We start from the raw sequence: 144179 nt of genomic DNA on the forward strand, positions 1-144179 counted from the left end.
GAGATCACACCTTCACGGAGAGTCTTGAAATATTTTCAGTGGCAACGTTCATGCTTAAAGAAGGTCTTGATCCAAAATGATGAAGTGAAGAAACACTCATACAGTCTGATGAGAAGCAGCACAGTACTACAGTTATGCAGAAATAACACACCGAGGGATGACGGGCCAGGGGACCACCCAGGGGACTTCTGAGCGAACAGAGGATCACAAGCTGAGCACAAAACAATGGCAGACCACAGCAAAAGAGGAAAGCTGGGTAACGGGAGGTGTGAACGGGAAGAGCTGAAGCCCCAGGTGAAGCAAGCTGGCCCCATGGACTGTCCCAGCCCAAACAGGGTGGCCAGTGCCAGGACCTGCCTTATGACTGACAAAGGGAGTGGTCTGGGAGGGACAACCTGCGGGGAAAGACTGGGCCAACCACGAGTCAGTCTGAAGGCAAAAAGACTGAGGGAGAACATGATAACTGATTTCCAAGGTAGAAAACACTGCTGCCAAGGAAGAGGGATCCTTTGGTTCTCCTTGTTCATGGAGAACAGGAGTAACAGTAATAGGCAAAAGCTGCGGCAAGGAGAGTACGGTAAAATGCAAGCGAAGCACAGCATGGTTTGTGGGATCTCCTTCTCTCGAGGTCTTTAAGAACAGGTTAAGCAAATATGACCAGAAGAGCCTGAAGGGGCGTTAGCCCTCTTTTAGGGCAATGGATTTGTTAGACCTCCAAAGGCCCCTGACAGGCCAATGAGAGGCAAATATACATTGACATAGCAGTGAAATAAAATGCTTGAGCCCTAGCCCTTCAGTAATAACTCAGGGTATACAGTCTAATACCTTAATAGGACAATCCAGGTTATTTTGTTTAGGACCTGGATGCCATAAGACCAGAATCCAAAGTCAGGATGAGTTTTACTACTACCTTCAATACAGCCAAGTTTTCACCCTGGGATTCCAGCTCCCTCCACCATCACCCACAGGTCTCAATAATAATGTTTATATCACCCATTTTTATTGGCTATTTCTCTACTGCCTGATCAGTCGCTCTGTGAAATGCCTAAGACAGCCTGGCCTTTTAAAATTACACACAAACATGTAAGGGCTCCAACAGCTTTTCCTGTACCCGTAGGCACCACTGCCTGCACCCAGGTCAACGTGTCCTATTATCTTCATGTTTTGCTTTGCTGACATTTATGAATGCCACTGCTCAGTTAAAGAAAATTTTATTGGGCTAAGAAAGCAGGATATGGTGTTGTTCATTATTGGTATAACTTCTCCTTTCATTCATCATAGCCATAATTAATTTTCTAGCACGGGTATAGGCTGAGATTTAAAGCCGTCCTCGTGAAATGAATTAGCCCCTTTTCTCATCTTATTTGGAGTTCCCTATTGTGAATATACTCCAAGTGTAATAGAGAGGCAATTTATGAGAATGAAATCTCATCTGTGTCCTATTCCTTGCCCTCTCTCTGGTGATTTTATCATGCCAGGGTGCCTCTTCCCATTTGTTTAGAGGGCAGGCTGCATTCGTTATTATAAGTTCAACAGGTTGCTTAGCATACATCAACACACAGCGGGAAGTGGAGACAGGCCTTGAATGCACGACATCCAACAGTCAAAGCATGCAGTTGGGGTCTGTGGGTGAGAGACGTTGCTGCACATAGCATCTCAACACCAAGGAAATCCTTAACTAGGGATCATGGTGGTCCAAGACTCAAATCCCAGTAAGCCACAGATCATTCGGGGGGGAGAAGCTGGACGTAATAACTTGTGTGCAGGAAGCCTGACCAGACCCAGGGCTGATTCCCTGGCACCAGCACACCTCCAATCATTCCCAGTCTGGTGGGCAATGCAGCTGAAAACGTAAAGACAGGATGAATCAAACGTTTTCATCCAAAGAGGAGTCTGCTATTGCTGAATCTGCTGAGATTTAAAGCAATCCTTCTGAAAAAATTAGCCCCCTTCCTCATCTTATTTGGAGTTCCCTGTTGTGAATATAATCACAGCAGTGTGTGGAGAAAGCTGCCGACTTCTGGGAAAGAGCATTCAGCTTCAAGGGAGCTCAGGAAAGCTGAATGGAAGAAGCAAAGGATTTTGCAAAGCAATGCAATGTGATGACAATGCTCCGAGGCCCTGCTTGGGGACTCCGGTGTTTGCAAGCAGCTCAAGCTCCCCAGGCCTTAGTAGAAAAGTTTGCACCTTTTGGTTGTGTCAGAAAACTCCAGTGCTGAAAATTTCCCTGTTGAGGTGGAGGCAAAGGTTTTTTCATGTTGCTGGGCTCTAGGCTTGTCAGTTTGGAGGCGGTTCCCTAGTTAAACCAAGGAGTAACCATCCAGAAACTTAAAAAAGGCCCGTGGTATCAATTGTTGACTCCAAGCCTTTCCCTTTCGTTGTTTAAAGTAAACATCTTGCACAGGAGAGCAGATCCTGGCAATGGTCCTCTTGCAGGAGGACATGTGGATGTAGCTGGAACCAGAGAGGGAACAAGCATGGTGACCAGCGATGCCCCTACCAGCCAGGGCAGCTGCATGGGCTGATGCACCATGACTGCCATCTCAACTGCTGCTTCGAGGCTGGTACGCTGATAGACTATGATGGCTTATCTTAATGGGTTGGGCTGCAAAGTACAGCAGCTCACAAAGCACAGGGTGCAACTGCATTTGCAGTTTAGACCATCCTGCTCTCTGTCCTGAGAAAATCTCCATCCACCTTAGCACTGAATTTTTATTATTAATTGACGTCTTAGGCAGTTTGCATGCAGATTTCAGACAAGACAAAGAGGATATTTTGCTGGTTTAATTTCAACTGAGTTGAAAATAAAAATTAGCACCGGTAACTTTTCACAGATTTTACCTTTGGAAAGTAGTTCCATTTGATTTTCCAGAAAGCTGGGATGTAGCTAATTAAAACCGCACATATCATCCTAACATCATATCCTCGCTACTGAACTTCTAACCTGACATAAATACATTGCATACTGTAACCTGTTTCTCCTGATTATTAACCTTGAACATGGCAACCTATAAATCATCAGTGAAACAGCTGGTGCTCAGCATTGCCCCAAAGGTGTATGATTATGATCATTTTATAGATATCTTGGTATGCAGACATGAAAAATTCATTGAAGAGCTTGGTATTGTAAGACTTATTGTAATGAATTTTCTTAAAAACATATATCATGCTTAAAATAGGTGTCTGCTCATTATAATGTAGCCATTTATATCTTCCTGAATTACTTGTGCGTAGCTTGGCTGATTTCTTTGAGTCAAATGCGATTCCTAAACAAATTCAGAGCGGTCAGTCTGCCTGTACTTCAGGGTGAGATTTTCATTTTTAGCTTTATGCCTTTATTTCTATGGGGGCCAGGACTCAAACTTTCAAAAATATCAAAAGGATTATGGATTTTTCCCAGCAGGAGATTCCTCTGCAACACTTGGTGTTACATCCATTGCTACTGGGATTTCAGTAGCTGCCGTTAGCATTTTGGCCGTGGGGATGATAGCTGTAGATTCACATGAGGTTTGGTACCAGCAAACACAAGAATTGTGCAACTGTAAACCAGTAATAAAACCAAAGGGAATAAACATACTGTAAAACAGGACATAAAACCAGGACTTGGAAATGAGCTTCTAAAACCCATGAAACCTGCTGGCCAGGATCTCAAGGAACACGGAGAGTTAGTCCAGAGGGAGTAGGTCACCTGGGGACATTTTGGTTTTCAGGATGGTGTCCTCACCTTTTCCATCCTCCCAACAGCCAAGTACATTATACAGCCTGCACCAGCTAAAAACATGCTCCGTGATTTAAAGCTACCCAGCACCGATGTAGTGAACACCGAGAAGCCTGTGCCACATATTCCCATCCTACACACATTTTGCAGGGAGGCTCTAACTGCTCATGTCCAAGGTTGAGTGGTTGTTGGCAGGTGAAGGGAATCTTGAGGGAGAGGCCTTACATTTTCTACTGATTCATACCAGTCATTTATCATCTTGCAGATGAAACCATTCTTTTCCGATAGGTTACAAGAGGCTTTTGTCACGTCTGGCTCCCCTCCCTCCTGAGGCTCCTGTCAGAAATCCTGCCTAGGATGGGATGGGGGGAGAGCCTTCTTGTGCCAGCCCTGTCCATCCATTTTCCCCAGGATAACAGTCGATGAGGGAAGCTCTCCCTGCCCTTGCCGTAGTCTCCATTAACAAAGCACACCAATACAAGGAGGACTCCATCAAGGACTCCTTTACTGCATCGGCCACATACCCCTTCACCTTGCGCTGGAAGGGCATCACTGCTACCTTGAACCAGGGAGGGAAATCACAGTATTCCCACAGAAATCTCCATGTTCCTCCCAGAACTCCTGGTTCTGGTTTTCCCCGTGACAATTTTTGTTTGCTGCAAGCAGCAGACACACAGACGTTTGCGTGCAACCCTATTGCATATTGGTCATCAGAGAGATCAGTGCAGATTTAATTTGCTTTTGCCTGCTTACAGCATATTCTCCCTTACCTATCAGAAAGAGTGAAGACAAACATAAAAAACAGCTCCACAATCACTTGCAGATTACTTCTGTAGTGCAAACAGTAAAGGCTCAGCAAGAAAACCTGGTATCACTGCACGCAAGCATTGCTTGGGTCACCACAGGCATGAGGCCTAAGAAGAGATCTAAAAAGCTACCTCTCCATGAGGAATAAATGAAGCACATGGCAGAGAAGCATAATTTGTTCCAATTTCGTTAAGATCCTCTTGGCATGCCAATTTGCAACTGCTTTAGAAAGACTTCCTTAAATAGTGTGCAAGAAAGCCCACTCATCCTTTAGCTTGTATACAATGAAATCTACTGATGAAAACAGTTTCACAAATCCTATTCCAAATCCAGGTTAAAAACATCCACCTCTGAAATGGCTGTAGTCAAATGCTACATATATTCAAGTGCTGTTACTGCATAGCATGATCCCTACTAGCCATCAGCAGAGAAGCTGATCCAAATTCATTAGAGGCTGTTACACAGAAAGGGTGCCAAGAAGAGCTGACAAACATGAGGTATTTAGCAGCACGTACTGAAAACAAGCTAGAAAGATCTTTTGGAGTTTTCCTCTTGTGGCTTCTAGAAAACTGCTTTTTTCCTTTGGATTAAATATAAATATACAGTAGGTAAGAAATGATGGCAGCTCTTCATGTGGCAAGGGAAACTAACAGGACAATGAAAAAGCTTGCTCAAGTGAAACACTGAGTGTTTAAAGCCAGCAGATGCCTTTTTCTTTTCCTGAATGCTCCTTTTTAGTGCAGTTGTAAAGCGCCAATGACAGAAGGTGCTCCTTGGTAGGAACTGGTACTTGGAAAGCTGAACTTCAGGCCTTTTTAAAACAACCAGTTTCTGCTAAAAGACCAGTGGACACTGGAAACATCAGCTAACCACTTCTTGTTAACTGATATAAAGCAGACATGGCTGAAAAAAACCAGGAATATTATCTTCCCTCTGCCCGTCCCCGATGTATCCACAAGCTCCCTTATTGAGGCAGTTGTAAATAAAGCCAAGGAAGAAATAGAGGAGGGCTTTTCACTCCTGCATGACCTGGGAGAAAGAGAAGCTGTTAGCCTGGAGTATACTAAAGCTTCAGTGATCTACCATCTTAATTTCAGATTTGCCCCATCAGCAGAGCAATCTGTACAGCAGAAGCCTTTTTAGGAGAACACGGAGCTGTAATGACGCTAGTCCTGCCACTTAAAACCAGTGTCTGAACATGCAACTTTGGTAACCGCATTAGGTGAACCAGCTCCACCATCAGATCCGGGTATGGCCAAGGAGTTTTAAAGAAACATGAATGCCAACCAACCCTCCTCCTGAGGAAGTCTGTGTCCTGATTTATGTTCACATTTTTGTGATGTACTACGCAGTCAAAACCAGCAAGCAGCCCCAAGGTCAAGCGGCAGCAAGTTGCAGGGTGGAAGCAGTAGCTGTAGTCCTGCTCTCAAAGCGGGACTCAACAGGACAATGAGAAGCGAGGCCCAAAGCTTGGCATGCGGTTTTCTGTGGAAGCAGGAGACAGCAGAGAGAAGCTGACAGATTTGGTATCTCACAGTGGGGTAGCAGGTTCGCCATCGTACAGTGGCAGCAACTGATTGAGGGGGGCTGTATTACGACAGCCCGAGATGTAATGAAGATTGTCATGTTCAAGGATGAGCTGAAGTCTCTCTCTTACCCAGGCAGTCCTAATCAGGGTGGTTTGAGTACCACATGATTGTTGCTAACATTAGCCTCACAACATCTCTGTGAAGAAGGCAAGTGTCATTCTCCATTCTGAAGATTGGAAACTGCAATTAAAGCAACCGCCTCGGGGAAGCAGACAGAATTAGAAATTGAATCTGGAGTCCTGGTCTGCCGATTCGCCCACGAGCTCACCCTTCAAACTTGTGAGTAGGCAACTTAAAACAGTCAAAGGGCACCTTTTACCTGCAGCCCAAGAGACGAGCTCCCCAGACTCCAGCGATAGCTCCAGCCTAATCAAATGGGCACAAAAGAGCAAACGCTGCTTGCAAAACAAAGCGCATACCCCAATGGTCACTAGAGTGTTACAAGCTGGAATCAATGCGATGATTGTGACAGCTGAGAACAAATTCAGCTATGTTTGACAACTTCCAGAAAATATTGGCAGAGGACAGGGAGTCTGCACTGCCCAGCAGCACCTTTGTGAATTGATTAGCCATATAGCAGATGGCAAGCCTGCTGCAGACTGAGACAGCAGAAGATGGCCAGTCTGGTTGAGAAGAACTTGAAGACGACTGGGAAGAAAAAGCATGTCCTTACAGTGACAGCCCAAAATGGTATTTTGGAAACGTCAGATGCATGGCAGATGAGGAACAGGACTGATTTTTAACATTTTCTTCAACTACTTATTATGAGCACCTGTCCGACTCGTAAAACAAAATTATATAGCTCAGTTTAAACCTTTCACTTTCACCTCTTTCCTTCACAAAAATCCTTAAAGAAAATACAAAAACCCATTTCTTCTTTCTTCTAAACAGGACTTACAGAAGTCATTCAGGAATCAACTGATATGTTTGAGAGAACTTACATGCTTTCTCTGAAAGCAGGTATGTTTTGAAAGCTTGGGTTTAAGAAAACATTCTGGACAAAGAGCAAAGGCTTTGCTTCCCTTCTCCTGCCACGTATTTTTGGGAGGGGGTTGGCACATGTTTGGGGAAAATTAATATTTTTAATGGTTTTAGGAAATGCCTTAGGCTATTCAGAGTCTGCACAGCTGCTCATCAGTAGCCAGCCATGGCTGAAGGAGCAGAAACTATGGATTGGAGAAATATGCCATCTTTGTCTGGTGCAGAACAATGCCGCTGCAGTGAAATACAATGGCCGTCTCTTATTTTCCACTAGCCCTTAGAAAAAAAAAAAAGAGGGGAAAAAAAAAGGGAAGGATCATGGAGTTTCCTTGCAGGGCCTCTGAGCGGAGGGAGCGAACATTAGCTCTGCGCTCACAGATATGCAAATCCTCCCCGGGCCCAACAATAGCAGAAGCTCTGTGGGAGGAGACCGATAGCGCAGACCAGGCGGCTGCTGCTCCCAACTCCTACGCCTGCAAAGCCCACGGGTTCCTGGGACTTCCCGAAAACTGGAAGGTCAAAGCATCATCCAAGAAGAGGAGAGCTGCAAAAGCTCCGCTATCAGAGCTGACTGCTCATCGCCTGCAGAGCACACCGTTACTAGACATTTTAAAGCTTAGTTTGCCTGCCATTCGGTTTACGGATGCAACTGCCTGAAAGATTGATGAATCCATGGTTCAACATCTCTACACTGCCCCTTAGGTTAATAAGGCTCACGTATAAAAAGTTGGAACTAGAAGAAAAAAGGAGCTTCTGCAGTTAGACCCCAATTAACAATGCTTGCATCTACATACTTCAAGCAAACTTTCTAAATGGGTGTGTTGGGTTTTTGTTTTTAACGTAGACTACAATTACCGGGATTTAATGAAGTCTCTGACTTGCAGCTATCACTGATACCTAATTTTTCTAAGCTAAGTAAGACTGAGGGAGTACAAGTAACAGACTGGAAACTACCAGCATTGAGCTACTGCAACACAAATAGCTCAAACTATTACGATTTGATGGTTTTACTAGTGTTGACAGCAATCGATAAAAGCTAGAAAAACAAAACCATTCAGTGACATGGATTTATCCCCCTTTAGAAAATATGTTTTTGCTCTATAGCTCATATTATCCTAAATACTTTGCTATTTTGCATCAGATCTATTACCTAAAGCTGCATGCAGACTGAGCTGGCACATTCACCTTACATTCGGAAGGTTTTCAATCGCTTTCAAAACTCCCATCAAACTTTGATCACAGCAACTGTCAATCCTTAAAATTTCATTTCCTTCACGTATTTTCCTCAGAACAGCTGACTCAAGCTAGCGATTAGAATGGATGCTTGAAACATCATCTATGTAAGAAGCTAACTTCAGGTCTCGCCAAGGCATCATCACTTGAAGCCGCAGAGGGGTACAGCAGGTTATTTACACAGCACGTGCAGCAAAACCACCAGCCAGCACTCCCTCCCATTGAGTGGAGTCAGAAAACGTTCACAGGCCAGCGCCTTTCAGGCCCCCAGGGAAGAGTTTGGAGGCAGGAGGACAGAGAGCCCTCAGATGCCCCGATATTACTGCACCCCCAGCCCTGACATTAAGGATTCAGAAGTAGCTGAAATGCGTGGTACAGAGCAACAGGAGTCCTAAACGCCCCGAGCAGTTTTGTCTGCAATACGGATTTCAATAGGAAGCTTAATACTAGAAATACAATTGATTCCCCCCCCAAATCTTAAGCCTCCCTCAAATGAAAAAGCGCTTATTTTGCTGCACTAAAAGGCAAAAGTCCTCAGCAGAAGAAGTGTGTGTTATTCCAATAAGCAGTACACCGTGACATTTGACATAGTTATGAAACAAGAGGCTGAAGCTGAGAGAAGATACTTGGGACTAGTTTAGGGGTTTGTCCACTATTTCATCAGTGAGAGTTTTCAATACTCGAATTGGTTCTCCTTTACAGTCCAATTCTTAAAAAATACATCTTTAAGAGCCTGAGCAGATTTGTTGTTGTTTTGTTGTTTTCCCTTGGCAGGACTGCACACCATGCACACAGAAAAGGCTGTGTTAGTATGCAGACCATTGCTGTACTTTGACACAGATAATTTCTTCTTGAAAGCAACAAAAAAAGTCACTTGTATTCCTCGATAACCTCATTAACATTTCCATGACCATTATGAGGTCCAGCAAAAAAAATGGTTGGTGGCAAAAAAAAGGCTTCTCAGAGACAGACAAAAAGGGTGCTCCAGATGTGAATCAAGTGCAGAATAGTATCTCATCTAAGCATCTTACTCACATAAGCTTTTATTCATTTAGACACGCTTTAAAACCCCGTAAGAATCTTTGCAATAATTAACATGTAAAAACTCTGTGTCAAATCAAAGAAAAACCTTCATATTTTCATGTAATACATTTCTTGGACATTAGATGGCAATCCCCCCACTTCATTTTTCATACCAGGGGCCCATATCCCTTCCAAAAATCAAATGTCACCTTCTTTTCAGCACATGAGCTGTCTGTTTGGCTGGTAGGAAGCAAGGCTGTTCGGAAAGCACAGTCGGGAGTACGGAGGCTCCCCCATTATCATGGCATTCATTCCATTGCAACAGCTCTCCAGTTTTGTTTCTTTGATCAGGAAAGGCAGATGAGTAATACCATTACAGAGGAACACTTGTAATAGGGGTAAGATTCACTTATTTGATGCTTGGAGACCCTATGCCATGACTTGGATGTTTCCAAGCCAAAAAACTATAGGCCAAAATAGTCAGTTACCAGAATTTCCCACACATTTTGACAGAGGAAGGGGCTTAGGAGAAGAAAGAGGGTTAGTGTGGCATTTAACAATATAATTTCTAGTCTTGCCAATTAAAAAGGGCCCTCCCAAGGGATATCATTAGTCTGTGTAAATCTTTGCTGGGAATTATAAAACTGAAAAAAGGAAAAAAAAAAAGGCTATTTGGTACCAGTATGTGGAATACACACAATGGGAAGCACCTACCAACTTTTACAGGGGAAATTTTGAAGGTAGAAGAAAAAATAAACACACGAGGCATTTGAACAACTTAAGTAACAGCTCAAACGAATTCACCAGAGTATGTAACCCATCTGATGAAGTTAATGTACCTTGGCTTTCAGCCTCTCACTTTTTGTCGTAGTCTATGTGTGATGTTTTAGAAAGAGGCAGAAATAACACACCTCGTCAACCGTTCAGTGATGTACATGGTGGGGGGAATCCTTCCTGACCTTCATTAACTCCATATGATCTATTCAAGTGGCAGTACAAGACATCCTGACATCTATTCATTTCAACAGTGCGTGCCTGTGATTCATTCACACAAAATTCACTTCCTAAGCCTTCATTTCTCATCTACTTTTCATTGTTCACGAAATGTTCTTTTCAGGCCAAGTTCACCCCTTTTCATTCGTCCCCCCTCAGGACCGAATTTTGGCCTTGCAATACTTGTCCATTTGAGCTCTTGTGCAAATTCACAGCGGACAAGAGAGTGAGGATTGCGGCTCTCCAGCATTCCAAAAGCACAGATAATATTAGTCCTAAGATGGGGGTCCACCCACAGCTGGCTACTCAAATAGCTAATTTTTCATGTACTCCACTGAAAATCTAACCTTTTATCCTCACTCTTGAGATGGTTGTGTATGTGTGTGTCAAGGTGACAACACTGTGAAAACAGAAGTTCTCAAATGGTACATTATCTCGAATATCAAAAGGTCACAAAAGGGTACAAATCGGTAGCTCTCCAGAAGAGACACTGGTTTTTATGAAAAGTGGGTCAGTTTTAGTTTCATGTAGGTTGTTTGACACAGTGGTTTCTGGCATCACAAGCTCTGGTCTACAGGATACCACAGAGCCTTTGTATCCCTTGCTGTCACTACAGCATTGTGTTTTTCTACCCATTAACCAAGGATAAATGACCTAGATATTGTGCCTATTAAAGCCTCATTTTTCTTTTGCCCTTTTGTTCTTTAGTGTACCACATTATCACATGCTGAACACATTTTAAAGTATTCTCAGTCTCTCATGCCCCTTTAAAGGAGTGAAGTAGGGTTTTTAGTGTGCATTTCTGTAGAGTTACTTAGAGTAGAAAATATGAAGGTAATTCAAGGTTTCTCTTCCTGCCTAGTCCCTTGAAGACAATCAGTTCAGCATTTGCAGCCACTAATCTATAAAGAATACAGCATAAAAATGCTATAAAAAAGCCACAATGCAAATACAGAAAGCGAACACCAGTTGTGATGTCCCTAAACACTACATTCTATAATTACGTCTCTGCATATCATGGGTCACTTTTATTAAAAGCATCATTACTACAGTTGGCAGCAATTTACATCTTATCTTACATGATAGCAGTTTCCAAAGAAAAAAAATAAAAAGACATCACAACAAAGAAAAACAATACATTTACAAAGTCATGTCTGTAAACTTCAAGGCTAGTTTAGAGTTGAGGTAATGCTGTTTAGCTTTGTGGCTAAAGTAACAAAGTCCTTTAATTTAAAAAAGGTACCTGATTTTTTTCTTTTTGTTTATACCAGTGCATTACAAGATCACGAGACGATTAAACTGTAGCTTTATCCTGTAAGAACCTTCTCCGCGGGTAATTTCCAAAAGGTACTCTTCACATTCAACAGCTGCCTTATTATTGCTGCGTCTCAAGACAGAGACATTCACACTATCATGAAGATTGTCAGAGAGAGAGTGTGTGTGTGGGTGTGTGCGCGCATGTGAACGGGTGAACTCCCATACAGTCAAAATGAAGCGCGAGTACGATATGTATGGTAAATTTCATCTTGACCTTCACAGCAAAAAAAAAAAAAAAAAAATTAAATATATAACTTCATCCTTCCTTTAAGCAGCACTTCCTTCTATTAGTGCCACTTGATTACAAATTGCTGCTTAATTCATAATACCAATGGTACCAAACGAAAAAAAAAAGCAGAGCATTATGTCAATTTCCTTAAAAAGACATGATCACCTCTCAAATTTCATCTCTCCTAGGGATAATAAATAATGCACTGCACAATACTTAATGACCAAGATACCTTTTGACACATCTGTATAACATGACTTGAACTTTTTTTTTTTTGCTACACTATGTTACAGAACAGCTTATAAAAACTAAGTATGGACATTAACTGTGAGTGTAAACAGTAGGACTACCACTTGTCAAAAGTTTAAAACACTTTAACTGTAACTGGTACTGGTTACTCATCATTTTCATTGTTTTCTATTTCTTCCCCCCCATCAAGTGAGTCTAATTCTTCACCCTGTGCTATTTCATCTTCTAAAATGGAGGAATCTGCAGTTTTATCAAGGCTCTCCTCTGCATCACTGCCTTCGAGATTTTCTTCATCTTTAAAGGCAGTTCCTTCAGTTTTGTCAGTAGCCTTCTCTTCATTGGAGCCCACTGTGTTCTGAAGTCCTGCTAGTGCTGGGAAACCGGGCAGAGTCAATCCTCCCAGTCCTGGAGGTAGAAACATAGATGGATAGAAGAGGCCAGGAGCCATGGTAGACAGCAGGAAAGGATTGAAGGCCAGAGGGTTTGTGGGCAATCCAGTGTTGGTGGTGGTGGTAGTGGTGGCAGTGGCGGTAGTCGCCGCAGTAGCAGCACTGACAGATCCATTCGCAGAGTCAGTAGCAGAAACAGTGTCTGTGCTTTTCTCAGAGTCTTTGTTCTCCTCTTCATTCTCATTTTTCTTCTCTTCAGCTTTTGAAGCGCCATCCTCAGTCTCTCCTTGACCGGAAGCAGTAGTGGCATTTCCAGTAGTAGCCGTTATCGGGTTATTCAACAATCCGCTCAGTCCAAACATATTGGGCAATCCTGCCATCCCTGGCAACATCAGAGGCAACATGGCAGCCGGATTTTTAGCATCCCCCCCAGCAGCAGCAGCTGTTGCTAGCCCTGGCGGGAAGCCCATGAGGCCTGCGAGCTGGAGAGACTGCAGGTTCTGTAGGTTCTGGAGGCTTGTGAGGTCCATTCCAGCAAACAGACTGTTCATTAGTAGTGGGTTGATTCCCGAAGTTGATGCTACAGCAGCAGCTGCTGCAGCTGCTTTGGCAATTTCACTTTTTGGCCTTCTTCCTCTTCTGCTTGCTCCTTCCTCCCTCACAACAGGTCCAGTGAGAAGACGGTCAAACATGGACTCTGGAACAAAACCCTGAAAAGGGGGTGCAAAAAACCAAGCTTTATTCTCGATTAGCTTTTATAGCTTTCAGCAGTTAACTGATGACAACAGAAGAAACAGAAGGGATTTCAGCATACTCCAAGTGTGTTTTGTTTTTCAACCTTGGCAAATCGTGACTAGCTAGCTACTAAAGTGAATGGCACTAGAACACATAAGAAAAACTGAAGAAAGCAAAGTCACAGATTTTTTACATTTAAGCAAAACAGTAAAACAACACATGCTGAAACTCTGTAGCTTCATTAAAACACCCTGATATACTGCAGTTACAGAGTTTATAACTTTGTACTTCATAGTGAACTTCAGTAGTAATATTTTATTAAAATGAGTATTTGCAGAATTGTACCCTTTATTTTCAAACAACTGTTGTAAAATAAAAGGCAGAAAGCCTAATCCTTTGATGCTGCCTGTTACCAAGATGATGAATTCTATTATAAATATGACAAATGTTTTCTTAATAGTCCCTAATGTATGAATACCTGTATTTATTAAGGATTGTTGCTTATAAGAAAAAAATAATGCAAAACAAATGCTGAAGGCTGCCTTACTGTAGCTGATTTTTCAAGTGTACTTCAATCCCATTCTGCAGCAGCCTCCTATCACCATCCCCCCTGAACTGGGTAACTCCCATCCAGACACTACAATTTCCTCATCTGAAAACCAGCTATGAGATAAAGACTTAATAATCAATTTACACAGCCTTCAACTTTTCCGTGCAATAATCTACAGTGAAGCATGGAATGAGAGTTTCACTTACAGACTGTTTAACAATGTCAGTCCAATCTGGAGCAACAGCAAATTCAGGATTTTCTTCCAGCCATCTTGGCAAGTCCTTCATTGGAGGGGCCATAGCTCCACCCATCTAATGCAAAAGACAAGGTTAATACTTCAAAAAAACCACAAAACCAAACAACTATTTATATGGATATTTTCTATCTGTGCACTTTCATCTCTGAAGGATGGCAGTAAAGACTTTCAGTTCAGACTGTGGAAAACTACATGGAAACCACCTAATGATACTAGAATTGAGAAGATCACGTTTTAAAAAATTTAGTAAAATGCTGCAGCTTAGGCAGGGCTAGTAATGAAATTTTTATCTGATATAAGGAAAAATGTACTATATAGTTTCAAAAAGTAGGAGTTATTTACTCAAGTGATTAATATGAACATATCAGAAGAACAAAGAAGGAATTAAAGAACTGGGTGGTACATGCCAGTAAGAGTAACTGCTGGTAGAAAACCTGCTTTCCACGTGCAAAGACGTTATTGAAGACGTCCACTGAACTAACTTAATTTTACCTTCTTTCCATTTCGCTTATTTACAACAGGTACCCTTTCTTCTCCTGTCAAGGTGTTTATATCCAGTTTATTAGGGTTTCGACATCTGTGTCTCTTTTGTTTCGGCTTCTGAAACGGGGAAAACAGCACATCTGCACTCTTCTGGAAAGAAGAGAAATGTATTGCTTTTTAGTTTTTCACTTTCTTGACAAAAATCACAGATCATGGAACCCCTTCTCACAACAATTTTAAGAAGGGGCCAATTACTTTAGCCTCAGATTACCTCAGGAAAATCTTTTTTCTTATCAGATGAAGAAATTCTGCAGAACTTGACACCAACACTGTTTTAACACATTGTTATATACATATTATTATATATTAAGAAAGGAAAAGCAACCCATACACCCTGGTGCCACTTGGGTGTTTAGATACTATATTAAGTGTGGCTGAAGAGAAAACCTCTACTGAAAACCAACAGTTAGAAATCCAATGACTATGCCCAATGTGAGGAAATTAATTTTGATGTCTGTAAAACTAACTTCTGTATTAAGATAATACAACAATACTTTTAGAATCACATACTTACTGGTACATAACTTGGCATATCTACAGTGTAAGTAGGATGCAGTTTAAGCCATTCAACCAAATCCTTGTTTTTAGGAGCATCCTCTCCCACCAGCCTGGTCCCATCCTCTAGATTGATTACAGGGATGCGAGTGTCTGGGTCGAGTTGACCAGGAGATGGAATGTTCCTTGCTGGTAGGGCTTCCATATCTTCTTCAAAAGCTTTGGTCACTTCTGCATCCTCCTGAAAACATTAACACCTGTATTATTTCTCACTTCAAGGGAACAGTTACCTGGGAGAAATAATTTCAGGACTGAAGCTAAATGCTCAAGGAGATTTTGCGTACGCAAGAGTTAATGGGGTTTAAATATGCATACTATGTAAAACAATCCTGTTACCTTAGGGAATTTTGTAAATTTAGCATCCTTGAACATTAAAGAACATACAGCTAAAGACAAAGCAGTTTCTGGGCGTTTCCAGTTAATGGTCCCCAAGACTTTCCCTTTCCTCCACAGTAAGAAAGACATACTTAAGCCTCAAAATATATGCTGTTATAAATATGTTTTGTAAAAAAAAAATAGTCTTTTTGTAAGTACAAGCTACTTAAAACTCAGCCACAATTTGCTAGAGTAAAAACTTGATATTAACGGTATGAACACTATTTTGTTTGGTTGAAAAAATTAACACAAAGAAAAAGGTGGTTGCATAAAAACTGTATATTACCATTAGGGAGAGTATAACAACACTTTAAACTCACATTCAGAAAGTACTAGACACAGAAGAAAAAATATGAGACAAAAAAGGTTGCTGTCTTACCACAGTCAATGATGTCCGTTTGTTGCTCATAAATAACAGATCAAGCCCTTCTACATTTTTCCTCCTTCCTCTCCTCCTCTTCATGGGCGGTTCTCCATCTATTAAAGAGCCATTTAGTAGATGCCTTGTGGGTGTGCGTGAAAGACCTGCTTGCAGCAGCTCCATTTGAGTTTTAAAGGCATCAGACACGGGTGTGGAGACATTAGGCAAGATAAACTTTGAAGCAACAGATGAAAAATTTGAGGTAGAACTTGTTGCCTCTCGTGAGGCCTTTGATAAATCTACAACCTTTTCTTGTCCATTTTCTGAGACCACCTGAGACTCACGTAACTGGGCAACCATTTCCATAAGATTTCTCCTCTTGGCAGCTCTCTCAGCCTCAATTTCAATCTTTCTTCGTCTCCTCCTCCTTTGACGTGGAACCGATAAATTGAGTGCATCTTCCTAATGAAAAATAAGCATTTCCAAACATTAGCAAAACTCCGTTTGCTATGCTGAATTTAAAATACAAGTCCAAACATTTAACTCTGAAAACAAAGCCTTCATTTTATTCAAAGAAAGACTTTTTTATTTTCCCTGTTTTATTTAAAGAAATGCTATTTTTGTTTTTTTTTCTATTATGCAAAAGAAGCACATGCAACATAAAATGTTGTATGTAAGAAAGAGAAAGATGCAGTCTTGCCTTTGATAACTGAGGAGAAGCAGTGATATCTTCACCACCACTGACACTGGCTTGACCAACCATGGAGAGCTCTGCAAAGCTCCTTTTTTGTAGAGGGCTGTCCACAGCTGTTGGAGTATACCCAGGTATGAGCCCCTGGAAATCAAACATCTGGCGCCTATTTACTGGCCACTTCCCTTTCAGCACTGCTTCACAGATGTTGTCTAATCGGTTGATCATTACTCGGTCCTGCATAAAGGGAAAGTATGTAATGAACCTTCAGTGTGAAAGTTGCCTTTTAAACTGAAATGAGTATAATGACACAGTCTAGCTTCCAAAGCTTTAACAAATACATTCAAAAACAACTATTCTTGCAGGTCAGGATAAACTGATCGCCTTACAAGAAGCTAATACACAGACAATTCTGTAGAATAAAACATGACTAGAATTTAAAAGCTGGATATATATATTGGGGGGAAGGAGGAAGACAGACCAAATTTTCTGTATTACAATGTACTAACTGACAAATTTAACAGAAACTCACTATTGTTTCACACTGCAAAACTTCAGTAGTTAGCAAAATCAACAGTTAGGAAGGGAAAAAATCAAAACATCTGCAATCAGTATCTTAAAGCTGCGGTTCTCAAGATCCAAGAGGCTGGATCTGCAGTTCTGTCCTAGGAAGTAGATCCTCATTAGCGTCACTATTAATAAAGTTCAACATTATGAAATGGGCACCAACCTAGGGACATCTAATGAATGTCAATTTTCATTCCACGCCCATTATCACTTCAAATTTCACTGAAGCATGTACACTAAAAATCTCTATTTATGTTTATTAGTCTACTTATGCTGAACCTATACAGACGAAGGATTTTTTGTTTTACTTTTACACTACGACTGGAATAAGATTTTAGTCCATGTTTCCAAAATATATGCTGGAAGCAAAGAAGATAAGTATCATTTGATTTCTTCCATTTCAGTATTCAAGCACATTCTACGCTAGCCTGCCTGAAGTAGTAGAAACTTCAGAACTATGAGAAATACTGCTGGTTAGGGAATATGAGCATCAGTTAGCTTCCTGAACAGCAAAACAGTGCAAAAGCCACTAGCAAATCTCAGCAGCTGCAACAGACCGCTTGCTTTCCCCAGGAATAAGCCTATTAGGAGCAAGGTCTCCCCACCCTGCCCCCCCATCCCAAACCAGATGGCCCTGTTATGGTGATTAGTAAGCTTAAGTCTATTACTACTTTATTTCTCTCTCTCCCCTTACTGCAAAGGGGAGTACTAAATTATGTATAGATTTATTATGAGGTTACAGTTTCATATTTTTAAAAACATTTTATATTAGATAATTTTCTGCATTGTTACCAAAATAAGATATGGCTTTATCCTAGCTAAAACTGCTGCTTATGTTTGCAGGATACCTTAATACAATTACATCTGTCAACATTACATAATGGCTTAGATCATGTAGGTCACCAATACTCTTCTCTACAGCCTCCTCACCCCAAAATGAAAAGGTGATCTTACAAAATCTCTGCTCTTAACACTGCAGATTGCTCTGCAGATGAAATCCATAATTAAATCAGAAGTTTGCTTCCATCAATAGAGTTGTGAGAGGTGTGATTCTGCTGATATACAATTATGGAGCCTATAAGAACTCATGTCTGTCAGTAGTTTGTTGTTTTACTAAATGATACTATTTACAGTAAAGCAATTCCTTTTAATTTCCTCTGCTAATTCGTATGAAATTGAAGAATAAAATGCTATTCCACAAATCATTCACAGAAAAAAGTCCCTTGCCCACTAGAAGTGCAGAGATCATACAAAGCTCGCTGTTATTTTACAACACATTTCCCATATTTTATCGGTATTGAAAAAGACACATGCCATTCTACCCCCAACCAACCTTAGGCCAGAAAGAGAAGGCAAATGTTCTCTCATGAAGCAGCTGAACCACAGAGGGATCCCCATCTTCCATGTAGAATCCATCACGTGTTTCATCCCTTGCGGTACTCATAGAGGCATTGCTTTCTTCATCAAAATTCTTACCCTGAGAAACTGCTCCTGCTGAATAACAACCATGACCAGGCATTAACTACAGAAGTTCCCAACCACCCAATGTCAACCCACTATATAGAAATGTTGTGTCAAGCCTGGTCGTCTTAACCTAAGTCAGGCTTTTGTTCAGTAATTACTACAGCAGAACCTAAGCCTTCTTCATTTGGCACAGAGACCGTGCTTACTGGCTCAGTAAGCTATCTTGGAAACCATCCCTTGTGGGGGAATACCCCCCCCAGTGATGCTGGATGTTTTTTATGAAAGTTTATCTAGCCACCTGATACACGGAAGGGCAGAGGAACTGCTACATGTAGCCCAGCTCAAGCTCCATAATGGCTCCATGTGTGCCACATACCAGCTGGCACAAGTTACAACAGCTGTGGGCCTCGTGCTAAGCACATGGAATTGATCTGACCAACGTGTTACCTTCAGGTTGGGAGGATTCTTCTGATTTATCATCATCATCCAGTTTCTCCTCTTCATCTTCCTCTGAACCTTTCTCAGAAATAGATTTTGGGTCTACATCTGTACTCATTTCTATGTCTTTCAATTCACATTTAACAGAGCCAGGCTCAGCCTCAGCATCACAGTCCGGTTTAGTGTCCTTATCTGCAACATCTGTTTCCTCTTTGATATCAGACTTTTCTTTGGCTGCTGGATTTTCAGACCCTTCAACTTTAGACTCCATTTGTTCTGTAGTCTTTTCGTCTTGTACTGGTGTGGATGGGACAATAGGTGGTGTTTGACTGCAGCCAGCACCCAGAGGGTTTACAGAAGAGACAGTATTTGCATTACCTGTCCCCCTGTTTTGAGCAAAGTTTTTGTGAGCCTCAAGAAAAGAGAGTTCAGGATCATTCAGAATGTGATAATCTGTCCTACTGACTCCATGTTTAGCAGCACCAATCAGTAAGTCTTTGTCATGTTTACCACACTCCCACCACTCTGGCAGATCCAAGCTTGGTTGGCAAAGTTTTAGCCTCTCCCCCAACTGTGGGTGATGGAGAACCTGTTCACGGATTTTCCGCAACAGTTCTATGCGATATAAAGTTCTAGAAGCACGTTCTTCTGTGATCGGTTCAATCATAGTGGAAAGATCAGGTGGTTCTGCAATGACAACAATTTGTATTGTTTAACATAAATTATTCGTACACCCATTTCAAAATCATTACAGCTGGGCATGAAGTTTCGATAGTCCCACTGTCTCCTAACAGTCATGTTGATTCCTACAGTCAGTTAAAACTTACCATCATCCGGCTTGACTGGCATTCGGCACACTCGTCTACACATATTCACAAAGCCATTAAAGTACTTTTCCAAGCTTTCATCAGACTTTTTATCAAGCCTGGCAAATGCTCTGAATTGATTCCAGTCAAACTGATGTTTTACAGGATCAAAAATAATTCCAAAAGTAGACACCACACGATAAAAATCAGCTTCTTCTCTTCTTGTCCATCTAATCAAGGAAGAAGCAAGAGAAGTGAGGCCACTGAATAAACAAGAGTCCAAACATAGTTTGGATGCCCCCAAAACCCCTTAGTTTATTCTTGCAAAACAGAAGGGCAGTACTGGTGACACACAAGCTCAAACGAGATTTAAAGAAAGATATCACTGAGAAACTCACTTTTGTCGTTTTTCAGTTATTATAGCTTCCCTTTCTGCTTCTAGTGCCCTCACTTCTTCCCGAGGCCGACGTCTCCTGCGGTCAGTCTTCATTAGTGCCTCTTGCCTCATTTGTTGCCTTTTATAGCTGCGCTGATAGGCAGTAATGAGGCGACGCAGACGGGTAGTCAGGGTTGAAGTGTTGGGCCAGTAGAGTTGGCCTAACTCAGCATTGCTTTCACTGTGCTTGCCTAGAGAATAGAAAAGTGTTTGTGCACTGCAAAACCACCACTAAACATTTCAAAGTTTCGATGGCTAGACAAGGATTCCTGTTTTATCTGATAAGAACATATGCCTCATTAATACCGGTGCATAACAAATTAGAAACAGGATAACTACATTGGTAGGAAATAAAAAAATAGAATCAAACCATCCAACTCTAAGCAGAAATGCTTGTGAAGATAACCATCAAGCATTATTATTCAATGTTATGAATGCAAACATATTATGAATACTCTAAGTATTTAAATTAATGCAATGCATCTTTAAATATATTACTAAGAAGATCATTCTGCCTCTGAGTAAACACCTATGCTTAAGATTTCCCACTTTATTATTCTCACTTGAACTTGGCAATTTTCCTCCATACTGAGGAAACAACATATCTGTAACTTCCAAGATTATCTCGGCAAAAACATGAACGGCTGCATTATGAAACATCCTGTCTTTATCATCACAATTTCTACTGTGTAATTAGAAACCCAGAAAGCCATAATGTGGATTATTCAAAGACAGTAAATAATTGTTTTGAAAGATGTGAAGCATGAAGAGAATTGGCAGTAAAAAGTTTACTGTGGTGTTTTCCCCAAAACACAACCTATCCCCTCATGTGGTAATATAAACAGTCCACCTTTCACTAAATGGTCCATTTTTGCCTTTTTAATTTCTTTGCTATAGTCTTACTTGGGTGTATTTCTATGGACTCCTCTTTGTCTTCTGGAGGTGAGTTTGCAAATTCCTTGGGGAGAAGACAGAAGTTATTTTAGTTTTCAGTTTTGACCATACGTTATCATTTCAGGAGAAAAATATGTCATCTCAAACACAGCAGCAAACAATCTTTTTAAGGTGTGTTTATCAAGTAGCTCTCAAACTTAAGAACTGCACATTAAGATAAACATGGACAATCACTTATAATTATATATGTTTGTAATTACAGAAAGTTGAAGTTCTTACATCAATTTCATCCTTGAAAGGAGTTCTGGTCGGCTTATATTCTGGATCTTCATCCTCTCTGTCAAATTCACCACTATAAAATATTTAAAAGCAATATTTTCAAGAAATATATTGTTTTTGAGAGGGGGCTGATTTCCTGGACAAAAGCAAAAAAGCTACAAAAGCCATCAGTATGGTGTACCAAGTTACACATTTATATTTCATCTCAACTGTGTAAACAATTCTAGGTACTTTTTACATCATATGACCACTTCAGATCCTCAGGCGAGATGTAAGCAAAATATGACATATAAACTCGTGCCAACATATACAATGCTGATAAAGTTTATTAATTTTTTCATGTCCTCCTTACCCATCACCACCATCTGCTAACATATCTGTCCCTCTCTGTTCAGCAGCTATGGCCTTCGCATCAGGCATGCCAACCCGTTCCAGAAAGCATAGTGCTGGATCAGCTCTCATGGAATTGTACTTCTCATAACCTGCATGCAGAGCAGGAGACAATTTTTTTTTAAAAACTGTGAATAGAACAGTTTTAGGCAGTAGAAGTACAATTTTCTGGATTAATTTATTTTTAAATAAAACAAAGGAGCTCTCACCATGCTGGAAACAACCATTTCATTCATGTAATGAAATTTTTCTTATTGGTAAATTCCATCAGCACAGAAACATTTTCACATCAACAACATTAACAAATAGTAGATACTGAAGAAAGCATTCTATTTAATGTCTTTCCAAGGTAAAGTAAAAATCTTTCACATGTGAAAAACTTCTTTAAGTTTCCTACATGACGTTCAGAGGGGCCCTCCACATTGAACACTCCCTACTGGAAACACGCAGATGTGAATGGACACATACACACACATGCATTTTCTATAGCTCCAGCCCTGCTGGAACCCTCAATGCAGGCTGCAAAAATGCTGTATACATGGGTTATACGTAAGGCCAACGAACCTGTCTTATTAGGTTTAGGATGATGCATGTCAGTAAGATGACACTGTTCCCTCTATGGTTTTCAAACTGCTGTTTGCTTTTTTACTGCCCAAGTTGACTAGATGGAAAATGGCAGATCCCAACAGTGCACTGCAGGAAAATGATTTTTAGACTAGACTTGCCTCAGCTGAGCCCACAAAACAGAGCTGCTGTACATAGGCAGAACAGCACAATTCAATTAGGATTTGTACTACAACACAGTGCTCCTAACTGCTGTAGAGCCTCAAGCCAAACTGTAATCATGAAAGGTTTTATAAGCCATCATTCTCCCCTTTAGTCAGGCTGGGCTGCTGAGAATACCTCTGTGACCTCCAGAGAATTGGGATTATAATCAGGAATCGCTCACTGTATATATCATGCCAGCTCTGCATCCCCAGCCTTTCAAAGTTAACAAGGCTGCATCCCACTCAAGGGAGCCGGGAGTTCTCAACACTGACATTTGTGAAATATTGCTTGGAACAAAGCCCAGGAGGCACTTGTACAGATTAATAGCAGAGGTTAAGCCCACCGTCCACTTTGACACTGGTTGGCAGAGTTAGCAAGTGAAGCAGTGCTGGAAGCAAAGTTTATGGAGATCTATCTTACTATTTGGCTATTATTTAAACAAATATGGTTTTGTTTTATTTACAGCCAAGAAAGTAATGTTTTCTTCTCAAATGTTCTGCAAACATTTAAAAACAGCATCTGATATTTACAGCTCATATTAGGTTTTTAATGCAGGCAAGAAAAAAAGGGAGCTACAAGCCAACAGTTCTTTGGAACAATACTTGTTAATATTATGACTGAACAGTCCTACACACAGAAAGCTTTACAACTGAGTTTTGTTCAGAGTGAGACATCACTTACCATGTTTGAATACTCCAATTAAAAGGGATTTATCTGCCTCCTTATCCCACCAGTCTGCAGGAACTTCGGCATGGAATGGCTCAGGTATCCATACATCTACTTCACTGTAAAGACAGCATTATTTATGTTCTGAAAGGAATTACTAGACAAAGATACTAAAGAGAAAAAAAAAAAAAAGTGGTTCATGCTACTTTGTAAATACAAATTTTGAGCGGGGGAATACCCCAAAGCCCAACACAGAAATTGAAATACCTGGAAAAATAATTAGGGTGGTTTAAAAAAAACCCGAACAACAAAAAAAAACCACAAAAAACCCACCCCACAAACAAAAAACATTAGGCTATTTTAGGAGTGGAATGACAATGGTTATCCAAATATGATTCACTTAAGGTCTTAGTATATTTTTTATAATTTTTTAAATTGAGATAGAATAATCCTTCAATATTAGCAGAACTGAAAATCTGCTTCTGTTATTTCCCACATTGTTCCCCCCCCCAAGAAAATTACCCACGGCGCTTGATAAAATAAGGCTGCTTGAGAATAGACATTTAAGAGATAAAGTGTGACAACCTTTAAACGCTGCATTATTATAGTACATGTACTTTATAAAAGCCAGCGTCATAAAGCAAAAAATAAACCTGCACTTGCACTAACCTTGAGTCAGCACCCTCTAAGATCTTGTCTGCTTGGTCCCCTATAACTTCTTGTCGTAGATAGTAGAGCATGCGGACACGCAGCAGGACCCTGGAGAGGAAGGCAGAGGGGGGAAAAGTTCTTAACTTCAGGACTGTTTGCCAACAGTGGCTTTTGGCAGCTGCTGCTGTTCATCCATCATCCTGCCAAGGCTGATTAGCCATGCTGTATGGTAGGCTTGAAGCGTGACAGATGGTGGCACATAATCACCTCTGTGTGGTGCTTTCTGCTGGCTTCCAACAGGCCTGCCTGGCAACCGCTTACACTGCACAGAGAGGGACCCAGCTCAGCCCGGCCCCAGCGCATTTCATTTAGTTCTACCTAGTGCAGCTTGTGAAGTTTAGACACGTACTCTACCACTGCCTCTGAAGTATTGAAGCAAGTTTGTAAACAACTGAGCAGATGGCTTTCAGTAACTGTTCTGCTTCATTATCTCATAAAATTTCCTCAGCTGCTGCCTTAATACCATTTTTGGAAGCACATCAGAAGTTGTAGGAATAAACGAGATATAAAATCTGGTTTTACTACCTTACAATAAACCCTCAATATGGAATGTCAGGTTTTTCAGATTATACAACTTTCTGCTTCCGAGAATGGGGGGAAAAATAATCCCCCATTTCCCTTGGGAGATATTAACTATTTTTGCTCTTTATAGTCCAAAATGCTATTTAATTTTACCTGCACACAACCTAACTGCTACAAGGAAGTGAAATATCTTCATTGCTCATGTTTATTTTTCCCCATCTCTGCAATACTGCAGTCGTTTTTGGAAGCGCTGTCAGGTGTTGTGGTCACACTTGAAGCTGGCAGGAGAGAGAATGGCAGACTGGCTTTTCAAGGAGACTAGAAAAGAGGTCATATCCGTAGAAAAGGTATCTACCTGAAAATAATCCTCCTCTCCTGTGTTTACCCAATTCAGGGCACCCCCTGCTGCCTAGTTCATGAAGTAAAATCAGCATCAACTAAAATGGAGATTACTCAGCCTGCCCTCTCACTGTACCCAAATCCATCACGGCAACTGTTGAATTGCTGCTGCTCCTGGAACAGCAAGGGTGACCAGGGAGGCAGTAATCTGATCACCCACTTGCATGAAAAATTTAGACCACCACCAGTTTTGAGAGCTCCTCATTAGAGATCTGATGCAACCGGAGCAATACCCGGTTTTACACGTGTTCTTCAAGCAAAAGTCAGAAGAGCAGGGATTTGAATGAAGGTCATGTCTACAATTCAAAACATGTCAGACATGCTTCTTTTTGTATGCATGATAACTGGGACCAGTAAGGTGTCCCTGCTCCCTGTGTGGCTATGTAAATAAACTGTTGTGGGTCCCTATCATCTTAGTATTAAGCAATAACAGCTGTTACATCAAGCCAAAGAGGAGAAGCAGGGAAAAAACCTAACAGCATCAACCAAAAACCAGAGGCTCTTTGCACCTTTCAGGAGTCCTATGCATTAAAATAGTGTACATGTTACATAAGAACAGGACACCAGTTCTTATAAAGCCAATTGCTACTGCTACCTTTTGAAGGAAATTACTCAGATTACGAATTGGCTTCCACCTCCGTTTGATTTTACCTGGGCTAAACATGTTGGTTCTACAATTCACTTAGTCCTGGTGGATCTGGGAAGTGAAGGAAAAAGATAGCAACTCAAAACATTGTTGCACATTTATCAGTCTTCCCGATCCTTGTAATTGTTCTACTGTATTATTACAGAAACAATATTTTAAAAATGAATTTAAGTCTGGTCTGCAAACTGATGTAAAAAGTAATGAGGACTTGTTACCTGGGAGATTAAAATGATGTTACAGGAAAGAATTTAATTACTTTAAGAGCAAGTGAAATGTAATAACAGATCTGAGTAACAGTTTAGAAAAAAATCAGAAAGCAGTTTATTTGAATGTGCACTTGCTAACCTAACTCTGTAAGTATCTGTTTTCATCAGCTGAGAATTAAGCTTGGTTAGCATTTGGAAAAGAACTAATAAACCCCATTAAATACCTTTCCTCCTTCACATCACACCCCCTATTGACAGGCCACAGGTACTTTTCAAATCAATACTTTCTTTCCAATAAACAGTATTAATAAGACACAATATATATTAAAAACACAAAAGTAATTACAACCTTTCATTAACACTGCAATAGATCTGTATGATGTATACACACACACACACAAAGAAGAGTATAAATTTAAAAACAAAACACGCCCCCCCCCCAACCCCAAAAAACAAACAACCTCCCCCCCAACCCCAAAACAAGATATTTTTAGGACAAGGGTTAGGTTCAGTGTCTATAATGGAGAATATAGTAACCGAAACTGAGATGGAGAACCAGGACACTGTCAAAGGAAGCTGACACAAATATAACTAAGATAGTACAAAACAAAGGCTAAAAGACTGTAAGGGAGGCTCTTAAGGGACAATAAAACAATGTAACATCCAAATCAAAATACAATTATCTTTAACCCCAAAGGCTTTCAATTTAGTAATGTGTTTAGAATTTCAAAAATCAAATCAGGGCACTGATTCAGGTAAGAGAAATTTTATCTGAAACAAAAGAGAAAAGAAGAAATATTCTGTATAACATGGAAAGCAAGAGGAACGGAGAAAAAGAACGAAGAAAAGAGATACACTCACACGTAGGTGAACTACTATATGAAACTCTGGAAACGAAGAACTGGATATTTGAGTTTAACATCTAAGGAACAGAACTTGAAGGACATCAGCCTGAGAGACCCCACAAGAAGGGTAAGAAACAAACAGCTTTTGTTTAAAGACAGTCAATTGTCAAGAGAAATAGACTTAGGGTAGGGATATAGTCCTTCCTTTATATGGTAAAAAGAATAACCTCATCTAGTTCCATTCTTATTTAGTAAGTAGAAAACAATTTTCTTCAGAACTGTGTTTTGAGCGCTGATCAGTCATAAAGAGCTTACAGAAGTATCCAGGTATCTGTTAAGGTGATTATCCCCAAATAAAAAGTAATAATGGCCTTTACATCCTATTAAATGGCCCCGTGTTTTATGAAAAATATCCAAAAAAGAAGTTGTGGACTTTTCAAAAGCATGTAGTAAAGAACCCCTCTAAATGAAATATTTATTAGTACTTACTTATTACAGTGATGTTTGAGATGTTTCCTATAGCTGTCTTCTTGAAATAATACATCTGGGTTACAGGTTGTGAGCCAATCGGCGTCTTGCAGCATTGGCTGCGAACTCTGGGCTTTTACTTTCTTGCCTTTCCTCCCTCTGGGCACTGGTGCAGACAGACCTGCATAAATCCCCAATATTTCTTACACAATCTGAATAGAAAGGCTCTTACCCCAAAGTGCATTACAAACATACATTTAAAGCTATCACTGCTTTATTAATTCCTTTCTGGGCAACACAACCACCAAAAACTGAACAGCAACATACAAAAAATTGCAAATAACAAAATCAACCAAAACTTTCATGCAAATTTAGGTGTGAAGATTTCAAAAATTCAAAGCACTAGCCAGAAAATGGTGTTATATAAATATTTCTTGTAAAAACTCTCATGAATCTGAAGGGCCATAAGGAAACAAGCTTTCTCATTTACGGCAATTTGAAAGAGATTAACTCCAGCAGTAGGTGCCACTTAAAAATCATGCTAGAATATTTGTTCAAAACTGATTTAAGGGAAAGAACAATGCATTCTACAAAGTGTCTGAGGGAGACTTCCCCTTTAAGTATGGACCAAGTCAAAGCCCACCTTACTCATAAAATCTGACAAGATCCTACGACATGTCAGAATGGCTATAGTTTAAACTAAATACATAGCATGACTGAAGCAATTCTTTCCTATTTACTAGCATCATTATTTGATTGTGGTAGACATACCGGAATGATTAACCAAAGCTCGAGTTTGCCCATCTGCAGTCGGAGTGATCAGATCCCAGATGAAACTTTTGATATTTTCATCCCCTTTGTAATGATTAAGACAATATACCAGGATAGTCCGGCAGATGGTTTCCACATCTTGTTCTGTTAGCTGACGTTTATAGCGCCCATGTGAGAGGATGTCAGTCCACCGACCCCAGCTATAAGAAAAATATGTTCAATACAACAGCCAGGGCACTGGTATTTTAATTTGTGACTTTCAATTTAACTCCTGGTACCAAACAAGTTGGGACCTCCTGTGTTAGCACTAATGCATTTTGCATTTGCAGGTTACGTCAGGGAGTCCAACCACCAGCACCAAAGAGTTAGGAACGTTTATTTTACAGAACAGGCAATAAGTTCACTGCTCGTAAAGTTGCTCTTGAACTACCCTCAAAATAATAAAGTACATATGTTTAACTCTAATGGTCCCAGTAAGCTACAAATAGGAAATTCAACCAATTCCTACAATCATGGATCTGAGGAATCATTCTTATTTTGATCCCGAAATCCATTATTAGCAATTGTTGTATGCAACTTCCTAAAATAAAGACAGTCATTCTGAAGCCCACCATGTTAGCAGTCAGATAGAGATACTTGCTTGCAAAGAGATAAAATTCAAACTGGTAAATCCAATGGGAAAAAACAAAGTAGCAAACACCTGAATTTAAGTAGTGCTGAAATACCAGAATCTATGTTGAAAACTTCTAGGTTGACTGTTGATTTCACAACCACATTGTTCTTTACAAATACACTTTGTTATTCTCCACAACGCTAAGAAAAGAGAGATTAAACCTCGGTAACTCAGGAATTCTTTACACTATGAGAAACCAGAAACAAATATTCTGTCATCACAAAACTACGTATCTTACCAGTGAGCTCATAGCCATCTGTGAGACACTCAGATACTTTAAGCTAAGGAACACATATATAAGCAACTTATATACATAGCAACTTAAAATCTCACTGGCATGTATACAGCGTAATGAGGTAAAGGTTACGCAGTAAGAGATTATGTGAACATGTCCAAAAGAAGGATGAGTTATTTACTATATATCATTTCCATATTTTCAGTTCTTTAGCCACAATCAGTGTATTTAATCTGTATATCCTTACCCATAAACCAACAAGTTCTTCTCCACCCTGAAACATTCACTTCTTGCATAACCCTGTGATTTGTCCTGAGGCCTACGGGGCTTTGTGCTAGGCTTTTCTTCAGAATCACTTTCCAGGTCTGAAAACTCCATCAGTTCATCCTCTTTGACTGCACTGTAGAGTCTGGTTTGCTTTCTTACTCTTGGTGTATCAATAACCAAGTTATTCTAAAATGAAAGTGAAAACGTAGAAGTTTAGGAGGGGGGAAAATCTTCAAGGTAATTGTACTAGGAATTCTCATAAAGCTCTTACCCTTCCATTTAAAGCATCAATATCCAGCTCAGCTTTCTTTGCCCACTTCTGCCAAAAATTAGGGTCATCCAAGGAGATGTCTGTCCTGTTCCCAGATGCAACAAAACTAGCCTAGTAAATGTGAAAACATATGCATTGGTTTCTTAACTGCATGCTACAAAGAATATCTGTTTTCACTGGTAAATACAACACGTAGGACTTATAAAGTGGTAGTTTCAAGAAAGAAAAAAAGGTAAACCTGTAAACTATCATGACTGGAAATACAGATATCCCAACATTTGTGAGGACAATATCTGAGACAAGTACATTGAAAACCTAAATTGACACAGAAGGCAATTTAATACTACTTCCATCTATCCTGATAAATTTTATCAATTTTCCTCTGAATGTCAATGCACACCTTTGCAAATGTTGAGCCTTTTCCTTCAGATTCAATAGTAATTGTGTGTGTTCGCCTTAAGAGAATCTGATCAATATCCTCTTCACAAAACTTAGACCCTTCATCTTCCTCATCCATCAGAGCACCATATGCCCCCTTTCGAAGAAGATCTTCTATTTCTTTCTTAGAAAGCTGTTGCACCTGTAACATGTTAAGAGAGGGTTTTGGGGTTTTTTTTGACATCAGCTAATGTGTACATCTGACAGCATAATCAGACTGATTGCCCTCTTATTTAGCACTTTAGGAACTGAAACTCTAAGATAATGTGGTGTTGGTCAATTAAACATTCATGCTGAAGTCACCTTTAAAAGAAGAATATGAACAACAAAATTCTTAGGACAAAGTTACATGAGCAGTTTAAACACTTTAATAATTCATTGTCACTGAATTGCTTTGCTTTAGCTCTGATGACTGCTGAACTACTCCTGGGAGCAGATTTAACTTACTAAACATGACAAAAAGCTAAAGCAAAAAAAGTCCAAAGCAAAAAAGCCACACCAGAAAAAGCTGACTAGAAGAACTCCAAAAAGTGCCACCCTTTTAATGTAAAGGGTTGAATGATGAGAATGGATGAGGATTGAGGGAACATGACTCCACCTGCCCCCTTTTGGCAGTAAGTGAGCCATTAGATAGGCTGAGCCAGTTCACGTAGCCTTGCCCTTAATTAATCCTACTTTAAAATACATGCCGTACTCCATCTGAAAACCACTGTCTCCAGCTATAACACCAACAATCAAGAAAGTGTTACACATTCATAGCATTTGTTGATCATGCACCTTAATATATTAATTCTCACCCCATTTGTAGCGTTTTCTCTTCCACTCATAGATTGTAGCACAGCCTTATCAAGGCCAAGCTTCAAGCTAGCTTTGTCAAACATTTCCCTTTCATAAGAATTCCTTGTTATCAACCTGTAAATTTTCACTGATTTGCTCTGTCCTATTCTGTGACATCGTGCTTGAGCCTGATGAAACAAAGACAGATACTCAGTTACAAGTGACGGAAGAAAAAATTTTAAAATAATCAATACAGAGAACTTACTTTAAAAGTTATTGCTTTCAATATAAATAATAATCTTTATGCTTTCAAGAAAGGGACAACAGATGATTTCTCTTGTAGGTGAAGAAAATCTCACAGCAAAAAGGCAAAGAAATTTTTTCAATAAAATCACCTCTTGTAATATTACCTGGAGGTCATTTTGGGGGTTCCAGTCTGAATCAAAAATGATGCAGGTATCAGCAGCAGTAAGATTAATGCCCAAACCTCCTGCCCTTGTACACAGGAGGAAAACAAACCTATCAGAATCAGGTCTTGAAAACCTGTCAATAGCTGCCTGACGCAAGTTGCCTCTTACTCGGCCGTCAATTCGTTCATATGGGTACCTGAAATAAAGATGCATTATAAGGAGAACTTTATTCCAATGGCATTGTTTCTTTGTAAGAATATGCAATTAAAAAAAAAAGGTAGGTATGCTACTATAGGGTCAAAAGAACTACAACAAACTGAGTGACTGCTCCTGTATCAACTAACTTCATCAGTGGAAGACATACTACTTTGTCTCCTGCTTTGCGTCTTTTGGTAAAGAACAGACTTTCACTCCAAGGAATGAAATAAATATTCAGGCTTAAGCTAAAAAGCTCTAAGAGTCACCAAAACATTTAACTGAGTAGTAAACTAATAGGTTTAAAGCTCTCCATGTGAGATCATTTTGTATTCACCCGGAAGAAAAAACTCAGCACTTGCAACTTACAGGTATGCTTTTCCCTTTAGTCAGATCACTACAGAAAATACTGTAAAGTGTTTGAATTTCATCCCTTTTCAATATGGATTACTCACAGGTTAAATACTGTGGCCACTGAGGAAAGCACAGTTTATTTAGAATTGTATTATATTGTTGCTCTCACCGTCTTTGAATGAGGTAGTCTTCCAGTATGTCCAAGCAGCGCACCATCTGGGAAAAGATAAGCACCCTGTGGCCACCAGCCTTCAGTTTTGGCAGCAGCTTGTCAATCAGTACTAGCTTGCCAGCAGCCTGGATCATTGCCTGGAGCTGAAAATCTGGAGAGTCGGCATTGTGTGTTTCTTTAAACTCTTCCAAAATTTTCTCTTCAGCACCTGCAAAGATTGGACAGCAATACATGAACACCGCAAAGGGTTTTATTAATAAACAATGAGCTCGCCTTCAATACCCTATAGAAACTGCAGGAATGTTTTAAGCATTATGTGAATAAACATTTATAAAAAATATTAAGCTTAAATTTAAAGCAAACATATACACAAATAGAGCATAAATAAAAAGTAACTTTGAGCATTCATTCTTTTTCCCCTCTTTTAAACAGGAGTAAACCCTTTCCTAAATAAATTCATATAACTATTTGATGCACACAATTTAATGAAAAATTAAGAAAAAAGATGAAAAAGTAAGCCATATTCCAACTGATCAAATGGATTTTCTGTCCTTTTTTCTAAATGCAACATGAAAGAAAAAAATATCTCGTTTCCACAGGAAAATACAAGAATACAAATCACATTTGATGTCTGTGCCTCCAAAACCAAAACCAGGCTTAAACACACACATGACCTGGACCTGCTCCTTCCATTGAAAAAACTAATTGCGGGGGGGGGGGGGGGGGGGGGAGAGATAAACAGCTGTGAAATTATTATTTTACCTTCTATTTAGCTTTCTTTTCTCACTGAATGTATTTTTTTGTTCAGTTTGATGAAGCTATCCAATGTATATATTCTTTCCAGAATTAGTCAAATGTTCTTTCTTGCCACTCTCTTTGCCTATGAATAATATGCATAGCAGCAAATACTTCCTTGTACTACTTCCTGAAGACTACAGACCAAGTTCAAGTTTTCTCTTCAACCTCTCCTATGCTTTTATTCCATTTTTTAGGTCACTTCTACAAACAGTGGACTATTCCAAGAATTATCAGATCACTATTCTTGGCTATGTAAAAGGTTAGGAATCTTCGTTCTAAGCTTATTTCACATCCAAATAAACCCTTTTTTGGAGCTGTCTTTTTCAGTCCCTCTGTTTCTTTTGGGTTTTTTGTTTTGTTTTGTTTTTTTAAACAAGATGTAGTTTATAAAGTATTTCTGGTTTGTATAATATTCAGCTTCAATACTGCTTTTGAATAACACGAGGAAAGGTGGGAGGGTTGGGGGAGGGGGGAAGAACAGCTTACTGCCAGGCTTCTGCTGAGCATCTCTCTCACATCCCAGTTCTAAATGGATGCCTGTAAACAAACATGCAAACGCACCCTCCCTGTGTGATCGCTGGTTCAGCGCCTACTGTAATGTGGTGTCTTAACTAGATACCACCCTAAGCAGGCTGTCTGACAGCTTCGTATTACTCAATACACTTTCACTGCTAGCTTTTACAAAACTTAATGGACTCAAGATGCGACCACACTTGAAGGTAGTTTTACATCCCTGAATCTTCCTTATCTGGATTCGCCCCCTCCAGGCATTACTGATGCTAATGGTTTGCACATAATAAAAATAAATCCATGTGAAAATAGTACAATCAGACACTCCTTCGAGTTCCCTTCAAGCATACCACTTCCCATCTTGTAAAAAGGGGCAGAATTTTGGGTAGTGAATCTGAGATTCTGTACTGAGCTTAGGCAATTTCGCGATATAGTAGGCTGTCAAGTAGTTCATATACAGTAAGTTCAGTGATCTTTCTCTATTACATCATTTATTTCTTACTCAACTGTGATATCCAAATTTAAGTTTCACTACTATGAAGTAAAGCAATATGCAAACACAGCAGCTGCAAAAGCAAACTACCTAAGCCAAGCACACAACAAACCCACAAACAGGTCTAATGAATGGTGAATTTTCAGTATCAGAGTTTGGTCTCAGCAAGACCCACTTCCATAACAGACCACGACCTCCAAAAATCTGCTCTTTCAATAACCTTATCCTAGCTAAACCCTGTAAAAGACCACCCTGTCTTTTTCATTTCTACTTCAATTGCAATTAAGTGATGTACATTGAGTAGCCTATTACCCAAAAGTTACTTGATATAGTACCTATAAGTCTGCAACACTAGTTCCTATCCTAGCTGATTTTTAGTAGGGGATGAAAGGAAGGTATTTGAATATGTGCTTGGTCCATCAGGGAAACCCCCACTTCCACTCCTAATTAGGAGAGGCTTCCAAGGCTCAAGAGGGCATTAGGAACAGAGCTCCAATGTTCAACACTGTAGGATGTGTAAGTAAGTACAGAGGCACTCCCCACTGCTGGCTCCTGGAGACAGAGAAAGAGGAATGAGGTATAAATACTTGAGAATGGTTGCTATGGAGAAAACAAGGAGTCCAGCTCTAAGAAAAATGACAGGCAATGTTTTGCCCAAGTTGGTTGGAGAAAATGCAGCAACTCCCTCTAGAAGTCTACTCAAAGAATCTCAGCAGACCACCATTCTCCCCTCCACAGAATAGATCTACCAATCAAGAAACAAACAAAAAAACCCACTCCACATTCAACTCCTACCATACTACTTCCATCATATAACCTTCTATGGCTGTTAACTGAAGATTATCTAGAAGACTTGCTTGCAACTTTTATGCAAAACAAAACACAGTGTTCTACTTTGGATCTTCAAATACACATGCAGTACTGCTTGCTCACAAAACCTGTAAACTTGGAAGAAGATGAGAAGGATTCAGAGACACCTTTATAAAAGCAGTTAAGTCTCGAGAACTTGCTATTGCAACAAATCATTCATCAGAAGAACACTATGCAACATTATGTACTAGCACTGCAAGACCTCTTGGTAGAACTACAATAAACTTGTGCCATCACTTTAAGTACAAAGATGTTAATTATCAATCAACAAAATAAAACCTCAGGCTCAGACAACTACAGGATGTAAGAGTATTTTCTGTCCTAGAACTACAAAGCATGTATTTATTTAGCTCCATCTCCACACTAATAGTCAGAATTTATTTATTTCTCCCTCAAATCTGAAGGCTTGACACACCTACCATGTTGCTGCATGACACCAAGCAAGTCCAAATGTTCAAAAGTGACAAAAATGTTATAAAGGCAAAAGTGTTCAAGAGACAAACCCACCTCCCTTTATTAGGGTTAAGATACCGTCATCAAAAAATTCTTGAAATTTTTCATGCAGCCACCTGGACTTCAGCAGTCTCTAACAGACATTAATTGATACAAGACTTGCGAGGAAAAGAAATCACTCCTGTAGGCAACACTGCAAGCATTACTCATGAACTCTATTTGACAAAACAAAGTAGCACCAAAAGATTCAGTTTATTTCTTTTAGCAAACATGAAATAAGGAAAAATAATGGCAAGATTAAAACTAGCTGAAAACCAAGAAATGTAAAAGGCATCAAGTTCAGAAGCTCATAACCTAAACATCCTAAGCTATTTTCTGGTAAACTCATTTATATAATGGGTTAACTTAAAACAAAGATCCAACAAACAATAAAACCCTACACCAGATCCACAAAGCTACTTTACTGTACGCTCATCTGAGTTTAGAAACTGAGCAGCCCATCAGCATGGCTGGGTCGAAGTACTTCAGAGTAACCCTATATCACGTCTTTGGAATAATTACTTGTACATGAAGTATCATTAGATATAATTTCGGGAATCAGTTTAAGCATTTCCCCCCCCCCATTTAAACAAAAAAAGTCAAGGAAAAAACCCGCAATATGGAAGTCATACAATAAAAAAACTGAAATCACATATGGCTCTTGAACAAAACAGTCTTTCATCATGAAGCTTATAACCAGCATATATCATATACAGCAAGGAACAGGAGTTGGGAAATAAGAAACTAGTAGAATGCAACCCTGTACGGAGGCTTGTGTTACAGCCTCGAAGGAAAGATTTGATATGACCAACACATACAAGTTTACCATACTTCAGACAGGTATAGCTAGCTGGTTCATCATATGGTCGACACCAGCACAGACTCCCCAGGTAAGTGGTCACAGCACCACGACTGTCAGAGTTCAAGGAGTGTCTGGATGACACTCTTAGTCATATGATTTAGTTTTGGGTAGTCCTGTAAGGAGCAGGGAGTTGGACTTGATGATCCTTATTGGTTCCTTCCAACTTGAGATATTCTATGATTCTATAGTACTTGCCATAGATAATCCTGATGTAAAACCAACAGCATCAACTGAAAAACAGTATTTGTCATTAAAGACTAAGATGACATTCATACAAATCTTTTTCTGACTAGTTAAATTAGGAAAATGAACGGACAACATGTGGCCATAAAAGCAGGTCTGATCATCATTTCCTACCCCACAACTTTTATTCAGAAATTTTAGGTTACTATCTCAGAATGTTCTATGGCAAGAAAATAAGCAGCAGCTAACTCTAACTCTGAAGAAAAAAATGGCCATATTTATGCCAGCATCCAACAACCTGCATGATAACTGAAGTCTTGTCTGTGAGAAATAACAGAAAGGAAAACTTGATAATACCGACACTAACTCTATCAGGGCTAGGAAGCCTTGTAAAAAAGCAGCACAGATGTCTTCAAAAGCAATGCTGTCCTGGCTAGCAGATATCCACACCTAAGAGAACCTAAAAGGTTATCTCACTTTTCTACTTAAAATAAATGAATTAAAAAAAAGACACACTAGAACAAAATTTAACTTACTGAATTTCCTTACAACCATTTTTCAAATGTGGAGAAAAATAGGAGGCCTACCATTAATAAGGTACGGATGATTGCAGCATTTTCTTAGTTCCATCATAGTGTTTAAAAGATTAGGTACATTTGCCTGACCTCCACCCTTGGAAAGAAACGTGAAATTCTTTTCAAGAATAGCACGATAGTATTTCTTCTGAATATTTGTCAGCTCAACTTCAATGATGGTTTCCTCTTTGGGGGCCAGGTTCTTTTCTACATCCTCCTTGAGACGTCTCAGCATCATCGGCTTCAAAATAGCTTGGAGTTTTTGCACCTAGGAAATATATATAAATAACTGAATTAAAACTGCAAGGCTTCAAATATTTATTTTTCAATTTCCTTAATTCTAAAATCCTTGTTTCCTACCTCAAATCCCAAGTAGATAGCATTTGTAAAAAAATACTTCCTCAGTGACCTAGAGGCTGAGTTCTCCTTGTTAACTCAGCGACATATACACTTCTAAAGTCAATTTTTAGTGTGCAACCCTTCTGTTTAGCGAATGTTATTAAACAGACCTCACTTAGAACTATCCTACTCGACAAGGACAGTACTGCATACGAGTCGTGCAGAGCTAACCCTAAGTAAGCACAGCTATATAAGCAAATCTGACTGTAAGATCAAGTTTTGCAGTTAACTTCTAATCACTAAGCACAGTGTTTAATGCTATTTTTCCCTTTATATATCTGCTTATAATTCTTTTCTTATTTCCCCAGTTCTGACATCCACCAATGTAGAAAAATATTTAGGCCTTGTCTCAAAACGAAAACATTTTATTTCTGTAAATTTTTAATACACTAACAATTTTAAGTGTCTCCAGGTTTTGCATACTTTAAGACACATCCTAAATGGGGGTACGGGGAAGAAATGACCGTTTTCCTCAAAAAAATTAGCTAAGTTTTGTCAAGTTTTTGTAAAGTCTCTTACATAAAAAGCTCAAACATATTCCATATAGAAAAAGACTAGCATTTAGGTTGTTTCAGGTTGTCTCTCAAAATACAAAGCACCTCAGTGTTGAAGAGCTGATAATTCACCCTGAAATTGGTCATCATTTCCTGATGCAGAGCTGCACAGCAGAAACATGAACAAAACACACTTTCTCCTGAATTCACATCATTCCCTTAGTAACAAAGCAACTTCAGGAGAAAAAAAGATAAATTAGTATGGAGGGATGAACAATTAAAAAAATTACATGTAATACGATAGCAAGGAATGGAGGAGAAAACCCAAGTCATTAACACATAATCTCTCCTATCACTTGAAAGATCAATCACATTCCAAAACATCTAATGATGTATCAGCAGAGAAGGCACTTCTTCCAAACCCTGTTGGCCCAAGCAATCCAGGCTCCAATTCTGCTCATGGCTGATGGCATTATTTTAGTAATATTTCCATGTATGGCTTCAAAAATTTCCAGTTCTGCTCTGCTGGCATTCTGAGCTGGCCAGACAAAAACTATGTTGAGAGTTAGGATATATTAACTCCAGCTCAAACACTATATTAACAGGACTACATGGCTTCTGGATCACAGCTGGCTCACTTCCAATCAGGTCAGAGTCCATTCTGACTGGCATGCAACTGCCTGCACAATCTGTGGAAACATATCCTATGATTCCCTCAGGACATGTTATGATTTTTCCAGGAGGTAAGGGGTTGGGGGAGAGCTGCATTGTAATTTAGACTATTACATATGAAAGAGTTGCTCTCAAAGAAAGTTAACAAATTCAACCAGTCAAAAGTTAGAAATACCAGAAATTGAATTTTCAGACAAAACCAACATGAAGTTGCACACAAAAATGTATGCAATCGTGAAGTAAGATTCTCATAGGGTGCAGAGGGCCAAATTAAAGTGCCTAAATTCAGATGCCATGCTTCAGTTAACTCCTAATATTAAGGTGATTTGACTGTTACCTATTTTAAGTTTTATACGCAATCGTCAGAAGCTTTTACATTTTAGATGTAAAACATGTTGCATTGAGGGTCTTTCATTTTGCATTGATTTATACACTTCTTTTACTGGACAGCTTGAGAAATCTGTTTCTAAGTCAGTCAAAAAAAACCTCCCTCCATTTGGTTACCTGTTGTTAAACCAGGTTTCAAATATGTTCCTGTTTGCACAGAAGTCATTGATAAAACTCTCAGATGTTAACTCCACAGAAGTTACAGAGGACAGTCCCCTCACTCTGATACTGATGCTTAAGGAAGAACGTCAACTGACAAGTTAAATTTTCTTAGAGTGAACAAGCAATTCTAGAAATATTTTCATCCAGCAACTGTTATGAGATGACCTACCCCCATTTTTAAACACCACATTTTAAGGAGGGGAAACTCTCCCTGTTTCTGCATGACCAACGGACAAACAATAAAAAAAAACACTGACAAGGCAAAATGACTTTTGGTCAAAAGCAAAACACTTAACAAAATGAAAAACAAAAAAAAACAGGGATAAAACTACTGTGGTCTTCCAAAAAGTAAATAGATATTACTTGTAAAAACAAGTAATGAAGTTTAGATATAATAAAATGGAAAAATCCACAATATCTAAATAGAAAAGTAAGTGTGCAGGAGAAGTTTACCTGTTCTTCAGTTTTCAGATCACCAAATTCTTGCATGAATGTGGTTTCTGATGGGAAGCGACCTGGTTCCAAGAAGTGAAGCAAACTAAACAGCTCTTCTACTGTATTTTGCAAAGGGGTTCCAGTAAGCAGCACTTTATGTTCCTGAAAGGTTAAGAAATAGTTGCCTAGTAATCCATCTAAATTAACTTTCAATGGAGAAATACACAAAATTATCTCTTTTTTTCCCTATATGTATCTCTCATTTTTGCTTCCTCTCCCCTCCCCCAACTACTTACATATAGCTCTTTTCAAGACATTTTTAACTAGTATTCTGGCCTTCCTTCAGTGATAGCCCAGAAAAATACTTCACTACTTAAGCACCTTCAAAAGTACTCCAGATACAAGAAGAGATTTTACTGATCTACAACATCCCAGCCCTTTCACAAATACAATTAACTTTAAATGGCAAAGTAAGAGCTGAACTTATCCCATCACTTCCAGTACAAATCCATCAATTTACCACACCTCCAATAGATCTCAGCGCATGAATCTCTTCGGGGCAGGTGTAAGTTTCTAACCTAGGGAACCTGAAGCAGAGTCCTACTTTCCATCTACACACAACAGAGCATGAGACTGGCAGAGACAAGAGGAAAAGTTGCATATTGCTTTAGAAGAGGAGCCCAGAGAAGTTAAGCAACTAACCCAAGGTCAAACATGAATTTAGCAGTAGAACAAGAACTGAAGTGAGAAGCCCCGTATCTCCGCCTATGGCCGCGCCCATAAACTCAGCTTTCCTCTAGTAGCAAGCATAAGGAAAATAAATTGCATACAGCATTTTTTCAAACTTTCATTCATTAAGCCTCAAGACTCCTTCAAGAGAAGTATTGTTTAACAAACAGGGGAAAAAGAAACTAAAAGTGACCTAGAGGTCACCAGTGCTTGTTTAAGCTAATGTTTATGCCTCTTACCAGAAATAAGAGGTTTTGAGTTCCAGGTGTTAACTTAGCATGACTGCATTCCTCTCACATTTTTAAAGAATTTTCTGACCAAAACCCCAAAACTTAATTATTTTGCCTTTTAAATGGTAAATACCTTTTAAAACCATCATCTTATCTTTCTCTGTGTGCTTAATACACTTATTTTGTGGACATAACGTAATACATAATTATGTCAGCATCAGAAACCAACTCAACTTTTCCCTTCCTTAGTCAGTCTAAAAGAACATCCTTATGGCCACACAGCAAATTAACATTAGAGCTGACATTAATGCAGAGCAGTTTAACTTTCACACTCGTATTTGGCCACCTGACCACATTATACCTTTAAGTTTATCTTGATTCTATTAATACAATCCACATCATTCTAGGTCTAAATCAATGAAGAGACTTATGAAACATCAGCACTCCAAAATTTAAAGATATACATATGCTTCCAGGTGCTTTAAAGACTTTCTCAGCTGCATTCCTCTCATTCTTCTTAGCACCTGATGATTCTACTTGAGAAGAAAACCTTTTATTTTACTTTTTGATGAAAACATAAATCTGGAGTAATAAAAATACAGAAGATGCAAATGTAAGACATGTACACACTGACCAGGTCCATCATCTTGAGTCCTTCCAAAAGCTTACAGTTCCTGTTTTTCAGCCTGTGGGCTTCATCGATGACCACGCAACGCCATGGAATGTTACGCAGCTCTGGGCAGTCAGTCAAGATCATTTCAAATGTTGTGATAATGGCATGGAACTTGTAGGACCCCTTTATCACACGACCCTAAAAAGAACAGCAAAAGTTAAAGTAAACTCCCTGGCAAAGAAAGGAAGTACATTTGTTTCATCTTCAAAATTAATTCTTTAAAAATATGGAACAGTATAATGGGCAATGTAAATGAAGTCATTTATTGCTGACTCAATGAGGGAATAAAAATGTGTAAGTTTACCACTGCCTTTGTGCTAGCTATATTTTTAGTCCTGTAAAAAGGCCCACAGAATCACTGCATATTCATTACAAAGATGTTATACAAGTATTTCAGTCGTAATTCATATGGATTATACTGCCTTGAAGCATTAATGTATTGCTACAATATTCAAATCAGGTTTTCAGACTTTGTCATCAAAAGAATTTTCTTTTTTCTTTTAAATCACAGGTATGTGACAGTCCTCCCAAATGATCCAAATAAGCCAAAAGTACATTAAAGCTTCATTTTTATGACTATTAGAATATTTTGCTCCCAATAAACAGTAATTTTTTCCCAGTGGACATCTAGTATCCAAAACACCTACAATTCTAGTAAACAGCTTTGAAAAGAAGCAAATCTCTGAACTCTTAAATGGAGAGTGTATATCTCTGCATACATTTCCCTTGACATTTTTGTAAACTTGTGTTAAGGAAAGTTCAACAGGATGATTTACTTGATGTCTGGCACCATATTCACTATTTGTTTAGTTGAGGGTCTTATTTTCAGGGCTGACACTAAGACTCTGTTTCAAAAAAAAAAAAACCAAACCAAACCCCTGAATAAACTTTACTCAAGATCATGAAATGAACATCTTTCTGACATTATGCTATATTTCTTCCCAGTGTTTTTCAAAGAAAAATGTAACTTGGTATCTCCAGTGTCATGGGTCTGCACAGAAACACTGCCTGTCTAAGGATGGGCCTCACACAAGTTCAAAGCCACTCTACGTTTTCAAAGCAGGACTGTGTCATGGGTTGTATACTGAATACATTTCAAAAGAGAAACAGATAACGTGACTATTTCGTCCTTCAAACATGTGCAAGTCTGAATCCTTTTATAAGTGACCTGCATATAATCCTCTCCAAACTGTGGGGATCAGAACTGGCTACTGACTCAATAAAATGATTAGAAACCTGATATCCTGAACTCAGCATTAAATCTGCCTATGCACATCAAGAGTATTTCAGAGGAAATAATGACCTGCTCAACAGTGCTTTCTCGTGGCATAGTCCAGGAACATTTATCTTGTTAGGGAGAAAAAGAGCTGTTACCTAACAAACAGCAGATGAAGACACACTAAATGGGCAACTTAGAAAGCAAGCAAATTGAAATGACGTAACCTTTTCATGAGCCAGATATAACTGTGAAAATGCGAGAATGCAGCCCAGGAGATTCTTTCCAAGTAGCGGAAAACACTTCCATGAGCAACCTCACGACTGTACAGCAAGCAGTGCTCTTCAAAAATGATAACTACATAAAGCAGCACATCCAGGTGAAGCAAAAATCGTAAGATTTTTGATTGATTATATATTTAGAGTTGTCTAAATCTCACATTAAAATACGCATAGTGTTCTTGCCACAAGAGCTCACATTATTTGAAAGACAGTCAAATGCTGTACTGGAGAACATAGGATTAAATCAAGCAGAAAGTTCCAAAGGCTCTCCAAGTTGTTCTTCAACAGTTTCAGGCCTCCAACACTTGGGGAAGTATGGGAAAGAATCCTAAGTAATCTTATTAATGTCACATTTGAGAAATTTAAATGTAGAAACTATCAGGAAAGTGACCTATAGCATTGTCACAGGTGAATTCTTAGGCAACTAGGAATCAATTTATCCTGTTTCAGTGTGGCATCCAAATGAAGTTCTCTGTTGTTGGAACCACAGGAATTTCATATCCATTTACTCAGAAAAGTTCTTCCATTTGAGGAAATCAGTATTCCTAATAGGTAGCAGTTTCCTGTTCTGTTTGGGAAATTCTTCTGGAAATAACTCAAGCAACAGAGGTAGCCCACCAGGTACAACAACTAGGTATGAATATAAAAGTTGGCTTATGTTTTGGGGTATTACCTCTTAGCAGATACAAACTGAGAAGATCAATTGGACATGTATAAAGAAGCGGACTTCTAAGAAAATGCACATTCCACCAACGGGAATCGTGAAAGATTATTATGGTCTCTTCCGACCAACCTCAGACTCCATTTTGAGGAACAAGAGAACAGATGCAAGAAATGTGCATGTCAACCAATTACAGCTAGAAGGCATCTGGAAAAGTAAGTTGCAGCCACTTTGTAAAACTGCAATTTGACATTGTCTTCGGTGAAAGACAGAGGCCTGTTGGTGAAATACTGCCTTAAACTGCTGCATGCTAATCATTCTTTGCAGAAAGCTGAGGTAAACCTATACTGATGCCATGTTCATAGCTCAGTGGCTTCTCAGCAAGGAAGAAAAGCATGCAGACAAGAAAATACTCTTAAGCCAACACCCACTGAGCCCAAAAGGAATGAACCAAGTAAGCCAGAAAAAGTCCTGAACATCAATAGCATTATTTTGAGTTAAAATCAAGCAACGACAAGGCATTCCGTTTCTACACGCGAGTCCAATGGTTTCTCTTTTGAGTCCTCATTACACTGTGAAGTACATTTCCCTCACAAACAAGTTGACTCTTTTGCAGGGCTCTGTCATTAATTTTATTTGGCATAGTTTTCCTGATCTTACAACAGAACACTTTCTCAGAGGTAGAATACTACAGAAAAGCAACTGGCTTATTCGATATGCCAACCAGGGAATGGCCCCAGAAGGACTTTTCAGTTACATTGCTCAAGAACACCAGAACAGGCTTCCCTACGTGACCCTCACAAGCAGTAGGGCAGGAAGGCATTTTAGGGGAATGTCTCTAGTAGCATGGTGAAGTCACACCATTGCAGAAACGTATTTTGTTATTGACTACTCCCTAACTTTTCACAACTTGACTCTGGTTACTGGCGTTGACTCTGGGGAAAAAAAAAAAAAAAAATCATCACACTACTGCAGATGGGGTAGGTGCTTCTTAGGCATGCTGCCTCTTATTATTGCCCTTCAAAGTCACTCAGACTTTATCAATGTTCAGTTGTCTTTTTGAGAAACAGCTCAGCTTGAGAGGCCTCTATTCATGCTAAGACCTAAAAAGCCAAAGATGCCGATGTCTAGGTTGATGTGTTTGGCAAGGGGACTAGAAATGATACTGCCAAAGCCTGCCTTCTTTCTCTCCCTTCTCTTGCCCCATCGTATGCTCACTGATGGTACTTTAGAGGATGCCAGACTGAACACTACATGGGGATTCTTTTTGTCAGAACATGAAGAGATTTTTTTCCCGTAATTCAGTTTCTACCATGCGTTTCACAGCTGACACAGTCTTACAAAGAATGGAACACAGAAGGTGATTTCATGACACATCTAAGCCAGCTGCCACCAAAAGGACGAGTTCACTCCATTTCTCCTTTATCCTCATCCATGGCAATTGTCTGATTCTCCTCTTAAGCCAGTTCAGGGAGCAAAGCTAGCAAAAGATGACTCATTTTTCTGTGCCATGAGTGCTTTGTCATTACTCGCTATGGGGTCAAATGACTGCCACAGTCATTGCAAGAGCCAAGTTAAGAATATGGCAACAGTGGCGACAAAACTTTTTGCAGCGCCTTGATTTAGATCCTTTTAGTTGCCTTTAGATCAATGAAACGATATTGCCAAAATAACACTAAGAATCTGCACAGTAAGTGGGATTTTTCTGATGACGTTCCTTCAGGTTTCATGCTACGTAACTGCTGCATCCTAAGGGGGGGAGGAACACGCTGAGAACAAGCACCGCTTAAATAACAAACAATATTTTTAACACAGGAAACACTTCAGTAGAGACAGTATTTGTATAAACCCAAATTTTTAGATTTGATATAAAATATCTATCTCTGATAAGAAATAATTTTAAAACCAGAAAAAGTACAAATCAATGCCAGTTCATTTCTGTATTATACATCTAGGTAAGAAGCTAAATGTGATTATTATCATAAGGAATGTAAGCCATTGGACCGCAGTGTAGCAACTGTTATTCAAATCAATCTTTAACAACGGCGTATATGATTTTGACTGGAAAGTTTCTTCAATAAATTGCTGAGAAAATGGTTGTTTTCTAGGCCAAACAGATGTAACTTCTAAGTACTATGAATTACTATGTGTTTTTATACTATATTTAAGTACACTATTCTATTTCTGTTTGCCCTAATGGCATGTCAAGTTGTGCCACAGTCTTCACCTTCAAAACAGTTTTTATTCAGTTCTTTAGCTGCAAAAGCATATTTTCTATCTTGCAACCACTCTCACAGCTTTGCTCTAAGGACTCCTGTTTTTCAACACTCTTTTGGAGGACAGGAAGTGAGAACTAGGCAGAGCTGGACTACCCACCACTTTACTGACAGAGAGAAGAATGCTGTAACTTCTCTACTCTTCAATAAAGATTTCTTTCCTCCTACACACTTGCACTACACTAGCCCTTTTAACCACAGTATCACAGTATGAACTCATGTTTAACTGGTCGTGTGTCATGACACAAAAGGATCTACATTTGTCTTACAACCTTCCCAGAACCACGCTCTCCCTACTGTAAGAATCATCTCCATTCCTTGTCCACAGATAGCCCTATATTTAGCTATTCGGAGTACTGTTAGCTTGGATCCAATTTATTAAGTAATACAGCTTACTCTGTATCCATGAACTGTCTTAATTATTTACCACTCTCCCCATCTTTGTGTCATTCGAAAACTTCCTCAGTAATGATTTTATGTTTTCTTTCAGGTCATTGATAAAAGTGTTATATAGCTCACGGACACGAACCAATCCCTGAAGAACTATGCTGGAAATGCAAATCATTTCTCATTTACAATTACATCAAGAAATATCAGTTAGCCAGTTTTAAATCCACTTAATGTGTGCCATATTGATTTTATATCATTCTAGTTTATTAATCAAAATATCCAGCGCCACAAAATCAAATGCTTTACAGAAAATCTAAATATACGAATTCACCACTATCACTTTTTTAAACTCAGCTGGACATAATACTCCACAATATATCAAAGCAGGTTGAACTTCCACTCTTTTTTTTCTCTTAAGTGAGGAAGATTATGTTGTTTTGCAATAACATTCAATGTATGCACATTATTTTCCCCCAATCCTGTTTACTTACTCTAGGCAAAGCCATGCATTTAAGTGTAGAGATCTGTTGCTCTTTATAGCTTCAGTTTTCCAAATAATTTTCTCTTTCTACCCCCAATCTTTTCTGTACCTGCTTTCCTTCTCTCATAAGAACTATTCAACTTGAGTGCAGTAACACGGATTCAGAATATATCTGACTTACGAAATTTGATAAAGAAGCATCGACAAGTTTAATTTCTGCAAGCTGGTCTTTTCCTGGAATGGTAGGCAAAGATTGATTTTTTAAGCTTAGTTGCAATTAAAGTAGTTTCTCCATTAAGAATCTTTTCTGCCAGCTCTCCTCAGGAACACAAAAAAATTAAAACCTGGCATGAAACAATGAAACCCTGAACAAGAGATGCACCATCTCAGTAACTCTTGGTCCCCCCTCTATTTCCAGCTGATCTCCTGGCTACTATTAAAAAAGCACTCTATTAATATGTATGCCTTCATTATTAGCTAAAACATACTATATCAGTACTAAAAAACTAATCGATGCTTAGATTAATAAACAACAGTAAAGCATATACAAAAAAGAGAAGAAGAAAAATCATGAAGAGCTTTTACCTGTGGATCTTTGAAATACATTTCATACAACTGAATGGTCCGCCGGCTTGCTTGACTCCCATGATACACAACCACATTCAACTCTGTCCAGGTGCGGAACTCCCTTTCCCAGTTGGGAATTGTGGACAACGGTGCAATAACCAAGAAAGGACCATGGATTCCTTTCAGATATATCTCATAGAGAAACGTAATGGACTGGATAGTCTTTCCCAACCCCATTTCATCTGCTAAAATGCAGTTTCGTCTGAAAACAATAATAAAAACAGTCTGAATGATTTATTCCTAACTTAAAACACAGGAAATCCATGAGAAGCTAAACTGAATAAACCAGAAATTTCTAGAATGGCAAGTTTACACTGAAAAGACATTATAATATTTTTGAATTTTAAATAAATGTTATGATTTGTGATGCAATAAGCATGAATATAGCCATTTTATGTACCTCTCAAGTTCACATGGGGGAAGAAGGGGCAGCAGGGGTGTGCATGAACACATATACATGCAAAAGCATTTGCCGCAAGAATCTATCTGAAATATTCATGGTTTATGTAACATTATGTTATCCACCCAAAATTAGTTTGTATATGACTCCTGCAGCAAAAATGAGACATGTAAATAATTCCAAAACCTCGCTTTAGGAGATTGTTTTAAAAGGTTACTGTTTCAAATAAACTATAAAAGCGTTTCCAAAGCAGGTTTCAGTAGTAAGCAGTATTTTACGTACGTGTTGTACCAATTGAAAAGAAGCCAGTTTACTCCCTCCAACTGGTATTCCCTGAGTTTGTTATTGTTTTTATACTCCCTGGAACTCTCCGATTTCTTCCAGTCATCGGCAGGAGGTCGCTCCTGTTTCAAATACAGCAAATCCCATTAGTGGTTTCTGAAAGACCACATTACTTTACTATTTTCAAATAAAATCCTCTGCGCAGAGCCAGTTCTTACCACACGCTCTACTTCTGGCTCCCTAGACATCAGTTTCTCAAATTCTTCGATCTTAGCTTGGTCGATGTCTTGCTTGAGCTCCCAAGTGCTGTCTTCATAAGGAAGCGAACACCATTTCACCAGATAATGTGTTACAGGCTTTGTTAAGACAAAAATAAGATTAATTCACAATTTAGAAAGAATAAAAGTGTAACCATTTTTACAGGAGATCTGCAGGCTAGATACAATTCAAAGAACTTTACCAGATCTGAATGTCTGAATCAGCCAAAAGGATAAGCAAACAGCAGGCTGACACCTTGACAACCTAACAAAGTAAGATTAGAAGGCGGGGAATGCAGGCTTACCACCAAAACAACCACAACGCTATGTTTGAAATCACTACGGTTAAACTAAAATTTAGAAGTAAAATAATATTTGTTTTCCAACTGTTACAATTTCTATCTTTTAACATGTATTTAAACAGTCAACAGTTTTTTCTTATCAGTGTCATCAGAAACTTCTCAGCAGACAACCCAACCACCACCATTCACTGATAGAGCACTGACACTGTCAGTGAAGCTTTCTATTCTCCCAGGACCAAAAAGAAGTCTCCTGGAAAACAAAGTGATCTTGTTCTGTAGAACAAGTCATTAAAAAGTAAGAAACAGTGAATTCAGGACCTCTTCTGCAACAGATAGTCTAAACAATGTCTAAACTATTATGTCATTTAGCTAAGATTCTTGCAATTTTCATTTAAATTCTGTATTACCTGCACGGACATCATATTTCTACAGTATGAAGTACCACCTTAGATCTGAATATCAGAGGGTTTGTTGGATTTTTTGAAGTATTTTTTTAAATATAGGTAACTTACAGGAAGTTTGGAATTCTCACTTAAATCTCTTTATTTTAGGGAAACTGATACATTAGCCAATGTTTTCTCAAACATGTTCCTATTTTCTACACACATATACCCTGGTAGCTTCTGAAGTGTTTAATATATTCACATTTCTAAACAGTAAATTCTAAACACAATGTCTATATGACTACAGATGCACTAAAAGTTTTGTTTACCTCTCCATTATCATCTGTGCTACGTGAAAAATCCATGATTCGATCAACTTCCACATAATCTGGATTAAAAAGCTCATCATCAATCTGTTCAAGGAGAGAAGCAAAAATATAAAAGATATCTCTATTAGCCCTTCCTGAGAGGAAAAATTATTATATATTTCACCAGGCAATAATATTTTGGGTCACGGTGACATAGAATTCATATTTGGCAAACTTCAACATGTTAATTGAAATGCTACAATTCAGCAAGATCATTCCCCGTGAGGGAATCAGACTTCTCAGACTTTGTTAACTGGGCCTCTTAATTACTGTGTGAAACCTTTTACTGTGAGAGAATGTTTAAGAATATTTTAAATGAAGTGTGAAATTACAATTCACTAATGAGCAATCGAAAAGGCTTATGGCATGCAATGCATTTAGCATTCTTGAAAACTACAGCTTGCAATAAAGAAATTAGAGCCTTGTACACTAAGTGCCTTTGGATTATTTTAACTACAGGAATCGTCTAACTGCTTTATAAGCAAGATTCAAAGATTATTATTTCAGAAACAGAGAAAAGACACTGCATGCATACACAGTTTCTCTGAAAATCACAATTTGTTATGTTCTTTCTTATCCCTTCAACAATTCACAGGATTCTCTTGCATACTAAAGCATTGTGTTTCACTTTATATTTGTAAGATCCCCTCCAATAGAAAAGGCAGACAAAAAGACTGAAGACTATGTACGTTTTGATAACTTTTTCTAAAGCAAGAACAAATTCCAAGTATTTACAATAACTTGTGACCCACTTGGAAACTGATTAATTTTTTTTTTTTTTTAAAAAAAGAGAAGCAATTCCAGGCATTTTCACTTAGAACAGATGGAAGTTTTCCATTTGCAACAGGTTTTGTTCTGCTTGAACTATATAGTAAAAATAAATATAAATAAATAAATACAGTAGCACATGAACCTGTTTTTTTTCTCAAAACACAGCATTTTACTGAAAGATAAGCTTTCAGAGACACAAATCAGCAGATCTGGTCTTTTATTGACAGGACCCCTGCCACACTACTGCTTATGGCTCTAAGTGAAATTAAATTGATGATAAAAAGCTTAGAATCCCTAGTGAGCAGCAGTCCGTAACACAGAAAAATGTGATGCATTTTTCTGGCATAAACAGCTCCTGAGAAAAGAGACCTGGTACTGATTCAGTAAGAGTCATGCTTACAATGCAAACAACTAACCACTCATTTTAAGAAAAAAAAAATACAGTAAAAAGTATACACAGTCAGGACAGATCACTTGAGTTTCACGAACTTGCAAGACTTGGATTGAGAATGGTTATACTTTATACCAGAATAAATGCTACTGATATATCACACAGTTGTTCAAAATCTTCTGCTTGTATACAGAACAAGAATTCATAAGAATATTCCTTAAATACCTAAAAGAAACAAACAAACAAATCGTACTTCTGAAAGGAATTTGTTCTGGCCCTGTTTTGCCTTAAACCGCTTAATCTTCTGCTGAATTCTCTTGTCTTTGTCCAGCTCTTCCACAGATGCCCACTGACAATGAAGGTACGAACTAGAAGAAGAAATAGAGAATCTTACTCAAAACTATGCTTCCATTGCGTACTCCTATGTATCCCACTAGTATAGCTAGATCTTTCCAGCACACTGTAGTGCCACGCTTGGAAAACGGGACACTATCTTCTTCATACAGGTTATTAACAAATCATCTTTACTGGAAGTAATTATACTTACTAATGGAGAAACTTGTCAGTAAATAAAAACAACTCCCACTCAAAATTTAAATACATACCCCATACATTTAGTATTTGGCAAAAGCTAAGATGATTTTTATTGGGCATACTTAAAACATAATTACTATACAAGACATTTATCATAAGTGCCTCTATTTAACATCATAGTCTAGCAAAGAGTAGGGGTTTTAGAAGTTAATTAAAATATGCAAAGATTTTAAATACTAACATGCTATACACCGTTTTTTGTAAGAACAGCATTGTAATTAAAAGTTGCATATGAGTCAATTGAAGTTTTAACACTGATAGAGAGAAAAGAAAAACCCTTGTAAATGCAGTTCCATGGTAATAATCCGTCTTTAAGAAAACGCAAAGCAACAGCATCTCTGCCAAAATGACTAGTCCCACTTTATAAATTTAGTCTGTCAAAAGTTGTATTGAATTATACTGAAGTTATATTGCTAAGAAGTCTAAGACATGAATAGTTAATACAAAAATCACATCCCAATGTAATAAAACTAAATAAAGCGTAATTAAGCTATTAAACATCATGCCATAATCAACATAGTGCAAAAGGTACAAAGGTGGCAGCGTATTTAAAGTGAAGTCAACTATCTGCAGTTAGCTTCAAGAAACTCACTTTAAGCAAATTTTGCTCTCAGATGAAAAATTTGCTAAAATTAAACAAGATATGCTATTTTTCTAAAAGAAAAATGAGCTTATCCAGCTGTGAAGTATCTTATTTTAAATACTGATTGCATTGCAGCTTCAGAGCCCGGAAGTGAAACAACATGCTGCTCTCACCACTATTACATCCCTCTTATGGAGGGGCAGCTTGCTACTGGAATATGGGAAGCCATCTCGTTTGTTATCTTAGACGTTTTGTTGAATATAAATCTTGTTTTTGAAGCAACGTTAAGGGTTATTTTTGCATAGTTTGCAGGCATGTTAGTCTACAGTTGCAGTTCGATCTACACAGCTACATAGGTATGTCCTCATGAATTTGTATGCATAATGAGCCTTAGATGAAAGTTTTTAATAGCAGAGCAATTTTACCTACGGAGTTCATTTTGGAGAGAACACAAATTAAGACAACACTATCAAACCCAGTACCACTAGGTATTTCCCTGTTTATTTGCCAGTGTTTTGGATTAAACATCCGAAATTTTTAAAGTTGGATAGTAACAGTTACATCATTTACAAAACCAGTTTTAAAAAACTATTTGGAATTTACATGAACTTGAAGATAGTAATCAAATCTATAACTTTACTTACAAGTTTTTGTACTTTACATAGAATTCCTCTACTTCTACCTCCTCTCCATTCTCCATCTGTAAGAAAAGAATTGTTGAAATGTGAATTAAACCACTAAATAGCCCAATCTAGTTAATGATTAAAACTAACCGAAATAGAGAATATAGTTCCCACATACAGAGACAAGTGGAGGTGTAGGAAAGCATTTGCAGGGGGAGGACATGGGTGAGGAGTTTCCTCCAGCAGCTTACCCAAGTACATACTGCACTGCTTACTACAACTTCCAAGACATGAATCATTTGAACTCCTCCCTAACCACATGCAGCTTCATTCACAACCTCACCCCAAATCTGGCTTTCTGCCAAACCCACAGTGTTAAGTAGAAGCCAAGTGTACCATTTTCTCAGGCAGCAGCCAATTAGCAACTGCACTCCTGAATGCCATATGTATTATTTTTGGCTGGCTCATGGCAACTTTACATTGTGGGTTTTGTAATGTTTTAAAAAAGAGTTTTAAAGGGGGTTTATTCCTCCATATAGTTAATAACTCCAAACAAGAAGCCATATAAAACTAAACCTTATACCTCTGCTAGAATTTTAGTGCATCAGTGTTCATGGCTTTAGTTTTACTCAATGGTGCAATTAAATTCACTCAGGCAAGATGTCTCACATACAGAGCAGCCAAATTAAATTAACACCCAAAAACTACATTTAAAGCAAGGTTAAAGTTGTGATATAAACCAGCAAAACCAAGGGCATTCAGTGCTAAGGGTTGAGACTACCCTTAACTCATCCCTAGTGCCAAAGCACTGCATAACATATGGCATGTAATACTTTGTTGAATTACTCCTGAACTCAGCCATAGGACAAACTAAGGACAGTGCACCAGGCACATGTTTAGAATTCAGTTTATGTCACAACATTAACGGTTTGTGTTTACTAATGAACTTTGGAACAATTTTAAATAGAAGAGGATTTTCTGTTTTACATACTTCATCAGGGACAACAACATCTGTAATAAATGTCTGCACTAAGCAGACCAAACTGTGGACCCCTGTGTAAGTCAAAGTCCTCCATCTTTTATATATATATAAAAATAAAAACTAAAAAAAAGAGAGAGAAAGGAAAAAAAAAATATATAAAAAAGAGAGACTACTCTGAAGCTAGGGGATGAATTGTCATCTTCCCAGTTCTGTCTCAAAAGAAAAGTGGCTGGCTAGACATTACTCCCATAGCAGTGCAATTAAAGAACTACAGTAGCAGCTGCCTTAAACTCTGTTCCAGCACAGTAAAGAAAAAGTTAATGCATTCCTAATCCCTGATTTACATAGTATTCCTTCTCTTCCAGACTAGCAAGGGATTTTATCATTTTAGCATTTATATCACTCCAGTACAGTCTGCTTGTGTTCCTTTCTAGAGAGAGGAGCAACACCAGCTTCCACCTAGTCCTCCCTGAAGAAATGGAAGATAAGGTATTCCCAGTGCTACTTCCTGAACCCTCTCTTGAAGAAGATAAACTATCCCCTAACTCTAAACACAGAGAAGAAGCTTCTCTGTCACTTACAAAGATACTGTCAAAGGAAGGAATTTGAAAAACATCAAGAATTTTTTTTTAAACATAAAATTTGAGAGGGAGTATTTCTCAAGGAGGTCTTCATATTTAGAGGTCAAAACTGTATTAAAAAAGTATTAAAAAATGCAGATTGCTTTATCTGAATCTATTCACTTCCCTGAGGCAAAATCAGTCTTTAAGAAGTCATCCCTAATTTTAAGACATTAACTTTTTTTATTTTCTGAAATGTATTATGGCCAACTCTTTGATTACTTTTAAATCAGAATCCTTTGAGATACATTAATCTTACAATGACAACATGGTTAAACACCTTTATATAAAGGTTTCATATTAGCCAATTTAAGTCCCCGCAACAGCATTTCAGTCAAGTATATTTTTTGTCATCTGCCAGCTTAGTAACAATAATTTACAATGTAAATCTTGATAAATCCTGTAACTCTCAGGAGTAAACCATTTTTGTATTGTCTAATAGGTAATAACTGGTCTATGTTATTATACATTCTATGAGTGTGCATCAAAGATTCACCTAAACAAAAAGTGTTTCAGAGGAAAAAAAAAATCTTTTTAAAATCTAACTCCGGCATTCACGCTTATGGCCAAAAAAAAAAATTCTAATCAAGTTACAATCACAAGCGCTCAAGTAGGGTTTAACAATATATCAGTTTAGGATATATAAGACAAAAGCTTATGCCTTTGACAACACTGTCCAACCCCCACTACATGTACGTTTACATTAACCAGGTAAAAAGGTGAGCTAGAACATTTATGCAAAATTCTCCCAAAACTGATTAGGCAGACACCCTAAAATAGCACATGGCAGACATGGGCAACACAGGACACTTCAAATTATCATTGCCCAGGTATGACCATAATTGACAATCTGATCCACAGTCTCTGCAGATAACTGAAGAAATAAATGATCCCTTCGTTCAAGCAAATACTTAAGAGCACACAATCTTGCACTGCCATTGCCACAGAAGTGATACAGTAATGCGTGTTAACGCAAAAGTTATTTGAGCAAGCCACTCGGGTGTAGAGACAAGAGTTTAAAAAAAAACCAAACCCCCCACAGAAATATCAGCTGCTATGAAAATAGCAGACAGAACATATTAATAACAGATGCAAAGCAACACATAAAAACCAATCACCTCAATTGATACACAGCACTGGATTGTGAATTAATCAGTTTGTGGAACAGATGTAGGCATTTGTACACGGTTCAATTAGATCTAGTTCCCACCATGTATTGGTAGGCAAAAAGAGAAATTCAGATGTGTAACATGCAGGTATAATGTTCTACACTCTGCATCTTTCCATAATATGTGCTATTTGTGCTGAATAGCGTATTAAGTTCTAGCCATTCCTTTTCAAAGTTAAGGAGCAAAAATTCAAAGGGGACTAAAGCTGGCCAAGAAAGTAATTAGAAAAATGAAAAATTTCCACATACAAACTGAAGACGTCAGGACCGTGATGGTTCGGAAAGATGTACTTAACATGTACTTATACATGTACTTAACACTTTCTGCAAGAAGGAAGAGTATTCACCAGAATTCAAAATTCCGTGTTAAGAACAGCAGGGAAAAACATTGTCTTTTATACTTCAAACATGAACTAAAGCAATTTCTACCTTTTATTCTGTACATTTCAAAATTGGTTGCAAGTATAGTGCTGCATCGTATCTGGTAACTCCAAAACTAGACTAAGGCTATTTTTGAGAAAACCAGCATAATTTTATGGTAAGAATACTGCTTCAAAAGCATATTATCTAATGTCCTTTACTTGAATGCAACATCTTTGTTACAACCTAATCCACTGAAAGGTTTCCTAGTGAAGCCTTTCCTCATGTTTATTTTATGCACTGGTCCTGATCGCAGCTATTTTACTTTGATTAGTAATCTAACAACCAGGGTTTTGATGACGTTAGTAAGAGTGTAAAAGACCTTTAATAAAAGCACAGTTGGATACTTCAGATGTTAAATATTAATATCCTGAAATCCATTTTTGGGGGGTTTTGGAGAGGAGGGTTGGGGAGAAGAGCAGGGAAAGAAGAGACACCCCTCAAACCTGCAAATACAATCCATAAAAAACATTAAAGAAAGAGCTCAAAATAGAGCTTGCCTCCAGCAGAGCTTGCAATCAAAGACATGTAGGCAGCAGACCAACCACTTCCCACAAACTGCAGCAAAATACACACTCCCCATGAGTAATCACACCTTTGTTTGCAGGGGAGAGGAAGAGGAGAAGAATAATTGGTGAAAAACAGCTTCCAACGTAAAGACATTTATGAAAAGACCACATTCTCCTCGCCTAGCAGACCATCAGGACAACTAATTACTTAGTTTATATTACACAAAGTTTATCTGAAAAATAAGCCTATGGTTTGAAATACAAAATATAGCTCAAACAAAGCCCTAGAGGTTTTGTGCTATGAAAGCTGCAGAAACAGGTCAAATTCAAACACAGCCAGTCATGACATAGCATGAATTTAGGTTTACAAAGATGTTAATGATGTTATGACAGTAGTAATAAAATTTATTAAAAAAAAATCCCCTTCCTCCAAAACCAAAATGCCACACCATAAAAAAAAAATAAATCTATGAATAAGGGCAACTTTCCCTCCTCCAATATGAAAATTAATACTTCGAGGAAAAGAAATATTTCTGGTTAACTAAGATCAACATGAGTACCGTACCTATATTAATCAGTTTTCTGCCCAACTGCAGTAAAAGTCACAGAATTTGCTACACAAAAGAGTCTATAAAATATAATAATGCCTTTTTGGAACAAGTTCCTTTTCTACTTCCTACTCAGAGTTTAATAGTTTGGAAGTGCAAAGACCAATCAAGTTGTGATGCAGATTAGAGGAATCTGCAAGCAAAGTAAAAACATAATTAGCAACCAGGGCAGAATTAAAAGAGGACCACACTTAACTAAAGAGAGTGTTTCTTTCACCATCTTAGCATAATGACAAGGAAGATATTAACCACCTGTATATGCAACATTCTTGATCACATGTAAAGTTGTTTTAGCTGCTAAGCACAACCACTATCAAAAGATGCAAGAATTATGGGCAAGCATTTTTCTTTACTAGAAAAGGCAGAAACTTAGGAGGCAGGAGAGTTCTCTCACTCCTCAAACTCCCATGAAACATCACTGTGAAGTGAAGAGCACCACAGATTTCACCCAGGTATGTATAGTTGCAAAAATCAAAATTCTCATCTGAAGAAAGGCAAGAGAAGAGGGGAAGACTAAACAAGTAATCTGTTTTGTGTATGTCTATCTAAAAGCATGTTAAATACCATCTAAAGACACTTTCAGGGAACCTCCTCTATTCAATAAAACACTTTTTTCAATTTGGAGTATCTGAGGTATTTTAAGAACTTAATAGAGGCTTCAGCAGAAATATCCTTAGCCTGTTTAAAAATATGGGGGAAAGGGGTTTCGTTTTGTTTTACCTTTTTCTTGACTGAACGGCTACTCATGATTTTCTCCACAACAGGACCTTCAGCATCAGCAGATTCCTACATCACAAATACCATACAAGAGTTATGGGAGTGCATCTTTGTTACTTAAAGACTTCCTTCATTAGAAAAACTTGAAATTTTTTTTTTTTTGCAACAGCAGTTTAATACACAGGAGGACTTTTCCCCCCTAGCATGAGAACTGAGAAGATTCAAATAGATGTAATACGATAATAAAGGATTGAAGGATACTTCTTTAAGCCCATTTTACAACCACATGGGCAGTTCACTTCTCCTAAAATAACACACGCTTTCAGCATCATACAGCCTAAATATTAGAAGATGTTCAAAAACTCCAGCTGGCTATGTAAGTGTCCACATGATAGCTATCAAAATTGCCTGAGATTCTCTATCACACTGCTACATTAATTCACTATTACAACTGCAGGCAAACCTACCAAATTCTCCTTCTGATAAGACACAATTAACAATGGAGATCACATACAATATTTCACAGGGCTTAACAAATTGCCAAATGAAATACCAAAGAACATGTATATATTCTCCAATAGGGCATCAGTTAGTTAAGTGAAGTAGTTCTTTGAAAAAGCACTACAAAACAATGAGATTGTTACAACAGTCATTCCTACATTATTACCCCTCTTCTTATTCAAACTATTTTATCCATCATTTACATTGCACAGAGAATAAAGTGTACCCTGCTGGGTACTACAAGGCAGTAATTTCATAAAGGGGTTCTTATGGTGCCTAGCAGCAGGGGACAAGCTTGAGTGGTTTATTAAAGTCACAGAAGCCAGACCACTGAATTCACAGAAGTAAATTCAAGACTCCTAGCAGTCCAGTTGAAGTTTCCTTTAGGTAGAGACCATTAATTTCAAAGAACTGTGTCAAACTGCCTATCATCAGCTTGTAAACAAAGTCATGAATTAATATATTCTTTAAGAAGGTAAAAAGCTAATGCCTTCTGGCACATTGTGCCAACCATGGATGAATATCATTCAGGAAAAGGGCCCGTATTTGAAATTTGAACGCTTTCCAATCCATTCATATCTGACCTGTTGTTCTGACTGAGAAGTATTCGAAGGAGAGTCTCTTCCAGCAGCATCAGCATCATCAGCCTCCTCATCTGAAATCTTGAACTCCAGGTCTTCTGTATAACGCTTCCTCTTCACCTGCCTGCTGGAGCGCCGCTTCTAAATAGAAAGCATTGATATTTTTCATGAGAAACAAAACTGATAAAGAGCAGAATAACTGAGAAAACTTCTTTGTGTTTCTCAAATATACTAGTGTGTAGTGAATGCTATTACTTTTACAGCAAGACACTACTATTCTAAATTCCCGCCTGTTAGCTGCTCTTAAATTTTGTAAAAAAACGAAGAAAAATAACCCCCAAAAACCCCACCAAACAAACAAAAAAATCCACTTCATGCTTGTTCTGAGTTCGAAAGTGGTATTTTATTTTTTTCTTTTTTTTAGCATTACTAAAATTAGAAAGAGTATCTCAGAAAGCAATTAAAAACCAAGAAGTTGCACCTCTCAATTCACATCTATGACAAACTTTGACAGATAGCCAATGCAGGAACCAAACACCACCTTTCTGCAGCATGGCCCACAGTGTTGCTAAGCAGTGACAACACACTTTCTTGTTCTCCCTATCCGCCCAGTTGTACCCAGATTATCTTGTAGGGGAAATACAATGAAATACGATTTCCTCACTCCACTGACCCAGCACTGTTCAGAAAGACATCCTGTAGCACAGCATGGGAAAAGACTCCAAACTAATAGAGGAGAATGAAAAACTTGAACCACCCCAAATTGAAAACATGGTTTCTGTGTCCCCATACCCTCATCTCCAGGATGAGAAAAAGCTTCAAGACAGAAGCAGAAAACAATCTGTAAAATACACAAACGTGCATTTGACAGAACTTGCAACTTGATACTCAGTGTCAGACACCATTTTCTACAACAATAAAATTCAAATTTCCAGATAGACGGCATCAGCTTATACATTTTGAAAAGCTGAGAGCGTATGCTGTTGAAGGAAACTGTCAACTGAGCATCAAATATCTCAGTGGACTCATCTATGTATTTTAAAAAAAAAAAAAGTTGAATACCGACTGTTAAAAAAAAATCTTTATGAATTGATATACTACTTATTTTTACATCTTTCTCAGCTTAACACACATCTTCACCGGTACATGCAAATACTTATATAGCTTGTTTAACAGATCTATGCACCCAGGTCTCTCAATGTACACAGACAAAGTCAAATATTTACTTTCAGATTGTTAATCATACTTTCTAAAACACAAATATCCAATGCACTTCACAAAATTAGAAATTCTTTCTTTAACTGAAAATGAAATTTTTGATTAAAGGTTAAGTTTACACCACCTTTTTAAACAATGATGATGTGGCTTCTACCTTTAACATAGTAACTTATGGGGGTTTCCACAAAACTGCAGTAGTATTTTTATACTTGAAAATAGACACCACTTAGCAAATTTGTACCCTCATTTCCATAATCACTGATGGGAAAATATAAATTTTCTTTTGGCTCAATAGGTAAGTCTTACCATTATTTTTGGTGCCAAAAATATTTTCTCCCACTTCCCTAATAGAAAGGATGCCTAAAACGTAATGGTAATTGTCATTTTGATTTTTATTGACTCTGTTAGCTTCCTGTTTCCTCTAACATCCACATGAAGCTTTGCAGTTGTTAAGCGCTGTTGTCAGAAACTGTGCATGCAATTTACCTGCATCAGATTATCTTTTAATCATTAACTGATCTATAGGTGGCAAGTAACAGGCTTGATAATGGAATATAAAAAAATATGTATGGTAACACACAAAAGTAAGTATTTTTCCTCTCTAAAGATGACAATGCATCACTTTGTGCATTACTACATAATATCTTACAGAAGACTCAGTATTTAACACTTAAGAATACAACCGTGTTTTAGACAACTACATAATATCAATCTCAGTTGGGAAATGCATAAAAAGTTCATTAATTTTAGCTGTCCTAGTGTATATGGTTGTAACTCTTCCCTAAGTTTATGCAAAGAAGCATGGGCGCAGCATAACATGCACAGTGCAAGAAAGTATTAAGAAAACAGAGATTACCTAAAGTACTTTATTACATTTAATTAAAAAGTTATGCAAATACCCTTACACTTGTATTTACAAAAAGAAAAAGATATTTCCAATGTAAAGTTTATCACCCAATTGAATTTCACAAACAAAGTTTTGTCCCACTAAACTGAAAACAAGCAAAACATGCATATGTAGTGAACTGTAGACAGTATATAATCATCTGCAAATTAACCCAAAAACCCAGCAGCTCTGAAAGTTTCTTCTACATCTTTTGTCAGCGCCATTAATTAAACTAAGAGAGATTTGTGGCACAGAACAGAAAACTTATTCTTCAAATATTTTAACGGTTGCATGGTGTTATCTCAACTTTTTAAATTCAGAATACATGGCTTGCACGAAACAGAAATAACACTCTTCTGTTGCTGTTTTTGGTTTTAACTAGAACGTACTAGATTGCTCACAGTTCCTTATACTCTACATCCTTCTGGAAAATAGTAAGAGGGAAGGCATAAACCATGTCTGTGTTAGGACACCACTGTTTGCCAACCTCTTTACCAGGCTGCTTTGATCATTCTCAAGTGGTCATCAGTCTCAACATCTCTGCTAACCAGAAGCAACACATCCACAACCTGATATGCAACGGACGAATGCAAGGGATTTCGGTAATACCGGCATGAGTATTTAAGTCTCATACTTTCTCCACCACAATTTGCCTCTACCCCTTCATGAGGGAATTCTTATTTTTAATACCCACTCTGACCACAGCCAGTAGAAGCAAGCCAGGAGCTGAGCACTTCTTAACATGGCTAATGGCAGAGCACACAGAAGTTGTCATATATGCTATTTCTATTTCCAGATTTTATTTATATGAAATAAAGTTTGGACAGAAAGTGATAGGTGAGTAGTGGTCAAAAGAAATTATCAATGTTAGCTCATGACTAGCAGTCCTGCAAAAAGGTCCTTCATCCATTAAAACAGTGTAGGTTAAAGTCCCTGACGTGTAAATTTCCACCATCCTGCTTTGTCACATCTTACTCTTGATTTCAGAAGGTTTGCAAAGCCAATGCAAGAAGAAACAAGATGCTTATAAGCAAGACTTCACAGTGGTATGTTAAATCTACAGAGCAGAAAATTCAGCACCATAACCGCAACAGTGATGGAAGAGAACATGTGAAAACTCAGCAGCACTGACCACGTATCTGCAGGTAACAAGACTGTAAAGTGACATTATGATGAGGAAAACTTGTTTTAGTAAAATATTCACCACAGTGATTTCCGGTTGTCACCTTCTTGGTATGTCATTCTAAACAACACAGAAAATACCCAAATACCTCTATAACAAAAGACTGTGAGAACTACCAATTTATGCATCTTAATTGCCAAAGGCTACATTGAACATGAAAGAGACCATTACCTGAACCCCTGGGTCATCTTCATCTTCAGGATGAGGTGATGGCGGCGGAGTTTTTTCCAAATCTGAATTTTCAGAACCTTCTTTTCCCTTGTTAACCTTTTTCTTCGCAGCACTAGTTTCTGAATCTGTTTTCTTGTTACTGAAACAGAGGTATTTTTCGTTAATATTAATACAAAAATCAAAGCAAAAAGTGCTCAACAAAACAGTTAATCTGCAACATGTTTATTTTCAGTGATCTCATTATTTTCAACTGCCTTGCCTTACTTAAGTATTTAAACATAACTGTAAAATCAGTGATGCATGGGCCATCGCTATACATTTCCCATTCATTAACAATGGACATCTCACTTCTCTCCTTCAAGATCTTAGACAGCGACACTGAGTATGTCTTCAACAAGAAACTAAAAATGAGTCTGGAAAGGAAGAACTGCTCTCTTCAGAACCTGCGCTTTCTGAAAGTGGTGTTTGGGCAACCTGACACACGTGAAGAGAAACAGGATTACGTGTGTACTTGTCTTGGTATTAACTGTGCGGACCAGGTGAAGAGAACCAGAGGAAGCATTACCAAAACAAAGGACCAAATGAGAAAATTCTTCGTCTACTTCTACCATCCCTGCTATTTTCCAAGCAGAAAATGTGGTTTTGTGTCAGCTCAGAGAGCACCGATACAGCCTCAACGCGTGCAACCACAGCTTGTATGGGGGGAAAAAACCACCCAGCTGGTATCTCAGCACCTACACAATACTAGAAAGCTGTATCCACTGATGGCAGAGAAAGGTTTTGGGGATTGTTTCTCCCCCTCCTCTCCCATGAAAATGTTCGCGACCTGAGGAACTGGGACCACGTCTCTCCAACTGCACTGAGAGGCCTGGAAGTGGGTGAGGATGCACATATGAAAATCCAGCTTTAAATACATCGTGACCAAATCACACACCAAGACGATCTTCAGCATCACGGGGGTGAAATTTTTAAATGGCAGTGAAGAAGAATCGATGGTAAAAGTTAGTGATTTTAAGCACATTTAGCCATTGAGTCTCCCGTGGGTTTTCACTCGTCTTTCTTCCCCTCTGTGGCCAACCCCTCCAGGCCTGTTACTGATTTGACAGGCTGGTTGTGGAAAGTTGCCGAGACGTTTCAGAGCAGTTATGCGCTGGTACCCGACAAACGGCAAGCACGCGTCGCCAAGCAGTATGTCAGGCACTTTTGTACGGCTTCTGCACCCTCAACGTTTTAATTTCATACCCGGGACGCTGCCTGGGGTTTGTTTTTCCTTCATAATCCCCAGCCTTGCAACTTCTCAAACAAACATCAGCTTTAAGCTTGTTCATGCTGATCAGCGCGTTGGCCCACTGAAGGCGTATTCCGGAGCTGTAACTTAAAACTCCCAAATATGGTTACACGTCGCGTCGGGACTGGGACAACGCAGTTGTGGTATATTACCCTGTTTTGCAGCCTGTGTTTAAACTAACGTTGACTTAAAATCAAATTTAGAAGTGAAAAGACTGGGAGTTTTGGAAATGAATTCGTACTATCATGAAATTACAGGGCGTGACACAGCCTTCCTCCTGAAGAAACACCTCACACTGTGACAACATTAAAAAAAAAGGGGGGGGGGTAGTTTGACACCACGGAGGGAGCGCGGACACAAGCCAAGCCCTTCAGAGAGGAGGAGGAGGAGGAGAGGAGGAGAAGCGGGGAGCGCAGCCCGCCCTCCCTCCCTCGCTCGCTCCCTGCCCGCCGGCCTCCCTCAGGCGCGCCGGCCGCGCGCGGGCAGCGGCTCCCCTTCCAGCGTTTGTTTCCGCTCTAGCTGCCACCAATGGCACAAAGCCGCAGCTGAAGCGGGGCCCCTTGCCTTTCATCCGCGCGCCGAGAGCGCTCGCGTCGCCCCGGCAACCCGCGGCCACGTGACCAGCACCTGCTCCGCTGGCTGGCGGCCACCGACTGCAGCCATCTGCTTCCCTCAATCAGCGCCCGGGCGCTCCCGGCACCTGCGCGGCCGCGTCCTGTGCGCCCCCCCCCCCCCCGCCTTTTAGCAAATCACCGCGAAACCGCTTCAAAAAAAAAAAAAAAAGGGAAAAAACTTGACATATTTCTCGAATTTGTTTAAACCAAAGGTTGGCCTGTCAGGGGAGCTGGACGGCCGCCAGGTGAAGCGAGCTGACAGGCTGGCGCTTTTCGCCCCTGACCCCCGTAAATCAGAGCAAGGCGCGCAATTAAGTTTAGTAGTCGTTACCGTGCCCCGGGTGCACCGCCGCCTATGAATAACAGGCTTAAAGTCGGGAAGAATAGCGTGGCCTAGGTTTGATAAAATACTAATTTGCTGAAAGGCCGGGAAGCGCTAACGAGGGCCTGCCTGCCCCGGGCGGACCGGCCGCCACGGCGCTCCCCGGCGCTCCCCGCCCGGCGAGGCCCAGACAAAGCCGCCGGCGGCGACTCCAGCGCTGGCGGCAGGTCCGCCCCGACAAAGGTTTCCTTCCAGCCCCTGTCAGACCCTTCCCCGCTCGCAGCGGCGGGGACTCCGAGCCAGGGGTATTTCATGACCTATATATACCCCCGAGCCGTGCCTCGGCCGACTCGGCAACGGCGACGACGCAGGCGAAGCAATTGGGACGCAATTTCAAATCCCCCCCCCCCCCCCCCCCTTGCCAGGCCAGTTAAAAACAGACACGTGAAACAGCCACCAACTTGGGGAGAACAAAGCCCGTGTGCAGCTCCGCCGGGAATTTTAAGTTCTAAATTCAGCAGCAGAATTGCTCTTCTTAAATGCACAGCTACAGTTTCGTTCAAGGAACGAACGGAAGGTGAAGTACAATAAACCACAGAAGAACAGCACCGTCCCCTTGCGCGAGGCGAGGCACTGCCTCCCACTGCACCACGCACCCCGGAGCTTCGCCTGCCAGCGGGAGCATCCGCTTCCTCGAATTGTCGGCAACTGTTGTTCCTCTCCACCTTCCCACCGAGCCAGTGTGATCTGTTCCTGACAATTCAGTGTACCCACTTCTGACTCAGCCTTGCTGCTCTCCAGCAGATCATACTCAGGCCGTTCAGGAAGGGTGTTAGCCTGGACCAGAATTACCTTTCCACATGTAAGTACAGGCAGGTAAAAACCTGCTTTTGACACTTGGGCATTACCGTTAGGGTCTGTGTGTCAATGCTTAACTCTGGATGCACATCTGATAGTGCTGTCCAAATCTGGGAACAAGGAAGGCCAACTGTCATACACACACTTAGACAACTGTCTCTCATACTTGTTTTTACACATGCATGAATACAAAATTTAGCCAAATCCCATGAGAGACAAGATAGTGCCCAGTCTCAAAACAGTAACTAGAAATCTGGGAGAAACTAAAGCAGTATTTGCCACACGCAAAACACTAAAATATGTTAAAACTGTCAGTTAAAACTAGTACTTCTGTTGTAGTGATACAAACACAGGCACTTCAAATCAGATGTCTTACAATCTCACTGTCCAACACCACTTTCTGGTTTCATCCTCTTATCCCTGAGGACTGCATAGCATACTGACCCAAGGGGATCAATAAGACGACAACCTGCAGAAGGTCAGCTGAGCGAACAACATGAAGGAAAACGGGGCCGAAGAGGAAAATGGGTCGAAGAGGAAAACAGTAAGTGGGATGGCTGAAAAGAAAGCTTGAATTACAATTTGAGAACAAGTATCCAAACTTTGACAAGTGTTTTGTGTCACTTAGTCAAGCAGCCACCTGTAGGTCAAACTCCAGGAACTTACCAGGGCCAAACCATGACTCAAAAATACCCCCAAAAGCATGCATGCTCTGCAGGATTAAGAGGGGAAGTAATTAGCTGGTATGTTTACATCGTGCAACTACTTCATCTGATCTGGGTAACTGACAGGTCTGGTTTTTAGTGTAATTTATGATGGCTATCAGGATTGGGATGATGATTTTTGCTGTAATTTAAACATTTAAAGTAAGTCAGACAGACCACTGATCCCTATTTTACCATTTGGGAACACTGTCCTATGACAAATTCATGTTTGGAACCTGGCTTAAAAAAAAAAAAAGTTACACATCCACTGTGGAGCATCAAAACCATAAAAAAAAATCCCACCCTCTCAGAATGTTAGAGCTGTCAGACTTTGTCCTGCCTTACCTGAGGAAAACAATTATTTCTTAAAGCTCCTAGTGTAATCAGAACTTTTTTTTTTTTTAAATCAGTTTTTGTAAGTCACAAAAGTAGGAAAAACAACAGGACAACAAGGTTTTTTCCAGCCTGAAAACTCTGCCAAATAACTAAAACGTACGCTTCGGTAACAGCAAAGCCTGCAAGGCCTGCCTGCAGCGAAGGCAAAGGTAAATATCTGGCAGCTGGGCTGGTTCAAAAGGGAGATGAGGACAGGTGTGAACAGGAACAGCCTCGGTGGACGCGCGGATGGAAATCTCGCACGATTTCCTGTTCTCTCCCACAGGCACCCCCTTCCTGCCTTGCTCAGGATGATCCGAGCTTGGGAGTGGAAACTACCACCGCCGCCTCGGGACCTCTCTTCCTGCCCTCCAGCTCCCCAGGGTGCTGCGTCCCGCTGCCCGCACCGCTCCCCAGCGCAGCAGCCTCTTCCCGCTTCCGCAGCCAGCAGCCATCCCCTTTCCGATACAATAAACAGCCAATCTGTGCGCCAAGAGTCCGTCTCCACCTCCCCCTAAAAGAAGTAATTATGCTCATGCTTCGCACTCCCCTTGTGAGCACTCGCCCTACCCTGCATCCCAGGCTGCTGCTGTATGTGTGGGGAGGACGAAGAGTTTCCCCTGCCACAGGGAGGAAGCAGGTTAAGAGCAGCCCTGCAAAGCATGGCAGGCCGCTTTCAGGAGATGGGAGGAGGGACGAGCTCCTGCATTTGGCCCTCACAAATAGTTACTGCTTCTTCCACCATAATCGGTGGCCACTCTCTAGGGTTTCAGAGGAAGCAGCGGGAGAGATATCAGCTGTGCTGCAGTGTGATCTTCTCAAACAGGTGGTCCTCATCTCCTCCAGGGACAGGCACAGGAGGAACAGACATCTGAGCCATGACTTTGCAATTCAGTAGGACTACGTGCCTTCCCCATCCATCTAACTTTTGGAAAAACCTGCCTGCTTTGCATGTGCCTGAAGCTGGCTCCGTAACATTAAGAGCCCACATGATACTCAGCACCTGCACAATTTAATGAAAACCCTTCATTTGCGATCCTAGGTACACCTACATTTTGCTTTCAAACCTGACTAGTTTGGTCTGCAATAGATTTGTTTGGCAATATTTTTTTTTTCCAGCCACCACTGTATTTGTCTTTCTGTATTGGCAGGATTGGGCTACTATCCATTACAAGTGTAATAGTACAATATTAATGCGTGATCTTTCTTTCAAAATCACCAAGTATGCAATATAACATACTAGCAGCCCATTTGGGTGTTTTCTTTCTTTTCAAGATGCCATGGGACCCGCTATTCAAACAAGCATGAAATTAATCAGCTTCTTCCATTCTCCCATCTGACTGTTGTCCGTCACATGAAGGTGCATTTCAGTGAGGCAGGCTGCTCATTTTGTCACAACTTACATGAAAGATAGAAGAGATGTGAAGGATAAAGTTTCTGGGTTTTTGTTGTTGTTTGTTTTATAAAAGGATTATACCATTAGTCAAAATTGGAACTGAAATAACAGGGTTAAATGATGAACTATATTAAATTACAAAATGGTTAAGATACTTGAATACCAGATTTTTTTATCTATGTGTATACTCTAATACAGCCTGTGTCAAAATTAACTATCAAGGACTTGTTATGCTCTATCCAAAGAACTGTTGCTCTTCAATAAATAAATTTTCTATATCTGACTTTATTTACCTGAATTTTACATGACAGCAAAAACTTTTTTTATTAAAACTGATCAGCTTATTCAGGAATGAAAACCGTTAGAGTTTTGCACAGCATTTAGAAATCTAAAAAAAAACCCCACCAAACCCCAAAAAACCCACACTACTCCTTCCAATGCTTAGAAGCAAAATACTGAGCAATATAAGCAGTAGTAGTAAACACATGCCAGATACTACTTTATCAAAATATTTTACTTCTACATAATCATCCATAATCTGTATTAACTTGCATTAATCTCACTTATCTCAGCTCCTGTAATACTTCCTTTCTGGAGTTAGTGCTGCTGAAATACTGTGGCTCAAATGATTAAACATTTGGGCTGTTGATTTAGTTAAAAACTTGATTCAGTGATCTGTCACTGGACAGGTTCCCCAGTCTGTGATACTGCCAAAGTAAGCAAATTTCTTACACCAATTTAAAATTTGGCAGCACAGCATCCCAACACAGTCTCAGAGTTCTTTGAAGAAGTTTGATACTGAAGCTGACAAGACCACAAAATGAGAACAACCTTGTTTTCAAGAGAGCATTTGGTAACAGAGACACAAGCTCATTATGGGAAAAGTAGGACTTTCTCCATGCCCCTGAGTAAGCATAAGGAACAACAAATGCTCTTAATGCTGCTCCAAACACGGTTCTCTCACAGGTAGAACAACAGGGCTTAGTACTTATTGCAATACTATAAGTCATCTAGCCACCAAGGGACAAGAATCCTTGCATGGGAAAGATGATAAAGACTCTCCTACAAATACAACTAAGAAAGCAGTGATCTGTTCTTTCAAAGGAAACACTGCTCCTTCAATCTGCATGGCACATCCCAAGATTCAGAGAAGACACGCAAAGAGATACTAGGACTGAGTGGACGGGACGGACCAGCTCTGAGGTCTCACGTCCAGCACAGCCACAGGAACCCATGCATGTTTTTGAGGCAGACTCCTTCTAACCATTGCTTATTAAACAAAGCCTCATTGTAGTCAAGACCTTGTAAAACTGCACTGACTGAGAAGCCCTGCAGTAAAAGGCTTTTTACTTCTTGGTGGCAAAAATTGCTGGGAGATGCTCAATACTACGCAATATGGCCTGCTCGGCCTTTAAACCTATGAGTATAGGGAAATGGAACAAAAAGGTTATTTTAACTGATACAGTATTTTGGTTTCAAAAACACATACTGGGAGATATATAACTTCAGAAGTTTTTTAAGCTGTGAATTGCTATGTATGTAAACCCCATCCTTAGGACAGCCTGGAACACAGCCAAAGTAACTTCTGCAGTAGGGATACGCTGATCAACTGTAATTTCTGAACAGTTAATACAAACCTGTTCAGGACAACATTTCATTTTACAAGCCAGTGTAATTGGCTTGTAATTCCTGAAATTCTTCAGGAAACATTGTCTCTGCTGATGTAGAAACTTCTCTTTCTTGCTAAAGGAACAAGTAACATCTTACTGTCCGTGCCTCATCTAGCCATACAGCTGTATCAAACCTAACCAATAGTCAGTCTTGTAGAATATATGCAAAGCTGATTCATTAACTGCAATTCTTAAACCCTAATACAAATGGATTTTGCAAACTGATTTGGATTAACCAAGTCTGGCTGTGCTTCCATCTGGAAGTTATATTTTATAACGCTAGCCACATCTTGAAAAACAGATTCAGATGTTTGGAACAAATTCAGAACAGTTGTAAGAAATTCTAGGTACAAATGAAAAAAAAATTGAGCTTTAATGTCTTTTTCCTCTCAGTTTTCTTTCAAGTAGGCATTTATAATCATGGTGTTTAGGGAGTTGAGGGGTAAGGAAAGAATCTGTGTTATTATCTATGACGTATTTACTCATGTGTAACGGCAGTTTGTTCTTTCTCTTACTACTCTAGCATTTTAAGCCTATCCTGATAAAGGACACGATGCTGAATGAAAACAGTTAAAAAATAGGGTTGAAGCATCTGGTCTATCCACAAAGATTTTCCGCTAGGAAAATTGTCTTTACATGAAACAGCAAAATGAATATAATCCCTACAGTGAGGATACATCAATATCCATGTAAAAATGCCTTTTTAACAGCAGAGCTTATAGCCCATGGGTTGTGTCAGTATAAAATAGTGTCTGTAAGGGTTGTACAACTTGTAACAATGGTAAGTACTTAACTTACTTCTTCATTTAGAGAAAAACGTCAAACCTTTTTACTCTAAGCCTTCATCTCAGGATTTGGTCAAACGTACATTAATGTTGAAGCAATTTAATTTCTTAATACACAAACCACACACAAGGACAGATGAGCATTAGAAGAGAAAGAGTTCGTTTTGAAATCTAACACGTCCAGAAATTTTTATGCCCTGAAAAATTAACCTTCTGCCTTTCCAACTTGTTTAAAGTAACTGTGAAGCCATGAACAGGAAAGCCAAACAAGAGAAATGTGCCCAAGTTCCTCAAAAACACGATGTTGTAGATGGTGGAAGGCAAACGACAAAACAAGATTTCCTCTCCACCCACGCCATTTAGCACAGATGCTCTAAAAATCCCACAAACACACTGTTTTTCTCCGATCGCATATAGAAGTTTCCTGACTTACCTAGCCTTTTTGCTGGTCTTGGGTTTTGGCGTGGTATTTTTTGCTTTCTTTTCCTTTGGCTCTTTAGGGGTCTTAGGGACTTTGGGCGTCTTGGGTTCCTTTTTTTCCTTAGGTTCTTTAGGATCCTTCGGTTCTTTTTTTGCCTTGGGCTTTTTCTTTTTCTTCTTCTCTTCTTGGGAGCAATCCACTGAGTTTCTGCTTAGATTCTGGCTGTCAAGTCCCCCAGGAAAGTCTTCCTTACCAAAACCTTTACTGGGACCTTCTACAGCAATGTGATTGTTTTTCTTTTTCTTTTTCTTTTGCTGTGGCTGTGGCTCAATTGATGGCAGATAATCATCGCTTTTCACTAGCTGGGTATTCGGTCCACTAACCTGAGTCATATCCGGCACTGGTTTCTCTAAAAAGGGTTCCGACGGAGAATGCTGAGAGAGACAAATAGAAATAAAATTGTAGATTTGCAACTTTGATTTCTAAAACTTTGCTCTTTTGGAGCAAGAAGTTACAGAGGGAGAAAATACTAAGCAGAAGATTAACCTAGTAGCGTCTCTGAAACATCGTACAGTATAACAGTAAAAAACAAAGTTTTCTGCAGTTAAAACAGTAGCAAAATGACCAGAAATTCGTGACATAGCAAGGGTAAAATTATTCTAAAGCTTGTACACGAAGTGGAAGTATAGGCAATATTAACAGTCTTCACCATTTAGATGCAAAAGGAAAGCAATTGTTATTTCAGATATTTCAAAATAGTTTTTAGTAGAATGAATAACTTGTCACAAATTATTTAGTTTCACTGGAATTTTGTCCTCGGGAAAAAAATTGTTAAAGTTTGTTTCTAGACATGCAAGAGAAAATAAAGTATATTCATAGGCTATATTTATAAAAAATGAATCAAGGCAATTTACATTGGTTCAGCTGTGACAGGAGGTATTTTGAGCAGCACGTGAAGGATTAAGCCACTTTAAAATGTAATATAATGTTATGTTTTATGTCAAAGATCCATAGCTCTCCACTTATAATTGAAACAGATTTGTTTCTGCTACAGATTAGACAGAGAACTACCTGAAGTGTTTGTGAACCTGCAAAAACATCCTATTTCAAAGTCTGTATAGTGTATCAGGTTTACACCAGACTTACAACATACATGAAAACCTATGTATCATTACACAAATGTCAAGTGCCTGGACTAAACATAACAGATATATTTGCAACTCTTTTCCTCTTAATGGTTCTGTTCTAAACAAAGATCCGTATGTCTGTAATGAAAAAATGTCTAAGCTCTACCATGACTTTGCAGCATATCAAAGCTCTAACCTGCTTCTCCTCACTGCCTGCCCATGGTTTTAAATGCGGGATGACAGTGCTTTTCAGAATGAAAAGTAATAGCATGACACCGTACTGATGTCTTTCTTGTAACTGCATACAGGGCCAGACCGTTTTCCCACCCTCTTTCGCTCTCTGTTTCTCCTCCCTAAAAATTAAGTCGGCATGATGCCAGGTGGAAGAGCTCCCCATTAGCCATGGTCACGAAGTCCAGCCATTTGAGATGTTTGATCCATTGAACTGGGGAGAAGAAAGATTTATAGCAAATCAGAATTTTACTTCCAGGAATAGCAGTGCCTGTGTAACTGTCTGTAATGTTATTCATGTTTCCTTTTCTCCACTTTTTATTCAAACTGCACTTACTTAGGAGTGGCAAGCGTGCAAACGAATGACTACAAACCCAGTCCCTCAGCGTAAGGAGAACTAATGGGCATACACAGACATACACTTTAGCTACCTGGTTCTAAAAAAAACAATGGACTCTAAGATTAGGAAATAAAATTCTTAGTATCATTACATGAGAAAGTGAATGCATGTGTATTTTTCCAAATACATTAATACAGTTTTCTGAATGTAATCAAACTGAATCAGTGCAGTCCTAACTATTTTCAGCATTTCTTCACAGGAGCAAAAAAATGCTGTGCCCTGGAGATACATACTCAGAAGCTACCTAAACAGCAGAAGGAGCAAGGCTTGAAGACAACTCTATTGCTGTTTGGGAGAGGTTTGAACAGTATGAGCTAGATACTACAGTTCTTATGGAAGAGACTCCAGGACAAGAGGGAAGGTCTGAGTGCCAGACCGAAGATCTGGGTCTACTTGGCTTAACCAAGAACTTCCAGGATGACTTCTGCATGTTTCTGTCCTCCACCTGTTTATTAAGATATTTTTTAGTGCAACAGGGTCTATAGTTGCAGTGGAGACTCAGCTCTAATGCAAACCTGATGCACCCATTGCATTAGCACCACATCAATCAGCCCCACCTCAAGACAATCTCACGTTAGGCATCCCAAAGTATGAGCCAACACCTCTTCTAGAAATCTGTAGTCACTGTAACACTTGCATATCTTCATGCTGGAAAATTCACAAAGACTGGATATCTATATAGAAAACACTGATCCCAGGAAGTCAGTGGTGCCAATGAGTTCTGCAGTCCAATTATACGTTACATAAAATAGAGATATTTTAAATTTTTCTAATTGGTTTTGAATTTGTTTGACTGAATTGAGTGTCTCCTCAGATTTGTTTTGTGACACAGACCAAAACTGTCTTCTCTGTACCTCAGACTGTTATGTACTTGTACTGTCTAACACTTATTTTTAGGTAGGAAAAGACAAGAATATTACACAGATCACCTGTAAGTACTTCTTATCCATAGGTTTTCAGAGCGGTACTTTTAACCTACATTTTCCCAAGGCAGTCAATATATTTCTATATTATTTGCCATTTCATCTCTCATGCATCCTACGTTTTTCAGAGAACTTGAGTGCAAGTTTCATCAATGCCTTCACCGAGCAGCCCACCGCAATACTCAGTCCTCTTTCTAAATACTAAATACTGTTCACTTGCTGTGTCTAATATATAAGAAATCTAAGTTTTTCTTTATTTGTAAAATCTGTATTGAGCAAGAACCTTGTGTTTAGCACTACAGCATTTGTTTGCAGTATTAAGAGACTTCTACAACTATCTAAAAGCTTATGTATAAGGCACAACTTTCTAGAACAAATCAAAATTGGTAGTTTAATTTATTTTTCTTCATCTTAAGCACGTAAAACAGCCAAGCCAACAAATATTTAAAACCATAAGAAATCCACTAATGCCACGTAAATTTAGTTCTATAAAATTTTCAAGGTTACACCTTCATCAGTGATATGACTGTGTCACTGAAATCAATATGAAGTTTTATACATGCTTGAGTATTCTCATTAGCTTTTTAATCTAATTAAAAAAATTAATCCTTGTCTCCTTTCTAAGACTGATGGGTTGGGTTTTTTTGTTTGTTTGCTTGTTTGTTTTAGAAGTCTGAACAACAACTTTCAGCACAGTCATAAGCAAATCTCAATGTAAGGCAGACAGCTTTCCAAGCCTCCACAACAGCAATGTCAGCCCTTCATGATTTGACATTTGTAGTTTTAATGCAAGGTCTGGCCAGAAGGCAAAGCACTGAGAATGACAATGATTGTTTCCACACTGTAGTACTCAGTAACTCCTTCTGGAAGATGGCATCCTATGAAAATTCAGATTCTTACTACCTCAGAAAGCTTATCCACAAGAGTAATTCTCAGGCTCTAAAATAACTTAGGCTATACATTAATGTTATGCACGAAATAAATATTAAAAACCCAAACCTACTCCCTTTTATTTACAGTACCAAGTTACATGCATTACCAGGCATACAAATTAAATTATTATGGTTTTGTTTCCTATCATTCACAATCCCCAAAACATCAAGCTACAAAAAGCCAACTCTGCCCTAATTAGGCTTTAGTTACATTTCCTATTACTTGGAAACACATTAATTTTGCCACATGCCACTCCCTTTGCAGTTTGGCATCTTTTGTAATTCACGTATAGGTGAGCTTTAAATTGTAGCACTCTTTCAAAGAAATGGGTGTGATTAACTTTATTTTTCTAGGAAGTCTGTGCCTACACTTTTGCAATATGCTGAAACGGTTTTTCCCTAACTGACAACCCCACATTGCTCCCTAGTGTGAAGCTGTGTAGGAGCAGCACAAATCTAGTGAGCAGATCGGAAGCAGCTTGAAAGATGCATTTTCTTACCCCAAACCAGTGGTCTGCTCTTTCTTAAGAGGGGAGAAAAGGAAGAAGAACATGCTTTCACTAGTAAATATTAGTTTAAGTCTACCACAGGGAATTATTTCAAATAGTTCTACTTCTTTAAATCTACAAAGGATTAACTCTAGTTACAGGGTCACGATTTCTAATGAAAGAACCCCATTTTCCATTTACAAAATAAAAAAACAAGTATATTACAAGTTTTTACCAAAAGATTGAAAAATGTATCTGCATACTTCAGAGGAGTCGCTTCTCCTGCTGCTTTTAGTAATAACAAAGCCATAATTTAGTACGTTGGTACAGAATTTAATCTTCCACAGGAAGGAAACCAGTGAAGATTAAACACAAATAGGTATTAATCCTATTTAATACTGCAGCAGAATTATTTTTGCTATTATTTGAAATAAGGTGGAAAAGGTGCTCAAAAATATTGGTGTGTTTACTAGACCCACATCTCTTTAAATCTTTTAGAGAAAAGCTGTTTTTGTAAACATTTAACAAAGAACAGATGGCCTGTTTTAATCATGTGAAAAAACCTGGAGCTCACATTAATACTCCTACCACTGACTACTGGGGCTAGTCACCACCCTAACCAGCAGCATGGTACAGTCTTCAGTAATACCATTTAATTTTACAATGGACATTTTCTCATCAATTCCCACTGCTTGACAGTTAATCAATGCTATTAACATGCAATACCACAATGCAGGACACTCCTAAAGGTCGCAGCTTATAAGAGCAAAACACAGATTCTTCGGGAACTCTGAGGAGTTAAAACAACTTGCAGCTCAACAGGTTACCCAGGGCGGCAATGTGCTTTTGCATTATCAGTGAAAGCCAACAATGTCCAAGCAAATAATAAATGAAAACACTATTTGAAAAATTGTTTCTGGAGTGCAAAAAATCTCACTTTTCTGGAATTCAAACTATTTTTAAACTTCCAAACATGTATCACCAAGATTAAAAAAATTAAAAATGAAGCGGCCTGCATTTCACAGCTGCTAACACGTTTAGAGCTAAGCTCATTCTCTGCAGCCCAAAGCACAGATAGATGTCTCAAACCAGGCCTGTTATGTAAAGTAGCAAGATGGACAGGATGTAGGAGTAATCCAGCGAGGGTTAGTGGCAGGGAGGGAGGTTAAGGAGGAGAATCTTTCTGTTGCTTGAACAAGGATTGAACTGCAATCAGCTGTACTTAAGCACTGAAAGTAGCTGAGTGTCAGTTCCCTAGCAGAGCAGCAACTTGAGCCAATATTGAGCTTTAAGAAGTATGAAGGAGGAGCAGCAAAAGTATGAGACATGATTCAGCTAACTTTGTGAAATTTAAACATCAGCACCAACCAAAAAAAAAAAAAGCTCATTTTTACTAGGACTACTTTAATTTCCCTCACAGGTATTTCCAGACTCCCTGGTCTTTCCCATATTTTGAAAACAATCTACTGTAACCACATTTTCTTTAAAGTTTCTTGAACTTTGGTTTATTAACTAAGTTGTGTAACAGTAGAGCAAGTGCTCAAGTCAATTCCACTGGCTCCAAAACACAAACCTCTCCAATATGATATCTATACAATGGATAATTTCATGTTAGGTAAATCACTACTGAATATTCTTATTTGCAGCAATTGCAGTCCTGTTCAATTATCACCTTCATTTTGGAAAAGGTAAAACAGCAACCTGCAACCAAAGAAAGTTCTTTTAAAACAGAAGACGGACTACAGCATTGCTTCTGGAAGCAGCTCTACCTAGTGCCACAGACATCACTCATTTTGAATTTGCATCCTTCCTGATAGCAAGGTCCCCAAGGTGTTAAAAGCCATCACATGTAGAAATCGCTCAACGATTCTTCCTTTCAAAGGTTAATGGAAGGATTCATCATCCCTCTGGATTATTTGGAAAACACTATTCATCTTGACTATCCTCCAAACAAATAATTTGTAAAGTTTCCTCCTCATGTCTTTATACATTGCTTTGTCCCTGCAACTCTCAACTTGTCTCATCAAAACTTTCAGCATTAGGCCTGCCTTGGTCCTCCCTCCACCTGAAGCATGCTTCAGCTTTTCTAGACCAACATAAGTAAATACTTTTCAGACGCTGTCCGTCTGCAAAGCTCACATATCAGTAAAAACTCCAGAGTAAACAGGAATCCACACCAACTCCAAAATAGCCACCAAATACCAGTACCTACATTCAACAACAGTACAGCTGTACAGTTTTTTTCCTATAGTAGCTAAAGTCCAGAAACATCCTCAAGACCACGCTCACACCCATAATTCTTTCCAAAATCTGCTTTACCAATCAGCTTCTCCTCCTTTATTGTGAATGATGATCCCTTCCCTTTTCTGTGAAACTACTGCCTTGAACTGAAGATGTACGTGTCTTTTTTACTTTACTATGTGAAAATACTTAGTATTACCTTAAAATATTTTGGGCAATATGATGCTGTTTAGAAACAACTGATAACTCAGTACTTCAGAAACTCCTCTAAAAACACTGTAGGTCCAAAGTGCCAACTTGCATTTATAAACCAACAAGCGTTGTCACTGATCTTTTCTGTAATAAAGGGAAGACATCACACCAGATGAAAATGAAAGACGACTATTTTGCAAACTCCACAGGAATCTTGTGGTTTACTACATCTCTTGCCATACTTCTACAAAATACAGATGAAAATGCATGGAAAACAAAAGTTCTATTAATACCTTCTTAGCAAGACATAATTTGACAATTAAAAATCACTTTGCATGAAAAAAGTTCGTGTTTTAGTGAAGTGCTGCTGCAATACCATTTTATCTCTTAAGCAAGTCCTCCTGCTCTCTTACTACTAATGATGACTTTTTGAAAAACAGGTGCAACTACTAAAAAGTTAAAACTTGCTGATCCAAAGTGTTCTGAAAAACTCTGAATCAAAACAACTTATTGTGATGCCAGCAGCATCCTAACAGTGGAGTGGAAGTGATTAAAACCGATCTTAATGCCCTCAGCCACCACTGCAAAAGTACACTCATTGCTGATTTGGGGAGCTGAAAATACCACCCAATTACTGTGTGTGGAAGAATAAAAACATGCTATACAAAACACAGAGTTCCTTAATTGAGTCTCAGCACAGCTACAGTATTAGAATTATTTATTTTCTGGTCATGTACTCTGTGGAATAAAACAGATTACAAAAGATGAATGACACTAATGTGGCTATCCAAAAACCAAACATCCCATTATATTTTGTAGCAATCGTATGTAGCAACACCGTTTCATGCTCACATAAAGTGAGAGATACTACTAAACGTATGGAGTATTAGCCGCTGCAATGAGTGCTGATGGTTTGTTCACAGCTCAAGAACAACTAACTTATCCCGTAAGAGAGCTCTTAGGTTGCTGACCATCGATCAGAATCGACATCAGTGTTGATCAGACAGTATCAGACAACTGCCACCCCTATGATAATGAAGCGTGTATGCTCCAGATTAGCTTTCCATGCAAGAAACTGCAATAGCTACCACACTGATTGTACTTAACTGCTAATGCAATGATCTGCGAGACAGACATTTTATTAATACTTTTTTTGCTACAGATTACTTTGTAATCTATACTGGCTTAAACAGCAGCATAAGATTGCTCCTTATGCAAGCAGGGCAGGTCCTAAATATGCAAGCAGGGCAGGTCCTAAATATTACACACCAGTAGCTAGCACAAGCCTGACTCTCCACTCTCCATCACCACCACGTAGACTGGTCAAAGACCGACAATTTTGGCAAGTTTTTACTAACTCTAGCTGCAGGGACACATCGAAAGGGTGGGACAATTAGGTACCGAATCCTACTGGCAAAAGCTGCATTGCTCATGTTGACAGCTCGTGCTCTACCTCAAGCCTCCCTTTCCTGCACAGCCACGGTCGAAGTAAACCTCACTTCTGTGTATGCTCCATTATCAAACAGTAGACATGCCAGAAACACACTAACGTGAGTTTTACCGTGGAAGTTTTGCAGAGTTTATGCTATGCAGTCTATACCACAGGTGGGAAAATGACAGGCAGACCAGCAAAAGTCCTACTGTAAAATGGCCCATAAGCATCTTTTTCTTAACACCTTACTTCTGCCGAATAGGACCTGTATTTAAAAATGTGGATATTTTCTTTGTGAAGTTATGTCTGTGAAGTTACGCCCAAGCACAGCTATCAAGATACCTAGTGCTTACTAGAGAATTCCTTGGATTAGAGAATATCCAGGAGGTTTGCCACCGTTTTTTTCCAACCCTTCTAAAAGAAGGTGGTGGCTGCACATCTCCAGGCAAGATAGGTAGTCACGCAGTAAAGTAAGAACATGTCAGGTTGAAATGGTTTCCAATGGACCTAGCACAATACTTCAACTTCTCCAGAAAAGGGGGAATAGGGGACGAAGCACCTTCGCGTGTTCAACCAAAACAGTAATATTGAAACTGCTATTATTAAATACACACGCATTATAAAAACTAACCTCACATTTTAGCATATACACAGGCTGAGTTGTTGCTCTTGGGCTTGCCTCCACGTTCCCCACAGCCCTTCAGCTCCACTGTGAAAGCAAAGCAGTTCCTCCAAAATAGTAAAACACGAACATTCTCCCTCTCTTGGGCACATTTCACAGTCATGCTTTGAAATCCAGGGTCCTGAGGGAAGAGGGGAAGCATACTGCCCTGTACACGCAGCCTCCTCCCTCCGCCAGCAGAATTCTCTCCATTCAGTTACTAAACGTCAGATATGCAGAGATCCAGCCTCTCTGAAGGGCAACCCGTTCCTACATCACACTCTATTGCCATCACCAGAGGTTAGGACACTCTGGTACCAACTATGATTTCCACTCAACACCCTGTCCCCTACCCAGAGAAAGAAAACCCAACAAAACAGCCGTGACTGACTTGGTGTACTGAGCGCTTACAGCCTGCCATAGTAACTAAAGTGATACATGTCCCCTAAAATTTTGTTTTTCTACAGAAGACTTAAAGTCAGAGAACCATTTGAAGAGGAACCTTAATTAGCTCATATCTACTGCTATCAATACGTTTCCCTACTGTTATCAAATCTAAATCACAGTAGCACAGAGCAAATGGCATCAGGTTTATGACTAAGGAGAAAATCAAAGACCAGCGTATGTAGCGCCAATGCTGCTTCTTCTGACTGCAGACAACCAAAAAAGTTCTGCCTGTGCCTTCGCTACTGCAAGCAGCAGTAACAGCAAAAGCATTACTTGCCACAACAGCAAAAACATTTCTATTCTGGTACTTTTTTTCCCCCGCCCCTTCTAACCCCCAAAAGAGTTAACAGGAAAACTTATTTAACAGGCTATAGATGCAAATATGTAAGGTGTGAGGTAGTAAGACATGTAGGTATTTTATATGTTTACATAACAGATATATTCTTAAGTTTTTAATAGTATATAAGTTGTATATGTAAATTCAGAAGTGATACCTCTTTTCGGATTTGCAAAATCTCTAATAAAGTATGCTTTATCTGAATTCAGATAAAGCACACTTCACCTTCCCATACTTCACATCAAATAAAGTGCACTTTAATCTAAGGAAGGGAGAACAACAACGGAGAGAAAAGCAGCATGTTGCGTTTTTTTTTTTCTTTACTAGATGAAGCCCAAGACTAGCAGGCCAGAAAGTTTTTGTTTCTCCTGCCTGCTCTGCAGTGCCTAAGGATCAAGGAAATACAAGCTTCAAAAATACCACCTGTTTGATGGACATCCTGTGAGCCCTACTCTGTGGCTTGTAAGGACAGTACAAAATGCTTTACAACTTTAACAATGAATCAAAAGGACCAAACTGCAATAAAGACTGTAAGAAAGCACACTAGGAGCAGAGATGAGCACAGATGGGAGCAACGTGGATGTAAGTGCGTATTGCCCCTATCTATTTACCTGGCACCACTGCGTGTGTATGTATTTTATTATTTTTTTTACATCATGCCTTTGCCAGGAAGTCCTCAAACTCAGCTTTATACACTTCATGTCCACGACTATGTGCCACACTGCTATACATGCAGTATCATGTCCTTTCTTCTGCACCTGGATACCTTCCAGTCGCTCCCTACCAGCCTCAGAAGCCTTAGAAAGACACTAGTCATAGCCAGTTCTTTTGGCCTTCTTGTGGTAAGCCACACTCTGCTTTGCCATGCACACCTGTCCTGGGGCAGCCTCTTGCCCCTCTTCCAAGGGCACTCTAATGCAAGGGTCTGCAACGAGTCTAGCCCACCGCCGGGGAAAGCTGGCTCTCGGGAGGCAGGCTGGGGACCTCAGCTGCCCACCAAGCCCTCTCTTGTAGAAATGAACGAGGGCAGCAACTGAAGAGCTTTACTTCACACATTCATAAAAATATGAAAGATAGCCACCACCAGCAAAATGGTTTCAAATGTATTTTTAGACAATTACAATTTGTTAGCATACAGTTTGTTCCAACACATTAGTAAGACTTTAAGTAAGATACAACTTCTCTAACACTTTCCTAACCCCTTCCTTACATACCTAAGAAAACAAATGCCCAGCATTTTTGTTTTAAAAGTTCTCCCTCATCAGATTCTAGACTTGCTAAACATGCATGTTTAAGAAGCCTGCACATATGAAAAATGTATCAATCAACAGTTTAATGACAAACGTGTATCCGATTATGAGGCTGGTGAAAAGAGAATGCAATTCCTAGAAAGCCTGTACCAAGAACTTGATCGCTTCTCCTATCTGCAAGCCCTCATGAAAAAAGAGCAGGTTTTCCCCAAAGTTATATATATACATCACATTCTAATAGCTCAAGAAAAGGGCAACGGCCTTAGATGTTTAAGATTTCAACAGATGCGACAAATGACTCAAACCCCTGAGTTTTCACTCCTGTACCTAGAAAGGAGGTCCCACCGAAGTCCCGCGATACTTCCACAATACCATCCAGAAGTATTTTTATTAAATAATAAAACATTCTGAATTCTTACATGGTTTGCAGCAAGATTTTTTCAATTTCACCAGGATATCTTGCAGATAGAGCGTACCAGCATAAGAAAATGAGCTTAAAGCATTAGAAGAAACGCTACCAGCACAGAAAGTACACTCTGGTTTCAGTTTGGAGCTGACAAACTCTTAGTTCATCAATATTTTATTTTGACTTGCAACAGACCCCACTAGACAAATAATACAACACTCTCTTTCTTACCTTGTCTTCTCCCCCCTCTGCAAGGTGAAGTTGCATTGTAACCACAATCAAAAGATGAAATCTTTTTGATTTGTTACTTGAGCTAGTGCCTTTTTTTAACTACAACTTGTACTCAGAACTTTTCTGCTACAAATTTTTAAAAACACATAGAATTCTCCAATCCCATTGACTTCTAACCATGTAAAATACATAAGGCACCACCAAGGCAATGAAAGTTAAACCTAGTCTAAACCAACTTTTTAAATTATTTTTATGACTTTTAATCTTTAAGTTTGCTGGCTTACTCTGATGAAAAGGATGTCATTTCAGAACTTTCAAAAAAAAAAAAAGCCACATTTGGTAAATGTTTTCCGATATCATAAGATGATACAGACAGTAGCTCAATCATCCTGTCTCTACTGTTTAAGTCTACTCCGAATCTCAAAGTGTTTTACTTGTTGCTGTTTCAGTCTCACAGTCCAGGTAAGCATGCTTGGTACTAGGAGATTCACAACTTAAAATAATGTAAAAGGTAACATTTTGTTTTGATGTTCTCAACGCCATTTCCTTAGTTACAAAGAAGTCCACATCAGAAGAGAAAAAGAAACTCCCAAAACCCCACTACCACTTTTATTTATATTAGCTGTCCCTAATGAGTTGGAGTGACTTTTCTAACCCATTTTTATCCAATGTTAAACTGTTCTTCTCCAGCAGAAATTCAAAAGCTTTCTCCAGACATTGACCAAATGAGTCACCCTGCAAGTGAAATAGTAAGCATGCACTGCTGTCTTGGGAAAAGATTATTTAAAGTTCACTGTAACCCTAAGAAAAACTATTATGAATTATAAACATATTTTTCTTTAAATAGCAGTCTGAATTATTAAGTATTTCAAATACTTGAAAACAAAGAATGAATGTCATTAGTGTCGCTTATGAAACAAATTGTACTTCCTACTACTTAACTTTTTACATTAATATTTCTAACATACAGGCTGACTCCCCCCTAGTTACCTCCAGAATTGCTATCTCATTCAGCACACAGGATGTATGACACTCCTAGATTAAATCAGATCTGAATGACTAAGATATTATCCTGAAGAGAAGACTCACGTTACCTTGAAACCTTAAGTACAGAAAAAGGAAAGACTGCAAGGAGACAGTCTGTGATGAAAGCAGTGCACGTCAGGCAAAATAATTTACTGTCCTTTTTTCCACCAGCCTCAACTCACTGAGATACTTTTCTATTTTTTTCCAGAAGGGGTTTTTGTTTTTTGTTTTTTTGTTTTTTTTTTTCTTTTAAATTACACACTCATTTCTTTCTAACATGGATCTCCAGCAAAGGTCTTGCCATGGACCCTCTTCGTGAGAAGTGCCCAACCATGACTGCAAGAGAGTACCTACTCAGATAACTACTGGCTTCAGCATTAGGGCAATACAGCCCAGCCTTAACGCACACTAAGCCAGCCCTAAATCCCATCTCTATCACTGGCCTCAGGTAACTGCCTGTCCCTCTGTCTTGGTTTCCTCATATGTAAAATGGAGAATACACATTGCAGGGGAGTTCAGAAGATAAATTAATTAGTGGTTGTTGAGGTTTTTCTATGTTATGATTAAAATTACAATTAAAAAAGTTCATTTAGCTATTAATTCTTTACCAAGATATGAAGAGAGATAGCATTTGTAGGAAGAGTCAGTCTGTTTCATGAGATTCAGTGATATTCAAGATTGGGTTTACTGGAAAATATACAGTAAGTAACTACTAGGCCATACCACAAATAATAAAAACAAACAAATTAAACAGCCACTTATATCACAGAAGATCTTCTGCAGGTAGAAGAAATGGAACAGAGAAAACATGGTTGCGTACACAAATTGCATCCTATTTCATAGGCACAAGGAACATGTAGCGACAGTCCTACTTCGGATCTTTCTTAACTTCCAGCTTTGCAGCTTGCTATCATTCTGTAAACGCAATCACTTAAAATATGTGTATTAAATTACATAGTTTAACATTTTCTACAACTAATTGTTGTTTCTTGTTTCTTTCAACAAAGTATATACAAACATAACAACCAAAGACTTCTTGCCAACTGTACATACAAACAAGGCAGACTCTGCAGGTGGTAACGAACAATTATAGTTTTCTGGATGTCCTCATCACACCCCTCTTTCAGAGGCATTGATGTTTACAACAATATAAATAATTAAAAACTCTAAGGTATCACATATTAAGTATGCAGGGAGACAACAAAAGAAGAGTTAAAAGCTACTTTTTTTTCCTTACATACATATATTTACAACTATATACATATGTATTCAAACATTTAACTTCCACGGTGTTCTTTAAATTTCCTCTACTGATATCTGATCCCGTTCCCAAACTACAGCTGTTTCCACGTTCACTCTCCAATATGTAAAAAAACAAAAACAAAACCCCCAAAAAAACCCCCAAACCCCAAAACCCTGCAACAGGAAAAACAACTCAACTAAATCATGCAGGTTCTTCCCTGGTTACATACTCAAGAATTTAACATTTTCCATACTGTCACGTAGAAGATACCCAGTTCTCAGGTTAAATAAGTTCTATGAAGATAAAACAAAATACAATGGAAAGGCAGGTTTTTCTTTTCCATCTCCCATCTCTAAATAGAAAAGGAAAATAACCTGAAAACATAACAACTTGTGAGATGGCTTTCTTACATTTTGTTTTAGATATGCTCCTAAATAGTTAAGGAAAAGCAGTAATTCTAGAAAACTCTCTCCAATTAACTAGCCTTTAAACGCCTATAGTTGATCAACTCATGGAAATCAGAGGGCAAAAGGTACAATATATCTTCAGCAGTGATGCATTTTACACCAACGATACCTATTTTATGAGAGAAAAACTACTAAAGATTTAATGGTGCCCATTAAAGAAGCCAAGAGTTTGCATGGCTCAATGGCTGAGTCATAGACCTTTTGTCTATAATAGGTTCCATTATAGCCCTAATCTCAAGCTGTGGGAAGAGGATTGCAGATGAGTAAGAGGAATCAGTATTTTTAAATGTTATTGCGAAGGAAGGTGTCCTTTAAGCATTACGCAGCTGCAGCTCTAGCAGCAGTAGAGCAGCTTGTGCTTACTCAGAATCCTAGTTTTAAATGAGATGCTTGGAAATTTGTGGACACCTCGCAACTTCAAAATGCTACTGAAGAAATTAAGCCCATCAGTGGAAAGCCCTTACAAATTTAAATAGCATTTCATACGCATTTCCAAACTTGAAATACTTCAGTACTTATAATTTTTGTGCTTTGTTATTACCCCTGATTTTTGGTATTCATTTACATTTACATAAAATAAGACTGTGTAGCTGAAGACTAAAGTGGTTTGTACTTAACCACAGGATGTCTATAAACAACTGGTGCGATGTAGAAAGAAGAAAAGAAAATAAAAAGTGCCTCACAAGATGGCTCCCAGTAAACCCAGGAAAGTATTTGTGCCATAGTACCATACGGTACACAATTCTGATCACCTACATCAACAACAATGAGACCTCAGATACAGGTATGGATTATCTTGAAGGAGAAGGCTAAAGGGAATTTTACTTACTTTAGCTAGATTGCTATTTATGGAAACATTGGCAGATCCTAATACAGGAAACAAAAAGAATTAAGATGGGTAAAATTGACATCAGAGCAAACTGGTTTTAAACCCAGTGACTAATAAATTTAGGATATAAAGTTAGATGCCCATTCCAACATTCAGAGTAACTGGATTTGGGTCAGAATTTCAATAAGGAGTGAGTACTGGGAGCAAAAGCCAAGTGCTCTTTAAATTGAAGTTTGATAAGGTTATGAAAAGTAGTTCATAAGATGATACATGTGACAGCTGGAGGCTCAACTCAATGGCCCAGACAACCTTTACAAGTAAGTTGCTCCTAACGTCTGGTGACAGTAAAAAGCAACAGCAAAATCTTGTTTAGATTGAAAAATAAATGTATTTTAACAAATGTAATTTGGAATATGACAAACACTGACCATACTAGTTCAGAAATGAGTTAAATATGCTTAGAACAACCATTTATGTTTAATTTCTAGGGAAAGGAAATCTCTATTATGCAGACTAATAGGGCTGGCTGGTAAGACAAGCTTCTGGTTGCAGAAGTTTTACCTTCAAACTTGAAAAAAGGGGTTGGTTACCCAAAAAGCTTTTATAATTACACTGGTCAATACAGTCAGGAAAAAAAACCTTAAGTATTACCTCTTTTATAAGCCTTACTTCACTCACATCCTCAAATCATCACAGCTATGAATGTGACTACTCAGATACCCTAAGCAAAACCTCTGTAATTTCAAATTGTCGTATTTATAACATCTTTGACTACAAATTGTCTTTGCTCGTATCATGATTGTCATACAAAATGCAACAGTGCTGTTTAAGAAGAGAATGGGTTACTTTTAAAATGAAGATGCCACAGTCCCAGTGTCTTTTTGCAATAGCTTTTCTATTCCCTGGTTTGGACAACTTTCCCAAAACAATGCCCAAGTCATTTTTATTTTTAGGTACTCTAGATGACAGAGATTTGAGAAAAGTAGAAGTAAGCAATTTATGAAATTACTGATCATCAGTTGTTCATTTACACGGTTACACTAAGTAAATATTAGTGATATCCTTGTAAGGAGTGGGTTAGTGCAGGAGATGCTGGTATCCAATTGCTTCGCATGTGCCTTAACTTGCAACAGGAACATTGCAACTAAAAAAACTTCCGAGACAATTTCACTTCTTTCTAACGTTGTGTTGGAAAACTTGTTCTTCCTCAAGAGCTTCCTACACACAACATCCCTAACACAAGAGATCTGAATCAATGAGGGTAAATAAATGTAGAACAAATTCTTCCTTCAGAAAAAAGAATTGTTTTCCACAGAAATTACCACAGAGCTCCCAGAACGGAAGCCCCTACTTTAGGACCTACTTTGACAGCTCTCCACACCAGTTAATTTATAATGTAAACTGCTTCTCCCATCCCCACCCACTGAGGCAATTAGGTGTGCTTTGTTTTGGGGTAAGTTTGTACAAGTTGGTGTAGAGATACTTAGAAGAGACTGAGAGGAGCCAGAGTTATCTTTTACACCTACTAGTAAGTATATCAGAAGTCTAATTAACTACTATATAACTGATATAGCAGTTAATCACTGAAAGAGCAAGACAACCTGGAGATCGTACTTCAACTACTTGCAGCCCAGGTTTTCCTGTACAATGTATATTTCGCCACTATGTTTTCTTTGCTTTACTTACAAATGCAAGCATCTACTTCTTCAGCATCTACAACTCAGAGAACATGTTCCTGAGTTAAAAGGAAAATACTCTGATTAAGATTTCAATAATTCTACATTTGTGACTTGCAAAAAATAAATTGGTGGTTTTCTAGGACTGAAGTAACGTAGGTATTTTCATGTGCACAGCTAATACTCCTTTTACGCATTAGTCCTACAGTACTGCATGAGAATTTTTGATTTTTCAATTAGACAGTTAGTGTAAGTCCTTTAAATGCAGAAAGTTACCTTCCGAAGCTGCAGTGGTTATGTTTTGGATATACTAAAAGACAAAAGCAGAACAGAAGACTACACCCAAAGGCTTTTTGCCTTTTTGAGGACATATAAATGCACAGGAGAAGTCAAGGTGGCATTCAAGAAAGCACGCAGGAGTTGAGAAGAGTTAACATCACTTGTTCCTCAAGGCAGGGCTCCTGAGGCAGGCACCCCATGGAGCACCAGGCAGCCGAGCAGCTCCTGCCCAGGGCGGCGGGGGCAGAAGAGGGAGGAAGTTTGTGGCCACCTGCGTAACCCCAGGCGCATCACCCAGCTGCACGTTTCCACCCTGTGAAATGGAAACAGTGATCGGGTTTGTCTTCCCCACCAGCGTATTCCCACTGACTCAAATTACTCAAAGGTTCTCTGATGGAATAAGTTAACAGACATGGAGGGTACTTATCACAGGCTAAAGCCATCTTTTTCTAGCTGGCTTACTAATACTAACTTGTCAAACAACTCAGGTAACTGTGGTTTCATGCTGTCACTTTCCACTACAAGATTTGCAGCTCCACAGAAAGGCTCAGTTATGCCCGGTTGCCTTCAAATCACACAGAATCACAGAATGATAGGAGTTGGAAGGGACCTCTGGAGATCATCTAGTCCAAACCCCCCACCAGAGCAGGTTCACCTAGAGCAGATTGCACAGGAATGCATCCAGGCGAGTTTTGAATACCTCCAGAGAAGGAGACTCCACAACCTCTCTGGGCAGCTTGTTCCAGTGCTCTGCCACCCTCAAAGTAAAGAAGTTCCTCCTCATGTTTAGATGGAACTTCCTATGACCAAGTTTGTGCCCATTACCTCTCGTCCTGTCACTGGGCACCAAAATCCAAAGGCAAATAATATTTTTAGTATAAGTTCTCTTCAGTCTTTCCATGTCCTTTCCAAAAAAGGTGGCACTGTACAATCCATTATTTCCAGGTGAGGTGAGGATACACAGTCTTGATCAGCCAACACAGAACTCACCATCAGGACTCCTCCCTGAAGAGATCATAGAATCACAGAATGGCTTCGGTCAGAAGGGACCTTTAAAGTTCAGCTAGTCCGAGCTCTCCTGCAACGAGCAGGGACATCTTCCAACTAGATCAGGTTGCTCAGAGCCCTGTCCAACCTGACCTTGAAACATCCAGGGATGGAGCATCTACCACCTCTCTGGGCAACCTGTTCCCGTGTTTCACCGTCCTCATCGTAAAAAATTTCTTCCTTATATCTAGTCTGAATCTACCCTCTTTTAGTTCAAAATCATTACCTTTGTCCTATCGCAACAGGCCCTGATAAGAAGTCTGTCCCCATCTTTCTTACAAGCCCCCTTTAAGCATTGAAAGGCTGCAATAAAGTCTCTCCGGAGCCTCCTCTTCTTCCAGCTGAGCAACCCCAATGCTCTCAGACTTTCCTCATAAGACAGGTGTTCCGTGCCTCTGACCATTTTTGTGGCCCTCCTCTGGTCCATGTCTTTCCTGTGCTGGGGACCCCAGAGCTGGATGCAGTACTGCAGGTGGGGTCTCACCAGAGTGGAGTAGAGGGGCAGAATCACCTCCCTCGACCTGCTGGCCATGCTGCTTTTGATGCAGCCCAGGATACAGTTGGCTTTCTGGGCTGCGAGCACACACTGCTAGCTCATGTCCAGCTTTTCATCCACCAGTACCCTCCAGTCCCTCCCGGCAGGGCTGCTCTCAATCACTGGGGGTTGTGCAGGACCTTGCGCTTGGCCTTGTTGAACATCATGAAGTTCCCATGGGCCCACCTCTCAAGCTTGTCCAGGTCACTCTGGGTGGCATCCCGTCCCTCAGGGGTGTCAACCGCACCACTCAGCTTGGTGTCATCTGCAAACTTGCTGAGGGTGCACTCAATCCCACCGTCTATGTCACTGACAAAGATATTAAACAGTACTGGTCCCAATACACTTTGCTGGGACAGGAGGTCCCTACACTTTGCTATACGCTGAGGTGTAACTGCAGTCAGACACCAGCCTGAGCAGATCCTGTCTGAAGTGATATTTACGTCACATCACTGAACTGTTCTGTCAATTTTTTCCCATTTTTTTATTTTTTAATCCGTAAGCCTCCAGTAGTGGAGATGTTAATTCTCTTCAAGAAACTTCCCATTTCCCATACACATATTGTTGCTTCGCATATAATCCTGCTCTCCTTAATCACCTTTCCCAGGACACTTAAAAGCAGTCAGCGGGGGACTTCAGAGGTATACAGACAACAGGTTGAAACCACCAACTCAAAGAAATCTTCATGGATACATGTGAGATACGAAACCAAAAGAGATCATCAGTAATCAACTCTATTCTTCTCTTGGGGTGGAAAGACAGCAGTTCTCCAAATGGCCTTTCCATTGCAATATTTTAACAACTTCAGCATGACAAAGTGGGCTTGAAATTACAGAGTTGTTAAAAATCCTTTGATGTTATATATGCTGCCCAAGATCCATTTGTGTCAAAGAGCCCAAGATACTTCTCAAGCTCTAGTTCTTTAGTCACAGCAACAAATGAAAAAAAGCCTTTGAATGTTACCTAATATGTATGTATGACATGTCACAGGTAGGCCTTTTCCCAGCTCCTCTAGTAACTGAGCTAAACTAACAATTAAATCAGAAAGTGTCATTAGAACTGGAGGGGAGGGAAAAAAAGAAAGGAAAAAACCCAACCAAAAACCCCATACTTCCTTTTCTGTGGACAAACACCTCATTTAGCAGTACCAATTGAGATAACTCTTAATTATAATATCTAAATCATACTTCAGTTCTCCAACCAGTTTGATTAACATTGTTCTATGAAACATTAAATACTTTTTCTTTAGTGCAGATATCTTTAATATCCTAGCTCCAGCTGTTCTTTACACAACCTATAGTAAAATGTAAAGATGTACACAGGTCTTAAATCAGACTTCTCTACAGCAATTTCAGGTTTAAATTTTGTTTTATATTGTAGTATTATATTATAATGAGAGAGCTGAATCTCAAGTGACCCTTTATAACTGACTTACGCCTCATTGCCAGTAACAGTTTCTGAGTTACATTTCTAGGGGTTGCTGTACAGTGCAGCAGGGAACTTCAGGAACTCCTCTGCTGTCCCCTGCTCGCCACTGCTGCAGAGCATCTCTCAAGCACACTAGAGAGCAATACTGGCCATACAAAACAAATGGTTAACAAGCAACCTGTGTCAGAGCAAGAATTCCCTGAATCCCTGCCTAATGCCTTAGCTACAGAATCACCTGGTTTTCAACAAGTTTTTCTGAAATATTTCAAAAGGAGGCTAGCAGAGAGAAAGACTTCAAACTAAGTAGTCTTCCAATATTGTAGGCGTTTATCCCTACGTCCACAACTGACGATGCTTGCTCCAGTAAACATCTGCAATATCCCATTAACAAACTGAGCGAGATACAAATAACAACTATAAAGCCCACATTTTTTAGCCTAGTTTTAATGACTATATATTTCATATACAGTTGTACAAGTAAACTGTGAAGTCAAGTTTTTATGGTAAGGTGTCACTTTAAATTTAAACATGCACTGTATACTATAAGCCTCCCACTATATTTAGCAACAATTGGCTGGTACAGAAAGATTTCTTCCAAAAATAAAATAAAGCACTTCATATCATTCAGTGCTCACATGTAAGGGAAATTACAGTATTATCACAGTTATCAGAGTCTTGCAGGGCCAAAAAAGATAGGAAGTACCAGAATGCAAGTGGATGGAGGGCCATCTGGAGAGAAAGGCGATGTAAAAGGAGAGTGGAAAAAACAGAGTTCGTATTGACTACTAGATATTAGGAAGTTTGTTATGAAGCTTGTTGTGAGTCCTCTGTCTCTCTTTTCTCACAGGAACACTAAATCAAAAAATCTATAGAAGTATGAACTTCTCAGTATGAACTTCTTGGGAGTTACATAGACATAATAAAACACAATTTAATTAGCACAATTAAAATTGACTTTTTTTTATTCAACTGATTGAATAATTCAGTCTTTTAAGAAAGAAGTCTGTTGTAGGTGGGTATGCATTCCTTTTGGAAACTCTTGTATTACGTATGACAATTTCCTCTCTGATCAAAATAACAAGAGTTTATATTTAACAAAATACAAAAAAAGTGAAAAATGAAATTTAAGTAAGTGTGGCACTCCCCTACAATATGTTACATCAATATAGCAAAGATACTCTTCAGTATCAGCACCAAATATAAGTGCTATACTCTTGAAGACAAATACCTGCAGTTTTACAAAATTAAAAGGTTAATAATATTCTCCAGAAGTTAAGATTTGTTGACGTTTAATTTCTACAGCAGCAACCCATGCAATATGAACCCACTCCCAGAAGTTCTTAATTTTCGTGCTTGTTCAGTGTAATACATGAGCTGCTGTCTCCTTGGCTTGCTAGCTTGGCTAACACAATAAAACTGCTGAGGAGGAGTACAGAAAAGAGTTGTACCCAGACACTCGGTGCTGATTCAAGGACGAACAGGTGATGGAACAAGAGAAGTAAAGGAACAAAGACTCCTCCCAATCCAACAGCAGAAGATCAGAGAGAGATCCACTTGTTTTCTTCCACATCTTGTATAACTGCACTACTCTCAGGTTAACCTCTACAATTACCAAATTCCTACACAAGAAGTGGGATTTCCTGCTTTGAACTGTTAGACTGGTCGTCTCTGTCATCTTCAGCTGCACTCTTAAGCAAAAGCAACACTGGAAGGAGTGACAAGGAGAGCAGGGAGATGGCATGTTTTAGAGTAACAGATATCTGAGTAAGAATTGGAATTGGGAGTTTTATGAATTTGGGTTTTGAATAAATAACAATCTAATGCCCATCATCCGTATGTTCTTCTTCATAAACAGGGGCAACACTATTACCAACCCTGCCCAGTAACTGAGAAAATTGTAACTAAATAGGTGATATATCAAGGTCAGTAAAATCAGAAAGAATGCTGATTCCAGAGTTTAGAAATTAAACCCACACTCAGATCACTGAGCCATCCTATCTCTCAGTTCTGTTTCCTCATAAAGAAGACTAAGAAATGAATCTGAGTTTTATTTCTAACATTCATGCTTTTAAACGATTCTCTCTGTTAAAGAAAAAAATCCCATTCAGTGCTCAAGGAAGATAATTAATTGACAGATATTGGAGGCATCTTCCTTCATTTCAATGCACAACACACATCTAATAAAATTGTGCCAAGCTCTCTTTGCTAGAAAGGGGATGTTCTTTCACCTCTTCAATAACAAAATAGCTGCAAATGCTTCAGTTGGAAGAGGAAAAAAGTCCTCCTTTTCTAAAAAAGAAAACATACCTCTGAAATCAAATCAGTCATTTATATTTGTGTGAAAAAATGAACAAAAGGCGAGAGTTAGAAAAAAATTGGGAGAAGCTGGAATGTGACCTGTTTGCCACTAATTCAATACAACAAGACAAAGCTTTGACTTCTAATGGAAGTTTTAATTTATCAAAATTTGAGGGAGGACTCAAGGGCTGGTTACTGAGGGCAAGTGCTACAGAAACTTGAGCTGTGCAAGGGTATTAAAGGGCCTGAAGGCTCACTGCTGGAGGAAGAGGCAGTCCCCATCTTCTCCCACCAAGCATTCCCACTCCCACACCACCAGCTTGGGTGACCTTGTGGTCACACGGGGAAGAGGTGCCAGGAGCGCGAGCTGGCCAGATAAGCCAGTTCAGCAAATGGTGGGGTGTGCTGATGTAAGGAAGGAGCTACAGTTCTGTATCCCAGACCTCAGCCACCTTCATTTGCATATTTTTTTTTTTTGTAAAGCAGATTAGATACTGAGATTTATTGCGTTCACACAGCTATGCTGGCAAGCTGTCAGTGGACTGTCTGCCCAGAGAAGGGCAGGAGACAGTGCGGTGACACAGAAGTGCACCCTGAAGCAGCGTGCAGAGCAGTAATGAGCACCACAGTGCCACATGGCTACTTCTGGCACGGGCTCAGGAGGCAGGTGACTCAAGCAGCTGGCGCAGGAGAGGTGGGGTGACTCCCTGAACTTCTGTGTCCCCGTTTTGACGCAGACGTTGGCCATTTCCGTTCCTACTGCTCCATCAGCTCAGCCTTTCGCTGCCCCCTCCCTGATCACCGCTTCCTGCCCATGCTTCCTACCCTGCTCCCACCAGCTCCCGAGAAGCTGCTTCAGCATCTTTAAGCCACATTTGCAAACTTGGGAATTTTTCAAAAGAAAGATCTGTACAAACAGATGCTTTAATCACTGTGAAAAATTCAAGGGTGTTAATCTCGCTCCTCAGTTACAAAACTTTACAACTCTGTTGACAAAAGAAGGTACCAAATGTTTATAGATGGCATCTCTAAAGGAAAAAACAAGCGGTTTGTTCCCAAAATCTAGACCACATTACCACCTGTATAATATATATCCATACAATTAAAAGAACATTGATACCTAGAAAGGAAAGCTCTCCAAGAGAATAAAGAAAGGAACCAGAGGGGTACTACATCCATTCTGATACATTGTTCAGGTGAGACTGTACCTTTTTAAAAATACCATTCCAGTATTTTAGCTTCATAATTGTTTGGTCATCAGTTCTTTCATTATAACTCAAATCTGAAAATTCACAAGTGAAAAGCACCATCTCACTGAACTGAGGGAGAAAAGAACCTCTACAAACAAAAATTAAAAATCTAACTCCGAAGTGATGGTGTCCCATCGTAGTGGGAACTGAGACATTTACTCTCCCCAGAGGAAAAAAAGAGAGGACACTTATGCAAGTTTGTGACACTTGCATTCAAGATACAAGCAAAGACAGATTAGTTTAAAACAAATGGATGCTTCAAATTCCACGTGAAAGAGCAGGATGGAAGACTAGGAGGAAGATCCATAATAAAAAAGGCAGGAAATTATTACTTTGCCTGCAATTTGTTCCTTACTAAAGTTGCCACTGTATTTAAAGAAATAAAAAAAAATAATAAAAAAAAAAATCATCACGCATTTCTCCTTTCATTTGCCCCAATCTTCCATCCTCGTAAGTTATGCAGGCTGATGACGATACAGACATGAGGGTTTGTATTAGACTATCAGCTTTCCTTCATGAAAAAAAGTTTCTCTGAAACAACAGATTTAAATTTGTTCAAATAAATATAAAAGAGGAGAATGTGTTCAGCCATGGAAAAATAAGATGATTGCCAAATCCCACTGGAAGTGACCATCAGCAGATAAGAATACTGTACTGAAGTACTGAACAGCAGCATAAATTTAGAAATATTTCTAGGTAGGCGATTCCTCAGATAATGCTAATGATTTCAAGAAAAAACACATTCAGGTCACCGACATTATCATAGAAACTTTCAACATATTCATGCTGAAGAACAAGTCTGGTAACTCTAAGGCCTACAAAATCAGTATGCTGACACAGACTGGTGTTTTTATGCTAATGCTGCAAACTGGCTTTACCCAAAACTCCAGAGCAGGTAATTTAATGGCACAAGTTATTTTCATCACAGTCAAATCATGGCACCTGAGGGAAGAAGTATTCTTGAAGTTGCTTGTACCTCCTCAACAGTAAAAAAGACAAAAAAATCCATAGCAAAACCACCTCAAAACTACAAGTCTTTGGCCCAAAGGCCTATTCACGGCAGAATCACTGGAACCCCTTATTTACAAAAGTACATATAGCCTTCTCAAGGGTGAGGAAAAAATAAGCCTTCAGATGTGTTAACATTAAACTGTTACACTGGAATATATCCGAGGAGTTTTAGAACATGAACTTTTGTTGGACAAAGTATTTCATATTAATTATTATATCCTTTGAGAGACCTGCATGTGAACTAGCTCACAGATGGATCAGGTTATCAGTGTAACAGACTATTCCACTCCACAAAGGTGAAGTAACTCAATACTTTTAACCAAAGGTAGATTTAACGGTCTACCTTTCTTTTATTTGGAAAACTGTAGTTAATTACATTGCGTACATTGCTCAAATACAGAAGTTCTTCACAGCCACAAGAAAATAAAGCAGAAACCTGTAAACTTAAGAAAAATTTACTATTATCAACCTTTACTTTTAAATGAATACTGTGGATTTTCTTCTCAGTTTTTCTTTCATCATTCTCCACAACTTCTGATACGGCCTAGGTTTTTTACATAAATACGTACGCATATCTATAGATAAAAATAATATACAATTGTGATCAAAGTTCAGTGCTAGTGGTTTTAAAATTCTATTTAGTCTAGCACCTTCAATAATCTTGCCAACATACACTGGTTTGCTAGTCTACGAACACTTGAAAAGGGAAACTAGAATTTCAGCCATGAGAGTTCGCTGAACGTGCAGCACATATGGTACCCCAAAAGACCAGCTAGCAGTCACGCGAAATAGCCTTTGTATCAAAACAAAAAGTACCCAATAGTGTTTGTAAGTTTTTAAAAAATTTGGAGTTGTTCTACTTATTGACAGGAAAATAGTCAAAAAGCTGAACTAAACACTCAAGGGATGAAAAAGCTAACAGTTCTCTCTGGAGCTATGCACCATCGCTTATGAATTTATGGAAAAAATCCTAACCATCTGAAATTATACCATTTCTTACTAGATAAAATTATAGGACACACATTGAAAGGTAATTGGTTACGCAAAGAGAGTAAGGAGATAAGTAAGAAGTCGGTCTCTTCTTACTACTCTTAGGCATTAAAACAATTAAATACCCAGGAGAAAGTCAACTTCATTTTACTGTGCCAGCAACAACTGACTTAACACGCACTCTCTGCTGGGTTAGAATATTGCGTCAAACCACTCCAGCCGGTAGTAGTTTTCATTAATATCCCTCTCCATTCAGGTATATCGAAGTATAAATTAAACTGAGGCAGCAACACAGGGTTTGAAAATGCAGGAAGGGCCTGTGACAGGGGTGACCCAGCTGGTGACTCAGCAGGACTTTCCCTGCAAGGGAGGGCAGGAAATGTCAAAAGAATGTGTTCATACCAAACACAGCTCTGAGTTATGATTTAAAGCAAAGTCACGTGCCCACAGATAGTAAGGCCAGCAGAGTAAACCTGGCAGTGAACCGCTAACACACACAAAATGAACTCCTTCTCCACAAGAAGCTGAACGCCGCAACCCAGCATCCTACAACGCTGTCAGTGCCCACTATTGAGCTCTACCATTTAGTCCACCATGGAGGCTATACCGTAACTGTTTGTCACTTAAGTATTCCGATGTTTGACTATAAATAACGTAGATCACATTTGTGGAACATGATTAATAAACAGGACTCGAAACTTCAGCCCACACAGTAGCTGTGGGTAAATAAGTGCTGTATAACAACACACCCAAGATAGCCTATTCTTGGCAGAGAAAACTCCTACACTCACTCTATCACTAATCAAACTATCTGAAAATAACAATAGGTTAAGTGCAGCTGCACAGCATCAGACCCCCAGAGGCCTGTCTAACCTGACATCCCGTCTCTGATAAAGTCTGTGGAAGAGTAAAAGAACTGGACGCACAAACAGTAGATGCATCCCAGTAACAAACTCTCAGCCACTCCTTATTTACGGCACAGATCTGCTGAGCCAAATGTGATGCCTTCTTATTTATCAAATGGTGATGCATTTTTCTGCACAACATCTCGGAGATCAGCATCTTAACGTGCAGTTCTGTGCTCACCACTTGATAATTTGCTGAAGACCCTAAAAGAAGTCAAGGAGACAAAAACAGGTGACAAAGAACCCTTGTTTCACATTCACCTTTTTCACACACCCATATCACCCACACAGTTTTAGAGGCTTTCACCATCTCTCTCCTTCTCTTCCCACCTAAATCACCCCCCTCTGTGCTTTTTCAAGTGCTACTGTACTTTACGAGGCCTGAGGAACAGACCCAGAGCTGCACAGCACTTGCCACATTAGCATACCACGCATATATGTAGCAACACGGTAACAATCTTTGTTTTGCTCTCTACTACTTCCATAACAATTCCTATAGTTTTATTTCTTTGACTGTCACAGCACATTTTCAGTTAGCCATCTAACATCAAGATCCTGCACCTAAGGAGATGTTTTTGCCTGCCATTTCACTGCTCAGGCACCATAGAATCATAAAATCATTTAGGTTGAAAAGACCTTTAAGATCATTGAGTCCAACCGTTAACATAACACTGCCAAGTCCACCACTAAACCATGTCCCTAAGCGCCACATCTACATCCACCTCCAGGGATAGTGAGTCAACCCTGGGCAGCCCGTTCCAATGCCTGACAACCCTTTCGGTGAAGAAATTTTTCCTAATATCCGATCTAAACCTCCCCTGGACATGCCTTGACTCACACAGCTTATGGCCAAGCGATTGACATTCCTGTTATATTTCTAATTATTTACAGAATCATTAAGGTTGGAAAAGACCTTTAAGATCATCAAGTCCAACCATCAACCCAACACCATTTAGTTTCATTATTCTTCACCACGTCTGCAGTTGGCACTCAGCTTTGAGTATGTTAGCAGCAGCAAACTTTGCCATCTGACTTTTCACTCTTTTCCAGATCATATACGAGTATTTTGAAGAGCACAAGCTCACAAGCCCAACACAGATGCCTCCACTGTGAAAACAAGCAAGCTACTCCTACCCTCTGCTTTGCACCTTGGCCAATCACCCAGACACAGCAGAACCCGCCTCCCCACCCCATGGCCACTGCGCTCTTCCAAAAAGCCTTTGGTGAAGAACGTTTCAAAAGAGGGCTTGAAAAACCAAGCACACTGACTGAATGTCCCAACGCTACGGTGGTTCTTATGAATCTATCAAACTCAACTAAAGCCAGCAACTCATTACTAACAAGGTCCTAATAACCGTGTCTAGTTTTCAGCTATTAATCTAAACCAGATGAATTGTCAATCACCAGCTCTATCTCCCAGCCAAAATAATTTGCAGTTTTGCACACAATAAAGAAGTAACAAGCCCTAGAATCGACACGGTGATTTCTTTCAAGTTAAAAGCAAAAGAACTTCACTTTCCTTCCAACATATCTAAAAACAAAACAGTAATTTGGTTAACCACAAGTATTACAGCCTTCCCATGATAAGGCTAGCTTCAAATCACTGAAAAATAATTACTAAGATGGCTTCTGTTGATTTAAAAGTACATAGCGATTTCCATTTCACTGACTATATTCATTTTGTTGATTCATTTCATACAAATAAAAACAAACCAGTCATTTAAATAACTGTTCTTTGGTGAACAGTTTTCTGCCAACTGACATGAAGGGAAAACCACGACACAGACAGGAGAGCTACAAATTCTGTATTCAGTCTTAAGAGCAGGGGTTTCACACATCTGCATTTTTCCCCAGGGGGTGGGGAGGAGCTGAGTTTTCATTGACTGGAACAATATTTATTTCATCCAAACAGATTTCAAGGGGGAAATGCCTGCCTGTCAAGAGTTTCATTACTACAGTCAGGTCTCAAACTAATTACTTAATTGGAAGGTATGTTAGCAGTAACTTTTACCAAATAAAAACTTCACAGAAGTAGGCTAACACAGAAGTTACTTGGCTAGCTACAACTGTTTGAATTACTGATTTTAATCAAATAACTTGAGTTATCATGTGGTTTTCCTCTAATTATGTAGTTTCAGCACTTACCTTTATCCAAGCTATTCATCTGCAGTTCAGAACTTTGTAATAGGTTGCATAGCTCATTTAAGTGTTGAACTGTCTGCGTTTTACCTCTTCACTGATTAAAGGGAAATTAATGTCCCAAGAACGTTTAACAAGCCTGTCCATTCTACAAGTAAACCTTCTCCTCCCAAACCACCTCTTGCTGCCAAAAAAAGGTTTACTGGATGGTCAGATGAAAACAAGGAATTAATGCCAGTGAAGAACACCACAGCTTTAGGGCACAGTCGATCTCAAGCTTTCCTTTCCCACACTCCCACCACCACGAGTTGTGAAAGAACCCAGTGACGCTGGTTTTTGTTCCTTTACTGTCTTAGAAGTCTTATGTTACCATTTCTACAATTTTCTTTCAAGCTTTTTCTGCTAGATGTGTCAGCTCTCATCTTCAGGGTAAAAAAACCACATCTTGTACTTTTTCTGATCCCCAGTCTTTCTGTACTGATTTCTCCATACTGTCATTACCCCCTTTCCAAGTATCTGCTCATTCCCTTGGGTTTTTTTTGTATAGTCTTGAGTTCTCTCCTTTTTCATCCCGCTTACCCGCACAGTCAATAACACAAGAGGCATTGTCAAGAACTGCCCTCTCAAGGAGGAACACACAACTCCCTGTGCATGCGAGCACTGTAATTTCGGTTCTCCGAACAAAGCCTGTCCATGGAGGTAGGGGGAGAGGAAGGGCCAACACAGGTATAAAATTTCACACCCATTTTGAGGGGGGCAGGGAAGAGAAAAAGACAGACTTGAAGATGTTTTTTGCCCCTTCAAGAGGGCAGCTTCTTCCTCCCTCCCAGAAAAAAAGCGTCCTTTCCCTTGCCCAGCTTAGTCCCCGATCTCCCTCCCAGGGCTTCCCTACCCTACGGCACCTCCAGTGCTCCCCCCTCCTCTCTTCCACGGGGAATGTGGAAGCCTCTCCCAGCTGCTGAGCTGCTCCATCTACCACTCCTTGTCAGCTGCCTCTCTGCAGCGCATACATCTGATTCCCAGACCCACCTCACGCTGTGCGGAGCGGCTAACAGGAGCAGCCGGCAGGCAGCAGTGGAGGGGACTGCTGAGCAGCTGCTTTCCGCACAGGCCTGGGACACTGGCTAGGACAGCTGTATTTATGATTTATTAAGCTTATTGTAGCATCGTATCATTATGACTGCATTCCAACAATTGTCTCCAAATATTTATGGGCAAAGCTACTTGGCATTAATTACTGACTAGTTTAAAAAAAAAATAAAAATTAAACCTCTGATACCTTGACCACCTATTCATTCAGTACCAAACCCTCTTGAATGATGACTGATAGAGCCAGACGCAAGCAATAGCAAATGCAAAGATCCCAAAAGGCACTTTTTCAGCTGAAGCTTTACGTACTAGCATGTAGTCAAACCTGCTAAGCTACAGAGTGTCAAGATGTTTCACCGTTTTTAGCTTTTAATTGAAAAATGACATGGAAGCAATACATTTTCATAGAAACCCAGCAGATCAGAGACTCAGTAAAATAAAACTTCTATCCTAGTCAAGATTTCATGTAAGCCTCAGAAGATTTGATTTCAGACGACAATTCACATCTGCTGTCTTCTCCTTACATAAACTGTTGCCCCATCACTTCTCAGTTGCATTACATGAAGAAGTTAAATCTGGAAATTTTTTCACATGTAAAAATTTCAGCTTTAACTTAAAACCACAAAACATTCCCTTAAGATTTAAAGGAAACCCTTAGTTTGGCCAAAACAAACGCACTGTAATACACACTTCTTTCTCCAAGTTGCAAATACAAAAATTAATAGTTTAAATGACAATTCTCACACGTTTTCCATTTTCCCCTCAAAGGAACCAACATGAAAAAGAGCAGGTATTCAGCTTGTCCTGTTGCTGTATCCCATTTTGGTCTATCCATAATGTTATCCTGTAAAAACTACTGGAAGGACATTAGCAAGCCACCTGACCCTCATTCTACCTTCAGCCACATAACCAGTAACAAACAGGGGAGTCAAACAGGAGCAACTATTTTGAAACCATAGATCTTGTGTATCCTGAAACGCGCTTACAGTAATTTAGAACATCTTCTACTCATTGCACGTCGCTTACCTGAAGGACAGGCACTTTTTGTGGTGTGTTTTGTGGTGACTGGTGAAGCTGTGCCCAAGGCTGATGATGAGGATGTGGGGGTGGTGACGACTGGTGATGTATCCCTGGATGAGGCTGCATGGGAGGACAGGTTGGCATTTGCTGTTGAAAAGACTGCTGTTGACTAGGAAGCTGCTGGCCAGATATTAGTCGCTCTTGTATTGCTTGTGGATCTGCAAGGCCAACACCTGGACAACCATTTGGTCTCATGTGCCCACCCATCTCCCGTGGTGTTGAAGACATACCCATAAACGGACGATTCTGTTGCATGTTTCGGGGGCCCATATTCCTTTGTCCAATTCCCATGGCACCAGGGGGCTGGTGTGACGGCTGAGGATGGGGTATATTTGGATAACTGCCAACTTCCATTGGTATTCCAGCACTACCAGGTCTAACCTGTGGAGGAGGTGTACTTGCTGGATTACTCATTGCTTTCATAGGTGACATGGGAGGTGGAGAGGCATAAGTTCCCTGAGGCTGTGAAGGGTGCATAGTTTGCGTGTTCATTTGGTTAAGTGAGCCACTAGGGTGGATGGGCTGCTGGTGCATTAGTCCTTGACCACTGTTTGATGGAAATCCGACAGCATTTGGGTATCTTGGTACAGATTGATTCATTGGAGTGTTATTTGTAAGGCCTAAATTCTGATTCATCCCTGTATTATTAACTAATCCCTGATTAAGGTTACTGTAAGGATATCGAGAATACTGCCCTGAGTTGTTTATAGTAGGTGAGGGTACCGTCTGGCTCCGAGAACTAAAATTAAGTGTTTGCGGCCTAACAGCACCCTGCTGGGGAGGATTAGGGGAGAATCTGGGACTGTGGGCTACTGATTCTCCATGGAGAGCAGTGGGGGGATGGTGGTGAAACTGCTGGACTGAGTGTCGCAAAGAAGGTGCCATACTGGGATTCTGCTGGGGCACATGAGACAAGTGGCCAGGTCCTGAGGTGGCAATGAAAGGGTTTCCCTGATTGAGGCCTTCTTGGCCTTGAGAAAACTGGTTCATTCTCTGCTGTTGGGGCTGACCGTGCTGCTGCATTGAAAAATCACCACGAGCCATGTAGTTTCCCATCTGCTGCATGTGCTGAGGATGGCCCTGCCCAGGGGGCCCGGAGGGTGCCTGTGGTGGCTGTGTCGGTTGCGGTTGCTGCTGCTGTTGCTGCTGGTATGGTGCTCTTATCTGGTCTGGCACTTGAACTGCCCGTGGTCCCCACATGGAGCCACTGTCTACGAAGGGTTGCCCGTGCCTTTCGTTCTGCATGCTGGGATAGACTCCCATCTGACCACCAGCACCACTGCCATGAGGAACCTGAGGAACTGGAGGGTTGTGATACTGTGAATGAGGAGACGCTATACCATTCCCAGGGGCATTGCTTATCATCCTGTTCGGCTGATCCATCAGGTGCATTTTCTGCTGTTCGTATTGATTATAGTGATCAAAATGGGTCAACTTGGCTTGATTTTGATTTGCAGGGGGATGATGAAGAGATGACTGTAAAGAGGGAAATCCTTGATCCATTGGCATTTGCTGCCCCATAGGATTTACTGTATTTTCAGGATATCCACATTCTCCAAGACCTTCCAACCCTTCACTGAAAATATTCCCATCTTCTCCAAACAGACTCATCATTCCTGGATCTGCCATCTTTTTTCAGCACACAGCTCCTCAGAGCTACAACTAGAATGCTAGTCTGTGCTTCACCTCGGCGAGGTGTTTTGTCCTCAAAGCCTTTAATCCTCAACTAATCTCCTTCATGTCATTCCATATTTCCTTAATTCTTTTGGACCACGCAGTGTCAGGCAAAGTCTGGTTACTGCTCCTAGAAAAAGCAGGGGAAGGGGGAGAAAGAAAGGAAGATATTGAAATAAATAATGTCAGGCAATATAAAGAAAACACACTTGACTTTTTTAGACAATGCCAGCTAGTTTCAGCCCCTGAAATACATCTTAAAAATCTACTTCACTTTACGAAGGATTCAATAGCTTTATCAGAAGCTTTATTATGATAGAGAGTTAGGAAGCAAGCAAAACACTAGCCTTAACGTTAAATTAATCCATTCACTATACTTCCTAGTGCTTCTTTCTTGGGTGGAACAGAACAAAAGAACACAACAAGCAGCAGCTGCCACAGCAGGTAGGCAGATGTATGAATATAGCCAAGCAGCCCATCTGCCGAACTAAAGCCCTGAAAACACTCCAGTTACCAACAGCATGTCCTTAACCTTATTCCCTTGAGCTGCGTAATCAGATGAGCAAGCAGAAGCACAAAGTCCTATGACGGACTAAAGTTAGTTATATGGACAACAGATTTTTGAAATGCACACAGAGGTGACCCTCTAAAACACACCAAACTCCAAGACTTAGCATTTAGGAAGAAAACAACAAAGGTGGTGTTTTAAAAAAAAAAAAAAACAAAAAAAAAAAAAACACAAAACCCGCAATTTTTCTTAATTTATGAAGTTGTAAACTGAAAGACATGATGCTTCTTCCCATTTAAGCAAAACTATATGCTCAATTTGTGTAAGAGAACTGAATTCAAAAGCTTCATTCTATGACAGGGTAGATTTCTGAATCCATACCCTAATTTCTCTCATGATGATAACAGGGAATGCTATCACTGGAGTTCATTATTCATTGTCAGGCAATCATGCTACTAACTGCAAGTACAGCACTTTAGAAGACCACACTAAAGTTTTGTTCTCCCCAGAATTACAATCTTGAAAACTCATTCAGGCGAGTTAGTAATGGCAAAAGAATTTAAATAATAAAATGCTAACCTAACAAGGTACACACTTGGACTTGGGAAAAAGGAAAAAAGCAACACACAGTAACAGAGTAGATTCAGAAAAGGTCCTGGTTCAGGTTTTTTCACAGGAAAGACTCGCATGTTCTGAAATGTGTCCCCCGTCCTCTCCCCACAACAACATGAAAGAGATTGTTTGGATCTGCTTATTATGAACAAAATTAGTCTACTGCTATCTTTCCTTCTGAAGATCAGAATTTTAAAGTTTAGTTCAAGGTAAAGACATAACATTTAAGACGATAGTCAGGGAAGCCCATCCACATAGCAAATAAAACCAACTAATTCTGCATCTTCGTCGTAATTTAGTAGTGACGGTACTTGCAGATACCAATTTCTATGATCAAAGAAAACAAGATTTACAAGTTTGTACTTTCACATCTCACATTTTATTGCAGAGGAGGGATGCTTTCAGTCACTTTGGATGCAAAATGCCAGGCCAGGCTATTTTAACTGGAGGCAATTTGTCCTAGACAAGTTTTAGGGAGAAAATATCAGCACATTTATTACACTTCTTGTAGCCATTGTCAAGAGGACCTTCTACAGCATGAAGCAGAGGGCAAGAGCATTTATCACTCCTCTTAAAATAGCATTTGAATGTCACCTTTAAAACCACACTGTTAAATCTCTTTAGTGCCTGGCTCGGATATTAACACTTATATTTCTAAATCACTTAGGGGTAAATTCCTATGAGCCACCTTCATATCTCTAAGACCTATTTCTTTTGATTTCATTTTCTTTATTAAGCAGAAGCCACCTGTAATATTTACCATCTCAATCAGTTTATTAAAGCACAGCATAAAGAAGTTCCAACAACAAGGCGAGAAGGAGCCTCCAGCACCACAACAAACTTTCAGTATTAGACTGCTCCAGAGCAGACCACTCTGTCGTGGTGAAGATCCCTCCAGTGATTTAAGATTGCTCGAGGACTTCTGATACTGCTACCTCTGCTTATGCACGCTGCCATCAGGAGCTGGCAAAGTTGGACATCCGTGTGTACTGAGTCTCCATCTAATGGAACAGTCAGTTGCTTGGAAATGATAAAAAGCATAATGCACAGATACTGTTACCTCCCAACCACTGACGTAATCTGGGCAATTATCAAACTTGAGCCAAGTACAGGACCTCACCCATCAGCTAACCTATTTACAGCCACAGAATTACGAACAAGCAAGAATTTTCACTCGTTTTAGTATATACATCATGCCTACTAAAAGAACCATTTTTGGAGACAAGCACGCTCTACTCTTCTGAAGCACTAATGAAATTTTGCAATAAAAATAACTCAAATCTACATAGAAGAATTCTCTTTGCTAACTGTTATAGAAAAGTTAACAGAGCATCTCCAGAAACAAGGTTACAAGCAGCAAGCACGCATTTGAATTGCACTGTTTCCCTTACTGTTCATCAGGTGACAGGCTTGCAATAAAATTCAAGTGAGAGTCAGCCACTGTTAACAGTCAACACTGGCTAACAGTAGTTAGGACCTGCTACCATACCCAGAAAACGAAACCAGGAAAGGGTAAGGGTGTTGTTTAACTAAACACACCTTAATTCTGCCCAGCTGACTCCATCCCAATTTGCAGGTTTGGGCTAGGGACTGTCCCTTCCAATGAAGGAGACATGCTATAGAACCTAGCACTCGCCTGGCTTCCTGAGCACACACTCTTTCAAAAGAAAAGTAACTTTGTGACACAGTTTGTATGCAAACAAATCCATCATCTAATTTAAGAATGAAAGCACTGTTTGCCACTATTTATGATTTTAGTTCTGCATTTTTATCTGAAGTGTGAATTGATTTCATGTTTGACCTGTTGATGCTAAAGCTATTAGGTTTGAAACACAGCATAAGAATTTGCTTGAGAAGATGTCTCGAAACTGCAGTAGTATTTCTTCGGATGTAAGTTTAGCCTTAAATTTAATGACCACAGCCCTTTACAGTCAGAAGTTGTGCTCTCACAAACCTTATTCTGCTTCCCCAAATAAAAGTCACACATCTGATGTGATATATGGCTAACAGCACGTGTTGAAGAATTAAAGACAGTAGCAGCTAAAGCCCGATCAAAATGAATTAACCAACTTTTTGATATTAAAACAGTCAATATTGGAATTACCTAGTAAGCTCACAACCTTCTACGCTAACAGGATAGATGTCTTCTAGATAAGCAAGTCATGAGAGTCACAGCCTTACTATAAGTTTTAATCTTCTCTTTGTTTCTTTCACTACAAATAATGCAATTTCTCTGCTTAAATTCTCAAGGCTGGTCAAAAAAAAAAAAAAATCCCACACAAACAAAGGTAGGACCTGCATCAAGCAATACTTCTAGCTAAGATGAATTCACTAAGCGCCACTCTTCACTTCCCCATGAAAGCAGACAACTAACAGCAAGACTGACCATGTTAAATCCCGTTTAAAATCTTTTTTGGCTTAAGTAGCTTAAAAATATTTATTCATGCATCTTGTTTTCTACTGTCCCATAAGTTAAAACCAACAAACATTCATGAAGCAATGACTGTTTTCCAGGCCTTAGAAAGGTGGATTGCTGAATAAAAGTGCGATTGCTGAATAAAAGTGTGAATGTATGAAGAGATAGCGAACTTTTTTTTTAGATGATCATAACCAGACTATACAGATTCTGCTACAAAATTCTACAGCTTTTCTGCTCCTGAACATGAAAGATCACACCAACAAGACTGAACTAAAGAGTCAATGAATACATTTCCTTAAGACTGCCTAGACAACCTATTTTTGTTCAAAGCTACCAGGACATAGGCGATTGCTTAACAACCTTGTTGTCTCAACAGACAAAGCTTACATTTACTCCAGTCTGCAACATTCCAGTCCTAAACAGCTAGACCTCAAATTTAAGTAGTAGTTAACCATTGCTCAACTTAGTATTTCAGAGCTACATGGACTCAGTAGCCTTGGGCAGCTTCCCACTTCTACAAGTGGAACAAAACCGGCTGCTGCATACATATAACCCAATCTAGGGCTGCAAATGCTGAAATCTGAACTTCATTAGTCTTGCTCCCAAAGCAGCAGATCCCAGCACTCAAGACCAGGAAGCAGCAAAAGCAGCACACAGATGCACATGCCCTCCACAATCCCATCCTGACATTCTGCCATTCAGAAGAACTTTTTGTAAATCAACAGGTCCTTCGATTCAACTATCAATCCTCATATACAAGAAATTTAGCAGCATTTCTTGATGGCCATGCAGCAAGTAAACTGAATAAACAGAATGTGAGAAGGCAGCTAATACTGACTGCTTCAAGCTTTGAAGTGAGATGTGTCATGCAGAGTTGATATTTTTACATCTATCTGTTGATATCTCAGACAAAACTCTGAAGTACTCAACAGACACAAACAAAACAATTACTCATGTATTGGAACTACGCACCTACAAGGCAATACAATAAACACTGCAAATACCGTCCCATTTTGAAGAACTAGGCTAAAAAGACCTCTCATGCTAAAAACCAAAGCCATGCCAAAGGTCATTTTGAGACTGGAGCCTCAAAATGTAGGATTAAACATTAGGCTACTAAATCTGCATTTAAACATTGCGTATTTAAACTGCTTTTCAAAACTGCTAAGCTCCTGCTGGCTGTTAGGGGCCGTAATTTAAGTATTTGCCGCATGGAAGTAGATGACACAAATGACAGCAATTAAAGTCACATTCTCATTTTATGAACGAAGTTGGAAAAAAACATTCACCAAAAACCTCATAAAACATGTGTAACACCCTGACAACATAGTAAAACTCATGCCAAGACATTCAAATTGGGCAAGATGGCCGATGAGACTTCCACCTTTCAGCTCATTTACCTACTGAGTGAATAGCGCTGCTGATGCCAGGACAGTTATGCAAGTGCCTAACCGCATCTGTGGGAAGCATGCCTAGTTTCCTGCGTGTTTAATGCTTAGTTCTCAGTTCTGTCACAGACAACTCTTCATGCATGGTACATTCCTCCTGCACACAGATTAGCCAACACAGAAGAGCAGATCTGTAAAGTCATTGCAACATGATTTGACTGTAACGTTCAAAGAAACTTGGTCATCTGAATGCCTTTTTTTTTTTCCCCCTTTATATAGAAAGTTTTCCTAGTATACACTTCACACAGTACAGCTGTGTTAAAAATTAGGTCCATATAGTTCGTATCAGATCAAAGGATGGCAGGAATCTCGTTCCCCCCTGCCCCGGGAAAGGGAGATGGGACTTGCAGGGGTGAAAAGAATGACCTCACGCACTTCAGGAATATTCTGCCTTCAGTGGGGAGAGTCAGCAAATACAGTATGAGCATTTCTGAAAAGTTTAATTTCACATCTATCTTAGGAAAATTCAGTTAGCTCTTCACAGAAACACAGCCTTACAGAAATTTGCAGTGGCAAATTTAAGGCAGTCAATATCTCATGTTAAACTAAGAATTGGAGGGGGGGGGGGAAGTGAAGACCTCACGTGCCTTTCCTCAAAAGTCATTGCTTTTTAATACGTGCAGTCAGCTAAACACCATGAATGCTATTCAGTAACGTCTTTTGGGCAAGAAATCCATGAAATTGTAAATTTCCCATACAATATTTAAGTAGAGACCAGATTGTGTTTTATTTCCTTAATGCATCGTGTACTTTGGCAAAGAACAGGCTTTACAGAGGCAACTGAGGGCACAACAGCCTTCGAATATTTGGCAGCTTGTTGCTGTCGAGCAGCTGATGCAGGAATGACCAGCTAGAGTTCAGCCTGTGCCACACATTTGGAAACAATATCCTACGTCATTCAAGTTCACAGGAGCTCTGATACGAGACCACAACAGCACCACGTAGGAGTACTCTGATGCAAACCCACTGAGCCTCATCGTTACATCATACGCTCCCGTTGCAAATGACTTCTGCATTCACCGTACCAGCTGGGCTGCAAACTCTTTTCCTAACATGGGGCACTGCTGATTTTCAGTCAGCACCTATAACATTAAATAAGAAACCTCAGCATGTCTTTTCTTTCCAGTCCAGAAGACAGAGGGGCAAGCTTATAGCCATTTATTAGAAGTATGAACTTGGAGGTTTTTAATAAGGTAGCCAGAGCAATTAAAAAAAATTATTTTTTTTTTTTTTACATTTAAGTACATGACAAACACGAGGGGGGAAGAGAGGGGACAAGGCTAAGTCAGAACGACTTCAGTTTTAGCGTTATGTAGCCCGGTATTTTAAGAGGCCTTTTTTGGTCGTACGACCACCCTCTCTCCCAACCTAAGTTTCAAATACAGATGTAAGGAGGAGGAAGAGGAGGAGGAGGAGGTTTATCTAAAAATAGTCCTAGATAAGTAAGAGAAAGAATGGCAGTCACAGAAGTATTTCAGGAATACTTTGAAAAATATTTGATGGCGGTGCTCCCTCGCAACCCACTCTACAAAGGGGAAGCGTAACGCCTTCAACGTAACCCTAAAGGAGGTTTGAGGACGACGGGCGCAGCCCAGAGAGCCGACACAACGTTGGGTGCCGGTGGCCGGCAGCGTTCCGCCGGTGCCGGTGCCGAGGGCGCGCTGCGCGCTCCCGCCGGCCCTCGCTCGGTGCCAGCTGCCGCCCGGCTCCGCGGCTGTGCGAGGGCCCGGCGAACAAAAAGCCGAGGCAGGGCCGGGGGGGAGGCGGCGTCAGGGAGAAGGCTTGTATTGTTGCCATCAGTCACCAAGAAATCCCCCGGCAATTACATTCTCTTATAAAGGTGACACTAAACCGGCCCGAGGACTCAAGAGGTGGGGCCAGCGGCGACCCACTGAGGCACTGAAAAACCACCCCGCGCAACTGATTACTCTTGTTAAGGGCCGTGCTTTTTGTGCACCTACGGCAGTTGTCACTGATTAACCAACTGATCTGGCAATTTCCTACATTCTTTTGCATTTAAAAAGGATCTGAAGGGCCGAGAGTCATCCCCTTTCATATTCCAGGGGGAGGGCTGCGCCCCGTCCGGCGGGCCGCGGTGCGGAGGGGCCCCCGCTCCAGCAGGCCCCGCTGCCGGCTGCGCCGCCCTCCTCCCCCCGCCCGGGCCTGCCAGGCCCGCAGCTGAAAATAATTTATCTGTTCGCTCCGCCGGGCTCCCGGCACAGGCGATTGGGAGGGAAACGTATCCATCATGGATAAACTTGAGCACAAAGACAGGCTGAGTGTCACAGGATACGAAAGGGCAGAGGTCGCGGCAGCGAGCGGGAGGGTTTGCGCAGGGCCGGGCCGGGCGCGCATGGCCGCCTCATGCAACCTCCCTCCGCGCAGGCCGCAGCCCTTCCAGTTTGTCACGTCCCCTGAAGTAAACAAAGCCCCGCACGGTCCCGAGCACCAAAACCGCAGTAAACGGCAAAATAATGGGAGAGGTGACGAAGCGCAAAGCAAAACGGAGCCTTTTCTTCTACTGAAAGTGGCTCGCGGTGTTTACACCCCGAAAGCTGGGAACTGTAAAAATTCATGAGGTGGACGCTCGAATGTTTCCCAGGGTTTCTGAACATGTGATTTTCACCGAAATGTATTTTTTTAATCGCAGGCAGGTTTTAAGACTTAATCGTATCCCAAAAGGCCATTTCCAGCTACAGAATTATGAGCGCTTTAAAGTAGCCAGACCCTATATTTTACTTTACCTGTTACAAGGCCAATACAATCATGTTTCATTCATAGTTTATGAAGTCTGAAAAACCACTTGACGAAATTACAGTCTACCGATACCACACATGGTATATTTGTCCACGCATATTCTATAATCATTTCAATTTATGACTTGTACTTAAGAGTCATTTTCCTGTACATGTGTTCTTCATAAATACTGGTAGATCACAGTCTGCACTTGTACAGGAACCACATATCCACACTCATTTCTGCGAAGATAAATACACCTTATACATCCAAAGTGAAAAGCCAGAGTTTTCACAGAACTAAGGAGAACATATTTCAGGATTGTGGAACAAAATGGCAGTTCTCCCTTATGCTCTTTACATGTGACAAGATGAATCATCCTACATCTGAACTTAAGCCCTTACTCAACTTCCAGTATTGATAATTTTTTGCCCAATACACTTAAGCACACTGTCTTGAACCTTTCAGCAAAGAAAAAAAATTGCATATTACATTGGGAAAGGTTTACAGGTTGTTTTTTTCTGCAAAAGAGAATATCAATGTTTTATAAGGTATTTTAAATGAAACCACACACCATCTATTGGATTTTGCAAATCCTTGTTAGAAAAAAGACTCATAGTACCAGACTAATTATGTATTTTATCATATGCAATAGACGATTTTAAAAAAGTGTTGTATTATTTCATTAACTTAAAGTCCACCGTAAAGAAAAAGGGTTGGGGAGGGAGGGTGTGGAGGAGGACAGTACACTGCAGGTCACAACGCAGTAGATGGAGTAAATAGATTTCAGGAACCTTCATTTACTGCCTGGACCATTAAGTAGGTCCCGTAATGTCCTACAGAATATGGGGGACAGCTGAGCTACAGGACAGATAACAGAAAGACCTTCCACAACTACCATTTATTAGACTACTCGAGTTCTTTGTTTGTTTGTTTTAACAAAATTAAGTTATGCATCTTGAACATACTACTGTTTTTTTTGAAGACTATGCCAAAAAAGGTGGTTTATTTTTGGCCTGTGGAATGGAAGCAGGCTCCTGCATGTACAAATGAAGTTTGATTTTTTTTGTTTTTATCATAATGCCTGGCTCACGGTGATCATCAGTGCTTATTCAGACCACACTATAAATGACTGTACCAAGAGCTGTTCTCTGCAATGGAGAATACCAAAAGGAAAAGCTCCTAGTATATAAGACTAAGATATTTAAGAGTAAACAAACTGCTGCGTTCAAGTTCACTTAGACATGGAAAAAGGATGCCTACGCAGTATAAGCAATGGTGCCAGAAGTTATAAATCGGTATGGGGACTATCAGATGAGTGCAACCCTCATCAGGCATTGTGTGCAGTGTGGCTTTCCTTTCTGGGCAGGACTGAGCTAGAATGTTTCTCCTCTATAAAAGCAGGGGAGATTCAAAAGGAAGAGAACCAAATTTTCTTGTGCAAAACTTTAATGGGTCTCCAGTTTCTTCTCCACAAAGAAGAAAACTAACTGGGGTGTTTTTAAGTGTGTTGCTTAATTGATACGCACTTCTCAAATTGCTCCAACGTAGTTATGTTCAAACAAACAAACAAAAGGCTTCCAGGGAAAAATCTGTCATCTAAAGTTTTAGAAATATGCAATCTGACTTCCCTTCTTATCAAGATTTTTAAGAACTTGGAAGTAGCTTGCAAGTCAAAGATAATTACTGACCTAGTACCCAGAGCCATAGTCATTCAAGCTATTGCAAGCAGTAGAAGCAGCTGACATTGATATACCACAAAATCTTTTACGCCCAACAGGAAAGTTCTTGAGCTACCTTCAATTCTCCACAAGCTTTTCAGAGATTGATGATGAACATACAAGAGCAGTGCTGCATTCATGGATAAGATGTGAAAGGAAATTTTTACTCATCTGAAAACAAACTTGGAAACTGGTTCCGTTTTACAGTAGGCAGCTCTACCTTCTCTCAAAAAGCAGAGAGAATTCATTAAAACAGAATCTCTTAATTTTATAACAGAAAGCACTATCTTCACAGTTCCTAATGATTCACATTCCATTTAAATTTACCTTTCAAGCTTATCAATCTTGCTGCACCATCTACACAGGACTAGAAGTTTCTAAGTCCTTTTAAACAAACAAACAAAAAACTCAAACCAAAAAGATATATTCCCACACTGCCCTCCCCTCAACAAAACCAAAAATGTATTTCTACTTACTAGAAAACCTTCTGTGAGGTTAAAAATTAGTGTAGTTTTTTTGTACTTTGGTTTTCTGTTTGTTTGTTTGTTTAAGTAGGAAAAACAAGCAAATTAAAGGAGGGGGGCAGGCTGACCAAAAGATTAGAGTACTATTTTACAAGTGTGAGAAGCTGGAAGATTTGTTTTGATAACTTTGGAAGAGTTTAGATTGCAAACTTTGTTGAACTAGCAATTTCTTTATTTTGTGTTTGTAAATACCTGGAAAAGTGAAAGTCTAACCAATAAAATGGCTCATAAAAAATAACACGCAAAAACACTTAAGTAGCAAATATCCCAGAACAACAGAATTCAGGACTCTTCATCAATTACTACATGAAGACTGCTACCATACAGATTTGTGTTATCAGCCAAGTTTAGAGCTGTTTCACTTACCATTCAGAGTCTGGTTGTCAGAACAAGACCTACAATAGCTAGTGTGTTACCTCTGCTACCAGGCATTGCAGAAACACTACTAGGAAAATCTTCATTCTATCAAGGCTCAAAAGCCTGCTACTCAAAGGTGAAAAAACTCAAACAGCTAAAAACATATACTTTTGCTTACGAACTATATAGAGAAAGAAATTAGAACAGGTACAAAGAACTTCCAGTGCTAAACAACATTTCCAGATTTATTTTATCTCTACAAAAAACCTCATTCAGAATACAACAGCCATCAAAAGACTAAAAGCATGAACCCTTACACTATGTTTTACTTAAGCAAACAGTAAATGGCATTATTATAGCATCCTTAGTACATCAAGAACTATCCCGATGGCCTATCTTTCTAAGTTAGCATGCAGACTTACATCACCTGAACCAAACAGTACAGTGCACCGCTGAGGAAAAAGCATGGATAAGGCTCTACTAGAGATCAACTGATTTAGGAATCACTGGAATTAGTGGCAGATGAAATGCTTATGCTGTATAAGCAAATATTATTTGGACCTACAGCTGAGACTCAGGTTAACTGTTTAATTAATGATGCTTGCAAAGCAATAAAAACGAGCTCCTTGTCCCCCCAATTATATATACTATATAAAACTAGTTATGAAATTAAAAGTACTTAGAAGTACTTGAAAGGGATGATGAACTGCTTGCTGCCACTTATAAAATCTCCACAATGACCTTTCCTGACCAACTTTTTACAGCACCTTTGAAGTTACTGTGTCTGATCACAAAGCATCATCCAAAAATCTGAATCAACTAAGATTGTGATTCTTCCTTTCCTACCCTGCTCAGCACCTGAAATCCATTTACCTCTGTGTTTTCAGACAACAGTGATTCCTGAACTTAGTCTTGAAACAAAAGCAAGAGAGAAGATCACTTCAAAACAGTACATGTTATGTCCTCAACGGAGACTGCAGCTTCAAAGCAAAGCAAACAATAAAACATCTCCCCTCAGTAACAGCCAGTCATCAGAATCAGGTCCCCTTGGACACTGTACACCAGCGTACCAAGCTTGGACGAGAAGGAGTTATTGAGGAACAAAACTCTGTATGAGAAACTTCAGTGTCTTACCACTCTAAAATACATGAAGACTTAACTTGATAGACTGCTCTTCTACCACCTGGTCTTTATAAAAAACTGTTAAGGAGGCTCTTTTGTTTGGATTTTCCTCAAAGCCAGGTCTCACTTCGCAGTGTAATGGAACAGAAGGAACTAACGCCAACTGCACCTATCATATCTCCATAGCACCCAACATATTCTGCACAGCTCTGCAAATTACTCCAAAACTGAAACAGAAGAATTAAGTGAGAGATACTGGGACCAGCTTAATCAAGAGATATCTGCAAGGCAGTAGCAACAGCAACAGCTGTCAACCGGATTTGTTCATCGGGATTGTCAGGAGTTCCAGCCTGCTTCTGAGCATCCAGGTAAGTCAGCTGCTGCCTTTCCCTTTCAAAAGCACTCCTCACTAGTCAGCCGTGCCTCTCATGGCAAGCTTGGGTTACAGCACAGGCTGCGCTCTCAACTTATTCAAAGGCTGTTGCTACCAAAACCTAGAAGTATTTATTTAAAATTGGTAATTTTGTGTGGGGGTCTTTTTTTTCCTCTGAGGAAGACTGCATTTGTGTTTGATTTGCAGCTACTTATAAAGTAACTTTCTAGGGGCAGGCTAAGTGAAGGTTTTGTTGAACAAATTTTAAGCCTCAGAGTTGACAATATTGACAGTCTCTTATCAAAAAAGAGAACATCTATACTTATCCAAAACCATAAATGGCATCAGACTTATTGTTCTGATTATTCAATACCTACATTTTTAGGCACCTGCACTTACAGAAGCAGCGGTTAGGTATTAGTAACACTAAATGCTAAATGGTGTATGTACTCTAGTAACTCTTCCTGACGCCTCCATATAAAATGGATTTTCTTTAGAAGGGATGGAAGATGCTATGAAACAAGAATTTCTGTGTATCTATAATCTTCTTAGTAAATAGTAATTGAAGCATTAGGTAAAAAAACAAACCAAAACAAAAACCACGAAGAAAACCCAATAAAACCACTTCATAAACATCTGTCTGCTTAAAAGGAAAAATTCCCCTATTCTTTAGAGTTCTCAAGATTGTAAGCAGCGTCACATACAGGAGGGATTATTAAATTTTTTCACAACATCAGGATGTTCTACTAAGAAACAGGCTAAATCACTTTTTCTGTCCACAATAAACATGTAATTCAATTTAGTTCATTTAAACCAGGAGAGTCAGATCCATGCTATCAGCCTGGTCTGCAAACAGCCCTTGTTGATAATCTGGGCATTTGAGATTATTGATATGGTTATGACATATTACTTTACCTGAGGATGAACAGTTAATTTTTCACGTCTCACACCCATTCCCTATGTCTTCTTCACAACAAGGACAAAACTGAGCTTCCTCTCACACCTTCTAAAACACTGAATGAAGTAACAGCATTAAAGCTGGAGCAAATTTACAGGTAAGGTCCAAAGCAGAACTATAAAAGCTGTTTTTTTCCAGAGCTGAAGCCAACTAAAACAAGTTTAAAGACAGAGTTTCATTTGAGAAGCAAGGAGGAAGTATACATCAACAAAGCAGTGATGCAAGGAACATCTACAAGATAGAAATCTATGTAGTGCCTCTATTTCAAACCTATGACGGCAATATAGTACAATCATTCATACTTTGTTAGAAAAGCAGCGTCCGTCTGTTGTTTCACAAAAGACATACCACCTTTTATGATAACTGATACAAATGAAACAGGGCTACAGAACACACTCTGAAATCTTTTTGCAGTTTGGAGAACTAGATGAAGATTTCAGTGTTTACCACAAACTTCACATTTCACTGGAACCAGGAGACTGTCCAGCCAGTTTCTCCTACTTCTTTTTGACCTAGGCATCTGCAGCTTTGATTGAATTCAAACCCAGATAACTACTAATTCAGTCATTTAAATGCATTTCCCATTTCTGCTCCAAATGTGGAAGACGGGTGGGGGAAGCTTCTTTCCAAAACATTGCGGAGCCCCTTACCTAACATCTCCATACCCATTCTCATTGCTCAGCTAAACTATTTACAACACAGTAGTTGCTCATGACTGAGCACACAACTGAGATGCTGAGTCACACAACTGTTACCCGTCAATAAAAACATTCACTGAGTGCTCTCCTTCTTGGTCACTGTTTCATTCACTCCATGTTTTTCAAGTAGGCAACACACCTCATGGGCATGGAGCTTCTCTTCTCACTGTCTGTTCAGAATGTGTGGCAGCTGCACTGACAGTCATGCATTTGCATGAAAAGCATCCAGAAGCGTATTACACCTCTGATAATGCAATACATCTATCCTCCCAAAAGGCAAACAGTTGCTCCTATCAGCAACTCTATAATATTTTATTTCTCCGTTATCAATTTCTGCCAACATGAAGCTAATAAATGCATGATCCCCAGTTAGAAATCAGCGGTTAAGTCACATATACCGTATTAGCTGGGATCTAGGGGCAGAGGGGAGCTAATTTGAGAAATACAGAGAAACCTTGCTTTCAGGAGAATGAGCATTAGCACTTTTAATGTGCTCTGGGATTTCAAGTTGAACATATGAACCACTTAAAAAAAAAAAATCACTTTACAGTAATTTTCAACTGGTTGCCTAACACCCATCTCCTAAGTGACTATCATCAAAACACAACCATAACACTAGTGATGAATTAATATTAAAACCCTTCAGTGAGATCACAGAAGTCCTTAAAAAACAGCCCAAGTTGTCAGAGCACACTTCTCCCACATGCTGAGTAGCAGTCAGGTTCTGAAAATAAAAGCTTAGTTCAATTACAAAAGTGGGTGCTACGTACGTTTCTCATTTACACGTATAATTTTGAAATCCAAACCAATTTGACAGTGTCTAAACAGGTTTTAAAAGCCAAGAACAAATACTTCCAAAAGGAAGACGATGCAGTAGCCAGAAAAAAAGGAAGCTACTCACTTACTAGGACAACTTGACTAACAAGGGACTGCACTCTGACCATTTCATACCCTTCGGCAGGGATAATTAATGAAGTTTTACAGGGCTTCTGCATACTGGTACGGCAGAAGTGGTTACAATTCTTCATGTATAAAATGAGCGTTTTGTTGTTCATCTGTTTTGCCTTACGGGAATACTTCTCAGTTGCACACCTACATTACCACCCCACCGTCTCTGCTGCTGTCGGTAACTTAAGAGTATCACTCAAAAGAGAGCAACAGCCCAGAGATCTGTGAAAGGGATAATCTAAGCGACTGCAGGATGGAAGAAGTGCTGAAGACAAGAGCAGCCTAAAATAGCAGTCTGAAGATGGGCAGCAGGCATCTGCCTGCCAAAAGAGAAAGACACCTCGCCGGGTAAAGTTCTCCTGCTCCTGGGCCAAGAGAGCGATGGCCACTCTGAGGTTTCTTAACGCCCCCCTTGGCTCCCTGCTACTTCTTACTAGTTGCATATTTTTGTCTTCACAAATAAGGCTTCAGCTATTTCTCCCACTGTCTGCTGCAAGTTAACATTCAGCATCGCTAGCATTTCTGAGCCCATCACAGACCAAAGCACAGTGCTCCTCCCAGGGCGAGGGGCAGCTGCCATGTAGGATGGGCCTACAACATCCCATACTCAACTGAGTGAACACGTTTGCTACAAAGAAATGAAAATGCACCTAACGAAGTTTTTCAAGAAATTAGATGTGCATGTGTTGCATGACAAGTTTCTGAGAGGAAAGGAAAATAAGCATGTGAGCCGTTTTCTCCAAAACCACAACCCCCTAATTCCCCGGGTCAGTACAGTGTCTGGTCCTTCAACATTTTACTCGGCTCAGCAGATGAGGAAACAGTCACACCAGAAGGCCCTGTAACAGATGGAAAACAGAGCAGCTGGAGAGCAGGGAAATGTCTGTGCGGGCGTGGGGCGAGGGGGTGGGGGCAGAAAGCCCATCCTCGCTCCCAAGCTTTAAAGCTGCATGCAGCCATCACGACCTACTGCAAACTCATCCCACAGATCTGCTGGGGAGAAAGTTGAAGGAACTGGTGTGCAGCTGGATGATTTAGTGCTTCCCAGACTTCCCATCAGGAAAGGAACACTGAGCCATGCAACATGGACCTGCAAGCCCTGGGTGCAAGCTCCTCAGGGAAGTGGGAGGTAGTGGAAGAGAGCAAGCTGGGCATTTGCCTTCTTCATGAAACGCAGAGCAGCTGAAGAACTGCTGGGCTGAGAAAGCCTAGAACTGGAAGGGTGAGGAAGGAGACAAAAACTACACATGCATACTGAAGAAATGAGTAAGGAAACAGTGGATGAATTAAGACCAAAACCAATCAAGGTTTGAGGGATGCTTTTTGGTTTTTTTCCTTCTTTTTTTAAATAAGAGCTATTACAGAACCAAAGCAGCACAGAAATACCTTTTTAAAGAGGAAAAAAACAAACACGGTAAATGAGGAAGAATAAAAATCGAAGGAAAAAAACCCCTGACATATGGTACAATTATTCCACTACAGTTTAGATTCACAGCTTTACAACACCTGCGCAGTTAATAACCATATTAAGTCATACATGATGTCACCAGTATTTCCTTTCTCAACTTAGTTAACTACTAGGGAAACACATCTAACAGGGGTTTCTACACTTTTGGAAAGACAAATAATTGTCCATGATTAAGATGTCCATCCCCTGGCACAGTTTGGACGGCAGCCTACCCCCAGTTCCCAGATGAAGGACATGGACCAAGCCCTATGAGGGAAACAGGGCCATTAAACAGAGGTAGTTTTATGAACAAGAGCAGTGTGGGGTTTTTTGTCTTGTTTGTTTCTTTCTTTTAATCCTGGTTGGAACTACCTTCTGCAATCCTTTTGGCTCCTCAAGTCAGGAGACAAGAAACTAAACTGATCAATGTGTAAGACAGAAGTCCTCATATGAGAGCAGCAGATTACAGTGTTAACCCAGATAATGCAAACAAGGTTATTCAATGCTTGTAAAAGACACATAGAAATACTCCATTTCATATATATACACACACATACAAAATATATAAATATTATATATATTATAGTTATTATATATATATATTATATAAATATATATGTATTTTATATATATAAAAAAACAACTGTTCTTTACCTGGCCTGCCATGTAGAATTAGACTTTGAACATTGATTTTCAGCAGCTGTGAGCAAGTGCAAAATTGACAGGGCAGCAGAAAGTTTTCAATGACAATTTTTCCTCCTTAGTTATTCCTGTTCCTAAGCACCAACAAGATGCTTTTGTTCTACTGCTTACCCCAAACATCACAAGAAAATGTTCAGGTGCAGTCTGACACTAGAGGTAAGTTGACCTAACCGTTAGTTGTCATTAGAATATTGTCACCACAGGGGCAGCTGAACAGCAATGAGAGCACAAGGGAAGAACCGAAAGTGGTGTGGCCGATTTCAAGCCCCACAACCCATTGTATCAGTTCAGTGCTATACCACTCATTCAAATCGCCTTCAGGCCACGGCCAGGTGGTTCAACAACTTAACCTGAAAAGCACAGCATTAGAACAAGCCAGGCATTTGCTGTACAGAAAGAACATGAAATAACAGTGTCTGCTGGTATGACTTCCAGAGGAAAAAAAAAAAGGAATTCTAATTTGATCAAATAAGTGAAAAAATATCTTGCATCTAACTGATCAAACACACAATCAAATCAACACTCAACACTGCACAAAGCATGGAAAATCTTGCAGTTACCACTAGCTACTCCTGCTGGTTGGAAGGGAAGATTGCTGACTTGGAATTATTTCATACCAATGTACAACTCCAGTGAAGGATGTGCAAATATTCTGGGATCTGGCGTTAGAATTTCTTTTACACAAGAAATGTTGTATCTCAGTGTGATTTAGGAAAATAAAGGCCATTTGTGAATACTAAGGATATTTGTCAAGAGAGTCAAAGAACAGGTTTTAGTTAAGACATTCCAAAAGCAATTAATCCATGGTGCTCTGAGGACTGCCTCCAGCAGTTCAAGCCAAGCACACGCACAGTCCCTCAATGAATGGCTGTGAGGGATAAACATGCTACTTAAAGGGAGAATATTTCATCTACATCCATTCAACACCTAGGAAGCCTTCTGGACACAGAGAGGTAAAAATCTTCTTACATTTCTCATAACGCTTCCCCGTCTCACATTGTACTTGTCTGCAGTCTTCCCTAAATCCCCGTACTAAAAGTCCATTAGCGTAAGATTGGGTTTTACATATTCTTTTTTTTTTAAAAACATAGTCACCACAAGAATTTTTAAATATATCCCACTATTTGAAACACTTTTGTTCCAAGAGCTGACCATTACAGACTATTTTCTAGATATGGCAGGACAAATTCCTTCCTGTCTGAGAGTTTCCATGGTAATAAAAGTCCCCTTTAAACACATTCACGGTGGTTTGGGCAGGCCAAACAGGCAGCCTTTGTACTGAAAAGCTCCCTCTTTGTACTCCTCTGTGCTGATCCTGCACAAACTACCGTAAAAGTGTATTTTAGTGGAGGCAGAGTAAAACTAAGGCTCACATCAGTTTCACACGACAACTGTTTATTCCACAGCACAGATACAATCCTCTGGAAGATTCCTTTCCCAAAGAATTTGAAGTGGTTGGAGAAAGCAAGCTACAGGACAGCCTGTGACGTGTTTCAAGCAGACCTAACCTAAGCAACTTTGCCACTTACACTATTAAAAAAGATGAACTGAAATGACCATCCTCCTTTTCCCTTCCCCCCCCCTCCCCACCATGTAGTCTCATTGCTATTTAGAGATGGCGTATTTACACCAGTGCATGCGTCTCTACTTAAATACTGGTAGTCTTAATTGATGCTTCCATACCACTATGGAGACCTGTCATGGAAAGAGACTGGGAGAACGGCCTAATGTGTGGTTCAAATTGTTTGGAGGAATATACAGAAACAAAAAATGTCTTTAGTGTGTTCAACAAAGCACCTCCCTTTACATTTCCATCTATTCACATTTCTACTCTGACACCTTTGAGTACTAGCACCAATTCTGGCACATTTAGGTCTTGCTACAAGTGGAGCATTTTTGTATTAGGAGTTTACATTTCAGTAAATCTCACAGTATTTCAGATTTAGCAGGATTTTTTTTCCACTACCACTACAGCAGACCTTCTACAGAAGCTGGCCCAACTCTACAGGCAATGGATTCTCTTAAAGAGCTAAATCATCAACCATAAACATGCAACTTTAATTCACTAAGAAAGATTTCAGCCATCCTTTAGATTTTTCTTTTGAAAAATTGTATGCAGATTTCATTTTAGATAAGAAGTCTCTATTTCCTGATCAAGTTTACTCACTAGAGTTTTCAAACCCTGTAGCTTCACCCATCTCCGTAAGAATCCTAAGTGCAGCTCAGTTCCCAAGCCAGTATTTCTTTGCTTACAATAAAATAAGGGAGAGAAAATTTTAAGTATCTAACTTGCACAGTGAGCTTTTCCCCCGTGCTACCATTAAAATTTGGGCTTTTTTTTCCCCCCCCACCTTGTCTAGTGGAAATTTCAGTATAGCACAGACTTTCTCATCCAGGCTTTTGAGAAAATGTATGAAGAAAGAAACAATAACAGCAGGAATAGCTCTGAGAAATCAACATAATGCTTCATATCTCTCAACCATTTTAAAACACCCCACAAACACGCACATGCACACCTCCTTTCTCAATTCCTGCCCCCGCCATGTAACTCATTTCCCATTGGGTGCCCCCGCTCCTGAGAGGTCTGATTTTGACTGCGGACTCTCTTTGCTTCCCAAGAATTGAAGCAGTTTGTATGGAAAGCATTAGCCAGATGAGTGGAAAAAAAAAAGTCAGTCTTGTGATCACTTTCACAAGCGTAAGAGTGAAAATACCTGATCTTTGTCATACCTAATTTAGAGGCATTTAAGTTTCCTTTTTGGCAAGTTAGGAAACAGCCTTAAAATTACAGTAAGTTTAAAATTGTGAGAGGCAGTCCAGTAACATTTAAGACAAGCAGATTGAATAGAAAGGAGAGGTTTCAGAAAGGCATGTTATGCAGAACTATTTGGACCCATAAAAACAAGCTATAGCTATAACTTTCTGGAGAAGCTTTTCGGTAGGCAGATTTTAAGAACAGGATCAGAGCAGATACAGAAAAATGAGAAGACAGCAAAGTATTCATGAAATGCCTCTCAAAATAACAGGTCTAGTAGCTCACTGACTACTTGCAACTGAAAAAAATTATGGCTTTAACTTAAGCAAAAGCTAACAGCATTTATTTTTTTCCAATAGAAAATTTCAACTCGGGAAAGGAACTGAACAGAATTTGTTTTGGTTGCCAGCAAAACCTGGTCTATCGCTTTCGTTGAAACTAGTCCAATTTAAACAAACATCAATGTAACATCCCACATTTCTCATGCTACCAAATCTTATTAAGAATACTTTCCATAAACACATGGTATTGCTCAGTTATTAACATCAACAAAAAAAATTCTTATGCAGTCCTTAAGGATCATTTGTAGTAAATCCATCTACTCCAGCAATCTAGCTATGAATCTAGCTCCTTAAACAGATGCAACATATTAGATGATTTTCACTGTAGGTTGTAATATTTCTGAGTATGTTTAAATTGCCCTCAAATTATGTTTTATCAAGCTATCATGGTGATTGTAAGATAACTGAATATAATCAGAAAAGGTAAACTGTAGCCGCTATTTCTTATGCACGCACTTCTTAAAATCAGAGTCATCGTATGACAAAGATTTCATTACCACCCCGTTCTGACAGAAACCAATATTAATTATTATTTGAATTAACCTTTGAGCCATAGTTTTCATCAGTACTCAGTAAAGACACGGACAATTTCTAATTACATTCTACTCTCATTATAAGTCACTAGGCTGTAAAGCTGTATCTGACAAGACTGCTATACTTGGCCTTGAAATGCTTTGGACTTCACTATAAATCTTTCAGAACCATCTAAGAACTCATTGAATACAAGAGCGATCACACAGGATGCTCCTCCAACAATTTAGAAGTGTTTTTAAAAGGATACCAACTGTGGTATCACAGAATTGCAATGCTATTGCTGAAGGAAAACAAATTATCAATGGCTTTATCATTCGGCATCATTATATAGATGATCTTTTACCTAAAGTTACACACAGTGGATCCACTCAGCCTAACAAGTGCAATTATGTAGTAATCATCACCTGAATAGCAATTATATTCAACAAATAGTGTAAGAAGAAAATGAGAATTTATAGACTGACAAAAATCCGATTCTAAAGCTTACAGCAAATATCTACATCATAGGCTATATTTATTACAGACCAGAGAGAGAGATGTTTTATCCACTGAAGAGTTACTAGTTCTCTAGTAGGAAATGTGGATTTTCAGGGTCACAAATGAAGAATAACCTGTAATTAATATACAAAAATTAGTGCAAGAGGACAGTTTTTCTTTTGTAATTTTTCTGCTTTACCTCATGTAATCATTTTGCTGCGGTCAGTTAGCTAGCCAACAAAAAATGAAATATATACATGGATATAGGAAAAGTGAATGCCATTCTGAAGAACAGGTTTCTACCCTTGACTATGCCAAGTCTCTTGAATGAACAAATCAAACTTCTAAGAGAGTGATTTCTGGCTCTATAACCCGAGCCTCATTTTCGCAACTTCACAAAGCTCACATCTATGACTAACTCCAAATGTTCAATCTCCGAGCAAAAGACAGTTTTATTTGAAGGAATACCAGAAGCTGGGATCTATCAGGTTTCAAAACCAGAACCTGACTTAGCTGCTGACTCAAGACATATTTCAAGATAACAGGAACATATTTCAAGGTATCATTTTTAACCTTCCACTGTTGAAAATACCTGTATCTTAAAACAGAAGCCTCAGTGTGAAATAAGTTTAATTCCAGTGAGTGACATTTCATGTTAGAGAAACCTTGACTTGGACTAAGATGAACAAAATTTAAAGTCATATCTGTTGTGCATCTCCAAAAAAACACTGATCTTTCCTTCACAGATCACTTTTATGGACGCTGTTAATTACACAGAAGGTCCAAGTTACTAATTTCACAAAGATTTTAAAGAGAAATTACAAGACATAAGGAAACCCAGTATAAAGTTTGGAGTTGTTAACACAGAAAATGCCAGTTGTGCATGTGTTTAAACATATTATGGATTCCATTAGTTAATGCACAACAGCTTTGTAATCAAATAGGGTAAATGATGGCCCATGACCAGAAGAATAGCTAGATACAACCAGGCTTATCACAAGACAGAATATGCTAACAGAATTCAGATCTCTCAATTTTTGGGAAAGGCTAGAGATGATGGATGGGATTTCAGTCTATAAAAATGCAAAGTGTTTGTAATGTTGGTGTTAACAGTGTTACCAATTCTAAATATGCATCCGTTTAAACACAGAGGTTGTATTTTTTCTTCCAAGCCAGGTGACTAAGACTACTGTCTTAAATTGCATCCCCATATTCTGGAACTATCCAGACCCTTCACCTTGAGGCCCCAACTTCCTTGCCCAGTCAAAAAACCAAGAATTGGCCAAACTGGTTTGTTGTTTTTTTTTTTTTTTTTCCCCCTTGCAATTGCATGCTTTTCAAATGTTACTCCAAATTTACATCTTCTTTGTATTACAGTAGTATTTACCTGAATATTCAGATAAGCATCTTCCTTTTATACCCAATAAATTAAATGCCTGGATTATTCTTCCACTCCTCCAGCTAAAAACATGTAACTGGTAGTTTGACTGTTTCTTTTGTAGACATAAAAGGGTAAAAGGGGAAAAAGAGAGGAAAGAAAAAGCATCATTCTTAACCATGCAAAAACTGTGCTTAAACAGAAACAAATAATTTATTTCCTTCCACTTATCCTTATCTATCTCATTAATAAGAAAATGAGGCTGAGTGATGGGCAAATATAAATCAACTCATGCTCCAATCACATACGTCTGTGATTCAGATCAATAATCGCACAGGAGGGAAAGGAGGCATCAGAACCACAGTAGGATAGTCCATCTTTATGAACATTTTTAAGTACTTTCTACATAAAATTTCCAAGAGTTTGCTGTTGTAGTTAACTCAGGATGAGCCCTATCGCCCTGTTAAACTTCAGGGTAGACCAGAAGGAACAAATATGTATCCAAGCCTTTGAAAAAGCAAGGAAAACTGACAACTTACTGTCAAAGAGTCAGTTTTGATTTTATCCTACAACAAACCCTGTGCTGGGACTCTATTCTGCTAATGCATAACTGCTCCATACATCCTCTACAACAGGGACACGGAACCCAAAGCACATGATGTTATTTCATACCACTCATCCAACACATATGCCTTTTCGATTAAAAATAAGATAATACTAACAAGATCATTAAATCATCAACACCAAACTTATCTGAAACACTTATTTGGCTTGCAGAAAGGCTGTCCTGCCTTATAGTTTGATATCTTTTACGTATTTCAGACTTAAAACACTGAGCTTCTAACATAGCTTAAAATAAAGAAACCTAATATAGAGTTGTCTCGATTTTCAGCAATTCAAAGTTACAATTTAATGAGAATTGTTGTTTGTGGTGCAGTACCCAGCTACTTAGAGGTCTTTGTTAAGAATGTATCTGATGGAGCACAGCCTTTTAAAAGCCTGTTGCCAGCCCCAAAAGATACTGCCTTATTGCTGGGGGATGGGGGGAACAAAAGTGATATATGCCTTTGACAAGGATCACAGAAACAGGAGCAGATACCTATAATCCATAGCTTTGTTCATGCTACTAGATTAAGACCTACTTCGCCCTCCCAATGCCATTTTCAAAATCCCATGTGCATGGGGGGATGGGGGACAAGGAGGTTAAGGGAGGAAACGACAGCATTACAGCACCTCGTTTTGTTTATCAGCTATTCATAGACCATGACGAAATCTTCTCCAACTGTCTTTATGTCATTTTTTCATATCAAATTTGCTAGCAACACTTTTAAACAAGCCTATAAGCAATGTAGTCTAATAAATCAGCCTATAAAAGCCCCTATTCCATTTAAACCTGGGCACTAAATGACTGATAGCTTGTGATGTTCCAACAGCAGAGATAGGTTGTACTAATGCACAACAACTACGCAGCTTTTAACAAACAAATTCCAGATTTCCCCTCAATTCTTCCTAAGAGTTACTTAGGAGGAGAAGTTCAAAACACATTAGTTCAGGAAGAGGCACAAAAAATGGCAAGAGCACCCCTCATTAAACACCACCTAAGAGAATTTACCATCTCACAACACACTGCTTTTGATTGTGTCTAGGCTGGATTAGTTTCAAGCCTTGTTACTTCAGATTTTGTTACCAACCCTGACTTTGCAGACAGAAAAATCACGCCCTCCACTTTCTTCTCGGTGCTTTGCTAGTATTATTTGAACCAAAAAATGACCCCATCCTAAACTTCATTTAAGTTCTTTCTTAAACCAAAACCCTATACTTCTATATAGTCTGTTTCCCTGTTACCCTCAACAAATTTACCTGTAAGCACATAGATTGCAATTTAACTTATTTTAAGAAGAAAACAAAACAACTGATGAGCTTATCTTTCTACATATGGCATGCTATCTAGAAGCTGAAGTAGGTTTCATGAGAAAGTTTAAAAATTAACTTATCAAAGCACAACCATGACTCCTCAACAATTGGAATGGGCACAAGCCTTTCATCACACTTGTATTCTTGGCAGGAAAAAAAAAGAATTTTCTAAGATCTCTCTTAAAATTCTGTTTATTTCTAAGTGTTACGAACTCATACTTGCCACCTTTCAGAGCATCCACTTTGAAAATGCAACTGCTCCTTCTTTATAAGATCTGTTCACCTACTTTCATGACTATGGGGTCTCAAATATTTCACGATCTTTATACAACAAACATTTTTTCCATTACTTAATTATAAAACTCCCCAAAATTCAGTTGCTTATGCTGAAATTCTGCATGAGTGCATATTATAGACTACTTTGAAAGTCTAAGTAACTTTCAGGATAGCCTCTTCTCTAACAGAAATTATCAAATGAAACACAGAAGTAACAGTCGATGCCTATGACTTTAGATTTACAGACTTACTGTAGTCTTTCCAAGTACTTCTCAGCTAAGCAAAGCAACATAATTCTCAAAAAAACCCAGTACGAAGTGGTTATTATTTGTGTAAACGTTTTTCTAAATATGGTACTTCCATATCTATATATGAAGACATGAATAAACTCTTACTGTTCCACCACTGCTTCAAGCACCAAAGGCCAAAGGTTTTTATACAGGGTGGTACTGTAGCATGTCACATACTATGATAAAACAGAGAGACCTCAGTACTAAACAATTAAATAATATACTACAGTACAGTTTTTCACATAGGAAGCCAAGAAAAAGCAAAGTCAAAGTTATGGTTCCCATGATAACTACAGCTTCATTGTAATACTGTTTTATACTGTGTATTTGAACAAATGCATCAATTTACAATTGATGGGGAATTATAACTGAAAGACATAGTCACATACTGTCTCACTCAAATAAATCAGTGGCATTCAAAATAAATTTCCATGCCACTTGTAAAACTTGGTAAGGTGACTGGTTTTCTGGCAAGAAGAAAACAGGCTATAAAAGTATATAAATCATATTTATCAAACAACTTCTCCAAAGTTACGGTGAAGCACACAGAGCAACACTGCTGCATTTTAACTAGATTATGGACTATTTCAACATCCAACAAATTATATTACATTCAGATTTGCCCATGTCATATTTGACTTGACTATACCATGACTCACAGCTACTGCTAATGAAATCCATTAAATATATTTAAGTTTAGCATTCCTAAAAAAGAAACAGCAACAAAAATGCATTATTGGAGTGCTTATTTTCAAAGAGAAAAATGCATGAAAATGAGGAAGCTTGGTAAGAGAAACAAAATGAGACAGTCAGAGAAAACATTTGCAGACAATGGACAAAAATTAATTACTACACTGAAAATGCAGAGACCCAAGAAAAAATTCATCACAGTTAAACCGCAAGCTGGGAAGGGTATCAGTAAGAACATTTTTCATCAAGAGGGGAATAAATCAGAAAAAAAAGAACTAGCAAGTAAAATTGAGAACAAGGGGCAAAGTAGTAACAGGTCCTTTCACAAATGCCAGGTACGTGAAGCCTTCTAGAGAATCCACTGGGCTAACACATAACCAAGATATGAAAGAAATACTCCAAGAAAATAAACAAAATTTAAAGTCTTTTGCATTTACTGCCATTGGAGAAGCTAAGGGAAGCCTTCATCTTTTTCATCGCGTAAAGCCTCAGAGGTAGTTTTGGTCAAACCAAAGCAAACAGTAGCAAGTTAACAAAGAAAGATGGTATTCACCCAAGAGTTCTGAAAAGCTGAAGGATAAAATAGCCTATCTATCCACTATGCCACGTGATATCTTGGTGTCAAACACTGCTTTCATGTCAATGGCGCATCAGTTTTGAAAGGTGGTCAGTCACACCTTTACGCTGTCAAGAACTACAGACCAGCAAGTCCAAAGTCTCAGCAGGGCAAATAAGTAGAAGATACAAGAAACAATGTTCATGGGCAGGTAGCTAAGTACAGACTATGAAAGTGACATCGGTGCTTTCCCATAGAAAAGTTCTGTCTTACTAATACATGGGAATTCTTTGAAGCAATTGATAAGTGGTCAAAGTCTGAGCTAACTTGGATGACCAAAACACGTGCCAGCTGCTGAACAAAGATCCTCCACCAACGGTTCCTAAAGAAACTAAGCTACAAAACCAAAAGAGGGAAGGTCTTCACATGGATAAGTAACCAGTTCAAAACAGGAAGAAAGGTTAAGAAACATCACCTGACTCTTTTCCAGACCTGTGTTGTTTAGCATGCATATAAAAGATCTAGAAACAGGTAGTGAGCCTTGAAGTGAGTTTGCTGGTAATATTAACAAGCTCATTTTGCTGAAAATGAAAATCAGCTATTCCTTCCAACTGAAGGAAGCAGCAGACCTTCATCATACCCACTGAAGGTGTAATAAAATGCAGATGAGATTCAGTGTAGGTAAATAGAAGGCAATGCACCTGAGAAAATACAATCCAACTGTTTAACATACATTTTACTGAGCTCTGACCTGATTACCTCATTGTCAAGAAAGAGATTTGGGAGCTAGAACAAATAGACCTAGGAAGGCAATATTTGTCAGAATAGTAAACAGAATGCTAAGCATATTTAAGAAAAAAGAAAAAAACAAACCACCAAACACAGAATTGTATGAGAGATGAGTCTGAGGTACCCACATCTTGCTGCAGTGCCAGTGTTTGCTCTGCCCACCTCCACTTCAAGAGTAAAATTACTGAAGGACCAAAGGGGGTGACAGGCATTTGAACACCCTTCAGCATCTCCAGCCTCAAGAAGGGACAACCAGGAAGAGAGGGAGAGAGTCTACGAAATCAGGAGCGGCATGGAACAGGTAAGTAGTGAACCATTGTTCCCTTTTTCTTTTAACAAGGAAACTAGAGAACATCAAACAAAACTAGCAGATGGTAGGTTCAAAATAAAACAAATAAAAGGAAGCAGTTCTTCATACAATGTGTACTTAAGCGGCAGAACTCATTGCCACGGTCCCAGTGGAAGTCAAGAATTTACACAGACCAAGAAAAGACTAGATGAATTCATGCAAGAAAAATTCATTAAGTGTTACCTATTGCTTTTTCCAAGGTAATTCTGAGCTGCACAGTTGTGGAGGGTAAGGGGCTTGCTCTATTTCTGGACAGCCTCCACTGCGGTCACTGTGAAACAGGATTCTGGATGAGACAGACCTCTGGTCTCAACTGGCAGAGCTATTCTCTGGTACTAAAAAAGCAAGATCGTATTCATAACATGGTTTTAACAGCTCTTGACAAATAATGCTACTTTGCTAATGCATGATTTCCAGTATATCATTTGACCTTCCTTTCATGAAGAAACTGTATTTCAGTCCATGTTACCAGTACTTCAAGAACGAAAAGTGAGATTACAACGTTTGAGAGGACCACAGCATGAATGAGACAAGGACACCCAAAATAGTGAGTATCAGACTCTCCAGAAATTCTACCATTCCTGTAAAAAAAGATTACCCTATTCTAACAACAAAAAATTCAAAGAGAGTTTATGATCTGTTTTTAACCCCTTGAGGGAGTAAAAAAAAAAAAAAAAGGTGGATAAGGGTAGTAACAGAAACGCTGACAATACCGCAGCACAAGCAGTACTTCTCTGGATGCTACTCAGTACCTGTAGTGGTTTTTAAGTTCAGTTTGGGAATAACTCAAAACAAAGTTGTGTTACACATTGAAATTTTAGGAATACTGAACTTGTATTAAAAAAATTTTCACATTTGAAGGAGAAAGAATTAAAAACAACTCTAGGTGGTGAAAAAATTAAAATATTCATACTTTTTCTGATTTAAACAGCAGTTGTAAGAGATAATATCAGCTCAAAGCACTGGGCTGAAGCTTTACTACTGTTATAAAAAGGTACTTAAAATAACGACAACATATTTAGGTTAAGCACTTAAAGGAATTACTGGAAGACTGAATTCAATCCTTAGCTCCAATCCACAAGTCATTGTGCAACATCTTAGCTGCTGAAAACAAACCTTCTCTATTACTTATAAAGTGGGGACCATGCTCGTCTCCTAAATTAGGGATACGGTTTTTTCCCTTGACAAACACAGAAGACACAGCGATTGCTGTTGTAAGCAGTGGAAGAACTCTGCCTCTTTGCAGCTTCCAGCCTACCGCTGCTTCCTCCCAACACAAGAAAGGTGCTGCTCCACTCTATGCTGAGCACAGCCCAAGCTGAAAGACAGCAGTGTATGCCCAGTGCAGAACAGACCTTCTGCTAAACCTCCGTCAGACTCAAGGCAGCACAAGCCAATGGTTTACTTTCAAGGACTTGTAACGATCAACGTTTTCATAGGTACAGTAAAACTCACCATAACCCCCAGATCAAACCCAACAAATTACATACCCCTGCTTGGAACCATGCAGTTCTTCAAAGAGATTGTTCAGTTGTAGTTTAGTCAAGTTAAAAACTTGACTTGAGATGGAAGAAAAACCTCACAGCAAATGTGAGTCAAAATGTCTAATAACACAGCATAGAATAGAAAGTATACTATCTGAACTCTTTTACTCCTAAACCTAAGCTCAACATGTAATAATCACAGACTATTTGGCAGAGCTTATTCAGGAAACTGTGTAGGACAAGGGGGAAGCTTATAGTCCCTAAACTCTCAATACACAAAATATAAGTGTTTAGAATTTACTCCTAAGAAAAATATTTAAAGGAAGAAGATGTAAGTTCTGAAAAACAGGCTGTTCAGACACAGACTCTAAACACTTAAAATGGATTTTTTAAAGTACTAAATATCAGACCAACTCTGCTTTTAAGGATAGTATTTATCTACTTCACAAGAGCAGTAACAAGGCAAATTAATGCTTGCTAAGTAACCAAGATCTGATGAGAGCTGCTAGGTGAAGAGCAACTATTACAAATCCCAATATGGCAGACCTCAAAATACATCATTATGAACCTGGCATACCAGTTTGGAGTAGCATTCAGGTTCCTGGATTCCAACCATCTGCTCAGGCCACTAGCCTTGAAAAGAAGAAAAGCCATTCAAACGCTCGGACATGCATGCACTAAGCGGATGTTTTGACTTCTATCACTTCCATGCATAATTGAGACGAAGAGCATCAAATTCACTCACTGGAAATGAATGTACTTTTTCGTATGGTACAGCAGAACCGTGTGCTCAAAACTCCTCCTGCCCTTTCAGTAAGCCTTGTGCTATTGCACAGACCATACATCAGCAATAGCAAGTAGGAAATTCCCCTCTCCCCCCTCCCCCTTTTTTTTTTTTGAGGCAACACTGTTTCTCAGTTCCTCTTAAGCCCTTGCTGTAGCAATGCCTACCACTCCAGACACCTCCAAATTTAATCCACTGGAATAAGCAGCCTTTAAATTAAGGTGTTATAAGGTCATATAGCAAGCAAGATGATCGGATTAAAGAGGAAGTGGAGTTAAGTTAATACTGAGTCACTATTTTAAGTTCTGCGTTCAAGACAACAGCATGATAGCCTTTCAAGTGTAAACCAGTCTTCAAGCAGGAAGGCTAAGAACTTCTCCATTTCTTTTTTAAATCTGAACATGAAATGCAGGACAAAAATTCATCAGACAGACAAGATCTGGTCCCAGAGACAGATGTTTTACAGCTGTGCTTTGGGCTTCCTAAAGCCCATTAGAGCTAGCACATACAATTCCTAATGTAAACAAGCTGCTTTTAGTAACTACAATATTCACTCTGAACACACGCAACGCTGGTCAGGGCCACCACTCCTCACAGTTTTCACCAATGCAATGTAATGTCCTCGGTGCCTTGAGCTAGAATTATTAAGTCCGCTCTCCTGCTCCTCCCGCCATCCCCTGTAAGCTCCTGAAAGGGAATTTTTTAGATGTAAAACTTGCGGAGAGGAATCTAGATGGTGGACCACACTGGGGTTTTTCTGGATAACTATGCTAGTGTTTACCTTCCATTAAGGCATGTACAATTGCCCAAACCTTGAGAAGAACAGGAAGGAAAGCATGAGGTTCCACTCTTCCACCTGCTAAGAAGCCCCTTTCTGTCACATTGCAGGCAGTTTACACAAATAACTTTACAAAATAACCAGGGCTCTTCAGAAAGCAAGCAGTTTCTCATGCCACCTTACCGCTATGCTGAAAGAGTCACCTCCAACTGGCAAGTGGCCTGAGCAGGAGCTACAGTCAGAATCACTGATTTTTTGTAAGGTGTTCATTCCTCTGCTGTGCTACACAGTGTAGACTGCCCGTTTCTCTCTCTCTGGAGAGCAGCAAAAGTATATTACAAGAGTAACTAAGCAGCACGTTATTTTACTTGCAATTTTTTTCACCAATTCTAAACAACTAAGAGTTTGTTCATTTCGCTATGAGAAAGCTTTAGACTATGGATAGGAAGTAACAGTCTTAGCCATCTACTAGGACCAAGAGCTCTCATACCATCTCAAACTAACAGGAATAATGCAGATACTTGGGATAAAACTCTCAATAACTGAATCCACTGAATTAAACATTGATTTGATAAAATTTGAGACATACAAATTGACTCAGAAGGTTGATGAACCTAATGGAGAACTTCAAGCTTGCCGAAAAAAAAAAAGGAATCACACACCCCCCCCAGAGCAATGTACTTTCTTGTGAATAAATTGTTTTAAAGATTAAATACTTCAAATTTTAAAATCTCAGACAAGCCATTTATACATCAGTAAATCTTTAAGGCTTTTGTCTCCTACCTCAAGAGGAAAACTGATTGCTGGGCAGTGAATTATTAATTATGACAAACTGTTTATAGCATGCAGTCCATACCATCGCTAGAATAAACAAATTTTAATATCAATTTGAACTTGGGCCAGCATTTTCTTTTGGTGTCCTTTGCTTCACAGATTATTACTCTATTTCTATTTCTTCCATGAAGGTTCCCAGGCAACTGATCCCATCCACTTGCTCACTGCTACCAAAATGAAAAGATGAAAAGGGCTTGCTGCTTTCCAAACCACCGGCCCCCCTCATCCTTCGTACCAGCTCTGGTGTTCATCAGATCCTTTTATGAGCCAGTTTGATTCATTACAACAGCAAAATGCTCTCCATTTTACCTAGTTATTTTTCTGCCATTTTAGTGAACTAAAGTGGTTCACAGAAGGACCTGACAAGCACTGCTGCAATAACAAAGTAGCAGAGCCATGCGGTTGGGAGGAAGGGTGCAGGGGGACAAAGGCAGAGAGGAAACTTCTCCTTTCAGAACAATGTCCGGTTAAATTAGCTCACTGCATTTCTCAAACCATGCCCTGACTTATAAATGATTAGATGGATCACAAGACATTCAATAGCTTTCAGCTATCTTCAGAGCTAGAAAAAAAATATTGTACAAAAACTGTAATAATATAATACTTCAGCAGAGAAAAAAAAATTTCTTACAAATATAATAGCAAGATAAGGACAACTTAATTAGAAGAGGAGGGTAAAAAAAGCTTCGCAGATTTCATCCTACTTTAAAAAAAAAAAAAAGCCCTGGGAAAGTGACCACCAATCTCAGTAAGCATTATGATGGGAGAAAAGCTACAAGTATTTCTGAGAAGGAGAAAACAGCAAGAACTTTGCCTTTTCTCCTGACATTGCCACCAGTATCCAAGTAAACCAATCACAGGAAGGCTGATGTGCCTCTTTTCACAAACTCCAAGAGAAAGAATCTGGAGGGAGGCAGATGTGCCAACGCATTGCAAGGTGCTCTACCACAGGCGAGTGACAGTGTGCTCTAGATGCCCAGTCTCCAGGTTTTCTGACCCAGGGAGAGAAATCACTGGGCAATCTGCCTCGTTCTGCGACGGACTGCCTACTGTCGATGTGCCATTTCACTTGAGAAGCAAGAAATGAACTTGTATCAAATATATCACTCCCACAGCCAAATTGAATCGATGACAGCAGCAAACGGGACAGCTCAGCCGCTGGAGTCCTTATCTTGCTATTCAAAGTTCACTGCCTACCTGGAGGCACCTCAAAACAGAAACAACTCATTTCAGTATACACTGAAGAGAAAAAGCGCCCTGCCCCAGAACACCACCATTGTTACACCTTATCAAATTAGACAAGGGCTTTTCAGCCTTCCTGACTCTACCAGCTGCCTACCAAAAATCTTAATGCTGGGCAGCCACAGAGCACACCACAAATCTCTGAGTGCCACAGAGACAGAGCCACAAAGGAAGACAGCAGCAGATCCCAGAAGTCCCACCGGGGGATAAGATCAGGCATGCAGCCTACATCCCAGCTGGCTCTGTAATATCCACCTCCAAGAGCCCCTACTAGTCCAGTTCCTCCCACAGCAAAAATTCGCATTGCCCAACCATCCCTATACTGCACAGTCCAGTTATGCCACTAGTCATGCGACAATCTCAGCAGAGGAATTGCACGTGAACCACTGACAAGCCAAAGGTTGACCATCCTTCATCCAGAGAGGCAGGCAGAAAGGCATTCTCGTTTCCTTTCTTTTGGGGGAGGGGGCAGGGAAAGGGGACTGGTGGTGGAAGGACAGACACAGATCAAGGAGATTAATCTTTTAAGTAACTGTGTTAGGGAGATTTCTTACGAGAAAAGCAATGGAAGCAATTCCAAGGTTTTCCTTTTTTAACATCCCAAAATTAAGTAATCATTGGCTTGGGCAGGGGGAAGCAGAGGTGCGAGGCATTAGCTTATTTCCTTGAGAATTAGCCACTCAAGAACTCAGTCACCTTTACCATAGCATTTCTCTAAATCTAACCACGATAAGTGAAAAGCCACACAAAAACAGCCCCCTTCCTTTTTTTTTTTTTTTTTTTTTTGAGTTTCAGTGCAACATCTAACACACTCGACTTCTAAGACTACCCACTACAACAATTACTGGACCTAAGTTGGAAAGCCTGTTCCTGTTCTAGCGCTGCCTTTAACAAGCTGATTCTTCCAACCAAATGGCCATGCCATTTCTACGAAACAACTCCTTCCTTCTGCGTGGCTGCCACGAAGTTCAAATCCTGTTTAAAATATAAAAAGTACATTCACTAAGAGTCACTCCTGTAAGGGAGGACAGCATGGGCTGGGGATTACTGCGGAAATATAGTAAAGGAGAAATGCAGGTGGAACTCATGCGGTTTTTTCAGTAACCTCTGATAAGGTTGCAGTGGAATTCAGGAATCACGTAACTGCCTTCACTTACTTCTGTACGGAAAAAAAAAAACCAACAAAACGACAATGTACCTTTGCAGAGATCAAGAGAGAAAGAGGGGGGAAGTGAAGCTTAAGGCTGATTATTCACTTCCCCACCGGTGAAAGAACGATGATTAAACTAAGGATGAATAAGGCTGTACCCCAATTACAGAGCCGAATGAATGCAAAGCACAGCAGACACCTCATAACTGCACTGATAAATAAACTGAATTACTTAGAAGGTCTCTCCCAGGCTTTACCTCCTGAGGCAGTCCAGAAACCCCTATTTAACTCACTTTCTGAATGATTCCTTCCTAAATCAAGGGAGATATTAAATTGCTCACTATAAACTCTTAGTTTAATTCTTCACAGTTAAAACAACTTGAGGCAAGAATTATACCCTTGGTGAGAGTCCCCGCATCAGAGTTTAAAGGAATGTCTGAACTCACATAAGCAATGGCTACAATGACACAGGGCTTTCATTTAAGCCAGCCTGACATGACCATACCACCCTGTCAAGTCTGCAAGATCTTTCCAGGAACTAGCAACATAGTCCAAGTACCTCTCAAACCAAAAACCGGAGATGACAATCTGCCTCCTTTTTGCCTTGCAATAAACCACCAAATCCAACAAGCAGCTACTCCAGTCCAATAGCAGTGCAAACCAGAGCACATCCTCAAAAAGCCGCAGGACTTGCCTAGATACATGCCAGACAGTTGAGACAATAAAAAAAAAAAAAAAATCGTATTTTTCTATCTTATTTCAAGCCAATAACCACAGTTATGGTTGTTTAGGTATTTCTGATTCCATGTGAACAGACAATGCATATTCAAATATAGAACTAAAAGCAGCAAGTTACCTGGGATGCCAGATTTCTGGACTTCAGATATGCTCTCCTACCCAGGAATAGGTAAGATTTTGAAAACATTTGTTATACCCTAAACGACTAATTAAGATGCATCCTTGAAATTTACCAGTCTCTCACCTATGTACAATTTTATCTCAGCCTTATCAGAGCAATTTTTGAACATCTGTTAGCCTCATCATTACCTTCCTTTCTTTAATCCTCCTTCTATCAAGCATTAAGAACAAAGTCAGCCCTATCTCCTTTCTGGTTGTCTTATTTTCAACTCGAAGAAATACTAAACTGCTATTCTCTACAGTCCAGACTGACACACACTTTCCTGTAAGACGTTTTACCAAGTAACATTGCAGCTTTGGATTTCAAATCTCAACAACTACATTGGTGAGTCCTCTCTGAAGCAAGGAGTATTTTCTTATAATAAGTTATCATCAACTCAGAATGCCCACTTACTAGCTCACCCAAGCGGTTAATACTGAAGACTTTAACTGAATTTCTCCGTTCCTCTCACATAAGGGCTTGTTTCACATTTCTCCCGGAACAGCACTACCCCAATGCTTTCTCTGACGAAGACTTTTTCTCCTTGTTTTGTCCTATCACTGATCTCTTAAATTTCTAAAATTCCAGCTTTCAGTTCAGTTTTAGTTAGTTTTCTCCTGAATCCTCTCTCACAGAATGACCGGTATTCCTTCACACCTAGAGACTACCGTTTAACAAATCCTGTTTACCCTGTAAATAACTCCACAGGCTTCCTATTTTAAGACCCAGGACAAAAGTGCCTTTAATAAAGCCTTCCTTGAACTTGCTCCAGGGTTCTGATCCGCTTTACCACTGGTCACATAGTTCCTGGTCTCCAAACCTTCCCTACTCCTTTAAAAAACATCACAATCCCCCACAGGAGCTCCTCCCCGCACGCCACATGTCTCCGTTTGGAAAGGGATATCCCACAACAACTATTCCCATTTCATGTGAAGCGTGATGGGACTAGACTCTCCCCACTCACAACTACTCCATGCAAAGAGCAAGAGAAACGATTACAGCTGTATTTCTCAACTATTAAATGATGGGGGAACCTCATTTTCACAAAAACAAAACTCAAAATGACAAGAGGCCTTTCCTATTCCAAGGGTCATGAAGAACCTTCAGAAAGTTGCCGGCAGGCTGCAGCACCCAAACGGCCCCTGTTCTGGCTCTCCGCTGCCGACCAGGGTCTAACATGAGACTTCCCCAGGCTTTGGTGCAACCAGCCAGCTCTTCCCACACCGACAAAAGCATCCTCCATGCTTTGGGTAGAAAGCAGTATTATTAAGAGTTGAAACGCGTGTTGATTTTGCAACATACCCTAATTATCTGAGACTAGCAAGAAAATGCAACTCCACTGAGCAAACAGAGTGCAATATAAATTGGAAAGAAGATTAAAAACCCAATAGGAAAGAAAGGCATAATCCAAAGCAAAAGAAAAAAATCTATGGGAAAGCGGGGCGGGGGGGGGAGGGGACAGGAAATAGAAATAAAACATTTAGATTTCAGAGCAGGACTGGTTTTGCTGCATAAAAGGAATCATACTTCGTACATCTGATGTACACCTCCATAAAATGCTTTAAGAAGTGACACTTTGGAGACAGAAGTCAAAATAAACTGTGGGGTAGGCCAATTTCTTTCAAAAATCACTGAGAAGGAATTTTAAAGCCAGCTACCTGTTGAAGTCCTACCAGCAAACAGAAAGCTCAACCCAACAGCTCAGAAAGTGGCCCAAGGACATTAAAATTAAAGCGCTTCCAAAACTATTCAGCGTTGGATTCTCCACACACCAGCTAATCCCAGGCAGGCAAGTTGCTGCACTGACTCGTTACGATTACCAGCCCATATTTACATGAAACCTGAACAGAATAACCTCTCGGATCAGGACCTATATGTGAAATTTCATTTTCCTCTCAGAACCGTTAGGAAGAAGGCAGACATGTTGGCTACAATGACTTTTTCCAGACAATTGATTCTCAAAGTTATTTATTCCCCACCATTCCCCCGAAGGCCCTCTCGTCACAGCAATTGTCTATGTCAGCGGAAGGTTGGACACAGCTCCCATGAAAGTCAAGCAAAACCACACCCGAAATAGCTATATAGGTCACTACAAAGCAAAGCAAGCCTGTATCATGCCAGCAAGGGCTTCTGGTTAGTTCCTACACGTCAATAAGCTTTCACAGTCATGTGTCACGATGCTCTACTAATACAGTGGCTTACTTGATAATTAGCACTCTTTTACTGAATTTCAACTTTTAAACGAAAATGCTCAAATTAAGTCGTATCTCTCTTTTTCTTTTTTAAAAGGAGAATGCATTTAGCGTAACGGCAGCAGAATAATCAGATGCTTAGAAACCACTACTGAGCGGCATTCATGAAACGAGAGAACCCAACAGCACGAAGATCCTTGGTTTTAACTTGGCTTCTTCTAGGTGCACGTTTACATCTTTGAAAAGTCACAACGTTGGAAGCTAAGAGCTAATCAGCTTTTGTATACTTAAGAATATCCTTAAGAGCTTTGTTGTCATATTCAGGTGCTTGGAATGTGTTCTTTAGGTCGCAGCCTCCTTTTTATTTTTTGTATCATGCCTTCCAAATTCATCTTCCAAGTAAGAATTTTAGTGTGGAACTACGGTATGGTACTTCCACAACCGCTGATCCTGGGTAGGATACAAACCACTAGAAGTTACAGTTAGAGTCTGCAGGCAGAAAGAGACCAAGAGGAAAACTCTTCCATCAGGTTTCAGTATCTTGTCAGAATCCTCATAAAAACATGGGATGTTTCTGCATACTGCACCTCACTCCTTCCTCTGAAAGAGTTCTAAAAATAAATTATACTTTTTATCGCTGCCAAAATACAGACAGTATTTGAGACTTTCTTCCATTAAAATCCAGAGGTTTGTGCAAACAAGCTATTCACAGAAATACAAACGAGGAGAAACGATTAAGTTAATGTCTATCTTAATGATGAAGCTAAATAGATGCAGTAAATTAATACAGTAACTTTTCTGTTGGAAAAGTGAAACCTAAAGCCTCACCTACACACAGAAGACTCATTTGTAAAAAAGACAGTTTAATTATTTACTAAAATCTGCAGTTTACTTATGTATACAGGGAACATAAAAGTATCACCTGTGTTACTTAGGGGCATCAGTTAACCAGCTCATAAATCTGAGCAGTTAGTGATCTGTTCATAGCAGACAAATACAAAAGGGTTTGGAAGTCAGGATTTAAGGGAACTGGGGGAAGGACAGACACACACCACTTGTCACACGGTTGCCTGTACCCTTACTAGCCGTGCAAATTTATTGGAGTAACTAACACTAGACTCACGAGAGCAAATACCAACCAGCAGATTCTAAAAGCTTTCCCTCTGAAAATTAATGTAAAAATAAGATGAATGGGAACTAAGGGATAGAGTTAAGGCACAGGATCCAGGGCAACGCATGTGTTTATTTCCACCCTCTTTCTTTCTGGCTACTTTTTTCCTCCTCCTCCTCCCACCCCAACAACCCTGACGTATCACGCCATGCACTAAAAACAAAACAAAAAACCAAACAGCCAGCTGCTATAGGATGCCATGGACATGGCAAACCACAGAGTCTCACTACGACACTTCAGCAGCTCTTTGAAAACCTGCGAAGTTCCTATTACTCAGGCCTTCCACCTGTACAGAAAATCACGTCTGGGCTAGGCTTGTTTGTTTGTTAAGGTTTTAAGGCGGCGTTGTATTCTTACACTGCAGATGCTCCTCCGGCGAAGGGCCGAGGCCACGTCCTGCCCGCGCAGCCGCCGTCTGCAGCAGGGCGCCGGGCGCAGAGCTCGCGCATGGCCTCCCTCCGCGCCAGGGCAGGACGGGCCCGCCGACACCGAGGGGCCACCCGTGCCAAGCCCGGACCGGGACCGAGCAGCGCATCGCCTTCTTCAGCCTACTTTTTTCAGCTTCGCCATCAGCTTGTTTCACCTTTACTTGCGAGTAACTCCTTTTACATCTTACCGAGTCCTAGTATTATTCAAGCGTTAAGGGGAAATACTGTGGACGTTCATCAAAAGCTTTTCAGTGCGAAACAGCAAATAACTCACGTGAAAAAAGCTACGCTCTGGTTAACTGAGCCCCTCTGCATGGACTGGGAAGTCTTTACAGTGCTCCTTTGACCTAACTCTTCAGGTTTCTGCACTACCCAAATTCAAAAGAAAATGGTTACAACCCCAGTCTCCCACCACAGTGGAGAGTTTTGACTGCAATAGGCAGTATTCCACTCTACCTCATTTTGACCGGTATTTTCACAACACTACGTCCTTAGAAATTGTTATTTTCCTAAAAGGACTGAGTGATCTTTACCTATGATCGAAACTTTCCTTAATTACTGAAGAGGCAATAAAATTGTTTTGGGTTTCCAATCTGAGCAGGTTTTTTCCACTGTTTAAATAACCAAAACAGGATCTACAAGTAATAACAGAAATATCATTACGTTGTTAAATATTTAGTAAGATATTTGGTCAAATACGATTATCCAATTAGTATCAGTGAATCACTAATTCAGTTAAACTTGCAATCGCAAACATTTAATGCTCTTCTAAGAGCGTGTTCTACAGCTTTCGTAATAATCTCTATGTATTTCTTATTTAAAATAGACCTCAAAAGAGACTGAAAATAAGCAGTTTAGGTTAACAGAAAAGCAGGACAGGGGATGCGTGAATCCGAGGCATTTTCCAATGCTATAGTAGGGGAAATTTTGTTTTGTAAAACTGTTTCAAACTTCAAATGATGTCTCACACAAAAAATAATTACTTTCCCCAAGCAGTTGTGGTTTTATCCTACAGGAAAATAGCACACTATCGAAAGGATGTCTGCGAACCCTGAGCACATTTACAACACCAAAGAAGAGGAAACAAGAAACGTTCCCGCTTTTAGTAGCTGGAGATAGGAAAATGTGAAGAATGTAATTGTTCTAATCACCTGTTACAAACCTCAGAAACAAATGGTTAATTTTCCCCCGGACTGCATCTTATTTTAAAAGGCATTACTAGACTTTTTCCGCTGCTGTTAAAAAGGCAGACCTCTTGGAAGAAGCCCCCTCTAACTATCTCCTCTCTGTTAAGTTTGTCAGCAAGCCTGCCAGCTAGAATGTGTTTTATGCAGAGTAACTGATTTTTTTTTTTTTTTAATAAAAAAAAAACAAACCACCAAACATGTTGGAAACTTTCAGGATAGAAACTAGAGAGCTTCGAAGTTCCTCTCTTAGCAGCGCCTAGCAATGGAAAGGAGAGAGTTCTGCAAACGCGCCCCAAGCATCCAGCTACATTTAGCTTTCAGCCTTTTTATTATCATTGTCAATGAATGGGCCCCAGTCAAATTAAAGCTGCCATTTTAGGTTAAAGACTAGAGAGCCTCTGTTGTGCAACAGCGAGACAAAAACACTCCAAGCGACAGATGCAGCACTCTCATTGGAAACCGATAGATTTCAACTTTTATAAAAAAAAAACCAAACCAAACACCACCGACCATGCTTTTTAATATGAATTATATATTGATACTCACACATTACCGCAAACTAACGGGATTTATAATTGGGATAAATCAGCTACCCATGCTGCTAAGGTCATAGTCATTAAGATTTTTTTTGCCGTCGTTAGAATAGATGATCTGTGAGGAAACGAACAGAAACATTTTTTGTTCAACTTGCTTGTTTGTATCTCTGCTAGTCCCACATACCACGAGAAAAGAAGAAAAGGGGAAGGAAAAAAAAAAAAAAAAAAAGGCAAGCACGTTCTCCCGAAAGCCATCTCCTAGGATAAACACGGCTCGCAATCTGCTTTGATGAAAGTAAAATCGAGACGCACATCGCCACAGAAACAAACTTATCGCGTCGGGGTTATTCTGATATTCCCCGAGCCAAAACCCCACGACAGACCAAGTGGCTGGGGAAGAAAAAAGAAAAAGCTTCTCGCAAATGAAAAAATCGCCCTCTCCTGTAGTTGGACGGCGCGCTCGGTCCCTTCCCAAACGAAAACAAAGGCGGAAAGTGGGTAAGTGCGGGAGAGTTGCGCGGCCCCCGGCCCCGGGAAGGGAACTCCCGGGCATCGCTACTTTCCTTTTGTCCATTGTCTGTTTAAAAAACAACTACTTTAAACCCGGGCGTGAGCGGGGTGCAGGAGCGAGCCGAGACACCCGCTCCATTTCCAGCCCCTGCCCCACAGCCACCCCCTTCCCAGGCACCCCGACCCCCCCCGGACACCCACCCGCGAAGGCCGGTCCGGCGGCGCGGGGCCCGCCCGGAGGGGCTCCCCCGGCGTGGGAGCGCGTCCCCTGATGTAACGCTACCGGGATAAATGAATGCAACGTAATGATGGCTGCTCATTGCCTGCAGCGCCTTCTCCCTGAGACTCACTAACAACCCTGCCCCCCTCCCCCCGCCACCGCACACGCACACACACACGCGCGCTCACGCTCACGCGCTGCCCGCTCCCCGCCGGCCCGCACGCAGCGCCCGCCGCCGGCCCCGCGCCGCTCCGCTCGCCCCCCCCCCCCACCCGCCCCGCGCCCCGGCCGCCCCAGCCCGCCCCGCGCCCTGACCGCTTGGCCTCACACCACCTTTTTCCGCTCACCCTCAAAATGGCCCGGAACGGGGCGGGGGGGAGCGCCCCGGCCCCGACCCCATGTGCGCGGCGGCGGCGGCGCCGCCCGCCCGCCCCGGCCCGCGGCCGGCCCCGCGCCGGCGGAGCGAGGTGCCCGGCGGGGTGAAGCCCCTATTATGCGGCGTCCGCCGGCACCGCTCCGGCTGCCTTAGGTACCGTCCTCCCCTCCCGCCCCCTCCCTCCTTCCCCCGCTCCCCTTTCTTCTCCGGCCGCCGGAGAGCGCCGGCCGCCCCCTGCCCCCTCCCGGTGCCGCCGCCGGGGCAGGACGATCCCCCCCGCCGCGCGCACCGGCGGCCGGAGCGGCACCTCGTGCTCCCGCCTCCCTCCTCCTCCTCCTCCCTCCCCGCCCGCCTTCCTGCCGCCCGCCGCCACCCACCGCCCGGCCTCCGCTGGGGGTGCCCCCGCCGCGGCCCGGCCCCGGCCCCGGGCCCGGCGACCCATGTGCCGGCGCGGAGCGGGGAGCGCGGCGGCGGGCGGGGCGGTGCCGGGCCGGGCCGGGCCGGGCCGTGCGCGGCGGGGAAGCGCCCTCACTTTGTTAGCGCTTGTTGTGCCGCCGCGGCCGCCGGGAGCCGTCAGCGTGGTCAGCGGGGGAAGCGCTCCCGCGGCCATCCCGGCCGGCGCTGGGCCCCGCCGCCCCCACCCGCCGCCGCCGCGCAGTTTCGCTCAACTTTTCCCGGATTTTTAGTCACCCTCCAAACTTGCGGAGAGCAGCGGGGGGGGGGGGCGGGGAGGGGAAGAGGGGAAGGGGAAGGGGCGCCGCCGCTCCGGCTCCCCGGTGCCCTCCCCTCCCCCGAGGCGAGGCAGGCGGCCGCCCGGCCGCAGCTACAACAAAAAGCCATTTACACCCGGGGAAGTGCCCCGCTGAGACACCCCCGCCCCCCCCCCCCCCCCCCCCCCCCCCCGCCTCGCCCGGAGCCGCGGCGGGGCGCAGCATCCCCCACCCCCCCGGGCCGCCGCCGGCAGCGAGCACCCCCGCTCCGCTCCGCGCTCCTCCGAGGACGACGACCTGCCGCGGGTCCCCGGCTCCATGGCCGGCGCCCTCTCTCCCTCCCTCCCTCCCTCCGCGCCCAGCGAGGTGCGGGGTCACTCACCGGGCCGGTGCGTGGCCGTCGGGGGCCGTCGGGGACCGGTGTCCCCCGCTCGCTCCCTCGCTGCCCTCCGCCGAGGGGCCGGGGAGGAGGAGGGGACACGCTCCGGAGTTGGTGCCGCCGGCCGGGGGGGGGGGGCGGGGGGGGCGAGGCGGGGTGCGGGTCTCGCGCACACACAGACACAGACACACACGCACGCACACACGCACGGAGTTGCTCGCTCGCACCGGGGCTGGGCTAAGAGGGGAGGAGGGGGATCCCTGACCGGGGCGGGCGGGCGAAGGAGGGGTGGAAGGGAGGGGAGGGAGAGGAAGGGTCAGCGCGGGTCTCGGGTACTTTCGGGGTCTCCGCCGGGTCCCGGCTCCGCTTCGCTCCTTTGTGTAATTTCACTCGATTCAAGTTTAATCCGATAGTTCCCGAGCGAGCGAGCGCGCCCGCCGGAGCCGAGCCGAGCGCGACACCAGCCAGCCAGGCGGCTGCCGCGGCTGCCGCCCCCTGCGCCCGCCCGCCCCCGCCGCCTCCCTCCCTCCCCTCCCTCCGCCGCCACAAGGCGCGCCCCCGACACCGCCCCCTCCCCGGGGGCGAGCGCCGCCGCGCGCCCCGCC

General features: G+C 40.2%; 1 protein-coding gene across 2 annotated transcripts; it reads right to left on the reverse strand.

The window, feature by feature from the left end:
- Positions 1–11922: 11922 nt before the first annotated feature.
- Positions 11923–101747, reverse strand: CHD7 (chromodomain helicase DNA binding protein 7). 2 transcript variants are annotated; one of them, XM_059815820.1, is made up of 37 exons: positions 100046–101747; positions 69522–69943; positions 61077–61215; positions 57622–57759; positions 56540–56605; positions 51534–51589; positions 49966–50080; positions 48512–48595; positions 47459–47596; positions 47241–47362; positions 46517–46760; positions 40588–40764; positions 39013–39156; positions 36458–36713; positions 31660–31870; positions 30942–31137; positions 30552–30719; positions 29717–29896; positions 29317–29427; positions 29026–29231; positions 27871–28070; positions 27121–27280; positions 23972–24061; positions 23318–23421; positions 21831–21960; positions 21479–21551; positions 21209–21263; positions 20268–20496; positions 19891–20099; positions 19073–19750; positions 18495–18655; positions 16604–16831; positions 15922–16365; positions 15127–15348; positions 14562–14702; positions 14020–14124; positions 11923–13238 (listed from the first exon to the last, which is right to left on the reverse strand). In XM_059815820.1, the coding sequence occupies exons 1-37, from the start codon at positions 101726–101728 to the stop codon at positions 12285–12287; spliced, it is 9039 nt and encodes a 3012-aa protein (XP_059671803.1). In that variant the 5' UTR covers positions 101729–101747; the 3' UTR covers positions 11923–12284. The 2 variants fall into 2 exon arrangements, with proteins under 2 accessions (XP_059671803.1, XP_059671804.1); XM_059815821.1 differs by lacking the exons at positions 15127–15348; positions 15922–16365; positions 16604–16831; ... (27 more) ...; positions 57622–57759; positions 61077–61215 and having other exon boundaries at positions 14562–14669; positions 69893–69943.
- Between the last annotated feature and the right edge of the window lie 42432 nt (positions 101748–144179).

Source organism: Gavia stellata, chromosome 3, assembly GCF_030936135.1.
Source record: "Gavia stellata isolate bGavSte3 chromosome 3, bGavSte3.hap2, whole genome shotgun sequence".
Lineage (NCBI taxonomy): Eukaryota > Metazoa > Chordata > Aves > Gaviiformes > Gaviidae > Gavia > Gavia stellata.

Bases quoted from the DNA above. Each gene is read 5' to 3' on its own strand.
- CHD7 (XM_059815820.1), bottom strand. From the start codon at position 101,728: ATGGCAGATCCAGGAATGATGAGTCTGTTTGGAGAAGATGGGAATATT. The intron at 61,216-69,521 runs GTAAGTCAGGAA...CCTCTGTTTCAG, and splicing joins AAGACCAGCAAAAAGGCTAG to TAACAAGAAAACAGATTCAG. The intron at 31,871-36,457 runs GTAGGCCTCCTA...CAATCTTTGCAG, and splicing joins TCATCCGTACCTTATTAATG to GTGCTGAAGAGAAAATTTTG.